This window comes from Leucopleurus acutus (genome assembly GCF_964270905.1).
Source record: "Leucopleurus acutus genome assembly, chromosome: 6".
Classification (NCBI taxonomy): Eukaryota; Metazoa; Chordata; class Mammalia; order Artiodactyla; family Delphinidae; genus Leucopleurus; species Leucopleurus acutus.
The window spans coordinates 110058079-110186696 of NC_139149.1; the positions used below are offsets into that span (position 1 = coordinate 110058079).

The 128618-nt window shown below is 41.2% G+C and overlaps 1 protein-coding gene across 2 annotated transcripts; it reads left to right on the forward strand.

Moving 5' to 3' along the window:
* Positions 1 to 20804: 20804 nt before the first annotated feature.
* On the forward strand, positions 20805 to 107564 carry CAB39 (calcium binding protein 39). Of its 2 annotated transcripts, none has more exons than XM_082841532.1 (9): positions 20805 to 21101; positions 56569 to 56724; positions 82980 to 83144; positions 85482 to 85600; positions 90754 to 90922; positions 97950 to 98009; positions 101605 to 101670; positions 104237 to 104380; positions 105008 to 107564. In XM_082841532.1, exons 2-9 carry the CDS (start codon positions 56611 to 56613, stop codon positions 105194 to 105196), a joined length of 1026 nt encoding a protein of 341 aa, XP_082697658.1. In that variant the 5' UTR covers positions 20805 to 21101; positions 56569 to 56610; the 3' UTR covers positions 105197 to 107564. The 2 variants fall into 2 exon arrangements, with proteins under 2 accessions (XP_082697658.1, XP_082697657.1); XM_082841531.1 differs by lacking the exon at positions 20805 to 21101 and adding an exon at positions 28169 to 29679.
* Positions 107565 to 128618: the final 21054 nt, after the last annotated feature.

The window sequence follows — 128618 nt, forward strand, 5'->3', positions numbered from 1 at the left end:
ATGGCTCTGCCTGAGGATGCCAGACGGGCAAAGGTTCCTGGCAGAGAGGTGATGCCTAAGGTGAGCACTGAGGATGAGTAAGAATGAGAAGAGACACCTGAGGCAACATGGCGTGTACTGGAGTCTGCAATGACTAGACAGTGAGTGAGACTGAAGAAAGAGCAGGAGCTGAGACCTGCGGGTACATACCCTGAGGAACTGGGACGTGGTGGTCAGCCATGTTCATGGAGGAGCAAGAAATGCAATCCATATGTGATAGAATACTTTTTTTTAACCCTTACAGGCAGTATCAGGGCTAAAGATATCAATATCTATCAGAGCATTGGTAACATAGAAGTGAAAGAAATTCTTAGATGGATGAGAAATGACACAGAAGAGGAGGGAAAAGAGCACCACGCCGAGCATAGAACTCCAAGGAGCAAGACTCGGGTCTTAAGATCCAGAGCCTCCATCAAAGAGTCTTGGAAGAGGGCTTCCCTGGTGGCGCGGTGGTTGGGCGTCCGCCTGCAGATGCAGGGGACGCGGGTTCGCGCCCCGGTCCGGGAAGATCCCACGTGCCGCGGAGCGGCTGGGCCCGTGAGCCATGGCCGCTGAGCCTGCGCGTCCGGAGCCTGTGCTCCGCAACGGGAGGGGCCACAACAGTGAGAGGCCCGCGTACCGCAAAAAAAAAAAAAAAAAGAGTCTTGGAAGAATTGGTTGATTGACTAGGAGGAGCCAGGCGAGAGGCTGTCTTGGAAACCAAGGAAGTGAGAAGTCTGAAAAATGAGAGTGTGGTCACCATGTCACATCAACAAGGTGACCCAGGAAGATAAGGACTGAAATGTATACAGGGCCTTTGCACAGGCTGTGAGTTCGGCTGGAATGCTCCCCCCAACACACACACACTGTTCTCCAAGTTAATTCCCACTCTTTCTTTGGACCCTGACCTAAATGTCACTTTCCTAAGGATGCCTTTCCCGGCCCTTTGCCTGGTCAGTTGTCTCCCTGTTTTCCCTCACAGGAACATGTGATTCTGTGAAGGCAATTACCACTAGCTACGGGGTCAAACCAAGGTCTCAGTGGACAAGCACAATAGAGGCTTATTTCCCCTAAATGTAATGTTCAGTGTGGGTTGGGTAGACCCCTTAACCCTGTAGCTCCACCATCTACATGGTGCCCACGGTCATCAAAACAGAACAAAGAGAGTTGAAAGAGATGCACCCCAGCTCTTCAAGTCTTTCCCTGGAGGTGATACACATCATGTCCACTCATGGTCCTTGGCCAGAATTAATCACTTGGGCCCAACTGAAACTGCAAGAGCGGGGCTGTTGGGAAATGCAGGGGAGCACACAGGATACCGGGGGAGTGCTAGCTCAGCTGCAGCTCTTCCTGAGAAACTTTTATCACACTTGTCATTCTACAGTAATTTACAAGCTTCTTTGATGACAATCGTCTCCCGCATTAGGCTGTGAACCCCAAGAGGGCAGGAACCGTGCGCGTGCTGGCTTATCACTCATTTTCAGAGTACTATGTAGTGGGTGCTCACTAAATATTTATTACATCATCCAATGAATAAACAACTAAGTGGGAAGTGGCCTCAGCAGGTGGGAGTTCATCTCGGGAGACACAGGACATCAGTTCAGAGGGAAACAAAACTTTGAAGTCTAAGGGGTGATGTTGAGTTTGGGATCAGAGGGGCAGCACATTTTGATGGAGGAGGGCGAGAAGACCTGATAAGGAGAGGGGTGGGTAGATTTCCCCAGCAGCTTCTAGCCCCCTAAATCAGCTTTTATTAATCCACTTGGCAAGGGCCATGGCCCCTCCGCTGCTGCCTCAGGGTAAGAGATAAAGAAGCCAGTAGCTGGGGGAGAAGGGGAAGCCTGCATGGCCATCACTCCTTCCCCTCCCACCCTCCCCCTGCCAAAAATAACCTAGCGACAGCAGAATGGGCAGTCTCTATAATTAGGCACCGTGAGGAGGGGACGCAGTCTCAAAAGGACACTTGCTTTAGCTCTGTCAGTTGTCTGAAAGCAGAGGCTCTTTTATCCAGGACAGATGGCTTAGGGACTGGTTCCTGAGACACAGGCAGGCAAGGAAAAGGAAACCAGTCAGGAGAAAAGGCCTTCAAACGTCTGGAGAGGCAATGGACTCTAGCACAATCTAAAGCCAGCTCTGCCTCTGATTAGCTCTGTGGTTCTGGCCACAATACCCAGCCTCTCTGAGCTTCAGTTTTCTCTGTACAACTCCTCACCATCAAGTCTAAGATGCACTTTTATTTTCCTTCACATTTTAACATCTCTGAAATTAGGATGCAATTTGCAATCAGTGTCAGGTTACAACACAGCTGACAAGGTGTTGTTGGGGTTTTTTTGTCCTTAATGTTACACAGAGTAGCACTTGATTTGATGAAGTGCAGCATTTCCCTTTTGCTTTAGGATCAGCAATCACGTAGGTAAAGCCTCTGGCACAGGACCTGTGCAGAGTAGTTTCCAAAAACTTTGCGATTTTAATACTATCCCTTCAAGATTTTAAAAAACAGTCTTAAAGTCTTTGTGAATTGTTTGATTCCTACCCTCAGACTCTGCACAACCGTCATTACGGGCCTTAGGAGGTGCCCTTGCGAGGCTTGTTGGGGGAAGTGCTCTGACGTGTAGGCAGGACTGGAATACAGACTAGAAGACGGGTGCGGGGCTGTGTGGGGGGCAGGGGTAGAAAACAGAGAGGGATTAACAGGAGGAGAAATGAAAAGTGAAGTAATAATCGATCGTCTCCTTGGAACTTTACAATGGCAACTGAAATGTGAGTGATGCCGGTTCCAAGCCTGGGAAAGGCAAATGAGCTCAGATGAAGTGATCGAGCCTCACGAATGACTCAGCAAGGAGCAAAGAAGAACATGCAGAACAAATCTTCCTGAGCCTTAGAGAACCAGAGGTTAAGCTCCGCCAGACCTGGAAGAGTTGAGAAGCCATAAGCTTTGGTTACTGTAAAGTTGGAAGTTGAAAATCTAAGACTTTTTCTTTCCTTTCTTCTTTTTAACCGGAAGAGAGAGACCGTTGTTTGGTGCAAAGCTCCCTATCAATCTTTAAAGAAATGAAGGAACACTGTTAGGTACACGGGAGTAGATCTGGAAGGAACGCCTGCATTTACCCCCGGTAGAACCCAGCTCCCTCTGCCCTCATTCACCCCACACCCAGATGATTGGTTCAATATGAATTGTATCAGTTTTGTTAAAATTTTGTTAGTGTGTGAGTATCTGGGTATTTGTATTTGACTTTAAGATTTGAATGTTTAGTGTGCTTTTCGAAATGCCTTTTAGGAAAGGATTTCATTGCTTAATGGAGCAGGGTAATATTTAAAGTAAAATCAGGGTTTGATCTGCACTGATCTGGAAAAGTTCTGCAGGATGTCAAATGTTTATGGTTTTACAGGTCCCAATTATAAGAATCAGGGAAAGACATTAAAACATCAAGATAGGGGCTTCCCTGGTGGCGCAGTGGTTGGGAGTCCGCCTGCCGACGCCGGGGACACGGGTTCGTGCCCCGGTCCGGGAGGATCCCACATGCCGCGGAGCGGCTGGGCCCGTGAGCCATGGCCGCTGAGCCTGCGCGTCCGGAGCCTGTGCTCCGCAACGGGAGAGGCCACAACAGTGAGAGGCCCGCGTACCGCAAAAGAAAGAAAAAAAAATCAAGATAAATAAGCTTACAGAGAAACTTGTGTAAGTAGTGACTCAGGACATTCATTATCTTAGGAGAAGGGAATTATTAATGAATTACTTTAATGGTAGAATTGCCAACTGTTATGTTACCTTTATGGCTGAATAGAGCAAATGTGAAAATGCTCAGTTTTGTTTATAATTCAGCATACAATTGTGTAAGTGTGCCCAATTCTACTCAAGGAAAGTATAAAGTTGTATAACAGGTTTATATTTAGAAAATATAGATTATGCAAAAATGCAGAACTGAGTTTTTTATCATAAGATAGCTTGGCAAATAGCAACATGCTTAGAAATACTTTCTATGATGCAATTTGTCCTTTAATTTAATCAAGATGACTTTTCTTTAGAGATCATTTTTGTTAAAACAGTCAGTGATGGAACTTACATTTGAAATAGTGAGATAGAAATTGGGCTGTTTTAATGTAATTTTAATTTAAAACATTCCATAGTGTTAGAGCTTATTTGCTTGGTAATTTGAATGAGAGCATGTAATGATTATTGGTGAACTTGATGGGATTTTATGTTTTTAGCGGTACCTCCTCTACCCATAATCTGGCCTGTGCTCTGACGTGGTTTGCGATGTAATCACTGTAAAAGAGGCCTGGGCTACTGAACACTTGGATCAACTTAGATCTACAAAGAGATTACAAACACTTTTTGTTGTTGTTGTTGTTGTTGTTTTTTGCGGTACGCGGGCCTCTCACTGCTGTGGCCTCTCCCGTTGCAGAGCACAGGCTCCGGATGCGCAGGCTCAGCGGCCATGGCCCATGGGCCCAGCCGCTCCACAGCACGTGGGATCCTCCCGGACCAGGGCACGAACCCGCGTCCCCTGCACCGGCAGGCGGACTCCCAACCACTGCGCCACCAGGGAAGCCCTACAAACACTTTTAATGAAGATGTTACAGTGTTGATACTTTATATATTTTGAAAATAATTTTTATCTCTTTTCATATGAAACTTGTCTATGGCATAGTCTGTCCCTATCCCTGCGCTGGTTCCACAAATGACTGGAAATTTATTTGCATGATCCTGGGAGTGGCTAGTAGAGTGTGCTGTGAATATGGAATTGGTATGGCTGGATGCACTGGGGTTTGCAGAAGCCACACGGAGACTATACACACAGATCCTCAGCCTGGAAGAAATCAAGTTTCAGTTTGATGAATTTGCTCTGGGCCATCTCCAGGACACTTTACGTACCTTATGTACCGTTCCTCAGACGCTGTGGCAATACAAATAACATCTGTATCGATCCTAAAATAGCTGGAGATATTGCAGTTCCTTCTTGGAGGCCCTGAGGGCAAGTGGAGGCCGGGTGCCAAGTCCATCAGCTGCATCTAGCTGCACCAGTCTGGGCATGTGCCATGGCGCGTTGTCACTCAGACCATGCCTGGACTGGAGAGAGTCTTCTTCATTCTAGGTCTGAACAATCCTTTCTGGAATCAGTGGGACTAAACCACAGTAGCCGGCAACTTCCCTGAGCTCTCTTCCACCGTCACAGAATCTTGGGAAGGCCAGATTCCAGCCCAGGCTGATGCTTGAGTGAGGGCTTGGTGTCTCCATTCTAGTCCCTGGAAGGCTTTGACCCCTGGATCCTTCTTCTGGCAGAGGTCATTGGTCACCCTTCAGTATGAGGTCGGGTATGCCTGTATTGAGGCTTGTCCTACCTGCCAAACTCAACCCATTTTGGAGAGGTAGGGAAAGAAATGGGTAAAAGACAACAGGTTAATACAACTGAACATCTTCTTGCCTTTCTGACCAGCCCAGCATGCACTGCCTGGGGTGGGTCAGTCAGCTTCCTGTGTAAGTGTTACAGGCCACCTCCTGCTATACCTCCCTCACATTTATATACATTCATGTTCACTCTCACATACACTCACTCACCTGTATGCACCATACACACACACACACACACACACACACACACACACACACACACTCCCACCAGCCAAATGGACAAACCACCCAAGGGAATCATGCACTTTCCTCAGCTTAATAGATGCTCTTTCCCAACTATCCCCTCCCAGCCCCCAAGAAAGATGTCATTTACAGAAATCAAGATCTAACTCTTCACCCTAAAATCAAGGACAGGAAGGATCTGGCTACCTTTCATAGGTAACTATGATCTTTTTCATGACAAATTACAGGGTGTCAAAGGGCCTTCTAAACTCTGGTTCACACCACTATGGACAGATAGCACAGATGAGTCCCTGTACTGGGCTTCCCCTCTGCCACCGAGAGCACACCTACAAGCTCCTCAGCTGCTGTCTGTAACCCGTATTGGACGCCCCACTGCTCCTGGCGCCACCCAACTGGAAACCGTTGGTCTCAGTCTCACTTGGATACTTGAACATAGAGCCTCATCCAGTTCCTGCAACCAGCACTCTCCTAGGTAGGTGTCCTTCAACCAGATTATACAAGGTGCAGAGTTTGAAGAGTATATTCATCTTTTGAAGCTCAGGTCTTCCGTCCAGGACAACCTAGAAGAAACTTACAATGGGGAGTTAGCAAATCCTTGACCACACCCAGCAAGGACTGATGTCATTGTAAAGAAGAAAAACTGGGAGCTCCAGCTAAAACAGGACAGCCCTGAATGGGGCTGGGTCCACCAAGACAGGAGACATCAGTCTGGAAGGGAAACTAGGATATAACTAGGTTGCATATTCATACAAATCCCATGTAAGTACTTTTAGTCCTCAAACCCCTGCCTCTATTTTTTCTCACCAGGCCCAGACCCTGTATGGTGGCCCTATCAAGGTGGTCACAGTAAGAGACTCACTTCCAATCATTTTCAATTCATGAAGTCAATTTGGAGGAACCAGTCCATCCATTAAGCTGGACATTCTGAGGACAAACAGTTCAGATGTGGGCCTGTGGGCCAGCAGAGAAGGCCTTCTGGACGTGCAGGGATCAGTCCAGGTCTTCGGTGATACTCTGAGGCCTGAACCACACCAGGTGGGTTCTGAGGACTCACAGGTGTAGTCCTCCAAGGCCTCCTGGTCAGGGGCAAAGCCCTACTTGACTGATGTTCTGACCCACAGTTATTTCCTGGACCCTGTCTTTACACTACGTGTGGGCCAGTGTCCCCTCCCCCAAAATGTATATGCAAAATACTTAAGGTTGACTTGACCAGGTTTCTGCACTCAAGGGGCAAAACTCTTATACATCAGGAATAATACTTCTCTGGTTGCCATAGGTATTCAAAAACTCACTTTTGGGCTTCCCTGGTGGCACAGTGGTTGAGAGTCCACCTGCCCATGCAGGGGACACGGGTTCGTGCCCCGGTCCGGGAAGATCCCACATGCCGCAGAGCGTCTGGGCCTGTGAGCCATGGCCGCTGAGCCTGCGTGTCCGGAGCCTGTGCTCCGCAACGGGAGAGGCCACAATAGTGAAAGGCCCGCGTACCGCAAAAAAAAAAAAAAAAAAAAACTCACATTTTCATTACCATCCTGTCAACAGACTTCCTCAGAATAAAAGGAATATTCTTTGGACCCCCAAATTAGCAAAAACTCCTCCCCAAATCACGATCTTATCTGCCCTCATCCAAGCCTATTCTAACTCAGCCCGCCCATGTCCGCCTGGCTTGGAAGCCTCCCAAACATATATACGGGGCCACCATGTTGCTAGAAAACTTTTGCTCTGTTGCCAATTTTTCAAAGAATCTAGTTCTGTGAGAAACCAACTCCCAGGACACAGATAACATTAAAAGAGGTTTTAAGGCTTGGAGAGATGAACTTAACAGAATCTGACATACTGGGCCTCAAAGGCTAACGACAGCGTCTGGAAACAGCTCTCAGAGACAGGAAAACGCAGCCCTGGTCACTTAGAGTGGGCACTTAACTTTCAAAGATGGGGTTTTCAAACAGCTAGCCTAGGCAACCTCTCAGCTAAACCTTTATCATATGAGCCCAAATAACAGGAGCTGGCAGAGGCCAGCCTAACTCAAGGAAGGTGCTCCATTCTAAATAAATTATAGCTTAGCACTCCTAGAACCTCCAGCATGACCAGATACCAGCAACAGGCCAGTGTTGCATTCAGCAGCCCCTGGACAAGGTCCTGTACCATTGGGTAGGGACTTCCAGAGGACAGAGGACAGGGGAGGCTTGCTCTGCCATTATGACCCCTTCAGCATGTTCTCTGGGGAAGAGCCAGCACACAGGCCTGTACTTCTGCCAGGACAGAAACCCAGACACATCCAGATGTGAGGATTCTGGCAGAATATACTCAGGTCCAGGCCAAGAAGGGCCAAGAAGACTCTAAAGGCTCCCTATTCCCCTTGGATGCCAGAGGCCCCTGAAAAACTGGACTCTGTAATGGTTGTGGCCTCTCGAACTGCTGGTGTTACGGATGATGTCACCAAGACAATGCACATGATCTCCCGGACCAGAGCCCATTTCCAGCCATCACAGCCCTATTGGTCAAGGTTAGATTCTAATCCACCGACTACCTAGTGGCCTGAGTTTGCACCCCAGTTCTGGAAGCACAGTTCAAAGCCCAATGAGTGTCAATCCACCTCTCTGTCCCCTGGTTTTATTCAAATAATAAGTGAGTCAGAGCCCAGAGAGGTCCTACCATTGCTATCCACAGAGATGATTTTTAGCCAGAATCCATTCTGCTTAGTATATACTTGTAGAAAGAGTGTAGTTCTGGTGAATAAACATGTTTAATATGACTCCTGGCTGCATGTCATATAGTCAGCATGACCCATGCCCTCATCCTGCCTCTAATGAGCTTTCTAACTTTGTCAATTTTTTTATGACCCAGGACACAATTTTGTACAGTAAGTACAGATTCTTAAGCTGCTTAAAATGGCTCCTCAGTCCCAGGCACTGTGCTAGGCCTGGGGACAGCACAGAGAATACCCAAGGGCCCTGAGGATTCTCACGAGATTCCTGGCTATCATTGTCCCCTAGGACCTCGCCCCAGACATGCTTGCTTCACCAAGGGGAATCATATCTGATACATTAAAAAAAAAAAACAAAAAAAACCCCACGGATGTCTAGATCTCTCAGGCTACAAGAGAGACAATTCCAGAAAGGAGACATCATCTGGTCTCCTCGCCCTTCTCAGCATCATGCCCTTGCTGAAATCTGGAAGGCCTCTTTCTGATTCAACTTCCTGTGAAGTTGCAGAGGTGGTGAATCCTGTCACATGCTGCCATCAGAGACCCCTGAGGGTACATATTCTGCCCAGTGAAGCCTTCCCTGCCTGCCCTCGCTCCCCTCCAGGAAGAGGAATCAGACGGGGTCAGGGCTGGCTAAAGGCCTGTACATCTTTTACTTCCTGGCCAGTCTTTCCCCTGGACTTTCCCTCTTTGGGATCTCCCCTCCTCCCAGCTTTTAGGGCTGCCTCTGGCATTTCTGACTTTCAGATTCACCCTTCGCTTCATAATGGTCAGTCCGACAGCTCCCCCGTGAGCAGCACCTGCTGCGGTCCAGCTCTGCCTCAGCCTGCGCCCTGCCCGGCACCTGTCCAGCTGATGTTAAAGACATCCCTGGGTGTGTTTACCCCCAGCTCATCTCAGAAGTATCTCACACTGATTCCTTGATGTCCCATTCAACATAGGACGTGAGAGCTTCCTTCCGTAACTCCAACACTACCTGAGGCAACTAGGGCCATGCTGTCCTTCTCTGTTTACTCATGTCCTGAGCTGTCGAAAGGGTGGTTGTCCTCAGGAGGGCTGAACAGAGTATCAGGGCACAGTTGGTTGTTATTCCAGCCGGGCAGTCGGGGGCAACGTGCCGGCTGCCATCAAAGGGAGGTCCTCACTGGAGCTGTGACAGAAAAAATTCACCTGATAATTAAGAAGATGATTTATTCGGGTGATTGCAATAAGGAGAACATCCACTGATGAGGAACGTCTCAAAGAAAAGGAAGGGGACCAGGGGTTTTAGAGAGGCAGGTAAACAAGGGAGCCATCTTGGAATCTTACAGGAGTCATGAGAAAGGATGGAGTTGAGACTTCCCTTGGAAACTCTGAGGGCAGTGTGGTCCTTTGTGGTGAGCTGGTTTGTCATTTCCAAGGCACAGAGGGGTAGGGGGGATTTCTTAAGCATCACTGCTGAAGTTGCACAGAGCTCAGATAACGCTCAGTAATGTCAGTCCCGCCTCCCCATTCCAGATGACTATCTTTTGTCACTGAACAACTCAGAGGCAAGCATAAGTCTCCCAAGGGGCAGGAAGCAGGGCCTAAGAAACAGTCTCTCCAGCATTCTCGCTGGTGTTGTTCTTCTAAAACTGGTGGCGCATCTGTTGGGAGGTGGGGCAGAGGTCAGTTGTTTTATGGTCCTGGAGATCAGATATCTTAAAAGAGGGATGCCTAAAATAGAGACATAATCGTATAAGAATTGTATTAAGGTAAAGAGCCAGGAGTTGAACCTTGAGAATTCACCAGTCCAGGGGATTCCAGAGGAAGAAAATCTTGCAGCACCACTCCTTGAGTTTCTCAAAGCTAAGATGGCCATACTCTTGGTGATGTTGTGCGTCGTCTTGGCTACCTTTCATTCACGGGCACGTGTGATCCAAGTATTTTGTTGGCCTTCCTTAGTGGTCCAGCAGCAGCTTGTCCAGGGAGAATTCCAACCTGTGCATGGTCTGCTGTGGAGCTGGGTCCTTAAAGGTTGCTGCCGAGTCACTAGGCTACAGCTTGCAGAGCTTCTTCAGATTCTGGGGGGAAAGGCCAGCTGCAAGGCAACCTGAAGTGCTGATAGGGATCCACGTAGCCAGGTTTTAGTTCTTGGTAATGCTGAGTCAGGCAGGAGGGAGAAAAATTTGAAAAGTTAGTTTGGAAGATTGTAGTCAGATATTGAAGAAAACTGAAAGACTTGAAAATGTGGTAAGGATCGACAATTTGACAAGGCAACAGATCCAGTCCAACTGAAAGGAAGGTACCAAAACTGGTTTTTCCATGAGGGGTGGGGGAAGGAGGTCAGTGAAATCTCATCAGACAAGACAGAGTTTGCACAGTCATCAGCTACCTGCAATGTACAAAGAATTGCAAAAAAGAAAAAAAAACTCAAAGGTAACAAACAGGGTGAGAGTCTGATAACCTGGAAGGGTGTGCTATAATTGAAACACAAATTTTCTCTTTTTTGATACCCCTCTTTTGACAAAGATAACCTCAAAGAAAGGTTTTTCTTGATCACGAAATAAGGCTGGTTTCAGTAGATTTGGCCTATTTACATAGGTACCTCCAGAATGGCGATCTTCCACATAGGCCTGCTTAAGTTCGTTTGCTGCAAGTTCTAATAAGGTATCTCAGATTGGACTGTTGAAAGCCTCTTCAGGCTAGGAAGCCAAGACAAGGATTTGCCATCAAATTCACCTGCAGTACTCATAAATTTGAGCAAATTCCTCTCTTCTCAAGGTTGCGCAATTATCCTAAGGCTCATGGGCCTGCCAGGAAGTGACCTTCCTTACTCACCTGTAAGCCTGAGAACTCGGCGAACAAGTACCAGGTCAGTTTTCCCAAGAAGGCTTTGTAACCATTGGCTCCATAAAATCAACCTTAGTTCCTTAAAAGTGTCAGGTCATTTCTGATCAAATGAACATCATTCTCAAATATGATATTCCAGGCAAAGCCTTGGGTTCATAACCAGTGCTTCCAATTTTGTCCTGTTAAAAAGGAAGACAGATTCTTATTGAAACTATGCAAATAATTATATTGCCGTGAAATTAAGAATACTCACAAGACTTTCTGAATTTTTGAACCATCAAGGAGGGAGCATAAGATATTTACACACGGTTTGTTTCTGGTTAGCAAAGCATAGTCTACTGAATTATTATGAGTTATAGATAGCTTTAGAGAAAAGAGAATGGAGTTCCTTATATACCTAGAAAACAGAACATTAAAACAACACCAACAATATTCCAAACAAAACCCACCATCACCCCTCATTCATTCATTCGGTCCTAGGTAACTAATTCTTGTTCCCCTGGATTTTGGTTTTGTATTCTCATGAATTCATCTGTGTCTCAGCTAGAATTCTAGAAATCCTGACTCAGCCCACTGGTATGGTCTCACAGTTGTCTAAATAAGGCCACCAGAAGCCTGTACCCCAAAGTGCCTAGCACAGTCCTTTTCTACAGGACTCTGAGACAGCGCTTCTTTGTCAAAGACAAGCACTCTAGTCTATAGCTGATTGTAAGTGCTTTCAGGGAAGCATCAGAGAAGCCCAAAAGACTACCTTTAGATGACAAAATAAGATGGCTGTGGTTAACCTGTTACTGACATTTTCAAAAGTGAAAGATAGGCTGGGAGTTCATAACAAGAATAATACAACTGACAAGGAAATTTGGTTGTTTCTACAGCACAGAAACCAAAATAATAAAGTCAATCCAGAAAATGTTTTAGGCAAAATATCTGTTAACATAACGAGTAACTCTATTTTCAAAGAAGAGTAGACATTATATCTAATTTATAAAAATGGAGGAACATAATCTTCAGAGGAAAAATATCTTCAGATATAACATATAGTAATCCTGACATAATATACACTACGAATATATAAAGAATATCAAGTAAAGAGACCCTGTAAATCTGGAATTGGTCCTAAACCTCTGCATATTAATATAAGCCCATAGTAAAGGATATTAGTTTCCAGTTGAAAACTGCCACTGTAGTAGTTAAATTCAAATTAAAGAAGCTATGGTTGAGTTACCATTTTAAGAAATAGCTAAATTATGCCTGACAACACCTCCTGTGGTTGTCTACAGTTGGTCCTGTGTCCATGGGCTCTACATCTGTGGATTCCAGCAACCGAGAACGGAAAATATTCTGGAAAAAAAAAAATTCCAAAAAAGCAAAACTTGAACTTGCAGCACACTGGCAACTATTCAAATAGCATTTACATTGTATTTGCATAACATTTACATTGTGTTAGGTATTATAAGTAATCTAAGGAATACAGGAGGATGTGAGTAGGTTATATGCAAATACTTTGCAGTTTTCTATAAGACTTGAGTATCCACAGATTTTGGTATCTGTGGGAGATCCTAGAACCAAATCCTTGTGGATACTGAGGGATGACTGTACTATCAGGTACAGCAGCACCAAGAAACAACAGGGCCAATGAGAGCATTGACAACGCTCTAGGAATTTTCCCCAGAGCATATAGTTCCTGAAATCCGAATTTAATTACAATTTACCAAACTGATTTATTACCCTGGGACATGCTAAGCAGCATCTCTTCTGATTTAACAACTCTTCCTATGCAACTCATCAGTAGTAACCATCAAATAAACCCAATTATTTCCTGCCTTTTCTCTTTTTACAATGAGAGAACAAATCCTTTGTGTTTTTTCCTTTGGGAAATCTTAAAGACAGTCTTGGGTGCAAAAGGTATTATTTAGGATCAATTTGGGGTAAGACAAAATATCAAAAGTTGTCAGGATATTCGAACACCTGAATAAGATAGGATCATGAGTTCCTGAGAAATAATACTTGGTACTTACTTAAAGTGACAAGAAAGGATTTTAAAAATAAGCATAGGAGGTAACGTGATTGTAAAGAATCTTAGCTCTTTCCTAAGTAAGAAAACTTTGTTCTCTTAAAGAATCGGGGACATAATAAAGTCAGCATAAACCATAAAAAGTTATTCTGGCAAAACACAGAATCTTTGTTACCTTGGCAAACCACACAGAAGGTACAGAATAACCTTTTACAGCTTCATATTCATTTCTGATTGCTGCTCTAACAAATTTGGGAGCTTAAAACAACACACATTTATTACCTTATAGTTCTAGAGATCGGAAGTCCAAAATCAGTCTCACTGGGTTAAAGTTAAGATGTCAGCAAAGCTGGTTCCTTCTGGAAGCTTCAGGAGAGCATCCATTTCCCTGCTTTGTCCAGCATCTACAGGCCCTTTTCATTCCTGGCTCATGGCCCCTTCCCCAATCTTCAAAGCCAGCAGTGAACTAGCTTTCAATCTCTTTCAGTGTCTGTTGTCATATCACCTTTTTCTTATTCTGACGCTCCTGCCTCCCTCCTATAAGGACCCTTGTGATTACACTGGGCCCACCAGATGTCCAGAATAATCTCCCCATCTCAAGGTCCTTAACTTAATCACCTCTGCAAAGTTCCTTTCACCATGTAAGGTGACATATTCACAGGTTCCAGAGATTGGGCCATAGCCACCTTTAGGGGGCCATTAGTCAATCTACCAAACCTCTCACGAAGGGCAGACCAATAATTTTCTCATTTTAATGGAGAGAAAAACAAATTCTAGTTTTGTGTCCGTATATTTGATACTAAAACTCTTTTTAAAAAATCTTATAAATAAATCCATAAAAAAAATCCACCAAAACTTAGCCAGCTTTGACAAATAAAATCCCCTTTTCTAGACCTTCTGTACCTTTCTATATCCATTCAGGTTGTAACCTACACGTTCCTCTTTCTCATTATGGAACAACCAGTCCGTTTACTTTAGGACAAAATTACTCTTTTTTTTTTTTTCTTAACAAAACACATCCTGCATACCTCAACTCCCGGAAACATTCCCCTGATTTTACTGAGCCACCATCTTCCCGGACCTCCACCCTATTCTGTCTTTGCTATTACAAAGTGGGAGCCCTCGTCCTTCTCCTATGCTCCCATGAAATCTCCTCCCTCCTTAGGGACCTCCAGGCATCTGTGATTCCCTTCTCTTTCTTGTATCTTCAACTTCTTTAACTGTTCCTTCCCACAAGCACTTAAACGTGCTCAAGTCTCTGCTGTCTCCCAGACCCTCTCTTGACCAGGGCTTCCTCTCCACTTCCCTGTCTTGAAAGTGCAACCTCTACTCATATTTTCCCTCTCCATAGCTCCTGTTCACACCTTAAACCCACTGCCATACGAGTGCCTCTTCACCCATCACTCCACTGGTACGGCTCTCTCCAAGGTCACCAAAATCCTCCTGTTGCCACATCCAACCGATAACTTCCAACTTTGTATCACTTGATCCTACTGTAGCACTAGACTGCTGACTATTCTTTCTCTGGAAATGTGTCTGTGGGACATTATGCTCTCCTGGTTTTCCTCCTATCTTTTGACTTCTCCTAGATGGTATCCATCTAATGAATTAGCCCTATTATCCAACCAGTTGCCTATGTCAAAAGCCAGGTTTTCATCCTATATTCTATATTCTCCCCTACCATCTATAGCCTTCAAATCACCAACTACTGCCTTCTAGATATTTTTTTTTCCTAACTGATTCGCTTTTTTTCCATGCCCCCTAGTTCAGGCCCCATTTCTCTTGCCAGAATGAAAATAGCCTCCCACTGGCCTTACTACCTCTAGTCTGGCCTTCTTCCCACCCACAGTGCATGCAGGATCAGAGTGACGTTTATAAGTCTGAAGCACAGATCTGAGCTGGTCACTCCATGGCTTAAAGTTTCAGTGTTCATTCCACCCAACCTACCCCCATCGCCTTCATGTTGAAATCCAGTCTCCTTAACACGGATGATAAGGATCTTCAAATATTAGAACTTTGTTTATCCTTCAGCCTTATCTAGTGCCAAGTTCCCTCCGCGTTCCTGCCATTTGCGACAACATGGATAGACCTGGAGGGTATTCAGGTATTCTACTAAGTGAAATAAGTCAGACGGAGAAAGACAAATACTGCATGTTCTCATTTATATATGCAGAATCTAAAAAAGATGAACTCACAGAAATAGAGAATAGAATGATGGCTGCCAGGGGCTGCAGGTGGGGGAAATGGAGAGATGTTCATACTATATCTAATGTAAATATAATATATATAATGTACATATATCACATATGTAATGCTCATAGAGATGTACATATCTAATGTACAGCGTGGTGACTATAATTAGCAGAGAGTAGATCTTAAATGTTATCACCACACACATACACACAAAATCATAATTATGTGAGGGGGTGAAGATTTGAACTAACCTTATTATGGTAGTCCTTTTGCAATACATACATGTATCTAATCACCATAGTGTACACCTTAAACTTACATATGTTGTATGTCAATAATACTTCAGAAGTCGGGGAAAAAAAAGAAATAACAAATTAAAAAAATAAAATTCGCCTCCGCAAGCTCTAAGCTGTATATACTGTATGTTCACTGTGCTTTCCTGCGTTGGGTGCTGTTCACATGATTTTCTTTGAGCATTTACCCCCATTTTCAACTGGCTAAATCTTATTTATACCTCAAGTCTCACTCTTCTGTAATTGCTGTTTTTTTGTGTGCCTTTCCTGGACCACAGGCTCACTGAATGCAGGGGCCATGTATTGGCCCAATGTCTCATTCCCACGGCTTGTGCCCAGTAATTATGTGCTCTCAATATGTATTTGTTGAATAAACAAAGTTTTAATGAGATTCAGAGCAGGTTTTGTGGGTATGAGGGTGTGGGAAGGGTGAATGGGTGGAAAGAGCAGTTAAACAGGAGAGTTACAGAGTTCAGGCTTCAAAGGTAGAATCTTGGTGACTGCAGAGACCAGGATGGCGCTAACCAGGTGGTTGGTGAGTAGAGTGGAAGTGAAGGTCACTGGGGCAGAGAGTATGAGGGAACCATGACCTAACATATCAGATGAGTGGCACTTATGTTGCCCTGGAGAAGTCAGGCACAGGGTGGGGTGGGGAGGGAAGCTGTGAGTCAGGCTTCAAAGTCCTTTCGCGAGTGGTGTGATTAAGGCAGGGAGGTGCCTTTTTCGATGGCCCAGCTTCAGCAGAAGACAGGAAGGGAAATGAACGTGATGGAAGCATTAACACACGACCAATACGGACTCCAGGAGAATGATGACCCTCCTGTGTGACTCTGAGGTCTGTGGACACAGCATGGGAGACTGAGCGGCCCCTGTAGAGAGGGCTTCAAGGTGAAGAGGTCAAGGAATTTCCAAGAAACAGGTCATGCCTCATAGACTATAAATTATAGAGTATATTATATAATACATATATATTATATTAATAGAAAGGGCTTGGAGTCCAGTAGAAGGATTGAAAAGGTATCTCCCCAAGGGCAAATTCAAGTGCTCAGATGGTCAAGTGCTCAGATGACGCTGCTTCTTCCACTTCGGCTTCAGAATTTGTTACAAACTCCTTTTTCCAGAAACTTCTGCCATCTTGCTGCTATAATTCTCAGCTGCAGTGGACTTATCCCAGTTAAAAGATTAATCTGGAATCCTGCTCTGACCCTTAAATCAAAGGAATCCAAACCTTGCATGTGGGATTATCCACCCCCGTGCATTCTTTTATTCTGTGGGAAATTGGGTCCCTACTTGTTTTTGTGGAATGTCAGCACAATAAAGCCCACCTTTTGGGGGACTGCCGTTAAAAAGAAAACTCTTAAAAAAAAATGCAGTGGGAGTAAACTCCTCATTGAACAAAGTTTCAAAATTAGATAAAACTTGCAGTCTGCTCACTGAAGAGGGCGAGGTGCCTCCCTTCCCTGGTAACTAGAGAGAAGCAGAGACAGCCTCAGGAACCAGCTTGCTCAGGGCTTGTCATCAGTTGATTTCTCTCTGAGCCTAGACAGCTATAGTTTTTCTAATAGCTTCTAATATGTTTGAGATCACTTGTCCTTGGTTGGAATGAACTTTACTTGTAATGTGTTATTATTCTACTTATATTTCATACTTTTTATTTAGGTTTTTCATATATATATTCACTGGCAAGATTATATATATTCACTGGCAAGAGTCACTGGTTTTCTTTGTGTGTGTGTTGCATTTATTGAGGTTTTGGTATCAAGGCTATAACCAGAATAAGAATAATCCTCCCCCATCCCACCGCCAACTTGTTAGAAATGGCGAATCACAGGCCCCACCCTCGACCAAGGGAATCAATATCTGCATTTCATCAAGATCCCCTGGTAATGCACGTGCACATTAGTTTGAGAAGCTGTCCCAGGCCTTGACATTTACCGGAAACTGCTTCTTCCATAGTCTCATGGTAAGCAACCTGGCTCTCCTCCTTTCTAGCACCTCCTCCTTTCCAGCTCACTTGGCCTACGGTGCTGATTACACCATCCTTTCACCCATCATTCCTTAGATCCTGCTGCCACTTCCACAGAGTCTCTGCCCTCCCATGGCTCCCACCTCCTCCCCCATTTCCTCATTCCTTCCTATCCAGCTCGGAGGCAACAGTCAGCAATTACTATTATTACTTCCTTGTATATACTCTCGCCTCCCTTTCCCCTTTTTCTCTCCATGGAATTATCTAACAAAAATAACCCCGGCTGAATCCAAGTCTCCACCATCCTGCGCTGGCACCATCCCAGCAAATTGTGGCCTCTGAAAGACAGACGAATCCCGCTGACTGGCCCGTCTGTACACCTTCCCCTCTCCCCTCCAGCTTCCAACACCTCCACCTTGTCCACGCTCTAAGCTGATGACCTTGCTTGCTTCCTATTTCCCTGAGAAAAGAGCAGCCCTCAAAGGAAATGTCCACACGTTCCGCCACCTCATCCCCGGGGCTGCCTGCCCTCCGTCACTGTGAGGGAGCGCCTGCCTGGCTGGTCTCCAAGGCCAGAGCCGCCACTGTGCGCTGCAACCTCCTCTACTTACTCACTCGAGGATAACTCTCCACAAAATGCTGCCCCACCCCAGTCGCCATCAAATTTTCCCTCACTACTGAATCATTCCTGTCAACACGGAAGCTGGCTCTAACAGCTCCCATCCTCAAAACAAAACAAAATGAAATAAAACAAGAAATCTGTTTTGACTTCACTCTCCCTTCTGGCTGCTGCCCCATTTTTCTGCTCTCCTTTAGAACAAAGCTTCATGAAAAAATTGTCTGCACCCATGGTCTCTCATTCTAGAGCCCAATTCTCTCTACAGAGGTCTTTCTAGGGCTTATTCTTTCTAGAGACCACTCCTGTCAGGCTTTCCCACCCACTTCTGCTGAAACAGCTCTTCCCAAGGCCACTAGTTACCTCTGTGGCACTGACACCAATGACCAATCCCCACTACTAATCTTACTTGAACTATTAGCCACATTCAGAGCCATGGATCCATCCTCCATCCCTGATCTTCCAGCATGTGACCCTCTCCTGGGTCTCCTCCGGCCACGCTGGCTCCTCTCAGCATCCTTTGCTGGTTCCTTGTCATCTCCCTGACCTCTCAGTGTTGGGGCCCAGGCTCACCCTTGGCCTTGTCTTTTATTAACCCTCTCTCCCTAAAGGATCTCCCTGAGTACTGTATTGAGATTTTACTTACTCTGAGGACTCCCCCAATTCTATCTCCAGTGCAGACCTCTTCCCCAAACCCCAGACTTCTACATCAAGCTCCCTCCTTGGGTGTCTCACAGGCAGCTCAACTTGATATGCCCCCAAATGTATTTCCAAGTTCCTCCCTTCATATCTGTTTCTGTTTAAGTCTTCCCCATTTCCCCAAATTGTATCTTCCAGTTGCTTGAGAAAACAAAAGACAAAGAAACACACACACGAAAACTAAGAAATCAGCAAAATCAGGCTTCCCTGGTGGCGCAGTGGTTAGGAATCTGCCTGCCAATGCAGGGGACACGGGTTCAAACCCTGGTCTGGGAAGATCCCACATGCTGTGGAGCAACTAAGCCCGTGCAGCACTACTACTGAGCCCACGTGCCACAACTACTGAAGCCCACGTGCCTAGAGCCTGTGCTCTGCTGCAAAAGCCACCACAATAAGAAGCCCATGCACCACAACAAAGAGTAGCCCCTGCTCGCCGCAACTAGAGAAAGCCTGTGCGCAGCAATGAAGACCCAGTGCAGCCAAAAATAAATAAACAAAAAAATTTTTTAAATGAATAAAATCTATCTTAAAAAAAAAAAGAATTCAGCAAAGTCATGTCAGCTCCCCCTTTTAAATGTGTCTAGAACACGACTACTTCTTTAGTCTTCCACTGGGCTGAGTCTGTCTTCTTGTCACTGGACTATTTCCAAAGCCTTCCAACTGGTCTGGATGAAACTCTCAGGCCCTTCAGGCTGGGCTTCACACCACAACCAGAGTAATTCTTTTGAAATGTCAGACCACATCCTTTCTCTGCTCAAAACCCTCCAAATATCTCCCGCTCTCATTCAGAGTAAAAACCGAAGTCCTCACTTTGGTCTATATGGCCTCCCTCTCTTCTTATCTCTCCTCTCTCACCTCAGGGCTCTTGCCTTGCTGGGCTCCAAGGCATCCCCACCTCAGGGCCTTGGTCCTTGCTGTTCCTTCTGCTTTTCCATACTCATAGCTCACAGCAGGCTCTTTCTTCAAGTAGCTTGCCCCCTGCGGGAGCGCTAGAAATAACAATACCCTGCACTCGCTCGCCTCCTTAGCCTGTGTGCTTTTTCTCCATAGTACTAAAAACCATTTGATATCATACATATGTTGGTTTATTTGTTGTTTGTCTCAGGAGCAGGTAATGTTTCGTTCAGTGCCCCACCACCTAGAACAGTGCTTGGCACACAACAGATACTCAAAAATAGCTGTTCAGTTACAATAAAAGCAAAGCAACAGAAAGAAATGAAAATATACATGTATGGCATTTTTATGTACCAGAGTCTGTTGTCAGAGCTTTGCGATGCATTATCTCGTTCAACCTCATAAGCCTATGGTACTATGCTATTATACTTCTGTGTGAGTGTATGTGAAGGAACGTAGGAACAGGGATAGGAAATAGCCCATAGAGACTAAATGGTGGAGTTGAGATTTAAATCCAGGCTTTTGAATCCTACTAATATGGGTCATTCGATCACTTTCTACACTCTCTCTCAGAGGATGCTAAAATGAGAGTTACCTGTCCCTCGAAAGTAGGAAGGAATGAGTCTGCACAAGTCAGCCCCCGGCCTTTAGCAGAAATAGAGCTTTGTTAAGAGTTCAGGAAGTGGTCGCAGACAGTGGACGTAGGATTCCTTCGGTTAGAGTTCTTAGAATGACGAGACCGGGCTGAGCACCAACATCTCAGCTGCAGGTGAAAGGAGAGGAACTCCCGTTCTCTGCTTCCGCTTTTCTCTGCTCCCCCTCCCGCTGCGGCTCGGCGCGGACTCCTACGCCCCGAGTCCGCCCGGCCGCCAGAGGGCGCCCGAGGCCGAAGGGGCCGTTGCGGCACCGCCCGACGTCGCGCCCTCGGCGGCTGCGCAGACGCACGTCAAAGCCGGGCTCGGGCCGGGAGCGGGGAGCGGCGCGGCCTGGGAGAGACTGAGACTCCGGGAGCCGGGCGAAGGCTGTGCGGGGCCCCGCAGCAGAGCCGCAGCCGGAGCAAGCGAGCGAGAGCAGCAGTGCGGCGGCCGCCGCGGGAGTCCCTGGGCCGCCGTCCGCTCGCGCAGCCGCCGCTGCTGCCGCGGGATCCTGTCACCGGGAGCAGGAGCGGGCGGAAGACAACGGAGGGGCCGAGCGCCCAAGCCGCGCCGCGGGGACCGAGCGAGCAGCCCGAGGCGGCGGCGGCCGAGGACGGAGACGGCGACGACGCGGAGGCGGAGAGGGAGCCGCCCGGCCCAGCCCCGTGAGTGACCCCCAGCCCGACCCTTTTCGAGGCGCGGACGCCAGCCCGGCTTCCGCCTCCCTGCCCCGGCCCGTCACCGGCTCCGGGGCTGCCTCCATTTTCTCGGGTGGCGGCGGCGGCCCCAGCCCGGGAGTCGGCGGGAGCGGCCCGGCCTGCCCTCTCCGCCCGGCCCGGGCTCCTCGCGGAGCCTTACCCTCTCGTCCTCGCCGGCGCGGCGCCCACGGGCCTGCGGCCGGGTCTCCGGAGGCCCCGTGCTCTCCTGCCAGCTTTCCGCGGTTCTGTGGCGGGGCTGGCGGCGTGGGGGCGTCTGCGGCCGGAGCCGGGAGGACAGGGGAGTGCGGGCCCGGGTAACTGTCACTCCCACTGCACAAGGGCTCCGGCCACCTCGCTTCTGGTCCCTGGTAAACTTCCTGTTATCAGGAGGCGGATAGCATCTCTGCGTTCTTCAGTTCGGGAAAATGCCTAACCGATTTCTGGTTAGGAATTGTGCGGTCGGAGCGTTCCCGAGTTCGGTTGAACCAGCCTGCGCGCTGAGTGCGTGCAGGCGCCCTGGTCGGTCCGCGCCAGAGGGATTCAAAGGGGAACCCGGGCCCGCGGTCCCCTCCCCCGAGGAGCTTACGCTGTGGTGCAGGAGATAAGGCTAGTACACAAATAACCACGATACCGGGAAGGAGATGATAAGTCCTGTGAAAGAACTACAGAATGCTAGAAAGCTACCCAGGGAAGACCGGACTGATCGATCACTTCCGCCTAGCAGAAATCTGGAAGGCTTCTTGGGCGAGGCGGTACAAAGCGGGTCTTGAAGGCCCGACGGCATTTGGGAGAGGGGAGGGTTGCAGAAGAGAACGGTATGTGGAGCAGCCGCAAAGCTAGAGGACAAAGGTAAAAAGGTATAGTCTAGAAATAGTAGATAGTGCAGTTTATTGCGTAGGGCCACAGTGGGGACTGGGGGTAGGCCAAAGAGTTGCTGGGGGGGGCAGATCGTTGAATGCTGTAGAGGAGCCGTTTGAGTGGCATTTTAAGGAAACTTAGAGCTGATTTCTCAGTGACTCATGGGCCCGGAAATGTAAGCTAGGGGATATTAAGGGCGCTCTTGTGAAAGAAAGGAGAGAAGGAGGCCCAGTAAAGAGGTGACATTCTGTGCCTTGAATATAATGCAGTTTGAGATCGATTTTGACAGCTTCCCGGATATTCAAATAAATCCACGTCCAGGCTAAGCAAAGGACCTTTTTGCAAAAACCTTCTTTAGATATAAGGCTCTTAAGAAGTAATGGAAAGGTGTGTGTAAAATGAGGTGTTTCTGTTGGTGCAGTTCACTAAAATGCATCAAAACTTCTCGCACTGTGTATTAGGTGTCTACATTTTGGAACTACTGAACTGAACATAACTTAGTTCTTTGAGATGGTTTTTGTGTAAAGCAGTCTAAACTGATGCTTTAAAAAATCAGATTGTCACTAATAGAAAGTTGGACATAGAACCTTTTCTTAGAAAGGTAAAAATTTCTTTATTAGTTTTTAGTTATGAAAATATTTATAGGAGAGCCAGAAATGAAAGTCTTTGGCTTTATTTTGTTCCTTTTTTCCAGATTACTAGCAAATAATTAGCCCCTTTATTCGAAGTCTAGAAGTATGGTCTATGGAAGCAGCTTAGAACCTGTGTTGGTTTTGTAAGGACTTATTTGTTGTTTGTTTATATGACAAGTGAATGCCAACTTTTTTTCAGTTAAAAAAAAAGACTTTTGCAGGAAGTACTGTAGAATTTTTAAAAGTTATCTTATGTAATCTCACCACTTATGTTACTATTAACATTTTTGCGTATTTCCTTTTCAGTCTTTTTATGTTTTTTTTTTTACACAATGAAATAAGCTATGCATATATAGCTTTTCTTAGGCTTTTCATTTTTGTCATTGAATATCTTCATATAAAAATAGTTTTACTGAAGTGTAAGGGAAGTCTTTCTTCTTAAGTGTATTATTTTTTCTGACAAGATAGCCTTATTTACCTCAGATAAAATGCAGTAGTCATGCTTAATAACTGTTGCTGTGGACGGAAATTTTTCTAAAGCCTTCTTGTTTGAAGACTATTTTTTAACTTCTCTGTAAGATTTGGATCCTATTGCTTGTTGAATGAAGAAAGGTTTTATTACTTGGGATGTGTGTTGTCATCAGGTATGGAAGAGATCACACATTTCCGCTATATGAGTGGATGTACTTTTTTTTAAAAGGCACTATAAAAAGGTTACTTTCATAGCTGGTATAATATCTCCCATACACTGTGATGCACCTCCCCTTCCCACTCCACCCCATCTCCCCCCGCCCCTAAAAAATAGTCTTTATACTAAGGCCATCCATATAGGTTAACTACTTTTTGATCATAACATCACAAAGATTCAGGCTAGGTGTATTTCATTTTTCTGTCGGTATTTCTTTAGTAAAATATAGAATTTGTTGTGAAATAATTTGCTGCTGTAACAAAAGGGACTTTTTTTTTTCAAGGCAGATCACTTTAGTTCATTAGCAGGTTCTTGTTTAAACCAGTTTTTTCCCTTGTGCTTTACAGTCTAAACTGCATTAATGAGGTCTCTGTTTCTCTTTCTAATGGCATTTAAAGTGTGATGCTGAGTTAGACTATAAATTTTCATAAAGTTACTGTAAAGGAAGAGCTGAGAAAGCCCAGTTTAAGTATGGGGCTTGGTTTTATAATCTGGTCTTATTTTTATTTATTTATTTTAATCTTTTTGGCTGCGCCCCGAGAATGCAGGATCTCAGTTCCCCGACCAGGGATCGAATGAACCCATGCCCCCTACAGTGGAAGCACAGAGTCTTAACCACTGGACCGCCAGGGAAGTCCTAATATGGTTTAATTTGAATCTTTATTTGTATTTTGCAAATGTGTATACCACAAGGCATCCTTTATTACTTTTGAATATTTACTGATGTATTTTTCTTTTGATCAACTTTTGTAGGTTATAGATTTCTGTAATTACTGCCATATTTTACCAAGCGTCTTTTTTCCAAGAGGAGTTGTTCATTGATCATTCACAGTTGTGCCACCTGTCATAAAATACAGACACAAACCCAAATCCCACCCCCCTACCTCCACCCACCTCACCTTAGCAGGCAAATACAAAATCCAATATATACAGCAGGATTTCATCATTTCAGGTAGTGTCTTCTGGTTACCTTTCTGGTGGTGTCTCTATTTTAAACATCAATTTCCGTCTTCCGTGGCTTCTTTTATTTAGAAATTTGATTTTACGGGTGTTTTCTGGTGTTAATAGAAGCAGGAGTCTGATAGGTGGATTAGTGTATATAATGGCAAAATGTTGGTAAAACTTTGTTGTGTGATGAAATTGTGGAAAAGAAGATCAAATCTTAGAAACTTTGTGTTAGGTTGCTTATGACTTGTTTTGTTATTTAATTATTGAGATATAAAGATCTTGTGTTTGTGTGAATGCAGATCAAGCCAAGTAGCCTAAACATTGCGTAACAGTTTGGTCATCAGTCTGTAATCTGTTTTCTATTGGAGAGAAGGCTAGTTTGGAGCCATCCTTAATTAAAGAAGGAATTGATCTATGGGACTTCTTACTTATGTGTCTCACCACTCAAATGACTATCCAACTGGACCCTAATCACTACCCTGTCAGTCCAGAGTATGAGGGCAGAGCACAGTGAGGCAAATATTTGTACCACCACCATTTATAGAGTAGACTTGTCTGGGAGTAAACGCTAAATGTTTGTTCTGCTTCTGTTTCTTAGGCCTTCCAAGGATTCTGAAAAGAGTTATTGCAAGACTAGGTGGCAGATGATAGACTGTGGTGATGAAATTAAGGTTAACAGCTTATTGCAGTCAGCATTTTGCGGGGGTGTGTGCACATGCATGTGTGTGCATGTGTATGTTGTCCTCCAATGTGATTTGTTTTCTACCCCACTGAGCTTCCCTGGCGCCACTGTGCTTTTAACTTTTCTCTTGAGATAGAAGGGGTGAGGGGATGGCAGAATTGTGGGTTTTTAGCAACTGTGATGTTAAGTTGGCAGAGGAAGGAAGAGTGGCATGCAGAGAATTGCAAGAAGTCAGTCAGGTGTGAAGTAGCTCCAAAGGAGGGAGGTCAAGCCTGCCCTGGCCGTTTATGTTGGCAGTGTCTGGCACATACCTATTTGCATAACCCTTAGTACATTGTGTCTAATTTGAGATTTCCATACTCAGAATACAGTGTTTAAGTTGTAGGTTTGTGTGTGCTACTTGATATGTATATATATATTTTTTCCTGTGCATGGTTACAGAGGCAGAAAATGTAGTTAACCAATATTTAGTGGCATTCTGGTTTTATATGATAATTATTCCTTAGGAGCATTATCCAGCAGATAAATTTTTATAACCAAGGAAGTATGATAATGTTAAAATATCACAACACTTTGATTATTTTAATAACATGTTTGAGAAACAAAATACACATTTTGTAGCTTGATCTTAAGTTGCTACTTTATAACTTTGTCAAATGAACTGTAGTTTTTTCTTTTACAGGGTACCCTTAACATGTTAGTCACTGTTCTCTCCCTCCACAGTAGATTATGTATCAGCTGTATTTGGACACAAGGAAGAAATAGCATTAACAGTTTTCTGTTTACATGTCTATAGTTTAAGGCCCGCTCTGGGATTTATAGGATTCTGAGAGCCAGTATTACCTGTGGTTAAAAGCACAGATGCAACCAGACTCCTGGATTGTTGAACCCCTCAGCCCTCTTATGGGCTCTGTAACTTCAGGCAAATTCCTTCACTTCTCTCTAGCTTAGATTCCTTGGATAGGAATGATACAGACCATCTGAGAAGATTGTAGGGGGATTAAACGAGTTACTATGTCTAGAGTGCTTAGAACAGGGCCGATTCATACTGAGTTTTGTGATGGTGCTGATGCTACACTGTTTCAAGTAGAAGAGAGCTTTAGGAACCCTGTAGTCCGAATGGTTCTTCCTGCACCATAACTGGAATGGGGTGTGGCTGACTTTGAGCTGTAACTGGTGGAGTTTTCTGCGAGGTGGAGTCACTTGCGTAGGGTTGTGCTGCTTATTAGTTGTAGGACTGATGTAGAGTCTGGTTCTTTGTTCTTTATCCAGTTTGCTTGAAAGAAAGTTAATTTTATACTTTATGCAGTAATGTCTTCTTTGAATTTTTTCACAAAAAATTTACAAAGATTGTATTCATATGTTAAATGTTTTATGGCACTTAATCCTTTTTTTAAAGGTGTTTAATGTACTAATGTTTATAATCATGATGTAGATGACAAGTTTTTTTTGGAAGGGGGGTAGTTGTATGAATATAAAGTTGAAATAGGTGAAGAATCAAGTGGTATTATCCCCCAGCATCATTACAGATGGAAGCCAAGGTGAGGGCATGTCCAAGGTCACACAGACATTGAACAGTTGAGCTAGGATTTGAACCCAGATCTGCCTCACTTCAAAATGTGTGCTCCCGGAGACAGTATGACTCTCTCATATGACATAGTTTTATCTCAGTCCATAGGGTTTCGGTTTCTTGCTGACTTCTTTTGATTTAGTACTTTAGAATGAAGGTTTGTAAGTATACCTAAGAGGGTATTAATAGGTTTCTAGGCAGCAACCACATGTTGTAACACAAAATGAGATGTTTTCTTCTAAATGCTCTAGTTGTATAGAGTCATAATTTGATTAGTGATTATTAGGCCAGTAAGTAGTGTTTATTTTTCATGTTGGTCTTGTAGAGAAGATGGGAGGCTTTGTGTTATAGTGGGCAATGCAGAAGCCTGGGAATTGGAAGATCTGGGCTGGGTCCTGACTCGTTCACTAATCACGTCACTCTGGGCAAGTCTTTCCACCTCTCTAGGCTTCAGTCGTCCCATTATTATACTAAAGGGACCAGACCGAAAAGCCCTTTCAGTCTCTTTTGCTCTTATTTTCAGTGATCCTATGTGTAAGCTTTCTGTAGGCTTTTCCCCCCTCTACTGGACACCTCTCCTTTTGCCTGTGGTCTTGAAGTCAGTTTCTTTACGTGAGCTCTGTGGCACGTAACCATGCTTTTACATTTTTTCTTCTGGTTGGTCAGGGTGCCTCGTGTTATTTCACAATGCAGTAGTTTTCTGCTTCAGGTAATGTTACATCAAAATGTATTTATTTTTCAAATTTTCTTCTTTTGTACTTATGAATAAATGGTTACAATCTAGTGTTATGTGGTTGTGAAGTACAAGCTTAGTAAGTTAATGATTAACAAATCCTCAAGCCTCACATCTAGTTTCACTGTCAACTTTTAAGTATCAATACTATATGTTGTGAAGTGTTATGAGCTGTTTGTTTTGCAGAAAGGAAAAATATTAACTAAAGGCAATGTGAATGGAAAAGAAAAGACCAAAAATGTAGAAACAGATTTGAAGATGTGAAGAACATGCTCAAGATAGTATTCTTTGGTTATAATTGGTACTAATCCTCTACCTGTGAAAGGGTGGTAGGCTGGCTTAGATCATAGGATGGTTTCTAGCCCAGGGTTCTGTAACTGATAAGAGATGAGAGTGATATTCACCACCCCTGAGCATTTATGACTCCTCAGACATCTATTCTGAATTAATTTGTTCCACAGGCAGTCTTTACTGCCCATTATAATGGGTCCTGTTCTATATGTCAGTCTCAGAGGTTTCCTAGTCCAGGTAAACAACTCTTCCCCTCTTTGATGGCATGTTATCAGCCAGTTTACTTTTTCTGGATTCTCCAGCAGGGAGACAGAAACTCAGGTCATTAAAATGATCCTTGCAGATCTTTCGGTTTTCTGTTTACAATATGGTTTTATGAGAGATTAGTAGTTGGTAGGAGAGGTTCCAGAGAAATTTTAAGTTTAGAAAGCATTGGATTAAAAACAGTTAATCAGTTTTTATTTTTTGATGATGGTCGTGTTATTGTTTTTCTGCAGAGCTTTTCAGAGTTTTTAATGATGTGCATTTTGACTGTCCAGGAGGGAAATGTAATGTACAGTATTTCCCAATTTTCGAGTTTATTTGGTAACAAGAACACCTCCTTTCCCCAGGAAGTACCCACAAACACCTTGAAGGAGGGTTCTGTTGGAACATAATTTGGGAGAACCTCTTATTTCCATACTTATTAGTATGGAATTCAAAGCATTTACTTTTTAATTGGAATGATTACTTACAGCAAGTTGGAATTCAATTAAGGTTGGAATAATTTATTTTCAGTTTTGTTAAGTAAAAGAATGAACGCTTTAGGTGAGTGGCTTTTCAAGCTCCGCCCCCCCTTTTTTTGAACTTCAGCCCACAGTGAGAAATTCCATTTTTAATCAGTGACCCAGCACATATATAAACACACTGTCAAAACTGAAAAAGAAGTTTCATGAAACAATACTTAGGCCTGCCTATGTACAGTGCATGTGTTCTGATACTTCTTATTTTGTTCTATTTTTAAATGTATGTTATTAGTTACTGAAATAATTCACCATTCAATTCGAGAAACACTGTGAGGTTACATGAATTTATAAACTCTTAAGATTTAGAGTGAGAAGATACTGTCAAGATTGTTTTGTGAGTGAGAAAACTAAAGTTCAGCCTAGAAGAGGAAGGGCTCTCGCTTTAGAATTCCTGGATTTAGATTCTGGTTGTGTTTTCTTGGGCAGGGTGTTCTGTGTCCATTCTGCTTCAGCTTTCTCATCTGTAAAATAGCAAGAGTAGAACCTACGGATGAAGTAGTCTTGAGGATTGGAGGATTCAGTAAGAAGTGCTTTGCATAATGTGTCTGATATGCTTTAAGTGCCCAATACCTTTTAGCTTTTATGATAACTGAAGTTATAAAACTCCTTCTGCACTGTACACACTTTCAAAAATATTTTAGGACTTTTAAAGTGTTAAAGTGGCCTTCAGGTGAACCTGAACTCTTTTTGATCTGTAGCTGGATATATCATTTGCTCTGATATCAGCCCTTTGGAATAGTAAGCTTTAAAATAGCCGTAAGGACCCACTTAAAGTTGATTTGCCTCCTAATTGTAAATGGACTCATAATTGCTTCATGCCATATTATTGTATTTTTTAAACTATTTTTTAACAGTATCTTAAGTTTAGAATAATCTTTCTTTATAGCATGTAATTAAATACAAATAAGTACATACCTATATCAGTGGTTAATTTAGTATTCTTATAGTTGTAGTTCACTAAAAGAAGAACAAGGTAAAAGTTGTTCTTTCCTGTTTTATCTCCATTTCTGCATTTTTAAAATTCCCCCATCCTCAGTATTTTATAATGCTATTGAGGGTTTAATTTTTGTGTCCTGACCTAAGAAAAGGAACATTTAGAGCGTATTAACAATGGTGGGGGCCAAATCCAGTTTGTAGACTGTTCTCCATTGTCCTGAACTTAGCTGGCTGCTTCAGTCATTTTTGTCACCTGTTGAGGCATTTACATTGTCCATCCCTAATTAAATTTTCTCCTGTTGTTTCTTTTATTGCCCATTTGTCCTCAGTATGACCTGAAGTTTCTGAAATGAGAGGTTCTAATCAGCATCACTGAGGCAGACCAAGTCAGTATTAAAGAAGCATAAAGATTCTGTACTTGTGTAAGTAAGAGGAATGAGGTAAAAAGAATAAATAATTACTAACATGGCACATATATGTTACCTGCTGGTATAAAGTTTAAGACCGCTATATATATTTACCTCATTTACTCCTTTAATAATCCTATTTTCATTACCATATTTTCAGTTGAGTAAACAGAGAAAAAGAAACTAAGTAATTGGTCTGAAATCATACACCTAGAAAGGGGCCCTAAATTTGAAACCCTGGTCCCGGAGGGTGCACTTGTATCCCACCATACTCTGTTGCCTTCACCACAAGGTATTGAAATGTAGAATCATCCTGGAACATAGGAAATTTCTGTTACAGAAACAGATGAGATCAAGTTTTTTTGGTCAGGATGTGTGATATCCTAGGAGACTGAGACAACTTGCACATTACTGAGTAGCTGTCAGGGGTCTTTGAGGAGCTGTGAAGAGAGAGAGCTGTGCAGGAAGAGGAGAGAAGCTAATGTACTGTTCTTCCAAAAGAGGAAAAGGTGGAATCCACAAATCATAGACAGTGAACTTGATGATTGCTGGACAGATTCCAGAAAGGGGTGAGTCCTTAGCAGAGTGTTAACTTCTAGAAGCTACTGTCCATTTATTAACTATTTCTTTTCCTAATAGGATTCTATTAAGTGTGTTGGATTAGGATGTAGCCAAGATATGGATCTGTAAGGATTCATAGTTTCATTCATATTTGAGATTGTCTGAAAAATGTTAAATCGTATAATTTAAGTTGGAATATTTTTTAGGACTTAGAAGTCATTTTGATGTCTTTACAAGATCACTTTACTTATGTTTATTGTATTAGAATATAGCTTTATAATAATACACTTTTCCTAGGCTGCATCTGGCAAATCAGTTGCAGATACAGTGGCCCGCATCCCTGTGCCTTGCCTTCTCAAGTAGGCAAGGAGGAACTAGAACTGGTACCATCTTCCTGTATGTGCACACAGCAAAGTAAATACTTCCTAGTTTTATATTGTTAGAATCATTCACCCCTGTTCTTTAAGATTGGTCATAACCCATTTGTTTACCCAAGAGCTAGTCTTGCTCTTGTTCCTGAAGACTACCTAGTGAGTGACTGGAAGTAAGTTGATGGAAGAGGACTGGACAGTAGGGGAGTGCACTCCATCCTCACAAAAGCTAAAACCTTATGGGGGGGGGTTAGCTTTTTTCTCTTTTATCTTATGAAAGCTCCCCCACTTTTAAAATTAAATGTAGTGAGGGATGAGTGCCCTTAGCCTAGGCTATCATAGGTGTTTGGAAAGGGCACAGCTATCTTTTGCAGATGCTTTTGTTGTTGTTAAGAAGAGGAAGGAATAGGGAAGAGGAACAAGGCATAGCAGTGCATCCGGAAGGAAGTGACCAGAGAGAAAGACAGTGGCTCTAAATTTGTATGTCATGTGCAACTTTGAAAGAGCTAACGATAAAGGTGGAACTGGTTGCTTTTAGGAATTGTCTTAAGAGCTGCTGCACTTCAATAGATTGTTAATCATGGAATATATTACATGTATATTAAAGGCCGTGGTCTCCCAACCAAAAAAAGGAGGGAATCTTCAGACCTCTATAATATAGACAGGATAAGTTCTTTTAAAAATCTTGAAAAACTTATCAATAAACGATCTCATTTATTCTAGATTCTACAAAAATACCAGGAGGTATAAAATTCATGTTTAAAAACCAGCATGAACTCTTAAAAACACAATAAAATATAAGAGAGACAACCTGCTGAGACATTACAAAAGAAGAAAACTATGTTTCGATTTCACTTGTGGAAATAGCCATGAAATTTCTCAGTAAAACACCAGCAAATTTAATTAAATAGGAAATTCTCTTAATTAAAGAAGACAAATAACGCTTGGTATTTACTGTGTGCCAGGCATTGCTCTAATATATTATCTCAGTTAACAGTCCTCAAAACAGCCCTAAGAAAGAGGTTGTTATTATTACCCTCATTTTATGCGTGAAGAAATTTAGGCCAAGAAGTTAAATTATATGTCCAAGGATAAATTGCCAGTAAGTCACAGAGCCTAGTTTTTGAACCCTTGAGGTCTGGTATCAGCATACATTGAACATGCGGTATCATACCAGTATGTGCCAAGATAACAATGCTAATTCAACAGTTCTTCCTGATTATGAACTCTTTAAAAGAATATCTGTTTTAAACCAACAGCAAACAACCTACTAAATGGGAAAACATTGGTGGAATTCCCCTTGAAATCAGAAAATGAAACAAGCGTGCCATACACCTTTGATGTTTGATATTATCCTGGCCAATGCAAGAATGCATCAAATAAAAGGTATAACTGCTTGAAAAAAATGGTGGAAAATAGCAATATTTGCAGATGTTGCAATCTTAAACCTAGGAAAACCAACAGAATCAACTGAAAAACTAAGAGAGTTTAATAAGATAGGTGTATACCACATAAAGATATTTAAATGTTGGTAGCATTTTTCTTGTTAGCAATACCCAGTTATAAAAATACTGGGAGAAAAATCTCATCATAGCAACAAAAAATAAAATTCCTAAGTTGGGGGGATTGATATGAAATGTTTAGGATCTCTGAAGAAAACTAGTATAAACTTAACTGAGTGAAAAAAAGACTTAAGAATGGAGAGTTACCATGTTCTTGAATGTGAGTACTGAATGTTATGAAGCAAGAAAATTTCCCAAGTTAAATTAGTGTATTCTTGGCCAGAGAATACAGTCAGATTTTTAAAAAGTCAACTTAGGGAGTTCAGTGAGAGGTATATATGCACCTAATACATAAGTGAAATCATACATCAGTGGGGAAGGAGGAAGGAGTGTTTAGCAAAAGATTTTTAGATAATTGGTTATTTGTTCTTTGGGAAAATCGAGTTTGATAATTAAGCTACCCCTTTATGAAAATAAATCTGATGGGAGAATGAGAAAACAAATAAAAACATAAATTAGAACATTTATCTGAATATTTATCAGACCTTTGGATGAGAAGCAGGCTTATTTCCATTGCTGTCAAGTGATTGAAAGGGAAAAGACACTAAGGTAAATATGCGAAAAAACTTTGCATAATGATAGACAAAAGGTTAATATTTACTTCAGTAATAGTAAAAGCTCATACAGACTGATAACTGCCATTTATTAGTAAGCTCTCCCCGTGTTTTCAGTACTACCCTGGGCATTTTATTCATGTTAAAAATTTAATAGTCATCCTATCATTTTTGTAAATAATCGAGACTCAGAAAGTAAATGTTTTGCCCAAGAGCTTTTGTGCACACTTGTACTAAATGGCGGGTCTTGGATTCCAACTTGGGTGTGATAAGATCTTATGTTCTCAGCTCTTAAAAGATGTTGTTTTTCAAACAGGTTGTAAGACTAAAAGCACTGGATAAATGAGTAGTCAATTCAGATAGTGGCTAAATAAAAGAAATTCAAATAAACAATGGGGCAGAGGCTATTAAATAGAGATTTTAAAAACTGATAATGCTTATGCTACTAGGGGTGGGTTGAGACGTGAGATAAGGCAATTTTATGTACAGCCTGGCCCTCTGTATCCACAGGCGGGGGTTGAGCGGAGTTGGTTCCAAGGACCCCCATGGATACCAGAATATGCCCTTATGTATAAAATGGCATAGTATTTGTCTATAACCTTTGTACATCCGCCAGTATATTTTAAATCATCTCTAGATTACTTATAATACCTAATACAATGTAAATGCTATGTAAATGTTGTAAATACAGAGTACAATTAACCTTTGGGGCAAATTAGATCAATTGGATCAGCTTGTTCTGATCCCTTCAACAATGAGAGCAGGATAGGATGAGTCAGGATAATATTTAAGACATAGGGGAACTGGCAAATTGTTGACTACCTGGCCTGGAGCAGAGTAGTTGGTGGGAGATTCAAGAGTTAAGTTATTCCATGACATGGGCATATTCTTCCTGGTGAATTGTAGATGTTTGCTGATTTGAAATACCAGATATTGCTAAGAAAGACTTATTTTCATCATCACTGACAAGTATTTATATGCAGGTGACCCTGCTAGGCCTTGCTGTAGGTGGAGGGTGCTTTGCCTTTGCTAAATCAGAGTAAATGAAATAGAAAAGTTGGCTGGTCATAGGGGAGGCAAGATGGCCATAGTTTAGTAGGGGTAACCAAATGTCTTGGCTTGCCAGGAAAAGTCCAGGTTTATGCCTGTTGTCCTCACATAATTATTCATTGTGTCACCCTTTATTCCCTGAATTGTCCTGGTTTGGATGATAAATTATGTCATCTAACATTTAGCAATTGCAAAACTAGCTGTTCTTGGACCCCTTCCCTGCCTTATTTACTTATTTATTATTTTTGATGCTTAAGGAGCAGGGTTGTCTCTCAGATCCTCAGGTGTCTCCTCCTAAAGTAGCTTGATTTTTGAGACATTTATTCTGGAGCCATGGCAGCTATCTGATTCTTCTTTTGAACCAAAAGACTTTTCTCTCTGAATGAGAACTCCGATGTTCTAACTCTAAAATGTTCTGCTTTACCTCAAGTCAGACATTTGAATGGAGAGATTCTAAGTGTAAACACCTTGTTTTTGCCCCAATTCCCTCTTTCACTCTTCCTCCACTCATATGTGTAGCTTCTCAGGAACTACTGAAGAAAGAGAAGTTGTGGAGTTCTAGTTTTTAAATGGTTGTTGTTGGATGCCATATAACTCTGAAAAAGACTTTTTTTAGAAGAAAATTTGTTTTTGAGGTATAGTTGATTTACAATGTTGTGTTAGTTTCTGGTGTACAGCAAAGTGATTCAGTTATACATATATCCATCTTTTTTCAGGTTCTTTTCCCATGCAGGTTATTACAGAATGTTGAGTAGAGTTCCCTGTGCTATACAGCAGGTCCTTGTTGATTATCTGTTTTATATGTAGTAGTGTGTGTCTGTTAATCCCAAACTCCTAATGTACCCCCACACACACCTTTCCCCTTTGGTAACCGTAAGTTTGTTTTCTATGTCTGTGAGTCTGTTTCTGTTTTGTAAATAAGTTAATTTGTGTCATATTTTAGATTCCACATGTAAGTGATCTCATGGTATTTGTCTTTCTCTTTCTGACTTACTTCACTAGTATCTCTGGGTCCATCCAAGTTGCTGCAAATGACATTATTTCATTCTTTTTTATGGCTGAGTAGTATTCCATTGTGTGTATACACCACATCTTCTTTATCCATTCATCTGTCAGTGGACATTTAGGTTGCTTCCATGTCTTGGCTATTGTAAATAGTGCTGCTGTGAACATTTGTGTGCATGTATCTTTTCAAATTAGCGTTTCCTCTGGATATATGCCAAGGAGTGGGATTGCTGGATCATATGGCAACTCTATTTTTAGTTTTTTTAAGGAACCTCCATACTGTTTTCCATAATGGCTGAGCCAATTTACATTCCCACCGACAGTGTAGGAGGGTTCCCTTTTCTCTACACCCTTTCCAGCATTTGTTATTTGTAGACTTTTTTGATGATGGCCATTCTGACCCGTGTAAGGTGGTACCTCATTTTAATTTTAATTTGCATTTCTCTAATACTTAGTGATTTTGAGCATCTTTTCATGTGCCTATTGGCTATCTGTATGTCTTCTTTGGAGAAGTGTCTATCTAGATCTTCTGCCCTTTTTTTTTTTTTTTTGTGGTACGCGGGCCTCTCACTGTTGTGGCCTCTCCTGTTGCGGAGCACAGGCTCTGGACGCACAGGCTCAGCGGCCATGGCTCACGGGCCCAGCCGCTCTGCGGCATGTGGGATCTTCCCGGACCGGGGCACAAACCCGTGTCCCCTGCATTGGCAGGCGGACTCTCAACCACTGTGCCACCAGGGAAGCCCCCACTTTTTAATTGGGTTTTTTTGTTGTTGTTGCTGAGTTGTATGAGCTGTTTGTGTATTTTGAAAATTAAGCCCTTGTCGGTTGCATTGTTAGCAAATATTTTCTCCCAGTCTGTAGGTTGTCTTTTCGTTTTGTTTATGGTTTCTTAAAAGGACTGTTTAAAGAGATGATATACCTGTATTTACTACACTTATATATTTATGTAATCTTTAATTCTTAAACGTTTCCATATTTCTTCCACATTTCAGAGCAACTGTTTTCAAGGGAAAGATAAAGGGTTTCACAAAATCATCTTGAGAGTTCACTTTAGGATGTCCATGGGAAAAAATTGCATTTAATTTGCATTTGCTTATATAATATTGAGCTTTATTCTCAGTTTGTGACAATAAATGGGCATATCTATTTACACATTTTCATTTTTTTATGTTACTTCCTGTGTCATTTAATGACACATTTCAGATCTCCAGCCCCAAAAGTAGGTATGTGGAGTACACGGTAGAGTAAAAGATGGTGCCACTCTTAGTCTTCACTGCTCCAGTTTTGGCCTCTAAAAGGTTGAGAGAGCAATGTCTAAGCCCTACCCTTATTAGAGTTGCCTTTCTGAGGCACAGGGCTGGAGCAGTGATGCCTAGGAAGTAGCCCCTGTGTTACTTGGAACTCCCTTTCTTCCAACAAGGCAGAGATTTAGTGAAAGTTTATCTCAGGGAGGAGTCAAACACTCAAGGCAGAAATGCACTGGGGTCTCACCAAGAGTTCTCACCAGGGACACAAACTCTATTGTGAGTGTCCATCTGCCACTGCGTTTCTCTGTTTACTCACTGTCGTGGCCCCCCTCCCCCCAGCATCCTCTCTCTGCAGACCAGCTTTCTCCACCTGATAGAAAGCCTGGTCACCTACATTTCTTTCATGGAGCTTCAGCCCCTCAATAGACACTTTAGTCCGGGGTCTACCTTCCCCTCTAGGTTACTTTGCTGGGGACAGCAGGGGTATGGTTCTTACAGGACTATAGCACCTCCTATTGGAGCTGTGTTAATGGTGTGGGGTGGGAGGGGCAGTTGCCAGAAGGAGATGGTGCTGAGGACCTTATGACCCTATAGAGTGACCTTATGATGTTCCCAGCTGTGAGGATTGTTGGCATTCTTAGCCTCCTATCTGATTTGTTTAGGTGTCCAAGATGCAAGTTCTAAAGGACTTCTTGGTTATTTGTCTGCCCTGAGGCCACATATTTCTTGCTATTCTTTTGTCCTTTATCTTTCTTTTTAGCCTTAAAAACAGGCTCCATCTTAGCTCCTCTGGCCATAGATATCCTCAAGGCCCAGAGGAGTCTGTAAAGAATTGGACCATAGTATCCTAAAGGAAATCCACCTCTGACTAAAAAGCTACTGCATTTGTATCAACAATCCTGGAAATACAGAAGGAGGGGCTGGGTGTTCTGCTTTTAGTCTAAACCAGCAGTGTTTGTTGATTGAGTAGCATTTTGATTTATCACATCATTCTCAGTTTGTTTCAGCTACAGTGAAGTGCCCTTTGCCTCTGCACCGCCCCCCCGCCCCCCCCCCCGCCCCAAATGCCCTGACCCCTAGTTGTATTCTTGTTGTTTTTCCTAATTTCCTAGAAGACATTGGAATAGAATAGAGGTTTGGAAGTATAATTCAGCCATTATTTTAATTTATGAATGGTATTTTTTACACTAGTTGAATAGAATACATTTTGTATAACTGGCTAAAAATATTTTCTGTAAACACAGCCATTCAGACCTTGTATCTGTAAAGCCTCATAGGTAATAGGGGCTTGAAAAATATGTTGAATAAACTTGGAAGTATTTTTTATTTATCCTTACTTACCAAATGACAGGGACTGAATAGGAGTTGCATGCTGGAGTCAGAGCTCTTTGAGTGATGGAGGAGCTGTGACAGCCATCTCTCTATGTTAGAAAAGCGGCCGGGGCCATTGTTATTCATAGAAATTATTTGACTCTGAAGAACAGTGATGGAAGTACTTTATTTTGCTGCACACCATACACGTTGATTGCCTCAATACACTTTCCGTGTTTGACTTAATTTAGTAATCTCTTCCCAGACGGGATGTCCCCTTAGCAGTGTTACCTGTTTCCACCTGAGCGAGAAAATTGACGCACTAGATCTTGCAGTATTTAACAAGTTTATCATGGTGGTAAGGTTAAAACCACACCCTTATGTTAAGATTAGCTAGTTATTTTTTTTTTTCATGTTTCTTGCCTTCCATTTTAGGGAAATGCAAAAAAATAGGGGTATGTTTCCTTCTCTTTTCCCCTTTCTGTCTCATCCTCTCCCTCACCCCAGAGAATTAGATAAGGAGCAAAGGAAAAATAAGGAAAGACAAAATGATTCCTGGGGCAGGGTTAGTACACAAATAAATGCATGTCTTTTACACTAGCTAGTTGGGGACCACCCATTTGGCTTTGAGTTTTAGAAGCCAAAACAAAGAAGAAATCGATCAATTGCAAGGCTGTGTTCATGAGGTAAAAAGTAAACCAGCCACTTAGGAGAAGCATAATTTTTCCAGGAATTGAGACCCTGTGGATCCTTTATTAATGAAGGCTCTGGGTCCTTGGTACACTTCTCTCTGTTCTCTGAAGTGTCTGTAAAGGTACCCAGTTCAAGTATAAGGCATCTTAGTACAAGACATAGGAATAATGTTAGACTGGAGCACAGTTTAATTAAATCACTACTTTTCTGATGCTCTATAGCTATGGAAATGGCCCCCTATAATCGTTCATGCCATTGAACTTTTTATGAAAATTGAGTACCAAAGAGGTCCAAGGTTATAGTTTTCTAGTAACTACGCTACTTTAACAATTAACTGAGGGGGCCAGCAGCACTAATCATCTGCCTTTGAAAAATTGAAGAGTTTAACCAGGACTTGATTTCAAATCTAGATGTATAAATTGACTTGGAGGCCAGGTCATTGAATTCCTCAGAAAACAGTTCTATGTCCAACATGCAGACATGTTTTTTGGTTTTGTTTTTTGTTTTTTAAATTTTATTTTATTTGGCTGTACCGCGCGGTATGCAAGATCTTAGTTCCCTGACTAGGGATCGAACCCATGTGTCCCCTGCATTGGGAGCATGGAGTCTTAACGAGTGGACCACCAGGGAAGTCCCCCAAACATGTTTAATGGATAGTGTTTTACGTCATAAGGTAGTAATTTTTTTTTAATTTGTTAAATTTCTGACACAGAAGCCCAACATAAAAAACTGATAGAAGTGAGGTGTTTGGGCTAGAGATGAGGTGGACCCTCACCTGCTCCTTAGGGAGACCTTAGGGCAAGGTTTAAAAGCCACTGTGAGATTCAAGGCTAACACCATTTTAGTTTGGAAAAACTTCAAGAAAGCCTGGATCACCAGACTCCCACTTTTATGGAACAAGCTCACCCTGTGTGCCCCCTACCCACAGAATACCTGTAGAAAGCCTAATTTTAACATTTAACTCATTAACTTCCTGTTTAAACCACTGTGATTCTGATAGGTTGGTGACATGGTTAGCAATAACCCAAATATTTGGTAGATCAAGTTAAAAACTAAGAAGGTGGATTTTTGAGGCCTAGTAATCATATTCACTTGAGTTGGTAGCATTCTTCTGCTGAAACAGTAAAGGAAAAACAGAATCCCATGTTCAGAATTTTTGTAGAAGGAAATAAGTTTTTAATGGAAGAAAATGTATCCTTTGTAGCTTTTCCTGAATGTTTTGTGGCCTCTACCTAAAACTTAACTGTCTATACTCCCTTGGATATAAGATGTCTCTGTTGTGCATTTTCAATACAGCTTTCAGATAAAAGGCAAGTTTTCCATCGTGACTGTATTGTGATGTCAACACTCACCTAAAAAGCACCACTCCATAAAGTGGGGAATGTTCTTTGAGTAATAAAAGAAGCCATGTGTTTATTCTGTAAACAGCACTTAAGTTTACAGTGAGTTCTGTAAACTCACTGCCTTCTGCCTTCCTTTTCATTCAACACTTTATTACCCACCAGAGCTTGATGAAATTACAAAATAATTTTTGTTTCCTTATCAGAGTTCAGATTGTTGCATAAAGCTCTCTAATCAATTGTAATACATTTTCTGACTTTTATCCCAATTTATTCTGTCTACAAAATGCAGCTCAAGAATCATCTCCCCTGTCGAATGAAGTGTGAGACCTTCAACACACAGTGCCCTGTCTGTCCTCTGAGCTTGCCACTTGGCTCTCTTATTTGGGTTTTGTCATGCAGGGTCTGGTGGCATGTATTAGTCTTCCATAGATTTCACTCTTGCTGTGTGTGCCTTGTCTCCCTAGCTGTATTCTGAGTCCTGGAAGAATTCCTGTGTGTACCACATGAGGCATGACCACATCTTTTGGTCCACAAGCTGAGTTTTGGCTGTAGGATTGAGAACTTTAACCCTCCAAAAACACAAGCAAGAGTTTTTATATACGAACATGCCAATCAGGTGACAAATGAATTCAGTTACTTCCTCTGATATAAAATGTTTTTAGCCTCATTATTTCATCTAGAGTTTTTCTCTCAACTCAGGATCAAGCCTCCATATGCCAGTTAGTGTGTTGATTTGGAGGGGTGGAAAGGAATGTTGACTGGTTAGAAGAATTCTCAGAGAAATCATCTTTGGGTAAAATGTTCTACATGATCCTCTAAAGGGCCATGCAACTGTGTATTCTGTGACTCTAAATATTTCTGCTGGAAAAAGTCTGTTTACACTGAATACCACCATACGGTGGCCTTTGAGCAGTTTTAAAAGAAAACAAACCTTCAAATCTCCAACTATGGTGCTTCAGCTCAGGCTGGTTTTGTGGCATGTTTATGCTTTTGTGGGCATTTAGCCAGAACAGAAATAGCAATGCTGAACCTTGAAGGAGAGTGATTTTTCAGGTTTACATCTGATCCTCTAGAAATAAGTTTTACGGTTATAAATTTTAAAAAGGAATTATTTTTCAAAATACAGTTCTTAATTGGAATGACTGAAAGGAAAAAAATAAAAATCATTTCAACACTCTCAGGTGTAACTTTTTAGAACCACAGTATTTTCTTACTTTTTCAATCTATCTTAATTCTTTGACAAAAAAATAATTTTCGAAAAGGCTTTTATTTTTCTTGTTTGAACTTTGTTTCAAATTTTCTCACTTGTTTACTGTTCAAGTTTTGAATTACACAATTTTTTTAAGGAATTACCATCTTTTTAAAAGAGCAGGATTGGCTATTTGCTTTTTCTTCTTTACCAAACATGGGTGAGGCTGTGATGTTTACTCATGGTCATATGGACTATGCTTCCACAACCTTGTGGCAAAGTGAGTAGTAAATTGAACCAGAAGAAAAATGGATTTATAATTTTTTCCTTGAAGATTAATGATTTCACGTTTAAAAATGTGGACACTGATTAACCTTCATATTATTAAATTCAGTGCTAATTTGTCAAGGAATAGTTGAAGTTCATGTTTCTGAAACTAATTCTACAACTATGGTAATGTAACTTAATTCCTTAGAATATCTGTGAATGAATCGGTGTAGATAAAATTAAAGATGGCAGATCCATACTGATAAAAGGCCTTTAACATATTCATGGAAATCAGTTAATTAGTCATGTATTACAAGTATTTCTAAATAATGCTTTGTAATATGTAACTATGATTTCAAGTCTTAAACCAAGTGATGAAATCTTTTTGCCTTGTGATAATTTGAGAAATTAAGCATTGTGAATAAGATAGCTATCGTTAGTAAATGAACTACTCAGGTTGATTATAAATCTATTTTACAAACTGCCCGTCCCATCCTATCAGTTGGTTATGAGATCAATTTAGTGGGCTATGACTAGCATTTTAAAAGGGAGGGAAGGGAACAGGGGACTAGGATAGAATAAAATAGAATGGAGAATGTCAGTGTAATTTTGCATAGTGAGGATAAGTGCTGTTTGGTGGTACTTTGTGTGTGTCTGTGTGTATGTGATACATATTTTTTATGTATGAATATATGTGTCTTGAAATCAGAGAAATCTGGAAGCTATCACTGCTAGTGGTAATGAGTTAGGTGACCTGGTGGCCTTGTGGTTGTTTAAATGGCTGTACACACAAAATAGTGGGAAGCAGCCGCATAGCACAGGGAGATCAGCTCGGTGCTTTGTGACCACCTAGAGGGGTGGGATAGGGAGGGTGGGAGGGAGATGCAAGAGGGAAGAGATATGGGGACATATGTATATGTATAGCTGATTCACTTTGTTATAAAGCAGAAACTAACACACCATTGTAAAGAAATTATACTCCATTAAAGATGTTAAAAAATAAAACCGCTAAGACTGATGTCAGAAAAATTAAAAAATCAATGACTGTACACACAGTACAAACTGATGGCCGGCTTTAATTGGAAGGTTCCAGTATTTGTACTGTGCTTTTAACAGGGAATAAAGGAAGACCTGTGTGACTTGCTGAACAGATTTGTATTTGACAGGAATCTGGTAAGGAAAGCTAATAATACTCTGGTTAACAAACTAGAGATGCAAGAAAAATTTTTAAATGTCAAATGTATATTGAATCTAAATCAGAAGCAATTTAATAGGAATAATTGTTCAGTCCAGCAGGTTATGTCCCAAAAGGCAGTAGTAAACAATGGGTGCGGATGTGGTTCACTACAGAACATACAGGTCAATTATGTTGCTCAATAGAGAGCTGCCATGTAATGTATCAAAACTATTAATGGAGTTTAAGACTACATTTATGAAATCTATGGATAGGTAGTCTTGGATCATATGTGGAGTACAGGGTCTGGTTTGGAACACCACACTTTTAAGAGGGGTGGTGACAAGCTGGAATCCTGGAGAATAACTGAGGGCAGTCCTCTGACTGAGTCAACTCTTCAAGTTTTATCTTCCTTATCTGTAACAAAAGCACAACTGGATACATTTTATAGGAATTTGGCTGCCGACAGTGCTAAATGTAACGCAGACTGAATGGGAATATTATGGCTCTTGTTCCCAGACAACTCACAGGCTAGCATGTTGATGGTAATTTATATATTAATATGTCTGATTAGGCTGTTCAAAGTGCTTTGAGTTCTTCTTTCTACATGACATTAAAAATATTCTCAAATCACAGATTTGTATTTTTGAAAAATATATCATTTAAATGTTTATTTGGCATCATCCTTATTTAACATGTATTTTAGTATAGTCACCATTTATAAAGAATGCATTCTGTACCACCCCACCCCCAATAACTTAATTAGGTGGCTATTGGAGAAAGGTCACTGATTCATGTTACTATAGTGGATTTCTTGATTGATTTTTCCCACAACTAAGCAGTGCTAGTGTGAAAGGTGCCTCACTGTCAAACTGGATATCATAGTGAGGTTTGTTAAATTAGATTCTACTAGAACTAATTTCAGAAAAGGATACCATTGTTTAACTGTAAATAATGTCTGATACCTATAATATGAAATCTTGCATCATAGTCAGTATGCAGTTACAAGCTTGATAGGAAACCCAGAATTCATAAAGAAAAAGATTATAGATAAAGCTATAAGAAAATGAGAACTTTGTACATGACAAAAAGTTGGAATGCAAATGGAAAAACTAACATATTTGCAAAAAAAAGACAAAGGGATAATGTTCATAATTATAAGTATCCTATCAATCAATGAGAAAAAGACTCCAGACCTAGTAGAATAATGGACATTAGAGATGTACAAACAATTTTGCTAAGGAAATACAAATGGATAATAGGCATGAAAATGTGTTCACTGTCATCAGTGATCAGCAATTCAAAGAATCAAGTTGATTTGTGGGGAAGAGAAGGTCAAGAGAATAGCATTTTTAATCTGACAGGTTGGCAAAAATCAAAAGGGTTAGTAGGGCTGGTGTTGGTTGGCTGGTGAGGAAATAGCTGCCGTCATCCACTGTTGATGACAGTGTAAATTGGCATAAGCTTTTGGTGCAAGTTAAAAAACATTTAGAAGAGTAGTCCCATTCATGGCACTTATTTTAGTCCTGAGCAAACTACCTTTCTTTTAAACAACAAAAGATATTTGAAAACTATTATGGGGCCAATACTCAGGTGGAGAAAAAAGCAGATGTATAAGAGCAAACTTTTCTGCAGAAGCCAGGTTCAAGTTAGTGTGTGTGTGTGTGTGTGTGTGTGTGTGTGTGTGTATTTTTAAGGTTAAAATTTAAACTTACAAGAAAGAAGTCAGAGAGCTCTGAAACATGATACAGTCTTAACTCCTAAGAATTACTTAGGTAATTCCAGTTTGGTTAAAATACTTCCAGCCATATCTCTAAGTGAATTCTAGAACTGTTTAAGTGGTTGTTTATATGTGCCCTGCCCTGTTCCAGAAAGGATCTAAGGTAGCTTGAAGTATTCTGTTGTACTTAATTATCATAATTTTAGTCTTGGAAATCCTTAATGACTGCATGATACACTGAAATTACCACAGTAAAACTTTACACTAGTAGTATGGTTCTCTTAAAAAGTGTTTGAGGCTTAACATGAGATTCGTGTTTGTAAAATTAATACACAGATTTTTTTTTTTAACAAGAGCTGGTGCTTTAAAAAAATCCTTGTAAAACTACTTTTGTCTAAAAATTACTTTGTCTGAAGCAAAGCTCTCTCCTATAAACAGGTGTCTCTTGCTTTGTTGTTCAAATAAAGAATGAACTTTATCATTAGAGCATATTTCATAAACATTCATAATTTGACATTCGCATGTTTAGTGTGAGTAAAAGAAACTTTCAAGGGTTAATAGAAAGCCTATTAGAAGAACACAAAAGTGAAATTATTTCTAAACATTGTATTTACTAAGCCCATTTCATTAAGTTCTCGATCTGTAATTCATACATAACAAAAGCTATTAATTTAAAATAGGAATTTTTTCTAGAAATTTAAATTTATGGGAATACTATTAAAGATTGATTCACCTAGTGATTATTTACTACTTTTGATGACCAAAAACAATAAAAACAACAACAAAAAACAGAATTAATGGTCCGTATGATGTGATGTATGTAATTGGTGCATTTAGCTTTAGGGTCATGGAGAAAGTTCCACCAAGAATAGTCTACCCTAACCTACACTTCTAAATTCTGAAAATGTTAGAGATTTGAGGTCTCCAACAATCTCTCTTTTTAAAAAGTGATCTGGGAAAAAGTATTAGGCATATGCCTAAAGGAGATTTGTTTTAGTTAATGTGACATTTTCCCAAAAGATGAGTGGCTGGAGAAGTTCGTGGTCACTCAGACCTATACATGTGTTTGGGAGATTTTAGTTGGAACTGGAAGGTAGTTCCTAGCTCTCTATGCAATGCACTTGTTATTTAATAGAAAAAAGGAACGTGGGTTGTCAACGATGAGCAATAAAAGTCCTCTCCAAAGCATATGGAACAGAGATGTGGGCAAATTTTTGTTTTTTGATACTGTGGGGGTTTTTTTTTGGGGGGGAGGGGACAGTCAAGGGTATCCTTTTCATATTTATTTAACTCATAATAATCTTAGAAATTGCCTTTTGTCTATTTGATCAGAATTTAAAGATCAATATTTTTAAAAAGACACTTAGTGAACATTTATTTCTGATTACTTTTTGATAATTAAGTCATACTTCCATGTTGTACATTTTGTGATACTTGATCTGTTTGTAAGATGATAGGACAAATAAATACAAAGAGAATTTGAAGTCAAAAGACTTGCCTTGAATTCTGATGCAGACGTTCAACATGGGATCTCAGGACGGACCTTTTATGTGAATCTAAAGACGTACAGCAAGTATTTACCATAGAAATTGGGGAAAGTGGGAAGGGGTAGTTTCATGGATAGAAAGTGTTGGATTTAGAGAATACACATCACAATATAATGCCCAAGTGATCAGTCAATTAAGTTCATTCTAATATAACATTAATAAAAAGTCAATGCAAAAAAGTTGTGAAGATCCAAAACAGGATGGTTCTACAAATTGTGCCACAATCTTGGGAACCCAGATCCACCCTTTCAGTATTTCATCTTGGTTAATTACATGAATCTATTACACTTTAGTCAGAATTTTTCCATGTTTATATTCATGGCACAAACAACATACAGGTGGCAACTTATAGATTGGAACAGTTAAGTGAGCAGGTGTGGGTCCAACTTTGTACATAGCAATAGCTAGATTATAGGTGCTTACCTAGATTTCCTGCTCACTTATCCTCCAAGACCATCTAGGTGGTGGCCCCTAACCCTGTTCTGGCTGGGTTTCAGATTAAAACTTTCTGGTTAACTCCTGGTTGTTTATGTATCAATCGTTTCTGTGGCCTTCTTTGTTTTGAGAACTGTTTTTCAGTTCCACTCAATACATGTGTCTGGAGTCTTAATGCAAAGCAATATGCCAAATGTTACGAGAATGTAACATGTTGGCTGGTATTCAGTTTTGCCACATTCAGTTTTGGGGCTTCCTGACTCATTGAGGGTGATACATATGTAAATAATAAAAGCACACTATAATCGAGGTTTTGAAAGCTCAGGAGTGAGGAGGAAGATTACTGTGGGGGTCTTCATGGAGGAGCTGTTATTTAAAAGTGGAATTAGACATGGGCAGGATTTTGAACAAGTAGAGAAAAGGGGGGCATTCCCAAGGCGGGGATACTCATGCTGGCATTGCTGTAGTTTTCCAAGAATTTCAGGGAGGGGCACTATAAGTCAGCTATTGAAGGCATTGCCTGTGTGTACCTATTTCCTCTGTAGATATTCTTTTCCTGTGCCATCAGCAGATAAGTTAGTTTATTGAATTACAGTGGACAGAATGACAACACATATACATTGGAACAGTTAAGTAAGAGCTGTGAGACTATAGAGGAGAAAGGGTTGTTTTTATGTGAGAAACATGGTTTAAGGTGATCACTTTGCAGTTATACATAAATTTAACTTTGACCGTTTAGGCAAATAAAGGGGAAAAAAGCAAAAGCAAAGCACAATGGACATACCAATTACAAGAAGCATAACAATTCTTTAGAGTAAAAAATGTTCTCTATTACTGATTTTTAAAAATTATGAAAATGTTCAAGTATATTCAAATACTCTAGTATAATGAAGTTCTAGCTCCAACAGTTACTAATATTTTGCTCACCTTGTTTCATCTATCCCCCCCACCTTACTGTTAGGGAGGGGTGGTACTGTAGTATTTTGAAGCAAATCCCAAATCACCTGTATTTCAGTATGTATGCCTAATTGATAAGGATATTTTTTACATATCTACTATATTATAATACCTAACAAAATTAACAGTAATTTCTTAATTATCCTACCCAGTATAATTTTCCTGACTTGCCCAAGTATCTTTTGTATAGTTTGTTTATTTGAATCAGGCTCCAGAGAAGAGCCATATATTTGACTATGTCTAGTGAGTTTCTTTTATTACTTAACATTCTCCACTGCCTTTCCTCCCCCGCTCTGCTAATGCTATTTGATTTGCTGCAGAAACCCAATATTCGTCTTGTCGAGGGGCCCTTGTTCTGGGTTTGACTTGGTGATTCCCTGTGATGTTTAACTTGTTCCTTCATCTCCCGTGTTTCCTATAGACTGATAGGTTTAGGAACTTGATTAGCTTCAGTTTTTTTTTTTAAGTGGAGGAAAGGAGATCAAATATTTTTATAGATGGACCTTTCTACTTCCTATTGCATCCTATCATGAGACACATTGATGTCTGATTTTCCTATTTTTAATGATAGATCAGTGTTCCAAGTTATCAGCTCCAGTTATCTACTATGAAGTTCTCCATCAACCTTTCACCTATGATTTTAATGGCTGTTGATAATTGTTGCCTAGATCCCTTATTTCATCAAGGATTACAAAATGATAATTTTCTACTTTTCTTTCTACATTTATTAACTATATGAATCTTCTATAAAAAAACTTTCCCTTTCAACTATTTGGTTACCCTCAAATACAGGCTACGCAGTAAAGACAGGATAAATGTGCCATTCCCTTTCTTTTATTTACCAGTTTGGGGGGTATTGAGTTCTCACAAACTCTAAGGTGACGAATGAATTTTCTTTTTTAGTATTATAATTTTCATGGGTTTTAATGTTTTATATTAACTGTATTATTGTTACTTGTACTACTATTAAATACATAACATATTATATATGCAAATTTTAATTTGCATGTCAATTCATTGCAATAATTTTTCTTTTTTATGCCAAAATTGTACCATCTTAGGCCTGTGGGAGCCTTTCAGATTGGCTCCTGTGTCTTTTTTGGCAGGACCTCATCCATCTTTGCTTTCTGAGGTAACATGCCCTAGGCTCGGCTCATCTTATATATTTTCCTGCTCCTTCATGGAGCCCTGGTTCCTTTTATTGGGAATGATCTTGTACTAATTTTTTTTAATAGCACTTTTATAATCAGGAAAAAACTGTACATGTACATTGTAAATATTTAACATTAAGAAAAATTTAATATGGAACACACATTCTCACTACCCATTATTAACCTCTGATTTTTTTTCTCTTAGTCAACATATGTGTTTGCATATATAGAACACATGACTATTTTATATACATATATACACTCATATGTATATGTGGTGCATATAAATATATATATGCACCTTTGTATCTAAAGTGTTTTCAGTTAAAAGGAATTGTGGGCATTTTTTCACGTCAGTAGAAATCTTCAGAAGAATTGATTTTTAAATGAGTTCACAATGTTCAATTATATTTCCTGGGGCTTTTTCCCTTTTTTTCAACTGTCTTAAGTAATGATTCAGCTGCCATCTTGGTACATAAATCTAAGAGAAGCAGGTTTAAGAGAGAAGCATTTTTAAGTCTCCTGATACATAGTGAACATATTCATTGTCATATGAAAGACACTGGTTAATCTGATAGATGGTGCATTAAGAGTTGGAGTCAAAACCTTGGAAGTCCTTTCTCTTCCACTTTACTAACTAGCTTCATGGTGTTTGAACAAATTATTCAATATCTTTGTGCCTTAGTTTACTCATCTATAGAATAGAAAAAAAAATAAAACTTAGTAATGAATCAAAGGAGTTCTACTCTTTCCTTGAGAATCAAAAGATAGTTTGCTTGTTCTACAGATATTCTACAAGTATGTTCTAGACACTGTTCCAGGGTCTGGGTATACAACAATGAATGAGTGAAACAAACAGAGTCCTTTTCCTGGGACATATATGTCAGGTAATGGTGACAAGTACTGGAAGAGCAATTAAGCGGGATAAGGAGATGAGATTAGGGGAAAGGTGCTCTTTTGGAAACATTGGTCAGGGAAGGCCCTGTGAGTAAAATGAGGGAGAGAGCCATAGTGATCTGAGCGAAGAACTCTCCATGAACAGTATGGGGAATGTACTTAGGCCAGGCCCAGGAATGTCAAGCCAGGCAGTGTGGCTAAAGCCTCGAGTGTAAGAGATGAGGACAGAGAGCAGTAGATCACAAGGAGCCTTGCAGGCCTTGGTCAGGAGTGTGGATTTTATTCTGAATGAAGTGAGAGGTCATTGGGGGAGGGATTAAACAGAGAAGTGACGGGGCTTTGTAAACTGTGAAGTGTAGTACTGTAGGAGAGATCTTACATTATTTAAAATATTGCTACTATTAACACCATGGCAACCATCTGATTTACCATCTAGGCTATAAAAAAATGTCAGTCTAACTCCTGCATAGTATCCAGTGTTGCACATCATTGGCCCCTGAAAGTCTGATCAAGATACATTAATTGCAAAGGACACTTTACAGGTCGTCTTGTATGCTCTTGAACACTTAATTTTGGTTTTGACATAGTTGATGATGAGCTTTGTATATGGTAGCTTTGGTAATTAACCAAAGGTCCAGTTGCTTCTTAAAGCTATCCATGGTTTATTTTAATGGAGCTGAGTCATTGCATCTTATTTGCAGCTTAGAAGGGCATGTAGCCTATCCTTCCAAAAACTGAATCAAAACTTTTAGATGCAGGTTTTAAAAGGATAAGATCACTCATCTTATATTGCTATACAGTCTGTGTGGATACCTTTTTTTTTTTTTTTTTTTTTTTTTTTGCAGTACGCGGGCCTCTCACTGTTGTGGCCTCTCGCGTTGCGGAGCATAGACTCCGGAGGCGCAGGCTCAGCAGCCATGGCTCACGGGCTCAGCCACTTCACGGCATGTGGGATCCTCCCAGACCGGGGCACGAACCCGTGTCCCCTGCATCGGCAGGCGGACTCTCAACCACTGCACCACCAGGGAAGCCCTGGATACCTTTTTTAAAACCCATTTTGGCCTTGGAAACAGTAGTCATGAATCAGATTTTAGAAGGAAAAAAAAAACCATGTAATTATGCTTAACTGCTGTTTATTCAAATTTTACCATATGCAGATGCTGTTCTAAACACTTGAAACACATGCAATTCTTATACCAAGTTGTTAGGTTGCTATTGTTTCTCCCATTTTAGAGATGAGGAAAGGGGGCTTAGAAAAGTCTAAGTCAGCTAAGGCATGGTGAAGCCAGGATTTGAACCCGGGTTATCTTTAAAGCCCGTGTAATTAACTACTGTGCCTTATATAATTGCCCTACCTTACTATATGGGTAGTCTAGCACCTAACACAAGATCTAGCATGTTGTAGATATTTAATATTTATCTGAATCAAGTAACATTAACCCTAGAAGCAGGGGATTTAGGTCTCAGAGCCAGCTATCTAAAAAATGGATTCAAATGTTTACGACATTTCACGCTTTCCATGACTGCTTAATTAAGTACCTTGATAGTCCTCTGCAACAGTCTTATTATTGTATGTGGGGTTTTTTGTTTGCAGTTTTGGCATTTGACCACCAAGTTTATGAGTCAGATCTAACATATATGTTAGCACAGAGTCCTGTGAACTCAACTGTTTAGGAATGTGTTGTCATTCAGGAGCTTTTCTGTATTGTCTTAAAACATATACACCCATATCCATATATGCCAGAATGTTGTCTTCTTGAGAGCAGCCACTCTTGGTGCCTTAAGTTTGTATGGTACATAGTGAGTGCACGGTTGGTACTTGAATGAATGAATGTCCTAATTAGTGGCTTATGGACCATTTGACTACTTTTCAATATTTATCAGTACATAGGTGACTAGAGTTAGCTGCATTTAGGGGTATGTTGCATGAGCCCAAAGCAGTCAGATTGCCTAAGAAGGTCAGTGCCTAACAGTCCTAGGTAATGGTGTTACCCTTCTAGTTTCCCAGTGGGTGTTCTGTATGTTCTCCAGCGGTTTCTTGGTATGGAGCTTTGTACTCTGAGGAGTATTAACCTAACAGACCAGTGACTTGAAGTTTTTGTGCTTTGTAAGATGGAGGTGACCATTTCTGCTATCATCTGGTCTCCATCTGTTTTAGAGAAGAGTCGAGTCGCCATGTGAAAGACCACAAATACAGAGCAAGTAACAAAAAGAAAAATATATATCAAACTGTTAATACTAGCTGTCCCTATAGGCTTTGCAGGTGATTTTCACTTTCTACCTTGAGTAGTCCTTTAATGTTTGAATTTTGCATGATGAATAGTATAACCATTTTTTAAAAGCTAGAAGTTTAACACTCAGTGATGGACATAGATGCAGGAGTAGATAGAAAAACTTCATTTATTCTGACTCCCAGCCTAGCCCTCTCCTCCCTACCCCAAGGATATAGAAGCTAGCTAAGGACTGTGCTTATGTGAACAGTGGCACAAAAAGCAACCCCACCCACCTTTTTAAAGTGATTTCAGTGGGTCAGTAAATGTCCCAGTCATCGTGGCGGCCAAATTTTCAAGAACATCTCCTAGGGGTGATATTGGCCCCATTGATAACCACTGCCCTTTGTGGAGAATAGCGAGGGTCTACACTTGATGTCTGTAGGGACAGAGAGATTTAGAAAACAGAATTTACTGAAATTGTGAACTGATTATATGGAAGAGTTAATGAGTGGAAAGAGTCTGCTATGGTGACCAGGTTTTGTGATTGGGTGAACAATGGATCCATTCACTGTGAAGGGGAATTTAGAAAAATAAGCAGGACTTGGGGATGAGGTTTGAGTTGCCTTGAGGACATCTTTCGGGAGCAGTAGTTAGAAATGTAGGCTGATTGGTCGGGGCTGGAGGTAGATTTCAGGTTGTTGAAAACGTGGGTAGATGAGATCACTCAGAGAATATAGGGTAAGAAGACAGCCAAGATAGAACCTTAAAGTACATCACCATTGGAAAAAAGATGAGTCATTAAGTTAAAGGCAGAAAGAAAGAGCATTTGGAAAGACAGAAAAACAAATGCGTGAAACCTAAGGGGTGTAACAGTGCTAAATGTTCCTGCAAATTCCTTTCATGCAGATTTAGCATGTTATTTCATAAATATTAATTTTAGTTTAAAAGCATGCTAAATTATTCCCCACCCTGGCCTCCCTCCTCCCAATTTTCAAGTTATATTTCCCCTCTAACTCTTCTTTACCTTTGGGATTCAGGCATACACCACTAATAAACCATCAGGAGCACGCTTACCGCCAGTGTGCGAGATGGTAGGCACGGGTTTCCACAGCCCTCTAAATGCGGACAGTGGCTGGCGTTCTGCCAGTGGCATTGGTAGTTTTGACTCAGCCCAAGGACTCCTACTGAGGTTTATTATGAACCAATTTTTTTTTTGAAGGGATGGGGAAGTGAGTATTTGAAAACTAAATGAATTTTTTCAATTATAGTACGTATTTCTGTCCATTTCCTTCATGAACTCTAGTTATGTCTGAAACATAGTTTAGGCAAAACATAGTTTAAGAAGAAATTTGAATGTACAGAATAGTTGAGTGGCAGTGAAAACCCATATATCCATTTAGATTTAAAAATTAAGATTTTTACCATACTTGCAAGTTTGTGGTACTCTGGCTTAGAGGTAGTTGGCATATTTAGGGAACAGAAAGGACCTCAGCGTGGCTGGACCTCTGTGCGAGCCTCTGTGGGCTGTGCGAGTTGGAGATGGGTAAAGCTATGGTAGGGAATTTGGATTTTACCATAAGGGCAATGAAAAGTTATTGAAGGGCCTTACTCAGTGAACTCTTGCTGTTATTGTTCCCTAGAATTCTCTCAAACACGTATGACAAAGGAAGAAAGTGGGAAATGAGAGTCAGGCAGGTGAAAAGTGTCTTGTAACCATCTTATCCTTTGTTTAACCATTGCTACTTCCAGCTTTGGCATCTTCATACTCTTGGGATTGTCAGTTCCAAAACTCAGACATGTACCTGGGTGTTTCACATCCTTCAAGGAGACAGAACCCTGTGAATAGTTCTGCTTGATGGTGGACCAGGCCCCTTTCAAGGCACCGTCTCCACTCCCGGGAGAAGGCAGTGTGGGCTGGAGAGTTCACTCTCAGTGGTGCCTTTGCTATCATTTGAGCACTGTTGGAAGGTCATGAGTTATTCTGTGAAGGGATTCACTTCTATTACTTGTAAGGACTGAAGTAAGGAGACTGAAGCTTCATGTTCAACCCTTAAACTAAGTTTGTATGTGGTTCCAAATCTTCGTGTGGATTTCAGGTTGTTCTTTATTGTCTCTAAACTTAGTGATTCATGAGATCTAGGTTAGTCATCCATATTTTTTTTTAGCTGTGTGTGTGTGTGTGCACATGCACGTGTGTGTAACATTAAATAGCTTTCTTACTTATAGATCATGATCAAAGTTTGCTGGTTTTATTGGCTCTGACTTTGGAGATGAGTAAGATTAGTAAATTGGCAGCCTTACTTTTCTGTGTCATTCAGCCTTCCATGGAAATGTTTTATGAATAGTACTTTTTATGTATTAAGGATAGATTGTTTTATATTATTCATTGATTTCTTTACACTTAGTTTTTGTTTTTTTTTTTTTTGCGGTACGCAAGCATGTGGGGTCTTCCTGGACCGGGGCACGAACCCGTGTCCCCTGCATCGGCAGGCAGACTCCCAATCACTGTGCCGCCAGGGAAGCCCTACACTTAGTTTTATGTTTATCAAATTATACATGTGAAATTGAAGGACGCAAATAGTTACAAAAAGAGCTTGTAAGAAAAAATACCAGTTGCCCACTCTCTTCCTGCTCCCCAGAGGTACTCCCTCTTTTGATCAATTGTTTTGGGATCTTTCTCCCCATCTTTAATGAACATGCTTATATGACACATCCATGATTTCACCATATTATAACATTTGCCTCAATAGCTGCTTTTGTTTTCTTTATTAAAGTCAGGAACACGATAAATACTTAGTAGCTCTGTGCATATTAATCTAACATGTTTATTAAAACTTTTATTTCTTAACGCATTTCTCAGCCTTTTAGCAATCAATGTTCTAGGCACATGTATTGGCTACCTACTTGGTCATCACTTAGCAGCCATTCATGAATTTTAAACTTTTCTATGTTTTCAATTAATTATTTAAAAAGTTGGAACGCTGAGTGGCATACATTAGCATAAGCTTAATGCAAAGCAAACTTAGACATAAGAAATTCTAATGCAGAAGTTTTAAGGGGTATTATTTCCTTGTTTTTGACCCCCCAAATCTGTCTTAGTTGTGTTGATCAAGAATTGGTGGATTTGAGGACGTAAATGAAAGAAATAAAAGGATTTGTTTAATTATTGCACTCAGGCTTTAAAGTAGAACTATATGATATAGTTTTTATTTATACTTTTTTTTTTTTTTTGCGGTACGCGGGCCTCTCTCTGTTGTGGCCTCTCCCGTTGCGGAGCACAGGCTCCGGACGCGCAGGCTCAGCGGCCGTGGCTCACGGGCCCAGCGACTCCGCGGCATGTGGGATCCTCCTGGACCGGGGCACGAACCTGTGTCCCCTGCATCGGCAGGCGGACTCTCAACCACTGTGCCACCAGGGAAACCCAAAGTATAGTTTTACTAGTTTATATGTTCTGTAGAATCTTGACTGCCCAGTGTATTAATTAAGAGGAATGATTGTGTCATGCTTCCCCTTTCCCTCAACAAAAGCATTTTATATATGTATTCTCTTATGCAGCTGTACTCTTTTTGCTGTGGACCAATATTTGGTGTGTGGTAGGACTTTTTTTTTTTTGGTAGGACTTTTTAAAACCCCCTTTGCCCTGGGAAGTCACTTCTTCCGCTGTTGAGTCAGAGCTGAAAATATCTCTGTTGCATGGCACCCTAACATTTCCTGCAAAATTCCATTAAACATTCCCACCTTTTACCCAGCATTGACGTATAGATCACTGCTATTATTTGTGGAGTACAAACAGGGAAGATTATGGTTTCATAGGACTTATCGTGAGTGTGAATCCACTCTGTTTATAGAGAAGCAGGCTGCATTGCCCCCTACCCTTCTTCAAAAAAAATAAAATAATTTTAAATAAATAAATAAATAAAAAGAAAAAAGTAATGGAAAAGAATGATCCAGAATTTGGGTCCCATCTTGCCAGGTAATCAGAGAGAAAAATGTAACAGCCACCTGTAGTTGATCCAAACTTCTTGTCATAGAAAAAATATTTGGAAGTAAATTTAGAACCTGTGTTTGAGGACATTTCCCTTTGGTTAATGAAGATGTGGTTTTAATGTGATCAAAAGAGGATTTATAAGCTGACAGAAGGTGAACTATATAGGTGATATTTGGGTATAGAGATTGGTCAAAACATCATATCAAAGCATGTCAAGAAATAACATACTTGTTCATGATTTAGTTGTAAGCTTCTTGTTAGCATTCATTTGCACGTTCTTTTCCCCTAAATATTTATTTGTAAACAGATATGCAGTTCACTGTATCTCATACTTTAGAGAAAAAGCATTCCAATACTTTCTTCCAGTGAAGTCTTAGGCATAGGTCAAAGGAAGTGTTATGATGCTGTTCAACAGAGATATTTTATGTTGATGGGGGAAAAAAACCAAAGTAGGGTTGAGGTATCTGAGACCCACCTCTCCCCACTTTGGCAGAGGTGGGCAGTGGGTGCCAGGGATGGTGAAATATAGGAGTTTGGAACTCACAGTTTGAAAATCACTCATCTAAGTGATCTATAAGGTTCTTCGGAAAAGTGTTGTCTTTTGGTATCTTATATGAGATTGTTTAATGCCTGTGAGTGTAAATTATTTTAGTTTATTTAGTGAAAGAAATTGTAACTTCTGACATGTTCCAAAGTTACTTTCATTGCTTATCTTGTTAACTTTGTTTTTTCATGGTGACCTTTTGGAATAGTTGATGTCCTCCTTTTGCATGATGTAATATTGTGGTTTATGTGGTTGAAATGTTGTTTTCTGCTACCTGCAAAATTTTAAGAACTTCCAGAAGTTCATTGTCCCCAGAATTTGTGCAGTGAGTTCCTTCATGGGATATAGTCATATCCAGGCAGAAAAAGTACACGTTGAAACCATCACTTAAAGAATTTGAGGATCTGATGGGAGATATGTCCAAGGCTCTGTCCAAGGTTCTCTCCAGCCCTGAGACCATAGGATTGACTGAAGAGGAGGAAGGGTGTACCCACAGGATGCTGAGGAAGCAGCATCAGCATGAACACTGGAAAAGGCGCATCTGGAGAGACCTAGAGAGTGGGTCTGTTGCTAGTGCTTTTTGGCTAAGCTCCTTGCCTAACTTTTTACCTCAGTTTCCTCAACTGTGAAACAGAGATATCTATTAATTGGAGGTATAGTGTGGTGATTAAGGACGCTTTGGATCAAGACAGACCTGAGCTGGTTTTACCCCTTAGTACCTTGAGGCAGTTTCTTAATGTTATTCAACTCTTTCAATGTTACCTGTAAATGGGAGTAGAATTAATGTCCTCGGGGAATTGTTTGAAAAGATCCCATAGATGATGGATTCAATTGCTTAATAGGGAGCCTGGCGGTGCTAGTTACCCTCCATCATCAGCACCATCATGTTCCTCCTCAAATGGGTGGTTAGGAGAGCAGGGGATTAAAAAGGTATTTTGAAAAGTACAAAGTGTTCTGTAATTTTATTATAATTTCTTATATATTTGTGGGTTTCCTAGTACTGATTTTGAAAGCGATATAAAGTAACTTTCTCAAACACTGTTTTTCTTCTCAGATTAGGGTTTAGAAAGTATGTCTTCTATCCACCTCACTTTTTCTCACTTGTACCATGTGCTGTGTCCCCAGGTGAAGCAGGCAGAGCGCAGTGAGGCGCCGGTCGCTGCCGCCATGCCGTTCCCATTTGGAAAATCTCACAAATCTCCTGCAGACATCGTGAAGAACCTGAAGGAGAGCATGGCCGTGCTGGAAAAGCAAGACATCTCTGACAAAAAAGCGGAAAAGGTGTGTATTTGGCTTTATTTTATATTTTTAATCTTTTGATTAGGAGCAAATGTAAGACAAGTTATGAGGTGATTTCTAAAAATCAGTAAATCTCAATTTGGGTTTATTTGGGGTTTTTAAAATTTAGTCCTAAAGTGGCATTTGCTGGTGCTTAAACACCACGTGTTTTCTCCTGTACTGCCATCTAACAAATACATTTTTGACTTTTTTCTCAGTTTTTCATTTGAGGTTTTCAATTCTATTTAAATTTCGGGGTTTTTTTTTCATTGTTGATATAGTTTATCTCATTTCTGAAATCAGTGTTTCCACTGGTAGTCCTCTTAGGGAGATAACCTCTCCTGATTTTCTTTTTGTGTTCTCTGCATCCATGACAAGTATCTTCTTCTACCCAGTCACCACAGGCCAAAACCTGACTTTCATACCAATCTGTCCCCCCCCAAAAATAATCATCTTTCAATAAATAGTATGAACCCCTACTTCCTAAGGGGTTTATGAATTGATCCCAACTTCCATTCCTACTTCACGAAAATCCTCATGACCTTTTTTATGGACCTTAGCAGTAGCCTCTTTAGGGCTCTTTCTGAAATATCTCCCCTGCTTTAAACCTTCAGTTCAGCCTTCTCACATAGCACACGAGACCCTTTGTGACCTGGCCTGTGCTTCTCTAGGTGAATTTCAACCCCTTTCTCCCTTTTTCTGTATGCTCTAACAATCTCAGCTCTCTGTTCATTGAAAGCAATTAATAGCAAACAATTAGCCATACTGTCTTTGTCTTGTTTTCACCCCTGCACCATTTTCCCCTCAGCCCCCATTCATTTTTCAGAACCACCCAATTCATTTCTTTTTCCCGTATGGCTTCCCAGAATATTCCCTCTTCCGACCTTACCCTTACACTCTAAAATGAATCTACCATTTGGCCACCTCCTTTGGAAATGGCAGGAGTGCTGCCATCTTCAACATGAATTTATTTGTGTCATATTTTTTCTTCCTTACTAGACCTTGAGCTCTTTGACCCATGTGTCATTTCTGGCCCACCTGTGCCCTCCACAGTACCTGTCTCCCATGGGCTGGATGCCTGATGATTCACTGGATGAGTGTTTTGATTGGAACAGGATTTTCCATCCTATCTTTTATTTTAGCAGGTTGTTTTTTGTTTTGAGTTGACACTTAAACTGCTTAATTTCTACCATCTTTTTAAGTCTAAGACTGTGGTTTACCTGTATTCTTATAAAGAAAGGAATTTCGTGCTCGTGGGATTAAGATTTGTAATTATAGGCTATTTAGTTGTATCTTTCTGTCACTGGAAGCAATCTACAATTAGTGAAATTTTCTATAATTCAATTTTACTTTAGATCTTCCATGGAAATTCTAGACAGTTTCTTGCGTACCTTAGTAAGAGATGTAGATAAATGTTAATAATATGATGAAACTAACTTCTTTTAAAGATGGCTGTTATGTTATTTTGGTTGAAGTATATGAAGAAAATCTGGCCTCATACAGATGCATAATTGGAAAAGAGAGGAGTATTTTAATAGCCTTTCAGATAATTTTGAATATTTTTTGATACCACAGCAAAATTCAACAGTTGATAGTTTCTTGGTTATAATAGACTCAAACTGTATAAATGAACTTTTCGTACTCAGTACTTTGAAAAGGTCCTTTATCCATGCATGACTTTGTAACATGCACTGGTCATTTAGAAAATATTGGATCACTGAGTTACATACATCTTCCAAACGTTGACACATTATTCAGTATCAAAAATTCACATTTTAAAATATCACCACTGTGATCTCATCAGAAAAGTATAAGTTTTGGAAAGTGGTCAAACTTACTTATGTTGTATTCAAATTTCAAAATTCAAATCTGGCAACAAATACTGTTCGTTGGTTGTTTTCCTTAAGGATACAGGTTCACTTTGTTTATTTTTGAGAAAATGTCTGCCAAATATACAAGCCGGAATAATTTGTCAGTTTTTCTTTCAAGGAAAAGTGATGTTCCATAAAGAAAATAGTTTGTTCAGCTCATAGCTCAAACATTCTCATACAAGTACTTTTCTTCAAGACAAGCAGTCTTCAGTAAGGGGCAGAAGGTGCTTTATGTGTACTTCCTATTTATCACACCAAGTGTTAAAAAGTTGTATGTATACTCAGGTCAAAATTTAATAAAATGAATTTTTTTCCTGCTTTCTCATGACACTCTTAAGTGAAACAGTTTTTTGAAGCTGAGTGCGTGATGATGAAAACTACAACGATAACTACTACAGTTTGTTGTCACTGCCTTGACTTAGGCTAGAGGTCAACACCATCAGTGCAAATGGCAACGGTGGAAAAAGGCAAATTATGTGTTTACATTGATATGAAAGCAGTTTTGACCTCATGGACCCCTTGAAAGGGTCTCAGGGAACCTTTTTTGGTAACACAGAGGTTGAGAATTCTTGCTCTAAACATAAGCAAGAATAGACCTCCTGCTAAATAAAGCAAAGAAAATTAGTTAAATTAATGAAAAATAAATTTTATTTCAAAGGAAGGGGACAACTCTGAAGATTGAGGAGCAATCAATGCAAATTACTTTCCTGAAATAGATTAGAAATAGGGAGGAAAACCCTGAACTTTCTGATTTCACTGTCTTATCAAGATTCAGAAGGAAATAGCACTAATGCAAATGGTGAAGAGGGAATGAGACCTGAAAACAATGGAGAGATGAAAATACAACCTCTAAATTAAAAACCACGAAAAGCAACTTCGGCATCATACTTAAGACTGAAAACTTGAATGTAGTCCCATTAAAACCAGGGTGCTTGCTATGACTTTTTATCTAGAGTTGTTCTGGAAATTCTAGGCAACGCATAAAGAAACAGTTTAGAAATAAAAAACACAGCTATTTAAAATAAAGAGGGGAAATTACAATGTTGAGATATTCATATATCTTTACAAAACACAAGAGAATCAGTGTGAAAATGAGAGTTCACTAGGGCAGCTAAATACAAAATGCATAGCTTCCCTGAATACCATCAAAACGATCTAGAAATTGTAATTTTTTTAAAAAAAGTATTTTATTTACAGTAGCAACAACAAAAAAATAAGGTGTCTGGGAATACTTTCATCAGGAAGTATGCAGAACCTATATGAAGAGAACTATAAAACCTTATTCAGAGGTACAAAAGAATACTTGGTCCATGTTATTGGATGGAATATAGTTAAGATGCCATTTCTTATCAAATTAATTTTTAAGCTTAAAGCAGTTCCATTCACATCACAGCAGGATCTTTTTGTACCCTGACAAAAAATGATTCTGAAGTTGTGGAAGAGTTAATAAAGTAGCTACAAAGTTGTGCTGGAATTTAAGGAATATGAATTCTACTTTGTTTTGAAGCAAAACACACATTTCACACATCCACTCACAGTCTTTCCAATCATGGTTAATGATACGCCATCCTTCTAGTTGTTCAGGCCAAAAGTCTTGAGTCATCCATGACTCCTTTCACACTTCCCAGATCCAATTCATGAGCAAATACATCCACTTTATTGCGGGGGGGAAGGGGGGTGTTAAAAAGCCAGACTCTAATGACCACTTCACCCCGTTTTCTTAGTCACTACCTGGGTCTGAGCTACCATTATCTTTGTTCCGGATTACTGTAGTATTCTTCTAACTGGTCTCCCTTGCCTTTCCACAACCATAGTGATTCTTTCAAAACATGAGTCAAATAATATTTCCCTTAGAGTAAAAGTCAGAATCCTTACAAGGGCTGAACTAAGTTCTACAGGTCAAATCCTGCCTAGGCCTGTTTTTGTAAGGCTCATGAGCTAAGAATGGTTTTTACATTTCTAAAGGGTTGGTTTAAAAAGCAAAGAAGATTATGCAACAGAGACTTTATGTGGCCTATAAAGCTTAAAATATTTCCTGTCTGGTGCTTTTACCAAAAAATAAATGCCCACTCTTGCCCTGGTCAGTCAGGCCTGTGACCTCAATGGTCCCTTCTCCTAGTATTCCCCCCACATTGGCTTGCTTTTCCTTGTGTACTTCAGTCACACTCCTGCCTTATGGCTTTTGCATTGGGCTGTCCCCTTTACCTAGAATGTTCTTTCTCCAACTCTCTGCTTGGCTAACTCCCTTATTGCCTTCAAGTCTTTGCTTAAATGTCACTTTTCACCCAACCCCCTATTTAAAATGCAGCCTAGTCCCCGGCATTCCTGTTCCCCTGGTCTTGCTCTGGTTTTCTGTGTATCACTTAACACCTTTAATATACTTAATGATTTTTTTTTGTTGTTTTTACTAGTTCTTCCCTCTGTTAGAACATAAGCCTTCCAAAGACAGCTCAATAATTATTTTTTATTTATTGAAAATGGAATACAGAGTTAACATAGTTCTGTCAAGGTAACTCTTCTAAACTCTTAATTCTACTGAATAGGATAAAACATGTATTACTGAGAATGTTGTAATAATTTGTATGTTGAGTTTATGACCAATAAGAGGGTATCCCAGCCAGATATCTTCTGAACTTTATGATGGTGACCAAGTATCACATTCCCTTGTAGTGCTAACACCCACAGAAATAGTGAGATAAATGACCCTTCTCAAGAGATCTACCCTGTTGGTCCTAGTATCTTCCATATAGTTTTGTGTTTATTAATTATCTTCCCCTGTAATTCAGGATGCTTAGTGGACACTTTTCCTGATTGGATGAATAATTATACCCAGTGGATCTGATTAGTGGATAACTCTGAGCACCTAGGCAGGGTTTTGGTGATCTGTTGCAGGATACTGTCCCCAACTTTAAACTTTTAATAACATTTATTGTCACTCATTTATCTGAGGAGAATTAAAAGGTTTAATTAGCGGAGCTTGTGAATGATAAAAATTGGAGAAGGATAGGAAACTCTATAGGTGACTAAATCAGGCACCAAAGAAGGGTCAATGAGCTGGGGGTAGTGGGACAGGAGTTGGAGGAAGGACATGATTGTAACTGATAAAATGCAGTACAGATGAAAGTATAGCTCTGTACTAGGGTCTAAACAGATGAGATACCAAAGGAGAAAATACAACATAATTACTAAAAATATTTGATTAAACCAAAAGAAGGCAGAAAAAGAGGGAAAAATGGCTTTAAGGAACAGATGGAACAAATGGAAAACAAATAGCAAGATGATAAACTCAAATGTACCATATCAATAATCACATTAAGTATAGATGGTCTGAACACCCCAATTAAAAGGCAGAGATTGTCAGGTTGGACAAAAAAGTCCTATCTGGATGGACCTAGAGATTATCATATTAAGTGAAGTAAGTCAGAGAAAGACAAATATCATATGATATCACTTACGTGAAATCTAAAAAAAAAATGATATAAATGAATTTATTTACAAACCAGAAATAGACTCACAAACATAGAAAATAAATTTATGGTTACCAAAGGGGGGGTATAGCAGGGATAAATTAGGAGTTTGGGATTAACATACACACATCACTATATATAAAACAGATAAACAACAGGAACCTACTGTATAGCACAGGGAACTGTATTCAATATCTTATAATAACCTATAATGGAAAAGAATCTGAAAAAGAATATTATATATATGTATAACTGAATCACTTTGCTGTACACCTGAAACTAACACAACTTTGTAAATGAACTATATTTTGATTTTAAAAAATGGTTAAAAAAAGAGAAAAAATCCTAACTATATGTGCCTACAAGAAATGTACTTAAAGTGACAATGACACAATTAGGTTACAAGTAAAAGGATGGAGAAAGATATACCATGTTAACACTTGTCAAAAGAAAACTGGAGGGGCTCTATTAATATCAGACAAAAATAGATTTCAGAGCAAAGAATATTATCCAGGATAGTTATTTCATGATAAAATAGGGGTCAGTTAATCCAAGGGACATAACAATCTTAAATGTTTATGCACCTAATAACAGCTTTAAAATAAAGCAAAATAAAGCAAAAACTGATAAAACAAGAAGATGAAACCATCAAATCCACAATTATAATTGGAGATTTCAGTACCCCAATCTCAATGACTGATAGAAGTAGGCAGAAATCAGCTAGTAAAAGGCTAAATGTATGTGACATGTACCTGTGATCACAGTGGAATTAAATTAGACATCAATAACAGAAAGAGCCTTGGAAATATTCCAAAATATTTGGAAACTAAATATCATACTTACAAATAATTCATGGATCAAAGTTATTTGAGTGGAATAAAAACATAGCAGAGCTAGTGAGATGTTGCTAAAGCATTACTCAGAAATTTTATAGCACTAAATGCATATGATAGAAAAGAAGAAAGGTCTCAGCTTCTACCTTAAGAAAGTAGAAAAAGGAGAGCAAATTATAAAGTAAGGAGAAAGCATATAAATAAAGATCAAAGCAGAAATTAGTTAAATAAAAGCCAGAGCAAAAAATAAAACCAAAACTGGTTCTATCAGAAGTTGAATAAAATTGATAAAATCTAGCTAAGACTCATCAGGAGATAAAAACAATTACCAATATCTGGAATAAGAGAGCTGACATCACTACAGATTCTACAGGTATTAAAAGGGTAATAAGGAAATATTATGAACAACTACTTGCCAATAAATTTAACAACTTAGATGAAATAGGCAAATTCCTTGAAAGACACAAATGGCTCAAACTCACTCAAGAAAAAAATAGATAACCTTAATAGCCCTGTATCTATTAAAGTAATTCAAAATTTAGTTAATCTTCCCACAAAGAAAAATCTAGGCACAGATGGCTTCACTAGAGATTTCTACCAAACATTTAAGGGAAATATAACACAATTTCTACACAAACTTTTCCAGAAAATTTATGAGGAATAGTTCTTAACTCATTCTATGAGTCCACAATTATCCTGATAACCAAATCAAAGACATTACAAGAAAACAACAGACTAATATCCCTCATGAACATAGACGCAAAAATTCTAAACCAAATTTTAGCATTCCTGATAAAAACTCTGCAAACTAGGATAGAAGAGAACTTCCTTGACCTAGTAAAGGGCATCTATAAAAACCCTATGGGTAGAGAATGGACTTGAGGACAGCGGGAGTGGGAAGGGTAAGCTGGGATGAAGTGAGAGAGTGGCATGGACATACATACACTACCAAATGTAAAATAGCTAGTGGGAAGTAGGTGCATAGCACAGGGAGTTGAGCTGTGGGCTTTGTGACCACCTAGAGGGATGGGATAGGGAGGGTGGGAGGGAGGCGCAAGATGGAGGTGATATGGGGATATATGTATATGTATAGCTAATTCACTTGTTATAAAGCAGAAACTAACACACCATTGTAAAGCAATTATACTCCAATAAAGATGTTAAAAAAAATCCTACAGGTAGCATTATACGTAATGGTAAAAGGCTCATTTATCTCTAAGATCACTAATAAGACAGGGATGTCCACTTTCACCTCTTCTATTCAACTTTGTACTTGTAGATTGCAGACTATGCAGTCAGGCAAGAAAAGGAAATAAAAGGCATGGAAAGAAAGAAGTAAAAACCTGTATTGATGACATGATCACCTACTCAGAAATGAAGGAATCTACAAAAACCGTAGTTGAGTTACTGTATGAGTTTAGCAAGGTTACAGGTTATAATATTGATATACAAAGAGCAATTGTATTTCTCTGTAGTAGAAATGACAGAACCGAAGTTGAAATTTAAGAGTATCATTTGGAATAGCATCAAAAAATATGAAACAGAGATACTCTGACAAAAGAAATGAAAGACCTGCACACTAAAAACTACAAAATATTGCTAAGAGAATGAAAGACCTTAGTAAGCGAGAGATACACTTTATTCATGGGTTGGAAGACTCAATATTGTTAAAATGTCAGTTCCCTCCCAAATGGTTTATAACTTCATTGTAATCCCAGTGGACTTTTTAATAGAAATTGACAAGTTGGTTCTAAAATATATATGCAAATGCAAAAGACCTAGAATAAAACAGCTTGGAACAAAAAGTTGGAGGGTTCACACCATCTGATTTCAAGAATTATAAAGCTGGAGTAATCAAAGCAGTGTGATATCAACATAAAGACATATTAGATAGACAAATAGATCAGAAGAACAGAATAGAGAATCCAGAAAGAAACCTACACATGTATGGACAATTTTTGACAAAGGTGAGAATGCAATTCAGTGGAGAAAGGACAGTAGTTTCAACAATTGGTGCTGAAACAATTTGATAGCCACGTGCAAAAAATATGTTGGACCCATGCCTCATACCATATACACAAATTGATTCAAAATGGATCACACAACTAAATGTAAAACCTAAAATTATAAAGCTTATAGAGAACAGGAGAAAAATCTTCATGACCTTGGGATAGGCAAAGAATTCTTAGATATGACACCAAAAGCATACTCAATAAAAGAAAAAAATAATAAGTTGGAATTCACCAACACTAAAACCTTCAACTCTTCAGAAGACACTGTTGAAAGCATGAAAAGACAAGTCACAGACTGAGGAAAATTTTTGCAAAGCATATATTTGATAAAAGGTTACATTGAGAATATGTGAAAAAAGAAAACAAACAATCCAGTAAAAAAAAAAAAAATGGATTAAGTATACAGTTCACCAAAGCTGATACACAGATTTCAGATAAGCACTTGAAAAGATATTAATCTTAGGAAATTGCAAAGTAAAGCTATGATGAGATACCACTTCACACCTATCAGAATGGCTAAAATTGAAAATACTGGCTATATCAAATGCTGGTGGTTATGCAGAGCAACTGGAACTGCTGGTGGGAAAGTAAGATAATACAACCACTTTGGAACAAAGTTTGGCCATTTCTTGAAAAGCTAAACTTACATCTAGCCATTTCACTCCTAGGTATTTACCCAAGAGAACAAGAAATATATGTCCATACAAAGACTTCTACATAAATGTTCATAGCAACTTTATTTGGAATATCCAAAACAGGAAATTGCCCAGGTCTGTGAATAAACCTGTTGTGACACATCCATAGAATAGAATACTACTCAGCAATAAAAAGGAATGAACTATTGCTGTACACAACAATATGAATGAATCTCAAAATAATTGTGTTGAGTGAAAGAAGCCAGACTATAAATAGTACATAATGTATGATTCTGTTTATACAAAACTCTGTGAATAGCCGTAATGACAGAAAACAGATCAGCGATTGCTTTGGGGTTGGCAGGGATGTATATGGAGGGTTAGAGTGGGGTTGGTGGTATGAGGGGATTACAATGGAATCATGGTGGTGATGGGCATGTTCACTGTCTCGAGGGCTTCAGAGGTGTGTACAAAAGACCAAAGTTATAAAATTGTACTCTTTTAAATATGTGTGCTTTGTTGTATGTTAATTATAACTCAATGAAGAGAGTAAAAGACTATCCGTGTACCAACTGAGATATAGGTGGCTTAGAAACCACAGATGTTTGCCCTGAGAATAAATAGATCATGTAATAAAGCACCTAAAAAAGACTATTGAAAACCTAGGTTGCAATAATAGAAAAACACTAAATTCAAAATGATCATCTTCTGCTCTGTGTAGATAATAAGTCCATATTTGAGGATGTAGAGAAACCAGAGTGTATTGAGAGGGGAGTGACCAGGTTAGTACAGAAATTCAAAGTTCTGCCATGAGAAACAGTTGAATGAACTGGAGGTGTGATGTAGAGAAAGAATAAAATTTGAGCCCTAGAGCTCTTAGTAAAATGTTTTTAGGGGATCATCTAATATCAGATAAGGGAAGCTTCCAGACAGTGACAGGAGATAGAATTAAGGCCCCGTGAGTGGAGGAAAAACAGGGAGTCCAATTTCATCCTGATATTAGGGAAAATAATAAGTAGAAGTTGGCTTCCATGGGAGATCGCAAGGTTCCTGTTTCTGGATGTGTATTGGTGTGGGCTAGGTGGTCACTTAGGTCTTTTAGAAGGAATTCAAGCTTTGTACGATTGACACATTGTTATATCCAACACCATATTTTGCAAGGTGCCTTTGTAGAGAATAGGCCTCCGTCTTATTTTGAGGTAGAATTATTTGTTGTTATTATTCTCACGATCCACATGAAGAAAGCTCTTGTTTCCTAGAACACCTGTTATATTAGAATCAGAGGTGGTATTCACTCCTAGCTCTGCCAAACCCATGGTAAAATTTTGTCTGTTTTTGCTTTATTCATTATATCCATGGGCATTTTCTCACTCATTTCTTGTGATCTTGTAGACAAAATGATAAATATAACGTTTGAGTGTTTCTTTCTTTGTAGTGTGTTGATGTTTTTACTTGTTCTGTATGGTACACAGTTGCCATATTAAGACTCGTCTATAATACAAATAGATTACTCCCTTAGGAACTGTGCCATACCTTTTAAAGAGAATTTGAAAACTACTTTCCTTATACTTTTAGAAAACACGGTTTATCTTACCATCCCTATTTTTAGGTAATTGGGGCATGGGCGTGGGGTGGAGTGGAATTTGTTCTTTCATTGCTGACAGCCCCATAGATCTGCATACATAATGACTGGTTACACACTCTGCCCACTGCATGCTATGTAAAGGAGGTATAGCTGCCTTGCTCAGCTTATCCTTGGTTCCCTTCATCACTGTGAATGCATGTGTTCACAGTGTTGAATAGCTATATTCACTCATTTCATGAGAGGAGTAAGTTTGCTGGCATATTTAAGAGGGGGGAAGGGAATAGCCTTTTCATAGCATAGCCATCTAACAGTGACTCATGGTTACTAAACTTGTTTAGAGTAATCTTTGACACCAGAAGGTTATTAATAGGTTTTTTTTTTAGTCTATGATCTTTCAGCTTAGTATACTCAGACATTTTCTTTAGTGGAGAGACACATATGTGTGTAGGATTTTTTTTTAATTTAGAAATTAATATGATAATAGAATTGGTCTCATTATTAAGTATTTGGCACCAGCAATATTTCTCAGTTTACTTTTAGATTCCATCTCACATCCTTTATCTTAATTTACTTTAAGAACTTCCTTTTTTTAATGAGATCATCTAATCCCTTTTTGAGAATGAATTAATATTTAAGGCAGTAAAATAGATTGATATATATTTAGAGGACTTTGTTTAAAATGATTCTTTTGCTAAAGAGTGGGTATAGTGGGATAGGGAGGGTGGGAGGAGGGAGATGAAAGAGGAGAGAGATATGGGAACATATGTATATGTATAACTGATTCACTTTGTTATAAAGCAGAAATTAACACACCATTGTAAAGCAATTATACTCCAATAAAGATGTAAAAAAAAGTGGGTATAAAGAAACTCAAAAAAAGAGAAGAATATAAGACAAAATAATAAATGATTTAAGCCTCCTCCTCCTCAAAAAATCTGGGTTCTTTGAGGCATTTCTCAATAATAATAACTAGTTACGTGTAAATTATACATGTAAATTATAAGTTACGTGTAAATTATACACTTGATTGTGTAAACTAATAGGGAACAGAAGCAAGGAAAATTCTGCTTAATCATTTCAAAATTGCTTCTAAAAAAGATGACTATAAAGAATGATTTGCATTTGAATTATGTTTCCTTATGCTGAGCTCCATCCTTACAGTAGTTAGCAGGACAGTTTTTTTTGCAAAAGATAACAATAAGAGTAATTACTGTCATCACTTCCATTGTCATCTTTTGCAGAAGATTCCCAACTTGATTGAATTCATAGACATTTTAGTGCCCTTATATATATATATGGGCAGATAGATGGACACGTGGATCAAGTTTTGTCCCTGTTCTTAAGGAGTTTATAAGCTAGTAGAGGAAATAGGTATGTAAAACAATATAGTGTAGAGATACTTGGAGGTATGAGTGAAATTCTATGGGAACCAAGAGGATAAAGCAGTTACTACCTCTGTCAGAGACGGGTACATTAGATAGCATTAGGTGACATTTGAAGTGGTTTAAAGGTGTTTGGCAGGCAGAGAGTGAGAGGGAACAGAATGTGAAACAGACTAAAGCATGGCATATCCAGAAAACAGTGACAAGTTTAGGGTGACTATAGGAGTTACTAGAGGAGAATGGTAGGAAGTGAAGCTAGAGATGTAGATTGTGGTAGATTGAAAAGTGCCTTATTTACAACCTAAAGATAGACTGAGGGAGCTGAAGAAATCTGCAGTTGTTGTTGTCCTGCTTTGTTTTAAATCTTTATCGTTAGATAATTTTTAATTCACAGGAAGGTGCAAAAAAGTATACAGGGTGATCCCATGTACCTTATACCCAGTTTCCCGCAATGTTAACATCTTACATAACTATATACAATATCAAGACCAGGAAGTTGACGTTGGTGTAGTCCACAGGCCTTATTCACATTTCACCAGCTTTACAGTTTTGTGAGTGTATGTGTGTAGCTCTGTGCAGTTTTATCACACATGTAACCACTACCACAATCAAGATGCAGAGCTCTTCCATAACCGCAAGGCCCCCTCCTGCTATCCCATTATAGCCACACCCATCTCCTCTCCCCCATCTCTAACCCTTGCTGGCAACCACTAATCTGTTCTCCCAACCTATAATTTTGTTATTTCAAGAATGTTTTGTAAATAGAATCCTATAGTATGTAACATTTTGAGATTGGCTTTTTTGCCCATTCACCTTAATTCCCCATATATCTGTGCAAGTAGTTGTGAATATCAGTAATTACTTTTGATTGCTGAGTAGTATTCCATTCCATGAATGTACCATAGTGTGTACATAGGGTAAATGTTTAACCATTCACCCTTTGAAGGACATCTAGAGTGTTTCCAGTTTGGGCTATTACAAATAAAGCTACTATGAACATTTTCATACAGGTTTTGTGTGAGCATAAGTTTTGCTTTCTGTAGGATAAATGCCCAAGAGTACAATTCTTGGGTAAGATCATGTTTAGTTTTCTTTGTTTGTTTGTTTGTTTTTTTGCGGTACGCGGGCCTCTCACTGCTGTGTCCTCTCCCGCTGCAGAGCACAGGTTCTGGACGCACAGGCTCAGCGGCCATGGCTCACGGGCCCATCCTCCCGGACCAGGACGTGAACCCGTGTCCCCTGCATCGGCAGGCGGACTCTCAACCACTGCACTACCAGGGAAACCCCATGTTTAGTTTTATAAGAAACCCACCAACCTCTTTCCCATTACATTCCTACTAGTAATGTTTCAAAGTCAGAGATGGAGTGAGATTGGAAGTGTTGTAAAGATAGACATAATGGCAAAAGATTAACTTGATAAGAGGACTCTGATGACAAGGAAAGCTTAAGGGTAAGGAGGAGAAGCAAGATGTGAGACTAGATTTCTGAGGGAGGATTGAAAGGATTTGATGGGTGTCCACATTTAACTTCAGGTTCACATATCCTTTGGCCTTTACTTCTACCCACCAGATATTTTTCAGAGCATGAGTGAATAAACTGTGGCCCAGGTCAGCCCATTACTTGGTTTTGAAAATAAAGTTCTATTGGAACACAGCCATACCCATTCATTGACACATGGTCTGTGGCTGTTTTCCTGCTGCAGTGGCAGAGTTGAGTAGTTGTGACAAAAACCATATGACCCATGAAAAGAGAGCTACGTACATATCTAAAGAAACTTGATAAGATACTTCTTTTAAAATTTTATTTATTTATTTTTGACTGCGTTGCGTCTTGGTTGCAGCGTGCGGGCTTCTCATTGCAGTGGCTTCTCTTGTTGGGGAGCACAGGCTCTAGGCTCACGGGCTTCAGTAGTTGTGGCATGTGGGCTCTAGAGCGCAGGCTCAGTAGTTGTGGTGCACGGGCTTAGTTGCTCTGCGGCATGTGGGATCTTCCCGGACCAGGGCTCGAACCCATATCCCCTGCACTGGCAAGTGGATTCTTAACCACTGCACCACCAGAGAAGTCCTGATAAGATACTCTTGATGAGATAGATTATAACAGGATTCTTATTGCGTGAGAAATCGGGGGTGTGGTGTGCAAGGCAAGTGTTGTTCTGTGTTTGTTTTGCCTTGTTTTTTAAGGGTGTTTTTTTTTACCCATTTTTAAAAATTGAAGTATAGTTAATTTACAATGTTGTGTTAGTTTCAGGTGTACAACAAAGTGATTCAGAAATATATATGTGTGTGTATATTCTTTTTCAGATTCTTTTCCATTATAGGTTATTACAAGGTATTGAACATAGTTCCCTGTAGTGTACAGTAGATCCTTGTTGTTTATCTGTTTTATATATAGTAGTGTGTACGTGTTAATCCCAAACTCCCAATTTATTGCTCTTCCCTTCCCCACACTGTCCCCTTTGGTGACCATTAAATTTGTTTTCTGTGTCCGTGAGTCTGTTTCTGTTTTGTAAATAAGTTCATTTATATCATTTTTTTTAGATTCCACATAGAAGTGACATCATATGATACTTGTCTTTCTCTGTCTTACTTCACTTAGTATGATAATCTCTAGGTCCATCCATGTTGCTGCAAATGGCATTATTTCATTCTTTTTTATGGCTGAGTAATATTCTTGTTTTGCTTTTAAACTTAATGTTCCACAGACGTGCAAAGGGTGCTCTGGAGAAGCAGGCAGGCCATGGTTTCAGGTGTTCTTTCTCCCTTCATCCACTTTTTCAATTTTACCTTATCCTTATTGGTATGTTAGGGTTCTACACAAGATCTTTACTTTGAAAAATGATGGCAGCAGGATTAGGAAGTGTGATTATCAGTGGCCCCCAAAAGCACTTAAAAACCACTGATTTCGATGACTTCTGACATCTCTTCAACACTTAAGATATTGTGATTCCATACTGAGGCATCCCTTCAGACTTAACATATTCAACTCAAAAATTCATTTTCTCTGCCCCAGAATTGGTCTCTCTCTTCCTGAGTGACTGGTTTAAGAAATATTGCCTTTCTGGCTCAAAACCTTAGAGTCATCAGATTCTTTCTCTTTACTTAAGTATCTTTTTGACAAAGTCCTGTTCGTTTGAAACCATTACGTGAGGGGAGAGGAGGCCGAAATTTGCAGCTTCTCCCTCTTTCCCTTTTTGTAAGCACTCTGTAGGTAATGTGGGAGCGTGGGTGTGTGGGTACATATGTGTGTGCAAGAGATCTATGCTTCCTTCATTAAGCCTGATAGTTTTAATTGATTTCTATATTTCTGTCTATATGAAGTGTTATGTTTTAGTAATATGTTCATTCCAAAAATTCAGAAAATTCAACAGAGTATAAAAGGCAAAATAAAGCTCATCCTAATTCCACTCCCACATGAAATGACTACTGTTAAGATAGTGGGATATCCTCGCAGATTCTCATGCATATTCTAGCTCTCTCCCTCTCTTTCTGGGGCCGGTAAGTTACTAAACACGAGGTCATGCTATTCTAGGTCCTTGTTTGTTTTTTAATTTTTTAAAAAATATTTATTTATTTATTTTTGGCTGCGTTGTGTCTTCGTTGCTGCGTGTGGCTTTCTCTAGTTGTGGCGAGCGGGGGCTACTCTGCGTTGCGGTGTGCGGGCTTCTCATTGCGGTGGCTTCTCTTATTGCAGAGCACTGGCTCTAGGCACGCGGGCTCAGTAGTTGTGGTGCACAGGCTTAGTTGCTGTGCAGCATGTGGGACCTTCCTGGACCAGGGATCGCACCCGTGTCCCCTACATTGGCAGGTGGATTCTTAACCACTGTGCCACCAGCAAAGTCCCTGTTTTTTAATTTTAGTGTTAACATCTTTGCATGTCAGTATAGATCTACTTAATTGTTTTTAAAGCTTGCCATAATCTTCCATTTTATGGGTACACCATGATTTAACCAGTTCAGTGGGATAACTTGTAGTTCTGATCCTTTGCTATTGTAAATGACACTGCTTGTACGTAACATCTTTGTGTAATTATGTTTCCCCAGGGTGAATTCCCTAGAAGTATAATGGGTGATTCAGAGGGATTGCACCTTTTAAGGCTTTTTGATACATTTTGCTAAATTGCCCTCCAATAAAGTTGTACCAATATATTTTTCCACTACCAGTATATCTTCTAGAAGTCTTTGCCTCTAATAGGAGGGGGGAAATGTTTCATCATTTTAAGTTAATATCACGATAAAGTAGAATATTTTCTTTTAAGGTTATTAGCCTTTTAATTTCTCAATTAGCCATATCTATACTTTAAGCGTTTTACTCTTGCTGTGTTTAAGTGTGCTTTATATATTGGTAAGTTGGGCTTAACAAGTAACTTTATCTATTAAAAATTGGGAGCCAAGGGGAGGGCAGACCCAGTGTTGTACTCCATCAGATAAACCCTGTACCTCCATCTGTGATGAGACACCTCCCACCGTAAGGCCAGTTTGGGATCTACTGAGTAGTTGGGCCTTGTTGGGTCCAGAAGAGGTGTGGGTGATAAGGGCTACGAGCACTTCAGTGATGTGGTCTGGAAGCATTTGCGGGTGAGTGAGTAGCTCCTCTGGTCTTCTAAAAATGTGTTTTTGTATCACTACTTGGTATCTGAGTGGTTGCCACTGATGACGGTAAAATGGTACAGGGATGGGTACTGTGGAAACATTGGGTTTAAGGCAAGAGATTTAGTATGAAATCTGAATTCTTGGAAGTCTTGAAATAGGCCACTTGTACAAATGTTTGGCTTGCTAGTTGCTTTTTTTCCACCTCACTGTATTTTTTTAAAGAGAAAACAGGCAGTGGGAAGTCTCACAGCCTTACTTCTAATTGGGGATATCATTATGGGCATGACGCTTAAAATTTTGAAGTAGTTACTTGTCTCCTCACCCTGGGAGGGGAAGAAGTATAGTTGTGATATTGTTACTAGTGAGGTGAGAGTAGTAGGTGTGAACTTTGGAATATTGGTTACTGCTTAAGTAGATCCTGTACCTTAAATTGTTTAATTTTTAAGTATTTTTAAAAGATACTAAGTAGAAATAAAGTCGTTATCAACTGGTTGTGGAAGTCACTGAGGCTTCATGGTACAGGATTAATATGCCTGCCCCGCACCCTACCCCGGCCTTGACTCTGAGCAGCTCTGCCAAGCCTCAGACTCCTTCCTCCATGACTCTGCTCAGCTGGGTGTCCCCAGACTCCCACTATATATGTGGCTGCTTAGTAGAATCATACAGGGTAAACCACTTCTCAGAAGCCGCAAGAAAACAATCAGGAGCTTAAAATTCTGTGTCTCTCACCTAGACGAGTCAGCAGTGTGTGAGTTAGTGAGGCACAGTTCACATCATTTTCCAGTCAAGTGAATGGGCTTATCATGAGGGGGGTGCTTCTCACATGTTTCTCTTCATCACCATGTATTTATTAAAACAGTTGGCTACTGTTAGTAGACTGTACCCATGAAACATAATATAAGGCTCACTGGCCACATAAGTGTAGCATCTGTGTCTCAGAACACCATGTTCTACTGACAAAATGTCCTAGACAATTCAGTTATTTAACAAAATGAAGTCAGACCGTGTGTAAATCACTGTCTCAGTCACATTGGAGGGAGGAGGGTGTAAAGAAGTGTAAGCAAGCCCTTTCTAAAGCCCTTGAATGTAAGGGAAATGAGAGGTGCAGATGAGGAGATAGAGCACTGCAAGGCCAGGGGCTGAGACAAGGTAGCAGCTGCTGTGGCATCAGGAGGAGAATGGCAGGAGGGGGGAATGGGCTGTGAGAGGGGAGAGGAGTAGTGTGAGCATTTGGGGTCACTTGAGAAGAGACAAAGCCTCCAGGGCGAGAGAGTGAGAGTAGATGACGGGGCAGAAGAGAATTGGGAGAACCTTTATTTGGAATTTGAGATCTTAAGAAATGGAATAGATCCCACCAGGCGTCGGGCCCAGCAACCTTGCATGAGGCCACACAACTGGCAAAATTGCAAGGGGGGACTTGAGGCAAGGCCAGCCTCCTTTTCATGTAGGAGCCCTTTCCCCAGCACACATATATAGAGCCACCAGCCTGGGGATTACGGAGGGCTGCCTCTTACCTGTGAAGTAGAAGCAAAATAAGAGGATTGATTAGCTTTTAAGGCTGATAAAATGATTACAGAAGAGTACCCTTCACCCTGCTTCCCCAGATGTTAACATTTTATGTAGCCACCGTGCAATGATCAAATCAGGAAGCTAACATTGATACAATACTGTTGACTAATCCACAGACCTTTTTCAAATTTCCGCAGTGTCTGCTAATGTCCTTTTTCTGCACCAAGATGCAGTTCAGGATCACACATTGCTTTTAGCTGTAACATCTACTTACTCTCCTTTAATCAGGAACAGTTTCTTTGTGTTTGACATCATGACCTTGACACTTTGGAAAAATACTGGCCACTTATTTTGTAGAATGTTCCTTAATTTGGGTTTGGCTGATGTTTCCTCATGATTCAATGCAGGTGATGCCTTTTTGGCAAGAAAGACCACAGAAGTGATGCCATGCCCTTTGCAGCGGGTCCTTTCAGGAGGCACACGAGGCCAGTAGTCTCAGTACCATTCATGATGATCACATGGTTAAGTGGCGTCTCTGTGTAAAAGTACTATTTTTCCTTTGTCATTTAGTAAGTCTCTTAGGGGAGTGAGCATCTTTGTTTAAAATTTCCCCAGGTGATTCTGGTGTATCTCCAGGGTCGAGACAGAGGATGGCAGAAATACATCAAGATGGATCAAAGAAGTCGAAGATGTTTTCACTAGATTTCCAAATGGGGGAGGTGAAGCTAGATGTTCGGATACGGAACAGAGAAAGAGAACTAAGTTCTGTTGTGGAAAGTGAAGCAGTTTTGAAGTATTTGCTGCTGGGAGTAACTGGTTGAAAAATCAATCCAGTTTGAAGGAATGTTTCTGGCTGGAGTGAAAGCAGTTGAGCAGCATGAATTTTAGGGAACCAGGTGTGCACAGGTTCCATCACCTTCTCTACCCTGGGGGCTGAAGTAGAGAAAGTCTTCAGTAAAGGACACCCCACATTGTTTAGGGGAGCAGGAGACCTGGAGCTGTGAGCACGGGCAGCCCTGAAACTTTGTCTTAACAGGACAGGTCACACGGTCATTAGGGAGCCCGGTGGATTAGGTGTCATGATGATCTCAGCAGCTTGACCATGGTACAGTGTGTGAGGAGCTGTGTGAACAGCTTACTTAGTAGGTGTGAGGAGACAAGCAGGGGGGTGGCAGATAAGGAGGATGTGGTCAGAGAGGCAGAGAACGTGCTGACATAATGCAGGCTGGCCAGAGAGGGGGGCCTGGGCAGGGTCACTAATGTGAATGCTGATGAAGGGAACCAAGTGAAGTCTAAACAAGAACAGCCAAGTTGATTTACTCTGTATGTGTGTCTTCATTCAGTAAATTCTTGCTGCATCACCTTTTCTGGTGAATCACTTAATTTCATAAGCTTTTCTGATCATCTTTTAGTAATATTTGGTCATGTTTATTTCTTTTTCAAGCTTTTTTAAAATCAACTTGTAATTGTGTTCAACTTGTAATGGGGAACAGAACTCACACAAATGGTTGAAATATACATAAAATTAGAAGTCGTCAATTGGAATATGAACTTGATTGCTCTCATGTATCAGGACTGTTAGTAAACAATAAAGTTGATGAATTTTAGTTTTTCTTTTATATCATGCTGCTGATTATCCTGTGTCGATGGTAACTAACCATGGAAATACCCAGGTTTGGAAGTCACTTGTCCCCAGTGCCATTCTCTACTTCTCAGTAGTTTGAGTAGCCTTTTACCTGTTAAGCCCAATTCTAGCCTTTAGCTTTCTATCTGGCAGTGTTTGTGGCACTGGTTTTCAAGGCGTGGTTGGTAGGCCTATTTACGTGTGTAGACCTATACACAATACTTAGTTATTTGTTAGAAATCTTAAAAATTTAGGGGTGATGTGTGGGGAGGAGTGAAAGGAGGGAAACAGAAGCAGAAATTAGATAAGCCAGTTGTTACCAACTTAGTAAACACTTTGATCTATTTCTCTCATTCCCTTTGTCATTTTGCTCTTAAAAAATTAAAATATGAACTGTAAAACATTCAAACAAATCTGAAATACAGAAAGTGCAGAGTGAAAGTACTCTTCTTGCCCCTCCCCATAGGCGTATTGTACTCAGTTTGGTGTGTATCCTTCCAGACAGTTTTCTCTGAGGAAACAGGGAGTTAGGTTCCTTGCTCACCACTGAAAACTGTCAGGTAGATTCCCTCAACTTTTCTTGGTGAGGTGTTGCAGAGTGTCCTTCCTTCAGGTCCCTGGATCTGCACTACTTTTTTAGAGGAATTCCTTGACTTTATGGTGTTAGAACATCACATTTCCCTACATCCAGTGTTCATCTGGATTTTGTATCCCAGTGATCACGTATACTCATGTTCAGCCGCTCATCAAGCATGAATGGAGCACCTGCACGCACTGGGCTGCTACTGGAGCAGAAGGAAACAGACATTCATTAGAAATACAAGGAAAAGCAGAGTTTTGTACAGCTGTGAGAAACACTGTGAAGCAGTACCAGGTAGTAGGAGAATGTATGATAGAATTGACTTGGAGAGACTTCTCTGAGGAGGTGATCATTGAGCTGAGCAGTGAAGGAAGAGCGGGAGTTGGCTGGGAGGTGGGGCGGAATATGAGCACGAAGAGCATTGTGGGCATAGGCACCCACATGTGCAGGGGCCCGAAAGGAGCCCAGTGTGACCAGAGCATTGGTGTATAGATAGTGGGGGAGGAATTGCAGTGCAGGGTGAGGTCAGAGAGGTAGGGTCAGACCATGCAGGGTTTTATGGGCCATGTTAAAAGGGAATTTTCTCCATCCTAAGAGCAATAGGTAATTGAAGCATTTTAAACACAAAGATTTAAGCATTTTAAGACAAAGGATTTAAGCACAAATCTTAATCATATTTGTGTTATGAAAAGATCATTCTAATTGTGATGTGGAAAATGGACTGTAGGGAATTCAAGGAAACCAGTCAGTAGGCTCCTTAGTCGTCCAGACAAGAGTTATGGGGACTTGGGTGGTGATGGTGGAGTATAAATGGATGGATTTTGGAGACTTGGTGATGGATTAGATATCGGGGCAGAGTGAGGAAGAGGGAAGAGTCGAGGATGAATCCTAAGTTTCTGACACGTTAAGAGCATCAGTAGTGGCATCTCATTCCCAGAAATAGGGAACAAGGGAAGAACATAGGCTTTGGGGCAAGAGCATGAGTTCTGTTCTAGATGCATTAGGTTTGAGGTACCTTGAGACATCCAAGTAGAGACACTTCTAGCAGGTTGCTTAATATACTAGTAAGAGAACTGGATTAGAGATAGGAATCTGTGAGGCATCTGCATTTAGGTGTTCATTAAAGTTGTGTGTGGATGAGGTTACCTAGGGAGAGATGATAGAATGAGAAGAAGAGGGCCCTGTACTCTGCCTGGAGGAATTCCCAATATTTAAATGGCCCACTTCAGGAGGATGAGCCAAAAAGGAGACAGAGGAGCAACCAGGGAGACAGGAAGAAAAAAAGTAGGTAGGGTGTTGGTAAGTCACAGAGGACAGGGAGGAGCGGTTTTAAAAGCAGAGTGTAGCCAACTTCAAATGCTGCCGAGAGCTCACGCATGATGAAGGCTAGAAATTGTCTTTAATGGCAGGCAGGTCGTTGGTGGCTGTCTGAAAGCTATAAAGTACTGGCTGTAGAAGTCTCACAGGATTGGGCTGAAGAGTGAATAGGAAAGAGATGTGGGCTGTAACAGACACAGGGAGGTGTTCTGAGAGGCTTAATTATGGCGGGCAGTAGCTGGGAGGGGGTTATGGAGTCAAAGGAGAGCTTGTTTAGTTTTGTTAGTGGGAATCTAATAGATCATATTTAAAATTGAGTTTGGAGGAATCAGGTAAGAGGGGAGTTGACTATATGAGGAGGTAAGGTAACAGACAGGATGAGATCCTGAGAAGGCAGGAGATGAGTGGAATCCAGAAGCAAGGAGGGTTAATATAGGTAGGTGAGTATAATGGTTAGAAGCAAGGAGGGTTAATATAGGTAGGTGAGTATAATGGTTAGCAGAGGAGAGAATTCGATGGTGTTTTCCTCCCCGCTCATAATGTAGGTAACAGTGTCATCTGCTGAAAGGGAAGAAGAGGGCTTTATGTTTGAATCCAGGGTGCCTTTCATCTTAGAAGCACCATAAGTAGCTTTCTATTTCCTCGCTTCTCTCCTCCATTTTTTAAAAACAGCTTTTTTGAGATACAGCTTGCATATCATATAGTTCACCCATCTAAAGTGTACAATTCAGTAGTTCGTAGTTTATTCACCGATAATGTGCAACCACAAACAACACAATCAATTTTTAAAATTCCATCTCCTCAAAAAGAAACCCCATACTTTAGCTATCACTCCCCTTCCCCCCAACATAGTGAGCATTTTGATCTTCATCTTTTGTTCATAGTGAGCACTTCTTCATCCTTTACTATCAGAAAGCATAGAGTATGGTCTGATCTCAGATTTTCAAAGCAGAGTATAAACTGAGACACATGAAGGGTTATTAAGAACCTCAAAACTTTGATCTAGTCAGAGAAGCAGACGGGGCTAAGGTCTATGACGTAGTAGGGTCAGTGAGTAAATTCAGCAGATAATATACTCAGAAAACCTACTAAATGTTAGATACTTCCCTGTCAAAGAGAATCATCTTAAGAATAGAGATTAATAAAATGAAATTGTAAAGGCAACACATGTAATTAGATTATAAGAGAACATTTACTGTTGATAAATGATTTTTATCTCCTGGTCCAGAAAAAGTACATTCTGGGGTACTTAAATTTATATATGGGATGACAACAAACTGCTGTCAGAAATCTAAGACATTAACAGAATAGGGTAGTGACAGCAGACTCAGAGAGGTAAAGGGTCTGCTTACATTGACACTGAATAAGGTTTCATAATGGGATTATTAGGAAGATACTTTGTAAGCATTTAGAAAAGAAAGCAGTAGTCAGTAGAAAGCAGCATAGACTTCAGTAAAACGGTCGCACCAAATTAACTTTATTTCATTTCCTTATATTCAGGAAATGTGGAGGAAATAGTATATTCTTATTTTATCAGAATATTTAACAAAAAGCCTTTTGAATATCATTTGGAAATAAGTGTATATGTAAGTGGCTGAGCAGCCATGCCCAAAGATTATTTATAGATCATTACTGAAAAGAGCATGATGATTCAAAGGCATAATGTTAGGCTCCATTCAGTTACTTCCTTTTCGGCATTTTGGTTAATGATTGAGGCCATGCGAGGCATACCTACCTATCAGATTTCAGATGATACAAATATGGGTACAATAGCTGGCATTTTGGATGTCCTTCAGAATTCAGAAATACCTCCACAGTGTTGAATGATGGGCTATTAATGAGATTAAATTAAATAGTGAGAAGAGTTAAAGCCATCATTGCAGTGTTTATTCCGAAGATCTGGCTTTGAATGAATTATATGATATAATTGCAAAAATTCTTAAAGGTAGCCCTGAGCTACATTAAATTTGCAACATTTGCAGGGAAATGGTGGTCCGGTGTCTTGTGCATCATTCCATCTGGATAGAGTTGAAACATTAATCCTGTCTTTCTTAGGAGGATAGTTAAAGTAGCTGAGAGGAAGTTTTTCTGGAGAAGACTATTTAGGGAAGACAGGCAAGCTGTTTTCAATGAGGAGCCAATGAAGATACTACCTTATCTGCAGTGCAGACCCAGGACTAGCCGACACTATAGTGAGGCAATGTTCGTTTCACTATGAAATTTTCTAACAGCTGTCTGATTCTGAAGTCTGCTAATCCTGCATTACTGGACACTGGAAATATTTAAGGTGAAGCAATGTGGTCATTTGGTAAGAAGATTTAGAAGGTTGTAGAAGGGAATACCGTGGACCTAGATGATTCTTTAGGTACCATTAAAGGCTGATGTCCTCTGAATCTGTGCTAAGTAATCTCCCTGAAGTAATTTCTGGTCATAAATATTTCCGTTTATTTAGCTTTTTATAGCCTTTATTTTTCTCACATATCTTTAGTATTCTACTTTTTTGGCTTATTAGCTATAACTCTTTCGGTTTTTTTAGTGGTTCTTTTAGAACTTACAGTGTATGCCTTTTAACTTGTGGTTTGTCTTCAAGAAATATTATACTGCTTCATGTATAAAAACCTTAACACTGCCCCCCCTTGGAGCTATTGCTGCCACATATTCTTGTTCTACATATGGCATAACCCCAAAATACAGTTATTTATGCTTTAAACAGCCAGTTGTCTTTTAGAGACTTTTTTTTAATAATGGAAAAATCATTTCCATTTATCCACATTTCTGTCTCCGGTGCTCTTCATTCTTTTCTGTATACACAGATTTTCATCTTGAATCTCCTCCTGTAGGACTTCCTTAAACGTTTCCTATAGTGCAGGTCTGCTGGTGACAAAATCTTCCAGCTTTTCTGTGTCTTAAAAATTCTTATTTCACCTTCATTTTTGTATAATATTTTTACTAGGTATAGAATTCTACAATGGCAGTTTAGTTTTGTTTTCCCCCCAGAATTTTAATGATGTTCCTCCACTATCTTTTGACTTGCATCATTTCTGTCAAGAAGTCTGTTATTTTTTGATTCTTTGTCTGTAATGTTTTTTCCCCCCTCTGGTTGCTTTTAGGATTTTCTCTTCACTGAATTTAAGCAATTTGATTATTCTATGGCTTGGCGTAGTTTTCTTCCTGTTTCTTGTGCTTGGAATTTTTTTTGAACTTCTTGGCTCCATGGGATTATAGTTTTCATCAAATTTGGAAAATTTTCAGCTATTATGTCTTCACATATTTTGTCTGTCCTTCCCCCTCCTTTGGGGACTGCAGTTACACATGTATCAGACTGCTTACAGTCATCCTGTAGCTCACTGCTGTGCTGTCTTTTTTCTCCCTCTCTTTGTGTTTCATTTTGAATAGCTTTCATTGCTCTGTCATCATATTTACTAACCATTTCTTCTGCACTGTCTGCTCTGCTATTGATCCCATCCAGTGTAATTTTTATTTCAGAAATTTTAGTTTTTATTTTTAAGTGTTTGATTTTGGTGGGGTTTTTTTTACATCTTCCATACCTTTACTTAACGTGCTCGTTTTTTCCCTGAATGTACTGACTATAGTTATAGTAACTTTTAATGTCCTTGTTTGATTTCTACCATCTGTGTCACTTTGCAGGGCTGTTACTGTTGACTGTTTTTCCTCCTCATTATTGGTTGTGTTTTCCAGTTTTGATTCTTTCCAGGCTTGCTTTTAAGCTTTTTGGAGAGCAGAGTTTAGTCCAGGGCTAATTTTTTATAACAGCAGAGACAAAACCCTTTGAGAGCTCTGCTTTATGCCTGTGAATATGAGGTTTTCCATCAGGTTGATGGGAGCCTTGCGTGAGCTCCATGGCTCTGTTCCCTGGCCTTGGGTACTTACTCACATGCATGTGCTTACCAGTACTCAGATAGAGTAGCAAGTGAGTCTTTGCAGGTCTCTAACACTCTCTTCAGCGTAGCTGTCTCCTCTCTGGTACTTGGCCCTGCAGAAGTTCCAAGTCTCCTTGGCCTCCATAGATTACCAGCTCTGTCTCCTCACGTGGAGTTTGCCTGTTCTGCCTGGCTTCCCTCTCCCTGTGACGTGGCCTGGAAATTTTCTCCGGGCAGGCAGTAAGCTGGGGCAATTGTGACGTTCATTTCGTCTGTTTCCCTTCTCTCAGGAATCACTCTCCTGTGCTGCCTGAAGTTCAATGTTTAAAATTCATTGTTTCAAATATTTTCCTCCAATTTTTGGTCTTTTTCATGGGGGAAGGTAAATCTGACCCTTGTTTTTCATCCTGCCAGAAGTGGAAGTTTTTAGTGACTTTTTATTTATTGCCAGTATTTTAGCTTTGCACTCAAAGCCTCTTTCAGCTTCATTTCTTCTGTCACTCACTTATTCCCTCCACACCTTTTCTCTGACAGGCCCTGTGCTGCTTCCTCTCCCTCATCCCCAGTTCATGCCATTCGTTCCCCTCAGTCTCCTTCTCCCCAGCCAGTTCTTGCTTGGCAGTGTCTCTCCATTCTCATGGTCAGCTCAGGTGCCTCTTCCATGTTGTTTCCCTCCCATTTGAGCAGAACTGCACTTTTTCTCCCTGTTCTGTTTCTACTACAACAACATTGTTTTCAGCGTTCAAGTATACAGGTTGTGAATCTGCTGGCCTTCCCTGTCGAGCACATACGTCAGTCCCCACCTGTGCACACACATGCAGTTTTTGACTCCTGAGGGCCAGGATGGGGCTTGCCCACCTTTGTGTCTTGTACAGGGGTCTGGGGGTATGTAATATATAGAGAAGGTATTTAGCAAGTGTAGGTATGTTATATATGTTTGTGAAAATGAATTTTCTCCTCTCCCCCAAAATCAGGCTACAGAAGAAGTTTCCAAAAATCTGGTTGCCATGAAAGAAATTCTGTATGGCACAAATGAAAAGGAGCCACAGACAGAAGCGGTGGCACAGCTCGCTCAAGAACTGTATAATAGTGGGCTCCTTAGCACCCTAGTAGCTGATTTACAGCTCATTGACTTTGAGGTAAGAAATCAGTTTTTTATTTTTCAAAAACACTAACTATTCGTAGTCATTTTCCGTATGTTCTCTCTGAAACATTTTAAGGTTCCTGTTGGGCTCTTGGCTCAGGGGTACTGACCTGTAAGCATACCCGGGCTGCCTGTCTAATTAGCGGGGCCAACTCAGGAACTCAAGGGTATCTCGGACTTAGGCCAGGTTTTTTCCCCCTCTTTCCCTACATCGTATATGAAGTTTTTTAGGTATTTGTTATGCCCTTTCATTTAGGCTGTATTTAATAAACAGCTGCTGGTTTACATAATTCACTGGTTCTTGGCTCTCAAGGAAAAAACAATCTAAAGAAGACCATAGAGTGTTAGAATTTTTGAGGTAGATGAGATCTTAGAGAACATCTAGGTTTTTTTGTTTGTTTGTTTTTAACCTGCTGAGAACTCACTACAGTCGAGATTATATGTGTTTTGTTTGCTTGGCACTGCTTTTAAACATTTAAATGAGGATAACATTAAAACAGCAGGAGATTTTATACACAATTTTGAATTTCTGGCTTCCCTTGGAAAATTTGGCAACATTGGGCCTTGTAGTCTTGTGTGGCCCCTCAGCCCGTGACGTTGGCATCCACACTTGGGTGCGCCACAGACGGCACAGCGTGCTTTTTCTACCTCGGCCTGCTGCGCTCATTTGCATTTCCTGCTCGTCCCTGGTAGGCGTTTGAGATTGGTGCCCAGGCTTATACAGCCAGATCATCCCATGTTGGATATTTAGTGCATTTATTAGTGAGAAGAATGGTCCTTGATACCAGTCTGAATAAACTAGTCTGAGAAGTGTGTAATGAAGGGCTCCGGCATAGTCGTGAGCAGTCTCCTCTTTGACTCTTTGTTATGGCTGTGCTTTATTTAAGCCCCAGTGTTTATCGTCCTGAGGGATTGTATGTCTATTCAGGTACTTGGAAAACCAGGGGAGAAAATGACAGACACCTGTAGCTAGATTCAGTTTTAGAGAAGGGTGGGGAAGATGTGGTTCATAGGTTACTTGAATGTATTATCAATAGATAATAAAAGAGAATAAAAATTTACTTCTGTCTTTTAGAACAGACAGAACTATGATATTTCCATTTATATAGCTGGTTTCATATATCTTTAATAGAGTGTCAAATTCCAACAACAAGGATTTTTATCTCCACTACAAAAGTGGGAGTGCACTGGACCATCCAGTTCCTTCTCCTTCGTCTTCCCACCCCACTCCCCAACCTGGACCTTGAACTTAATATTCATTTGGGACTTTAGAGACATAAATTTAATTTAAAAGAAATGTGTGCCCTTGAGACTGGTTCTTCGAGATTGCCATTACTACTCCTGACCTAGCACAGGCCCCAGGGTGATCTCTAGTGCTGGAAAGCTAGCGTTTCACTCACTCTCCTGCAGACTTGTCAGCCTTATAAAGTGGCAGTTCTGAAACATCTCTTGGGGTCTAATTCTGCATTTGTTACTTTCTTGTGCAGCTTTCTGATTATAAGTTTCGCTGTATTGTGTTAACATCTACCTATTTTGTTTAGTGAAGTACAGTGGTGTAAGTCTGATCTCTGAACTATTGCATCATGTGATACTTAGTACCTTAATTATCTATATATAAAGTTTTTCCCAATTACACCTAGTTTAGTAGGAGGATATGTCTACTTGCCATTAAAGCTCAACTTCTTACAGAATTCTTTCATTTTTATTACACTAACAATACAGTTTCTCCTCCTTCCACCACTATAAAAGGAAGCTATATGTATTGTTTACAATACAAGCATCCTATTTGAAGCTGCTTGGGTGGGAATCAGATCCCTGAACAATGTAAGCATATAGCAAGGTTTTGTTTTTCATATCTGAGTCAGCATGATTCTGAGAGTTAGAAATCATTGAAATTATATATAGTAAGATTTCACTTCGTCAACACATTATTCATGTCAAAAATACTTTACTATTAAAACTTAGGGACTTCCTTGGTGGGACTTCCCTTCTAGTGCAGGGGGTGTGGGTTCGATCCCTGGTCGGGGAGCTAAGATCCCACATGCCTCAAGGCCAAAGAAACAAAACATAAAACAGAAGCAATATTGTGACATTCAATAAAGACTTTAAAAAAATGGTCCACATCAAAAAAATCTTTAAAAAATAATTCGCTCTTAAAACTTAGAATTTGAAATTACGAAGGAAGAAATAAAATAAGAAAATTTAATGTCTATGAACATTTTAAAGTCAGATATTCAGTCATAATTATAAATATACAGTACCTAGATTTGAGTTTATTTAGGGCATTTTGGCATTTAGTCAGGCATTTTGATATTTTTGTCTTCCTTAATAGGGCAAGAAAGACGTGGCTCAGATTTTCAACAATATTCTCAGAAGACAGATTGGTACAAGAACTCCTACTGTTGAATACATCTGCACCCAACAGAATATTTTGTTCATGTTATTGAAAGGGTATGTATAAAGTATAATGTAATAAGATTTATATTTTTGACTTGAAAAATAAAAAGGAAAGATAGTCTTGGGCAAAAACAGGATGGTGAATGTCAGAAAGCATTTCCTCTGTAGTTTCATCAGCTCATTTTCCCGTAGTTCTGGAACACATTTCCCTCCTTAAAATTTAACCTGTGAGCTAAACTGAATTTGAAAATGCCCATGGGATTTTAAAGTTAGGTGAATTGTGAGCCTTTAAATTCTCAAACCATACATGACTGAAGAAAAAAATAAGTCCTCTGTGTTCTTGTTTCTGTTCTCTAAGATGTAAAAACCTTAATTGTTGAAATATCAGCTAAATCATGATTTAAAGACATCTTCTTTGGATGTACATGCACACGGTACTGCAGTAAAGGCTTCCCAGTAAATGGAGCTTGGATGCTATATAGCTTAACCTTGTTCAGTCAACAGTCAACAAAGTACATGTTTATGACGTACTTCCCTTTGCTTTTCACCTGTGTGTGTCCACTCACCCACTTAATCTGGTAATTCACAGTGCATCTTCCTGGAATTACTGTTGGACTAAGCAGGCATTTATCTTTGGGTAGCCTGTCAGTTTCAAAAAAAAAAAAAAAAACAAACAAAAACCAAAAAAGCCTTAAAACTAAAAGTTAAAAAAAAAGTCCTCTTCTCTCTCATCGCTGATTGGCAAGGTAACCTCCTGTTGTTTCACACCAGAGTTGTTTGCCAGCTCTGGGTACGTGTGCACTGGTGGTGTTCTGTTAAATTGGCGGGCAGCTGTTTTATTGGCATGACTGGTGGCGTGAATCAGCTTGCTCTCCTACCCCAGCTTTATAGCTTGCCTCACTCTGATTCATATCTCTGTGGTTTAACACTTGCCCCAAGTTCAAACTCGTTTAGACAAAGCATGAGTCAGTGCATGTGTTGGATGCCAGCATTCTATTTCCTTCTTTCTAGTTCTAACTATCTATGTTGCTTCTTCAGATGTTGCCATACGGAATTTTTGGCATCTGATTTTTTGTTGTATCAATCCAGAGCTGCGTGTATGAACATGTAGTGAGTAGTCTGAAATTTTAGTGTTCTTAGAGCAGCTGCCAGATGCCTTTGTGTATTTTTAAAGCCAGTCTTCCTTTTTCCATAGAAAGCAGCGGTTGTTAAAATCTATGAATTAGTTAACTCTGCCTGTGTTTTCACTTTAGAGTGGCCAGGGGTATGATGTGAACATTGTTTAATGTCATGTAAAGTAAGACTTTTGAGGTAATATTTAAAGAAAGGTTTCAAGCTCTCAACTGAGCTGACCAGAGCAGAAACCTCAGTTTAGGGAGGTGAGGAGAAGCCATTGGTGTTGGGATCCCACAGAAGCCGTCCCCCCACCCCTTACAACCCCTTTCCTACCTGTCACCAGGCTTCAACAATTACTAACATTTATTAACATTCTTGTTTCATCTATTCCTTGCCTCTTGTTTTTCCTCCTCAAACATAACATCACTTCAGTATGCATCCCTAGTACATAATAAAGGATTCTTTAACATAACCATAATATCATTTAAAAACCTAATATTATCTAATGCCCAGTCACTGTTCAGATTTCCTTGATTTTCAGCAAAAATGTCATTTTTCATTTTGTTTAAATCAGTTTTCAAGCAAGGTCCACAAACTGAATTTGGTTGATATGACTCTTAACTCTGTTAATCTATAATAGTTCCTGCCCCCTTCTTTTAACACCATTTATTTGTTGAAGCAACTGGGTCATTTGTTTTGCAGGGAAACCACATATTTGGGATTTGCATCCTGTGGTTTCACCTGTAACCATGTTCCTCTCTCCTCTATTCTTTCAAGTTAGTTTGATTAGATTCAGCTTCAGTTTGGGGGGGGCAGAAATTCTTCATGAATGGGATTGTGATGGGATTGCTTCCTATTGGGCAACGCAGGTTGTCCTACTTCTGGTGATATTTAGATTGATCAGTGGATGTAGGTGTTGTCAGTCTGTCCATTATAAAGTTCTCCATCAACCCTTCACCTAATGGTTTTAGTATCCACTGAGGATCATTGTCTAGGTTCAAAATGGTGATTTCCTAATTCTGTTATTCCTTCTCTGTATATTAAATGTGTTTTGTTCCTCAGCAGTGACTTCTATAGGAAAGACAGAATAGATGCTTGATTTTTTCCACTGTATCATTTTTTAGTATAATCGATTGGTGCCCTAGCCACTTCCTTAGATGAACAATGAGTATGTTATTGTCTTAAGCACCATTATGACCTCAAGTTGTAGGGGGTTTTAAAGTATATTTGATGTGTCTGAGTCCGTTGCAGTCATTATGACCAAATTTTTATGTCCAAATTGCCCCGTCTTGGGCTATTGGGAGCTCCTTCAAATTGGCTCCTATGTCCTTTTGGCAAGACCCCATTCGTCTTTGATGGCTTCCTTGCTGTCTGGCACAAGATGTCCCTTGCTCATTTTGTACAGATCCTGCCTGAGACCCGGAAACAGCCATTTCTTCCAGGGGCCCTGTTGAAACTACCTGTTTAAGATGTTTCTGCTTTTTTGGGAATTCCCTGACAATCCAGTAGTTAGGACTCGGCGCTTTCACTGCTGAGGGCCCAGGTTCAATCCCTGGTTGGGGAACTAAGATACTGCAAGCCATGCAGCGTGGCCAAAAAAATAAAAAGATTTTTCTGCTTTTGTTGATTAATTAGTTTGGACTACTTTAACGCAATGTGATTAGCCACTCAGGCTATAAGTATTGACACTTTGATGTTAGACATTTGGGGGAGTTACGCTAACAATATTAGTGTGCATTTGAAAATAATCCTGTTGCTAGTGTCAGTCTAAATCTGGAGCAATCATTTTTCCACTGGCGATTTAAATGTTAATGTGCTAACAGGTTGTACAGCGTAACTGTTTACCTTGTACTCACGGGTTTACATTTAATCGTTTAAGACAAACTTGACAAACTGCCATCAAAACCTGCCCAACTTGTTGCACCGAAGTGTCTTACCCTTGTCTTTCTAGTCTCCTGCCTGTTACAGATCAGCAGAAATGAATTGTGTGATCGGCCATGTTGTGAGCAGACATTTTAATAACACCTAAGAGCCAGTAAGCCTTCTAGCTGCCATGCCACAAGTGATACAAAGGAACGTGGTTTTGATTTTGTTGGGAATCTATGATGAACATATGTACAACAGAAGGATAATTCTACTAGATAACACTACTAGTGGATTTCAGGGGATAAAATGTGGGTTTAATCAATAAGGCAAGAGTTGGTAACAGAAGATGGACTTAGGATTGAGGTTCCAGATAGTTTCAAATTTGCATAGGCAGAAAAAAAGAGTGAGTACAAGGGCAGGAATGAACACAGTGATTGACAACAGGAAGGAGATAGTCAGAGTGTTTTATGGCATAGTGGGAGAGGAGTTGTACCAGAAGAGTAGCTATGATGTGGGGAAGCCTGGGCATCAAAGTTTGTCTATTTGATTAGCAAGAAGAAATCGTTATAAGCTCCTAAGCTGGAAAGGCTATTGATAACACTAGTCGTCGGATAGATTTGTTAAGACAGAGCTTGAACAAAGGTGCTGGTTAGGGGTCACTTGAGTGACTAGGTGTGACTTCATGCAGCACTGGGAATGGATAAAAGAAAATGAAACTGAGATATTGCAAAGAAGTATTTAAAAGGGGTGGTGACATTGAGGATGGGAAGGTTGGGAGTAGGTAAAGAGGGGAAGGTTTAGAACTGTGCTGTTCAATACTGTACCTACTAACAACATGTAATTATTTAATTTTAAATTAATTTAAATTAAATGACATTTAAAATTCAGTCCCTCAGTCATACTAGCCAGATTTCAAGTGCTCAGTAGACTGCATAGTTACAGAACATTTCCATTATGAAAGAAAGTTCTGTTAAACCTGTTTTAGACCCAGGTATCTGAAGCAAAATAGTGATGCCATATTAGACTTGTAGAGTTTATGGTAGGCCTTTAACTGAAGTTGTCCAGAAGCAACAGAAAATGCCTCACTACAGCCCAGGGTAGATCTGAGCTGGGGCAATTTAGGAGCCATGGAGGGAACCATGCAGTCGTAGGAGCATTCACTAGCAGGCCAGAGGCAACAGAGGAAGGACCTCAGCCAGGCAAGACATAGAAACAGAGGAGGTAGAAAGGAGAGCTGGGAGAACTTTTCTTTTTTTAAAGAGAGAGATGCAACGATCTGCATTGTCAGGAAATTAAATAGCAGAATTTATGAGAAAAGACCATTTGTTTTAGCGAAGCGGAGGCATTTACTCGTAAAACGTTAGGAAATGGATTCGATGGCAGGAAAGTAGAGGACACTGAGTGGGGAAGGAGATTAAGCCTGTGTGTGCAGCTTGGAAGGAGGTGGAGGAACAGAGTGATGTGTTTGAGCAGAATGGCAGAGTCCAGTCCAAGGGGTTTGATGTACATCAGAATGGAAGAGTCTGCTGGGCTGAGAGGAAAACAAGGTTCTCTTTCTGATCACGGGGAAGGAAGAGGCAAGAGACATTGAGGTGGGTGTAGAGGAAGGCTGTGCGGAAAGCTGATGAGGGATGCCGTGGAGTCCCCTGTGTCCACTGCGAGAGCCCTCGGGCCATCCCTGACTAGGCACTTGGTGACATCCTTTGTAGCATTTATGTGTTGCTGCCAACGGTCTTGAAAGTACTATTTTGAGTACTGAATTGAAACAAGTATAAATGCTGTATATTTGATAGACCCGTTTAGATACTATGAATTTTAAGAAACTATTTTGCTTATTTCATATTGTTTTTTGATTCAGCTTTTGGTTTTTCTGAAGTGGTGAGAGCACCACATGTAAAACTAAACCGTATTTGGAGGTGTGACCCTGTAGACGTCTCTTCAGATCTTTTAGCTTAAGTAATAAGCTTTTATTTTCATGATCGCTCTCACGGCTGTTATTTTTCTTCGGGTTGAAGCAGTCACGACCAACTAATGTGTGTGTGCCCTCTAGACTAAATCCCTCTGAGCACATATTCTACTCTGAGAGAGATGCATTTCGTAACCTGCTCTGTCACTTAATTAGGACATGTCTGAAACTTCCTGTTCTAAAAATTGGAACTGTTAGAGTTTTTAAAAGAACAGTGATGGGGAAAAAAAGCAGTCATCTTTGTCTTTTCTTTTTGCAGATATGAGTCTCCAGAAATAGCTCTGAATTGTGGAATAATGTTGAGAGAATGCATCAGACATGAGCCACTTGCAAAAATCATTTTGTGGTCAGAACAGTTTTATGATTTCTTCAGATATGTCGAAATGTCAACATTTGATATAGCTTCAGATGCATTTGCCACATTCAAGGTAACATAAAAACTGTAGAATTCTAAATATACATACAAATGAGATTAACAGGTGTGGTGTTTTTCCTAAACCTTCTCTACCCTCCAAGTCTATACATGGCTGCCCTCTAGCGGGAAGAGAGAAGATATATTTAAATATGTATTGTGACTCAGGTATACGCAGTAGAGTCACAGCTTAAAAAGGGTAGAAAAGTTAGATTCTAAAGTCTGTCTAAAAGGCAAAAGTCCTGTACGGTCAAAAGTACACTTTTCTGTTAAATTACCCATCAAGTACAGTATATAGATATGCAGTACATGTGAAAATCAGATTTTTCTCCTGTGTTGGAACATACTGCAGCAGTTTCTTTGATAAAGCATCAGACAAAGTAGTTGGCTTCTGTTCAGGGCCATTGTTAATTTGCAGTATACTAGAACCACACTCAGGACAGAGATTTCCCTGTTGTGGACAGGCCCAAGGGCACAGTGGACTTCTCTCTCCCATCTCCTGCTCAGGCCAGAGCTTGTTTATTAAACACAAGGGGTGGGGGTGCAGAATCACCAGCACTACTACTCCCCCCTCCCCTGCCTACCTTGTCTCCCTGTTGTGTGTTTGTGTAAATTAAATACACAGATGATACGATACCACTGTACAACATGCACATTTTTGTTTTGAATTGCAAAGTTCTGTGCTGTTTAAGGTATGTAGATAAAGCAGTAATGTTTTTTAGTGTTTTTCACAATGAGAGCAAGCCTTTATACGTTATATTCCCTTATGTAAAATGTCTGACCTCATAAGTGAATATTTAGAACTGTAATTTTAATATAATCAGAATTTAATATACTAACCTGCAGACTCAGAAACGATGAACACTGTTACAGTGAGAAGTGGCCACTGTTTTTGTGAAGGTTCACTTTTATGTATAAAGAGCCATTGAGATAATGAGCACATCTTGGTCTCTGAATAAAATTTGTCCCTCAGAGCGAATGAACACCCTCAAAATGGGATGAAAGCCTGGGAACTTGGCTGCCTAGGGATTATTAGAGAGGATGTCAGAAGACCTCAGATATTTATATGTTAATGTACAAAGCAAAATGAAATGAATATGAGATTATAACGTAGAGTGGAAAATATGACATCTTAGGTATCACTGCACTTGGTGGGATGGGATATATTGATGGAAGGGGACGCCCCATTCAAAAGAAGCAGACCTGTAATGAAGGGAGATGTAGCAGCACCATGTGTCAAGAAGGGATACTCCTGGGTGGGAAGAAAGCCAGAAGCCTGAGCGTGGGACACTCTGGGAGGAGGAGGGTGAGGGCAGAGGAGAGGAGCAGCAGTGGGGTCGGAGAATGCAGCCAGAGCGCCTGACCAAGAAGAGCACAGGTCACACGCTCCTGGCGCAGTTGGCTCAGAGGTGAGAGAGATGTGCTGACTAACTCTGTGCCACAGATGTGAGTCCCTGATTGGCCTTGCTGATAATTCCATCTCAGATAGGATTGCTTTTTTGAATGAAATTCTCACCAAGAAGAAAACGGTGGTGATGAATCACTGTGGGTAAAGCAGCCCTGTCAGGTCGTGGTAGCCAGAGAGGGAAGGATTGGGCAGAGTCAGGCAGGTATTCCCTACCTGAAGAAGAGAAACTTTAAAACCATGTAGGATTCTAAGGATGAGCTCTAGAAGAGAGAGCAGTGAGGAGCGAGCTTGGCTTCTGTATCTCAGCTGCTCCCGATGACTCAGAAGGGGCAGAGCTAATTAAAGAGCCTCCTGAATGGAGAGCTCTCCAAGAAGCAAAGTTAAGTAGAGCCCAAAACTAAGACAATATAAGAGAGGCACAGACCTACCAAACACGCCGAAGGTACCACCCACCCCTCCTTAAAATGTCTGGTCGGCTCTGGTCTCACTTTCACACCAGAGGTGCTGACAAGCAGGGAGGGAGGACCTCTCTTCTTCTGGTTTGCTAATGTCTTCTTTGCAAAGAACATTTTTATATCAGAAAAGAGTAGATGGTTCGTGCTCTCCTTCGAGAATATGACCAGAGCTACCTTCCCAGAAAGTGCACTCTACACACAAAAACTTTGAAACAAATGCAGCTTATCCATAACCCTGGATTTAAAGTCCAAGGAACAGGTGCTGAGTCTTAAAAGGGAATTAAAACTACCTGCGTGAAATATGTCTAAGATTCATAGCTTGAACGAATGGGTTCTGAGATAGTAAATCAGTGGCCAAATATTTGTTCGTGATTTTTTTTTTTTTTTTGAGGAATTAAGGAGATGGGGAGGGACATCAGAAGGCCAACAAATATATTTCCAATTTTCCAGAGTAAAAGAAGGTAGATTCCCCAGAGAGGCTGGTGGAGCTCGATATTATACCTGTGTAAGGTACTAGAAAGTATTGCTAAAGAGATGATTTCTGAGCATTTTGGAAAGGAAACCGTGTACCCACAGCCAGCATGGATTCACTAAGAGTAAGTTCAGTCATACTAATCTCATAGACGCCAGTAGATCAGGGGGCTAAGGGTGTGGCTGCCTGGATTCAGTTCCCAGCTCTGCTGCTGATTTAACCTCAGTCTTTTCATCTGTCAAAATGTAGGTAATACTAGTATGTCAGGGTTATTGTGTCTTCACATAGTATGGGTGCAGTGAACAGTAGCTATTAGAATTATTCCTTTATGACAATGTGGATATATTAGATGTTGAATAATTATACAGGTCTGTTTTCATGGAAACAATGAAAAGGTAGGAGCTAGATGGAGTTTCAGGGTAGCAGTTCATAATTAATTGAACGCCATATCCATAAGGAGCCAGGAAATGGATTGCCACCCTCCTGGAGCAGAATTTTTAGTGGATTTGTCTTTACTCAGCACAGCTGAACATTTTTATTAAAGACTTAGATAAAGGGTGATAACAAATGTATACCATGAGGGGATAGAAGGCAGATAACAGAGATCCTGAAATAAGGCCTCATAAAGATCCAGAGAGGCCAGAAGATAACAGGTTGAAATTAAATACGGATGAACTGAGGTCGTCCTCCTGAGGACTCAGCTCTGTCAATATGAGATGTGGGAGTAAGGCATAATAATAATAGGTAATGCTAGGTGTAATTGTTACAGAGTGTAATAATGACTAAAAGGCAGGTAACGTCATATCATACTCAACCCTATGAAGGAGATACTGTTATTATCTCCTTTACAGATAAGGAAACTGAAGCCTAGAAATGTTGGGGGAAGTCAGACCATAAATGGGGAAACCAGAATTTGAACCCAGGCAGTCTGACTAGAGAGCCCACCCTGAGTAAACAAAATTCTGAGTACGTCCAGTAAAATTAAACAGTATGATGCTGTTTTCCTGCCCCTAAGCTACCTGTGACCACATAATGTGTGACCTAAGGAGCTGTCGATGGTCTCAACCCCACTATAAGCTTATAAGGTAACAACACATAAATGTGTTCCATTCCAGGCGCTACACTTTAAGAGGCACATAGACAAATAGATGACTTTCAGAAGACAGTAGATGGTGAGGGGGACTGAGAACCTGTCATTCGAGGAGTGGTTAAAGGAACTGGACGTATTTAGCCTGAAGAAGAGGAGACTCGGTAGGGACTTGCGTGAGAGCACCACTTGTATTTAAAGTGGGTCCTAGAGAAAATGTACTAAACCTAGTTCTGTTGACTCTGACAGTTTTCTGGAAATAACCTGGGGATAGGTTTTGACTCTCTAGCACAGGAGGAACTTTCTGACTTTCAGAGCTCCAAAGGTGAACCACAGAGTTGGAAGAACTGAGTCTCTTGTCCTTGGACATAGACAGTCATCAAGTACGAAACTGGGCCACATGACTTGCCAAGCCTCTGTGAAAATAGCCCCCGGGTGAGCAGCATTTCTTCAGGGATTCCAGGGCTGTCTTTGTGACATGATGTTCGGGACCCAGACTCACATAACTTTTAGGAATCTTTTTAATTCAGCCCACCCTAAAAGTCGGCTGCTCAACCTGCTGGACTTGGGAGATGACCCCTGACCTTTCTCCAGGTAATACCAGGCTCTCGGCTATACTGGAATTTAACAGGTTCTTTCTGTCCCCCTGCTGTCTGGCCCAGCAGCTCTGCTGATCTGGGACCGCGTGCACCCTGTCCACTCTGCAGGTCGCTTACCAGATGCTGGCTGCATGACCACTTGCCTTCGTTTTCTGATCTGTCGGTTTCTGCCCCCACCCGCAACCCCCACCCCAGCCTGGTTTGAGCTCTCCAGAGCTCTCGGCTCTAGTTCCAAGGGTAAGGTCTTTTCCCACCTCTCAGGAGACAGAGGCTCTGCGCAAGTCCTCACTTCCTCTTTTCCCAGCTTAGTATCAGCCTTTTTACCGGCTCCCAGCAGTGGTTCCTTCCCTGCCAATGTTTTACTCTCCTTAAAGGAGGGCTGCTTTAGCAGCCTCAGCACCCCTTTCCAGTGTCCCTACCCCAAGGCCATGGAGAAGTGATTCCTAGATTGGCAGTGGTTTCCTGAGCTTCCTGGTCTCTTTAAACCAGATGATAACAAGTAGAATCTCTGATGGGGAGATGTTTGAGGTTCCCCCTTGTCGTGTGTGGCCCAACTGTGAGCCTCTTGCTGCTGCTGGAGATACAGCTTTCAAGGTAAATAGTCGCCTTACTCAGACCTAAAGAAAAAACTCTGGCGCAGCATATTTAGGATCTTTGCTTTTCAGAGTAATACTTTCTACCTACCTGTTCCTAAGAAACCAACCCCAGTGGAGAGCCGTTGTCCCTGAGACCCCCTCCTTTGGCATTCTCTTTCGTCATATCATGACAGAGTGGTGAGCACCTGGCTCCTGGCTCTGTACTTCCTCACAGTGGCCTTCAGAAAGACCCAGCCACAAAAAGTAGACGTGACACTCAGTCTTGCATGGATCTAGCCACAGCAGTCCTTAAATTCACTTTTTCATTGTTCATTCAGTTCATTCCACAAGTCTCTGAGTGCCTGCTCGTGTCTTTAGGTCCTGAGGTTCAGCAGTGATCTCTTTTTTTTTTTTTTTTTTTTTTGGCCACACTGCACGGCTTGTGGGATCTTAGTTCCCTGACCAGGGCCCCCTGCAGTGGAAGTGCAGAGTCCTAACCACTGGACTGCCAGGGAATTCCCAGTTCAGCAGTGATCTGTCCAGACAAACGCCTGCCCTTGAGGCTCCTAACTCAGGGGAGACCGTCATAGACCACACAGTAGCGTATTAGAGGCGGGACACACTCTTTAACAAGCATGCTTGATACATTCCCATAAGGTTCTCATGTTCCTGTCTCCCTCACATCTGACCCCATGGACCAATAGATAATATAAATTCTTCTAGCCCTGCCATCTCCTCCTTCCCATGTGGGGAAGCCTCATAGCATTTCTTTCCAGATGCTTGAAGGTACTCAAACTCCAGGTTTTCTAATTTTGCCTGTTTAATCCCCAAGGGGGATTTAGGAAAAATTGGGTAGACCTTCCATGGGCATAGGACACATACCCCATCCAGCAGTTTGAACACCTGTAAATCTTTGGGGTAGAGTTAGAAGCCTTCTTAAAAGCATACTTTGAAGATTGCTTAATGTGCTGTTTTCCCAAACATGTTCCCTGATTCTGTTGGTTCATTCATTTATTTATTAAATATTAAGCTCTTACTATGTGCTGGATACTGCATAGGTGCTGGGGATTCAGAGGTTAGTAAAAATAGACATGACCCTTGTATGTATAGACTTTATAGACATGACCCTTGTATGTATAGACTTTACAGCCTATCATGAGAGAGACATTAATAAAATAATCCCACAGATGTCAAGTCATAACTGTGACCATGCTTTGGTGCCAGTGACCAGTCAGGAAGGGTCCCCCATGGAGGCGATGTTTGAGTTGAGGTCCAAAGGTTGGAAGTAACTAGGCCAGGGGAAAGCCTATGCAAAGGAGGCCTTTCAGGGAAGGGTGCTAACAAGCAGGCAGCAAAAGAGCTCCCTGCAAAATCTCTTGAAACCTGATGGATCCCCACGAGGGTACCAGAGCTGTAGCTCTTTCCTCATTCGTTGACCATGGAGCATTCCTTAGAGCCCTTCTCAGGACATACTTCAGGAAACACTAGTTCATTGTAACCTGGGTAAGTCAAACATACACAGCAAAGAAAACAAGTTAAAGGAAAGTTGGTTTGCAGAAAGGGGATTATTGGCAGTGACCTCTCCAGTGGGCAGCTGTAAAGGAATTTAATTCATTAATTCACCGAAGATGAATTGGCTGTTCCTGCTGTCACGTGTTTCCATTCTTGTTCCCACCTGGTGAGACCAAGCCTAATTCATTGCTAACTTCTGTGTCCTTGAAGGCAAGGACCATATCTTTTTGTCTTTGTAGCCCCAGCACCTAGAACTTTATCTGGCACATAGTAGGTGTTTTCTGAATGAATGATCCTTGAGTTGTTTCCAGGGAAATTCATGGGGTGAGACATAAGCTCGATTTCATAGGGGTGCACAATTGGACTCTAGGTCATACTAACTTCTGGTGCTACATGTTTGCAGCATTAGTCTGCTTACTTAGGAGCTAATGTTTATAATATGATGGGGCTTTTAAAAAACATTCTACCTCTGAAAAAAGATTGCATTCAGTATGAAACTGAATGTAACTGAATTTAGGAGGAAGAAGATGGAACCTCCAGTACTTTTTCTAATAAAAGAAATGTCCTCTTTCGCCACCAGGAGCAGTATACTATTTGACGTTTTATCACAACCGTTTACTTTTATTTCATTTCAATTCTTGATTCCCTTTCTTTGAGTTTTTATCTCCATTGCCTTATAAATTTTTTTTAAATTTTTCCTTCTAAGAGCTGTAGACCTGTGACAATCATTACAATCACAATTTGATTATTAATGATTTTATTTGCTCTTACATAGAATCAACATTTTCAGTACAATTCATGCTCAAGTGTTTTTAAGTATAGTAATTTTTAACAACAGTTTTTATCAGGTAAAATGGCGTGGAATGTTTAGGATTCTCTTTTCTAAAAGAGCTTGAATGCCAAACAACTGTAAAAAGTGTATTTTCTTTTCCTAGGATTTACTTACAAGACATAAATTGCTCAGCGCAGAATTTTTGGAACAACATTATGATAGAGTAAGTACATGAAACACTATTTTAAAATAGCACATTGTAAGTTTTGTTACCAGAAATGAAAGATTTTAATTAGATTTTGTACCAGAGTATTTATTTTGGAAATACAATGTTTTTAATTGATGCTGTAGTCATTTCTCTACTAAAACAAGGTATAGAGCGTTACGTGGTCAGAACAGAATTTTATCTTTTTGACGACACACTGCACTTTGCATCTTTTCTCGCTTTAGAAGAGGGAAATAAAGCACTTTGCTGCTGAATGATAATATACAGTTAAGATAAAAAGAAAATTACCGTCTGACTTCTTATCTTCCCCTTACTTTCCGTTAGTTGCTCACATTCCTGCTGCTTACAAATAGAGAGAAAGGGGCACAGCAGCAGGTAGATGGGCAGAACTCTAGCCTAGAGGACGCAGCAGCCAGTTCTGCCCTTGCTCTGCTGCTGACTCCTTGTGACCAAGACCAAGGCCCGCTGGGGGACTCAGAAGTCTGTCCGTATTTGTAAAATGAAGACATTGGATTAGCCCGGCCTTAAGGCCCCCTCCAGATTGAGCTAGTAGTAGAACCCCCAGAGGTTTGTGAATAGTGCTGGGTGCTCTGATAACCTGGTTGCCCTTGATCATCACAGCAGTAGCGTCATGTGTTCTCTCCCACCATGTGTCAGCTCTGCTCTCCACAATTCCCATGAGCACTTCCTTATGCCGTACTAGTTTAATGTAGGCATTGTCCAAGATCTCATAGGTGCTCCTGGAGAAGTTATGATAGTAACAATCCACTTAAAATTTCTCTCTCTCCCCCAACATTTGGCTTAGGTTTGCATTCTTCCACTAGTTGTTTGAATTTTTAAAATCCTAGGTATTGTTAATACTTCATTGTTCACTGTGCCATTGAACTAAATTAGAAGATTCTTGGAGGCAAAACCTATGCTTTCTAATTCTCTTGTGTTCCTTTTCCCGTCTTTCCCTCCCACTCCCAGTAACATCATAACACAGTGCTGAGTACATAGTAATTCCCTCATAAATAGCCTCATCAATGGCTTAAACATAGCTGGTCTTTTTTTTTTTTTCTGCCCGTGTACATTGGGATGTGGGTGTGTTTTTTTTTCCTGTGCATTTGTTGGTTTAAATCGGAAGCACAGTCGTTTTGTTGGTGCCTTTTACAGTAGTTAGAAGCGTGGGCTTTGGCACCAGACTGCGTGGAGTTTGGCTTCGAGTCCCAGCTCCACCGTGTGCTTCTAGCTCTTGGGCAGCAGCCTTCATTCACCCTCTGTGCCTTTAGGATCTTCAGCTCTAAAAGAAGGCTCATAATAGCACCTTCTTACTACTGGGTTGCTGTGAGGATTAGATAAGAATGTGTGTGTCAAATGCAAGACACAGTGCCTGGAGCACAGTAGGCATTTAATAAACATTAGCATTATTATTTCTATTACCACATGGTCTCAAGGGTTTTTTTTTTTTAATTAAACATATGAGTATCTTAATTTAAAACCTACCAAAGATAAAAACTAATTTCCCAGAAATTTGCTACCGGCAATGATGTCGCTTTAATTTTGTGATAAAATATTTTCCTGTATGTTATTAATGGGTGACATTGGTTAACAGGATTTTAGCCAATTTATGTGCAGCAGCTGACAAAAATGTGCATGCAGTGCAGTCAGATCCAAGGAGGAGAAGGAAAGTGGGGAGGTACATGCAATTTAAACTAAGCCGAGGTGGAGTTACTGGGCAAAGACACATGCTCTAGAATCTGTACACTTGACTCTGAGCTTTCTAATAATTAAAGCATAGAGGGAAACAAAACCAAGGAAAAGCTCACAGTATCTGTAAAGCTTGTTCAAAAGAAACAGCCTTTTCTAGCACTGGGACCTGGAACAAATTTCTTCCATCGACATTCTTAGACGGGAATTGAATTACAGTGTCATGTAGTGGACGCAGTCACCGAGCGTGCCTCTGCAGTAAATAGAATGGCACTCACGGGGAGCAAATCTTTGAGGGGCCCAAACAGTGCCTGACCTCTGTCTCTCCTAGTCCTTTATTGCTGGCCCAGGGATAAAATCTAACCAGGCAGTTCTCCTTGAGAATAATTTCTTGCAACCAAGCTTACCCTAAAAATTATGCAGCAGAAAATCTTAACTTGCATTTTCTGTCGAGAACTTGAGGTGTTCCTGTTTCTGCATTATTGATTAAAGGCAGACCCAATTGTTTGATCATTGGCTTGACGATCATTTGAGAGAAGGTAGGGTTAACAGCCATCTCTGAAGAGAAGAGTTTTAGTTGCTTGCATACTAAATAGATGGCCATCCCACCTCTGCCTAGAGATAAGCAACAGAATGAATGCATAGGCAGTTCTGGTTAGCTTTAAACCAAGGGCTGGAAAACGTTTTCTCTAAAGGGCCACCCAGATAGTAAATATTTGAGGTTTCATAGCCATGCAGTCTCTGTCAGCTCTCCTGTCTGTTCTACTGCAAAAGCAGCCATAAAGAGTTCATAAACTGAATTTGTTTACCATACACAAGTGAGCATGGCTGCGTTCCAATAAAACTTGTATAAAAACAGACGGTGGGTTGGATTTGGCCCATGAGCTGTAGTTTGCCAACCCCTGCTCTAAACCACAGACGAATGGCTGATGAGAACCCATCATAAAGCAAAGGTAGAAACGGTTTTAGCATGGACAAATTACAAAGCAGGCATCCTCTTACCACCCACCACAACCAAGGAAAGGTCTCAGTAAAGCACTGATACCCAGCAGAGTCATACTAGTACTGCAAAACTTTGGAACTTTTAAAACCTGTCTGTAGTTAAAACAAACAGCTAAGTGGCCTTCTCTTCTAACTTTTGGGAAGTGTGGCCCTAGCCCTTGTGTGCCCTTCACTTCTGTTTCCCACCTCCCTGCTTTCCTCTGCTTCTGCTCCTTACCATTCCAGGGACACTGTTCTTGTTAGGGAGCACCATTTTGTAAATCTAGTGGACATTCGTCAGCTCTTAAAATCTGTATCATTTTGCATTTTCCAGGTCTTCGCTCATGCTGTGTTCTTCCCTTTCTATTCCCCAAGAGTATCTCTTCTCCTCCCCATTTCTGAACAAAATCTCTCCCATTAGTCAAGTTTGAGCTCAAGTCCTACCTTCTGTGGGACACCTGCCTATTTAAAAGTGCTGAATTTCTTCTCTCTCCTATTTTTAATTATTTTCTCTTCTTGCTTTGAAAGAACAGGCAACTTTTCTCTTTGTGCTTGTGCTTTGGACTAGTTGAGTTGTAAAAAATAGGAATTTTCTAATCTAACACCAGGAAATGAGAGCTGACTCAACAGTGAGAAAACAGTGGGGGGAACGGGAGTTATGTTGTGTGCATATGGACTTTGGACAGAAGAGGACCAGATTTAAGCTATATGCGCACCTGGCTAGAGCTGGGAGGGGGCCAGGAGCCTTCTTCGTGGAGGTAACCAGTGGGTATCACCTTGAGGATGGGTGTGAAGCAGACAGGAGGGGCTGAGCTTGGGCAGCGATTGGCCTTTGTGCTGTTAGAAGTTTGTACTCAAGCTTTTTAATGTTATTACTGGTCTTTAAAAAAATAACTCTGATACGTGTTTTCTTGTCTTTTAGTTCTTCAGTGAATATGAGAAGTTACTTCATTCAGAAAATTATGTGACAAAAAGACAGTCACTCAAGGTATGACAAATTATTGAAGTAATTCATTTCTCTCCACCCCTTATTTGAAATGTGTGTTTGGGGAAAGGGAGATATGGTGCTATGGGTTCTAGACCTTTACAGGGAAAATAGACTTGCCCATGGTCAAGATTTTTGTGGAAAGGAACAGGCTGGGTTCAGCAGTGGTTCCTGCGGGGCAGCTGCCCCTGCTCACCTCCTCATGTGTTAGAGATACCAAAATGGAACATACAGAATTTTGAAGAGGATTTAATCATTTAGTAATGAGGTATTTTAGATTTGGGAGCCTATTGTTAAAACTTAGAATCGTATCACCAAATTGAAGGCGCTGCAGGTGTTTTGTTCCCCAGAATGCTGCCCAGATGGCACAAGCTTGCTGTGTGAGGGGAGAGGGGTGGCCGTGAGCAGTGACACTGTGAACCGTAGACGAGTTTGGCTGCTTTGTATCAAAATAGGATGTGGACAATTCCATTTGAAACTTAAATACTTAAAACTCTAGAACAGGGTTTGGCAAACTACCAAATCCAGCCCACTGTGTATTTTTGTAAATAAAGTTTTATTGGAACACAGATGCATTCTTTTATTTACATATTGTCTGTGGCTGTTTCGGCTGCAACAGCAGATTTGAATCGTTGCCCCAGAGACACTGTATGGCTAGCGAAGGAATGGATATGAAGCAAGTCTTTCATTCCTACAGTTTCTCATGAACACATGGAGAAATTTTGAGGACCAGTGGTACTCTAAAAATGTATTTTAATTTGTACTCCTTTTTGCTGCCACATTGGCATTTATTTATCCCTATATTTATTTTACCAGCAAATTTGTATTCCCTGTACCAAGCTTCAATTTATTTATTTGTTTGTTTGTTTTTGTTTGTTTATTTTTGGCCCCGCTGCATGGCTTATGGGATCTTAGTTCTAAGACCAGGGAATGAACCCTGGCCCTCGGCAGTGAGAGCGTGGAGTCCTAACCACTGGACTGCCAAGTAATTCCCCCAATTTTTTATTTTTATGTCCAAAGAAATTCTTTAAATTACTGGTCATCCTTCTCTAAATAATCACATTGAAATGAGTCATTTTCAGTATTTATTTGGTTTCTGTGACAGAAAATTAACACCCAATAAGTCTATACATACTTAATACTACCTTTTGAGCCTCCGTAAGAGTAAATACTGGGCTTCTTACTTTGAAAGTTGTATATTTTGTGATTCAGATTTGATGTGAAACCTATGTGAGCTTTTGAATTCTTCCTCTAAATTCTTTATAAATCCTAAGTAGAATAGATTTGTTTTCCTGCACATCAGGTTATTTTTGATTTACTATGATGACATGTTATTTATCTAGAGATCAGTTATCTGGAAACTTCAGGTATCTAGAGCGTAGCCAGGAACCCAGAAAGGAATTAATAACAGCAAGTAAACCATGGCAAAGTAGCTCTATCCATGCATTTTCCTTCCCTTAGACCTCACTCCATGTCTCTTATTAGACTCGGGTCCAGCGTGCTTTTCATGTATTCATGCTTTTATTTCTCACTATACTCTCATAAGATATAGGTCCATTATCCACTCCCACTGTACAGATGATAAAACTGAGGCACAGAGAAGTTAAATAACATTCTCAAGGTTAGAGAACTCACAGGGAGCAGGGAGTCAGGACTGGAACCCAGGCAGGCTGGTGCCAGGGGCCAGGCTCTCCACTGCTCTGCTTCTGCCTGTGTCCACAAGGACCACAGCTTGGTCCCTGTCCCCAGGCAGGTTATACCACCTGCACACTAGTCCTTGACTAGAAGTTGGCACACTGACAGCATGAAGAGGTGACTGCTGGCTTCAGAAAAAGAGAAATCTAGAACAAGCAGGGACAATTTTTAAATTAAGGGCTGATACGGTATAGTCAACTCCGTAGAACTCAGGAAGCACAGACTTAGCTGAAGGCATGAACTTTTTTTTAGCTTAATTAATGTCATTTTTAGTAATGTTGAGGAGTCACTAAGAAAAGCTTAGAGTATCTTCAGGATACCTTGCTTAAGAAGGAACAGAAAAGTATTTGTTTTTATAAACCTTTCTGAATCAGATAAGATAAAATGATAAGTTTGGTGTGGTTAGGGGTAAGTATGTGGAAAACTTTGTACATGAAACCCTTTGTCCTGTAAAGTTCAGATAAATAAAATAAGAAATAGTAAAATTATTTTTAAATTAAGCTAAGGTATATAGTTATTCAGTAACTTATCGTCTGACCAGTTTCTTTATACTGAGATAACACAAATGCATATTTAAAGAGTAGGTTCTGACAGTCTCAGATTCTGGGCCAAATGTGACTTGAATGTCCTCTTCAGAGAGCAGTGTCAGACTCACCATAGGTTTAAACCCCAGAAGAAGAGGTAGGTGTTCAAGTAACAAATAGGAGGCGCTCGTTAGCTTTTAGGTCATAATTCAGTTCAGTTCATCGGTCTTTTGAGTGCCTACTAATATTCTGTGCTTAATAATGATGATAATTTAATGAATTGTTTTTAAAACTTTGGTTTTACTTCAAATCTTAAATGATAATGGAAGAGTAATTGTTTGTCTTCTCAGCTTCTCGGTGAGCTACTATTAGACAGACACAACTTCACAATTATGACAAAATACATCAGTAAACCTGAGAACCTCAAGTTAATGATGAACCTTCTACGAGACAAAAGCCGTAACATCCAGTTTGAGGCCTTCCACGTTTTTAAGGTAGAGTACTAAAAGCATAAACACTAGTTGTTCATCCCATTTCATTTACAAATTACTGAAGTTTTATTAGGTTCATTTTGGTAATCTCAGTGACACAGCTCAGTTCAGTCAATTTTCATAGTTGTGTGGTACAACATTTAAACAAAAACAGACCCAGAAACAGGGTATATACCATTCGCATTTGGGAACAAGAAGAGTTTATTTGTAGAGGGGTGTCGTTTATCTTTGGCGTAGAAGATTATTAATCATCACGTAAAGGGTAATCCATTTCTTAATGCTTTCCACGGAGCTTTTTGTTCTTAAAATCCATTCTGACCTCCTCTGCCCAGAAATAACTCCTGCTCATTTTATTCTACAGTCGAAGTCTATATTTAATACCAACTGCTGAGTTTCAGAGCATGAGTGAATATGTCAGTCCTTTTTGTGCTAAAACATGTAATTCTCCCCCTTTTTTAAATTGTAAAATAAGGTCTTCCAAAGCGAACACCTCTGAATTAATAATCCTGGCTTCACCACAGGCCCCAGGGAAGCATTGGATGTGTATAGCATGTGCTCTGCTAACTGCGGCATACATGTCCCCGTGTCTTGTTCTTTCCCTTTGGCTGATGTTGATTTTTCTCTGTGCAGGTGTTTGTAGCCAATCCTAACAAGACGCAGCCCATCCTAGACATCCTTCTCAAGAACCAGACCAAACTTATAGAGTTCCTCAGCAAGTTCCAGAATGACAGGACCGAGGATGAACAGTTTAACGATGAGAAGACCTATTTAGTTAAACAGATCAGGGATTTGAAGAGACCAGCTCAGCAAGAAGCCTAATTTCCTGTAAACATCTAAAATATTAAATCCAAATTCAGCATTTGCTGTTAGCTATTCAGCATCAGGCACTGTTATCAATTCATGAGGAACATTACTGCTAATCTGCTGTTAAGTGAACGGTTTTCATTTTACCTTGTTTGTTTTTTTTAGTCCAAGTTGGAGAACGTAGCTGCTGCTTTCTTGCACACTAGAGCACACGTGGACTTTTTCTTGATCTTTGTGTCATTTCAGAATTCAAAGACTCCGTTTGCTGTAGAAGTTCTGAACATGGCTAGGTTCATGAAGGCAAATGCATAGATGATAGTGTGTGTTAGGGGAAGAGGGCACTGATATTATCAGAGCAGACCTGCTTGTTTGCATTTATCTTTGTTAAAGATCTGGGTGTGGATTCTTGGTAAGATTATATGCCTTCACTAATGGAAGACTGTGCAGAGCTTTATTTGAAATCATAGGGGAACTATATCCAAGATGTGAGCTTCTTGGGTGGATAAAGTTGACACACGAATAAATTGATACTGAAACTTAGCAGCTTCTCAAAATTGTGAAGCTTCGTAAGGTCATAAGGAAAATGTATATATGCTTTTCACAGCTTTCTAGAATTTTTTGACATTTGATTTTCTTGAGACTTGTAAACCTGGATATGTTGAAGGGTATTTGTTAATTTTACTTTTTGAAGGTATTTTAAAACAGTAGAGCTAGCAACGACACCTCGCATTTCATTTCAACAATGCTTACAGTTTCCTTTTGTATATAATTCTTAGAATGCTCATTTCTTTTAAATGATTTAATTTGTACAGCAGAGGAATGTTATTGTATTAGTATGTAACTATTACCTAATATTGAGTTTTTGCAAAAAATGAATGCTCATAATATGTAATTGAAATACTTCAGATCACCTGAAAATGCTGATTTAAGTATCACAGCATTAAAAGAAAAAGTAAACCAGTCCTTTGTATTCAGTTATCCAATGGGGTGCCATCAGTAGGCTACAATACAGATCTGGAACTCAGTCAGCTACACTTTCCTGCATAATATTGGCCTTACTCATTTAAAATGAGTCATGAGTTCTCCAGATCCATGAATGATACCGATTATGCTAAATTAACGCCGATTCTTTGTGTGTGGGGGAGACCTCTGTAGAGCACCTTTTCTTTCTTAAAGTAATCCAGTACAATAGTTGTGAAACTGAATAATTAAAACTTTGGCTTCTCTTAGGAAAAGAAGAGTTCCTAGTCATAGGTGTCCTATGGGGAAATTTATTTTTTTTAATGTCCTGTTCCTTAATGCTGCAAATTATCAGTATTTATAAAGTAACTGATTTTGCACCACTTTTTTGTTACTGTGACCACGGCAGAACAACGTCTCCTAGAATATATCTATGTAAAGTTATTAGAATGGTATCTGTTCATCTTAGTGATATGAAGATCACAACTAACAACTTACAAATCAGAGTTTGTCAGTTCGAATTCAGCATGGCTGTAGCTGATTAAGAAATTTATATAATTATTCTTTGCTAGCCTCTCTTACTAATTGAATTATTTATCAGCCAGTAAAGTGAGACTCCCAATTGATGTTTCAGCGGCTTTAAGATCTCCTTCTAGGAGCACCAGTTAGGAAAACAGCTCCAGAAAACATAGATATATTTTATTCTGTTTAATTGAAATGGCAGTCTACACTTATAATTGGTTTTCCTGAGGCTGTCTTTACCAAAATCTGTGTAAAATAATTCATGTTTTTCTATCGGAACTAGAGAAAGCAATCCAAGCTCCTTGAAATGAAAATATCCAAGATGCTTAGGAAGGCAGACTTGGCTGGGATGCATCATTCTGGTTCTTGTGGTCCAGTGCTGGGTATCCGGATTCCGTGTGCAAACATTAATTACACCAAGTGGAAGAAAGGTTTCCTTGCCAAGCTGGTTCTTAGAACTTGAAACAACAGCTTCCACTTTGGCAATGCTCTCATAGCACTAGAGCCTTTGTGTGGAAGACAGGGGTGCAGTGTGTCAAAGAAAACACTGATGTATTACTATTGCATTGGAATCTGGGGATAGTTAAGACTTTGGGGTTTTTGTTGTTAAAATGTGAAAACATTCAAAGTTGAAAAGTTGCATTTGAAGTTATGATCATTTAATATATTCATATTACCAAAACTATTATACTGGAAGTGGTTTCTTTTTGTGTTATAAAGGTTTCATTTTACATAAGTCAGTTACTCAATGTGTGATTTTTTTAACCCTTAAAAAAGGTGGAGATGTATACAATTGTTAACAATGCCATGGAAGCATTTCCTTTCTCTTGAGGAAAAGTAAATTTCTTATCAGATTATCTGGCTGGCCCTGTAATTTAAATTAAAATAAAATTTTGGAGAAACAGCATTGTCGGTTTTTTGGTTTTATGATGTCATAGATAAATTCATTTGTGTCACTGTGAACACCACCATCAGGAGACTCAGTAGCACAAAGTTTGTCACAAACTGTACCCGGGAACAGTTAATACACAAGCCTCTAAGTCTTTTTTTTCCCCTTCGAGGTTTTATTTTTGTTGTCAAAAATGTGGTTTTCATTTAGGTCATAGCTCCCTGGCCTTTCCTTTCACAGTTAAGTATTATTAAGCCTTATACAAGCGTTGCTTCTTAGACCGTAGCATTTGGGGAGTAGATCCTGTTGCTGGTTCTGTGATTATTAATACGCTAAGATAAAAGTGAGTACTTGGCAGGACTCTTTATAAATTACTTGAGTGAAATTATATTTTCTTCTTTTTGGGGGGGGGGGTGTGCTGTGTTGGATCTTAGTTGCAGCCTTGAGGTGCGGGAGCTCAGTAGTGGCCCTGCGTGGGCTTAGCTGCCTAGCAGCACGTGGGAGCACGTGGGACCTTAGTTCCCCCACCAGGGATTGAACCCGAGTCCCCTGCATTGGAAGGTGGATTCTCTACCCTGGGACCACTGGCGAAGTCCCTTGAGTGAAACGATAATGAAGGTTGAAAGAACTATGGAAGGAAGCACAGTGTTAAACGGCACCTGCAAGGAGGTCCGTCCTCCAGGCCACGTGCTAAGACGTGGCACACAACCCTGCCCTCGAGGTTTAGTGTAACCCTTGTCAGCGGATGGGGTCTTCATCCTCCCCGACGTGTTCTTGCCAAAAGCACTCATCTGAAATCTGAATAACAGCGTTTTGCTTGTTATAATCTCTTATAGGTAGTGCAACCCACGTGTCTGTCGCGCTTCTCCAAAGACGACGGGACCAGGCGACGCTGCCGCTCCTGAGGGTGAGCGGGGAGCCGCGCTTCGCGCGGAAGGAGAGTCCACACCGAGGCCTGGATTCGGGCTCTCACGCGAGTTCCGCTTCCTCCTTCAGCCCCCGCCCCGCCCCCCGTCCCCACGCCCGCAGCTGAAGTTACCCGGCTTCTCCCTTCATCTGTGACGGTCAAACAGACCGTGGTGGCGAAGGCGCGAGGAGGGCGGCCGCGCTCACGCGCTTGTTCTGGAAGCGGGAGCCGCCGGAGGCCGTGAGTCCCCGCGCCCAGCGCGTCCCGCAGAGGCCCCGAGGCGGGGCACCGGCCACTCCTGTGTCCTCCCCACACCTCACGACCCTCCCGCCAGAGAGGTGAAGGCACGAAGGACGAGGTGAGACTCCCCCACCACAGTCTCAAGGTGCTCCCTCCCGCCGAGCGGCGACCCCGCTTCCGGCGCCAGCGCGCTCTTCCGGTCCCTCGCAGCCGCCGGGCACTTAGCCCCAGACGGTTAACGCGACCAGAGACTTACACCTTCTCGCGGGCACTGCCGCCTCCCGGAGTTCACGCCTTCCGGGGCGCCGGCTGTTGCTTCGCGGGCCGCGCGGTCTCGCGCTTGCACGAGGCCCCACAGTGACCCTCGGGGGATGGCGCAGCCCGGGTCCCCGCGTGGCCGTCGGGCGGGGCCGCACACCGGACCTCGGCTCCGGTCCGCGCTGCGGCGGTAGGGTGCAGTGCGTGCACGGAAGGCCGGTGTCCGCGCGCTGCCCGGGGACCCTCCCTCGGTCCCCAAGCGTCAAAACTGCTAGCAAAACGGAAATTCCCAATCCCCTCATGCTCTGCCCGCTTCCAAAAGAGTTTTTTTCTTTTTTTAGTAAAGTATAGTATAACCCTACAAAATGATTGCACAGTTGGGAATCGGGGCCAGAGTTAGGAAATGTCCGGGTCTAAATTAGAATTGAGATGGGGATCAGTGTGGAAGGGACTAGGGTGGAATCAACTCTGGGCCTCCTTCCCGTTTTCCTGCACTCAACGCTTTACCTTTAAAGATCCACTAGGTGGCAGTAGAGCTCTTTGTTTTCAGCAGCTGCCAAGCCTGGGGCATGGGGCGTCCGGAAAGCAAAGCCAGCCTAACCAATGTGAAGGGACCCAGGGATCCTGTGGCAGGTGGGTGCCGCGGGTCCCGGGCTTCCTGAGTGCCGTTCTGAGCAAAAAGGAAGAAGCAGTCAAGCGAGGCTGTTAAAAAAAAAAAAAAGGATAGGGCAGATGTGTGATAAAGATGTGAAGTATGATAAGGATAGTAAAGTGTGAAGGGTAGGATTTACATGATGGGTATATGGTTGTTGTGTTTTTTAAGAAACGTTACTTTTTAGAAGCGTTTTAGTTTTACAGAAAAAAATTGCAAAGATAGTATAGAGAGTTCCCTTATACCCCGCACCTGGTTTCTCTGTTATTATTAACATCTTAAATTAGTATGGGACATTTGTCACAATTAATGAACAAATACTTACGAGTTATTATCAACTAAAGTCCATACTTTATGCAGGTATCCTTCGTTTTCCCCTAATGTCTTTTTTTCTCTGCCGGGACCCCATCCAGGATCGCACATGACATTTAGTCATCATGTCCCCGGGGGCTCCTCTTGACTGTGCAGTCTCAGACTTTCCCTGCTTTTGATGACAGTTTTGAGGAGCACTGGTCAGGCATTTTGTAGAATCTCCCGTAGGTGGGATTTGTCTGATGTTTTCCTCATGATTCGAATGAGATTATGGGTTTAGGGGAGGAAGACATCCTCATCGCAGCATATCAAGGATGCACAGTGTCACCAGGACCTATTCCTGTCGATGCTGACCTTGATCTCCTGGCTGAGCTAGTGTTGTCAGGTTTCTCCAATGCAAAGCTGCTCTTTCATCTTCCCTCTTTCGATTCTGTCCTCTTAGGAAGCAGTCGATATAAGCAGCCCACACTCAAGGGGTGGGGGTTAGGCTCCATCTCCTTAGAAGCAAGTACCTACATATATTTCTTGGAATTTTTCTGCATGGGAGCTTTGACTCTCCTCCCCCGTTATATCGTTTTCCCCTGTAAAATCCTTTCAGTTTTCTGCCTGAAACGTTTTGTGCTTGAAACGTTTCATAATAAAACGAAACAAAATCACTGATCCAAAAAATGGCTGAGGGTAGGGTGTGGTGTTCACCCAGCATGTGTGGCTGAATGCAAGGTGAAAGGCCACTCCGGTGTTCAGGATGTGAGGGGACAGAGCAGCACATGCAGCATCTTCACCACTGCACGTGTGTGTCCAGCACACGTACAAGGTCCAAACCAGAACTCATGCAGGCCTCCCACCCTCCAGGCTCAGGGCTCTGGTTGCTTAAATCAACAATCATCCTTGATTCCTTGCCTTGTCTCCCACCATCTCCTCCCATCTAGTCAACAGCAAATCCTGTTGGTTCTGCCTCCAAATGCTTTGGTCTCAAGGTTTCAGGTCAGATGTCCTTGCAACAATTATAACAAGACTTCTAAAATTATAAGAAAGCTTTTTTCCCTTCTTAGGAAACAGACTTAGAAATTTAATTGTATGATGATGCGATACAGAATAAGTATCAACTTTATTTTTGTGGTAACTAGTAGGTAAATATTGGGCTGGCCAAAAAGTAAGATGTTACGGAAAACCCAAACGAACATTTTGGCAGCCCAATATTTGCTAACCATCTCCATCTAAATCTTCCTAAAGCACCCATGTCAACATTCTTTCAAGGTTCTTCATTAACTGCCAACAATCCTCATTAATACTGACTGAGTGATTACCAAGCATTTTACAAGGGCTAACTCACTTAATCCTCATAACACTCAGATGGTTAGGCCCTCTATTATCCTGACTTTACAGAAGAGGAAACAGAGGGACAGAGAGGTTAAGCCACTCAGCCAAGGCCACAGAGCAGCAGGCGGCAGAGCCGGAAGTGGACTCAGCAGGCAGCATCTCTTTTCTTCTTTCTCAGTCTTACACTCTACATCCTCTTCCAAGTGCCTGCCTTCCTCCAGAATTAACAAGAGCAGATAATTGAGCCCCAATGAGCAGTGGCAAAGTAGGTCTCAGAATCTCACCCACTCTGACCAACTGTTTACATTAAACGCCCAGGAGGAGAGGCCGTTTGTCTGGCACCCTTCTCACAGGTTCCTGGAACCATGAGGCAAGGCTAAGAGCAGCTTCTCAACCTGAAATGAACATGCCACTGGGGGGGGGGGGGGGGGCGGGGCGGGGGGCAGGGGTGTGGCCTTGATTAAAAGCTGATTCTGTCTGGGATGAGATCCTACTTTTCTCACAAGCTCCCAGGGTGCTACGGCCCCAGGACCACACCTGGAAGAGCAAGAGAGGGCAAGAAACAAGTGTGGATTACCCAGCTCCTGGGGTTGGCCGCAGAAACAGCTGCTGGCGAGGCCTGGCAGGGCAAGTGAGTAAGGAGGAGCAGCTCCGGCAAGTGTCCGGGTTTGAGATGGACGGGCCTCTCCAGGATGAGGACACGCAGGGGACCGGGCGTGGCGGAGATGCCGGGTCTCGGAGAGCTCACTGAGCCGTGGCCACCAGAGAGGTCTGGGGGGCTGGGCTGTGGTGTGGACCAGCCTCGGGGGCCAGAGGACTGAGTCAGGCCTGAACCCAGCTCCCGTAGGGAGCTGTGCACGGCCACCCAGAGAAGGCGCGGGGCTGGGCTGGGCGGAAGAGTGATGCAGGGCGCCCGCAGCGTGTTGTGCATCCCTCACCATGGTATCGCGGTTTATTTTTATGCGTCTGCCCTCAGACCAGGAGCTTCTCAGGACCAGGAATGGGGAGCGGCCGGGGGGGGGGGGTATCACTCACCTTTATGTCCTCCGCCCTCACTCCAGGCTCAGCCGAGAGGTACAGCCCACTAAGGCGGCCGCGGCTGCACACTTTCAAGGGGCGCCGTTCACATTCGGATGGTCCCCAGGTTGTCTACGTAATTCGACGCTTCTCCAGCAGGCGGCAGTGAAGCGCCTTTATTTTAGCGCCCGTGAAACACCGTCGGGGCCGCCTCTCGCTGACCCAATGAATGAACAAAACCCCAGTCGTCCGGTAGCTGCGGTCCCCAACCCCTGGGGCCAGGTGCTCAGACTTGCTGAAGAGGGAGACGGCTGCCCACCCACCCTGGGAACTTGAGATCTCCTGGGTCTTGAGGCCGAGCCTGGAGCCGCAACCGGCACACTGTGCTGGAGCAACTGTGAACTAAGCCTTAACGAAGGTCCAGCCTCTGGCGGTGGGGACAGGTGGGCGTCCACCCTGCCATCAGGCCTTCCGGGAGGGCCACGTGCCTCCAGCACGTGGAGGACATTCCCGAGCTGCCACTGGCCGGGGTTTTGAGTCTGGCTGGTAGCAGCTTTACCGGCTGACACTGGGGCAGCAAATCTCTGTCCTGCTCGAGGTGCAGGAAGACGAGACTTGAGAGGGAGCAAGGTTCCTCCGGGCTCTGCGGTCCTTCCTCATTCCGCACCAGCCGGTGTGGGTGCAGCGCAGAGCGGACGCCCAGGGCTGGGCCCAGGGAAGCACGCGAGGCGCTCGCTTCCCCCGAGGGAGTCCCGGGAGGGCTGGGACCTCTGGCAGCTCCAGCTGTTCCTCCCCAGCTCAGTGTGCAGCTCGCAGCGACTCAGCTGGAAGCAGATTGCGGGGGCGGGGTTTCCTTCGCTGAGGCTCGCCCTGTTGCATCCACCCCACGCATGTAACCCCCTCCGCCCAGGAGTGCATCAGCCGGCTAAGGATGGTGAGCAGGAGGTAAATGTCTCGGAGCTGTGGTGCCTTTCTGACTCGGCCGGGCCTGGACATCCCACTCCGACTGTGTGTAAGTGACAAGAACACACCCTTGTTTGGTCCAGCCACGCCGCTGTGGGCTTCCCGTCACATCCATCCAAATACCACCCTAAGGGAAGGGTCCCCGAGGCCCCTGTAGGAGGCGTTCAACACTCCACTGCAGGTGTGGGCAGTGGGAGGGATGGATAGCTGTTCCCAGGGACACCCACCAAGTGGCTGCTCCCTGACATCGAGGGAATGTCACAGAGGCCAGTGTGACGGGAAATCCTTTATTCCTCTTGCAGGATGTTGGACTTTGACCCAGATGTCTTAATCCTTTCAGTCTGCTATAACAAAATGCTGTAGACTGGTGGCTTACAAACAACATTTATTTCTCACAGTTCTGGAGGCTGGAAGCCGAGATCAGGGCGCCAGTATGGTCAGTTCTGGTGAGGGTCCTCTTATGGGTTACAGATGGCCACCCTCTCCCTGTGTCCTCACATGGCAGAAACAGGGTGAGGGAGCTCTCTGGGGCCTCTTGTATAAGGGCATTAATCCCATTGGTGAACACTCCACCCTCATGACCTAATCACCTCCCAAAGGCCCACACACACACCTAATACCATCACATTGGGGGTTAGACTTTGACATCTGAATTTTGGGGGACACAAGCATACAATCTATAACACCAGACCTGCACTTGTGAAGGTCAGAGGTTTAATAACTGTCTCAGTGAAAGAATGTGTCAGTTTAAATATTACTGTATTTTGAAAATGTATAAGACAAAAAGTCAAGTTCATACAGGACTTTGAGTAAAATTTCCGTATATGCATTTCCTCTCTCCTTTGTCTCCTCATCTCTGTGTACTGGGGAGAGTAAAACCCTCCTCTTAGACTTTCTATGAGGATGAAACAAGCCCGTGTTTATGAGGACTTGGGAGCGTGCCCAGCACATAGTAGGCCCTCAATAAGTACTTGCCTGGAAAAACCATCAGGTGTCACATTTTTAGCAGTGTCCTTCAGAATAATACTGCCTTACCCTGATTCATCATACTGGCTGATGGTTAAAAGCAAGTCTCAGGAACATCCCAGCATCTGCCCTGCCCAAGGCCACCGTGCTGAGTAATCATCACTATAGCTATTGGTTGTTGAGCGCTGCCTGCCTGCCAGTCATGGGGCTGAGGGTGTACGTGCATCAGCTCATTTAATCCTCACCAGAGCCTTATGAGGGCAGGACTCAAATAACAGTAAAACAGAGCGGTTGAGAGCATTCATTCTACAGTTCAGTACACCCAGTAGAAACTCCAGATTTGACCTCTGCTTCCAGCCAAGGTTTCGAGGTCTCAAAAGACTTTATTCCTGTGATAAGAAGAAGGAAAACAAACAAACAAAATTGAAATTATATGTTTCTATGAAGCTAGCAAAAAGTGAACACAAGGAAGCCTTGATGAACTAAATTCCCAAGAGGACTGAGACTTTCATAGGTGAACAGGAAACTGAGGCAGCTTCCATAACCTGGTCTGGGTAAGAGCAATGCTGCCATAGATGGAGGGACTTTGCAAAGATAAGGGGAAATCAGCCAGATCTTGGAAAACAGAGTGGGTTTGTGGTACAGATTGGAGTCTGGAAGAGCACCAAACACAAGGACATTTGGCCCAGAAATTTCCTCCTCTGAGTTTTGCCAAGAAAACAGCAATAAGGTAGAGGATGGTAAGTAGAAGGAAACAGCATCATCCCAAACATTCTTATGGTGATTGGATTCTGGGGCTCTGCCAGAGCTGAATCCGAAGATGCACCAAAAATATCTGAAATTGAAGCCAAATGCCTCCCAGTTCAAACGATAAAATAAAAAAGTCGGTGGCCCAGGAGACTGGGGACTGGGCCAACCACAGAGAACATGGTGGAATTAAAACTGCAGCCCAGGGCTTCCCTGGTGGCGCAGTGGTTGGGAGTCCGCCTGCCGATGCAGGGGACGCAGGTTCGTGCCCTGGTCCGGGAGGATCCCACGTGCCGCGGAGCGGCTGGGCCCGTGAGCCATGGCCGCTGAGCCTGCGCGTCCGGAGCCTGTGCTCCGCAACGGGAGAGGCCACAGCAGTGAGAGGCAAAGCTCATCCTGTTCTAGGAGGAATCTGAAGGATCACCCCTGCACCAGATGGAAGAAAGTACTTATAGTCAACATGAGTGTGTATACAATAATATTATTCTACACATTCAAGAAACTCCATGAATACCAAGTAAGATAAATTCAAAGAGATCCATATAGTAGGACCTCAATTATGTTGAAACCACAAAGAGAAAATCTTAATAACAGCAAGAGAAAAACAACTCGTCGGTAAAGGCAAACAACAATACAATAATAGCTGATTTCTCTCATCTAAAAGGATGGAAGCCTGGGGCAGTGGAATGACATATTCAGAATGCCAAAGAAAAAATTGTCAATCAGGAATTGTGTATCCAGTGAAACGATTCCTCAAAAATGAAGTAAAATAGAGACATTTTTAGATAAATGAAGACTGAGAGACTTTATTGCTAGCAGACCTGCCTTACAAGAAATATAAAGTCCTCTGAGGGAAAGGAAATGAATCCAGATCTTAACTTAAATCCATGGGAAGAAGTAAAGAGAAATAGAAATGGTAAATATGTAGGTTTATGTAACAGATAAACATGTTTTTCTCTTGTTTCTTCCCTTAACTTCCAAAAGACATGTTTGCATAAAGCAATAAGTATGACACTGTAGTGTTGTGTTTATAACATATATACATATGGATAGATGATAGGTAAATAGATAGAATGACTTGTTGTCTATGACAATAATAGCACAGAGGAGAGGGGGATGGAATTGAACTAGACTGGAGCAAATGTTCTGTGTTTTACCAGAATTGAGTTAGTGTCAATCTGTGGTTAAATGCATATTGTAATGCCTAAAGCAATCACTGTGGGGGGAAGAAACTTCAAATGTCATTTAAAAATCAACAAAAGAATTAAAAGGGTATACTAAAAATATGTATTTAACACAAAAGAAGGCAGTAATGAGGAACAGAGGGGGAAAAGGCATACAAAAAACAAGTAGCCAAATGGCAAATATAAATCCAAACGTATTAATAATTACATTAAATGTGAATGGTCTGAACATCCCAATCAAAAGGCAGATGTTGTCTGACTGGGTGAAAAAGCAATATCCAGCTAGATTCTACCTACAGAAGACACACCTTAGATTCAAACACACGAATAGGTTGGAAGTAAAAGGATGGAGAAAGATAAACCATGCAGTTAACATAAACTTACCATGTCACCCAGCAATTCCACTCCAAAGAATCTTCCCAGGAACAGTGAAAGCATATGCCCACACAAAACCATGGACCTGAATGTTCACAGAAGACATTATCCATAATAATGAAAATCTTGAAACAATCCAAATGTCCAAAGACTAATGAACGTATAAACAAAACGTGATGGACTCATACAATGAAATACTATTCGGCAGTTAAGAAGTACAGACATAAGCTACAACATGGATGAACCTGAAAAAAATTATGCGAATGGAAAGAATCCAGACAAAAGATTACATATTATCTGATTTCATTTATATGAAATGTCCGAAATTTATGAGAGAGAGAAAGCAGATCAGCAGTTGTTTAGGGGTGAGGATGGGAGAAAGGATGAGTTGCAAATGGGCATGAAGGAACATTTTAAGGTGGTTGAAATGTTCTAACACTGGATTGTGAAGATGGTTGCTCAGCTACAGATTTACTAAAAATTATTGAATTGAAAAAAGTATACATTTAACAACCAAAAAAAAAAAAGATATATGACAGAATATTTTGCTTCTATCCATCTGCCTTAATGTTTGGAAACACTTTAAAATACAAATAAAAATTGTTTGTAGGGCTTCCCTGGTGGCGCAGTGGTTGAGAGTACGCCTGCCGATTCAGGGACACGGGTTCGTGCCCCGGTCCGGGAAGATCCCACGTGCCGCGGAGCGGCTGGGCCCGTGAGCCACGGCCGCTGAGCCTGCGCGTCCGGAGCCTGTGCTCCACAACGGGAGAGGCCACAGCAGTGAGAGGCCCGCGTACCGCAAAAAAAAAAAAAAAAAAATTGTATTTTTTTTCTATTGCCTAAATATAATCCATTGGGAAATAAAGTAGTAATTGATAATGCTTTTCTAGTACAAAGTCATGGTAAAATATCAGTGTAATATGGACATAAAGAAGAATAATTTCTATTTTACCAAAAAGAATTTTAATGAAGGTGAAATAAGACATTTCCAGAAAAATTACAGCTGAGAGAATTCATAGCCTGCAGACTCACTGTACAAGAGACGCTAAAGGGAGCTCATTAGGCTGAAGAGAAATGATACCAGATGGAAATGCAGATCTAATAGAAAGGAATAAAGAGTGCCAGAAATGCAAATACATGGGTAAACATAGAAGACTATTTTCTCTCTTTCCTAATTTCTTTAAAAGGCAGTTGACTTTTTAAAGCAAAAATAATGCCATATTGTGGAGTTTATAACATACATAGAAGCACGGTATAGCCCAGGGGAAAGACAAGAGAGGAGTAATTATATCGTTGCAAGTTTCTTGTGTTATGCAGAAGTTTCTTAATACTAATTAAACATACACTGTAAGAATACATGCTTTATTTAATCTCTGAAGCAACCATTAAAAAAATTCAAATAAATGAAAATTAAGAAAGTACAGCTGCAAAATCAATGATAGACTACTACAACATACCTGATTCATTCAAAAGAAGACGGAGAAAGAGAAACCAGGAACAAAGATCAGATAGGATAAATAGAAAACAAACAGCAAGATAATGGACTGAAACTCAACCACATAAATACTTACATTAAATGTATTAATAGTCAGACTGCATAAAATTAAAAATTGTCGGACTGCATAGAAAAGCAAGACCTAACTGCATGCTGTTTATAATAGGTGCACTATAAATATAAAGGTACAGATAAAAGTAAAAGGATGAAAAAATTACAATGCAAACACTAATTACAAGAAAGCTGATGTAACCGTATTAATATCAATAAAGTAGGCTTTGAGGCAAGAAGTATTACCAGAGATAAAGAGGGATATTTCTTAATAATTAATAGGTCCATTCATCAAGATGACATAACAATCCTAAATATGTCTGTGCCTATTAACAGAGTTTCAAAATACGTGAAATGAAAACTGACAGAACTAAGTGGGAAATAGTTAAATTCACAGTCATCGTTGGATAGGCAACTCCCCTGTGGTAAGATTGCCTCCAAAGACAGCCAGTACCAATTCCTCCATCCTCCAACCATGTGCCATGCCTTCCAACATGAGATGGAGCTGTTTTCCCGCTCCTTCAACCCAGACTGTCCTTGTGACTTGCTTTGACCAACTGAATTTAGCAGAAGTGACACTATATCAATTCCAGCCCAAGTCCTTAAGAGGCATGGAAGATTCTCTTTCACTCTCTTGGACTAGACTATTGAATATGAGAGACAGGGAAGCCCCTTGGAGGACAGCTGTTGCGACCTAGGCAACAAGTACCAAGGCCTCAGACATGTGAGTGAGTCTTCCAGATGGTTGCAACTGTACAGGTGACACCAGCTAACACCTCAACAAGAAGAAATGCCCAGTGGACCCACAGAATCATGGGGAACGATGAGTTGTTTTAAGCCATGAAGTTGTAGGGTGGTTTGTTATGCAGCAATCCATCATTGAAACACACCTTTCGTAGTACTTGCTGGAACCAGCAGACAAAAGCCAGTGAAGACAGCAGCTGTACCGCACGGGGACGGCATCCTCTGTATGCCCACACCCCCACCCACACACTTTGCTGCAGCTGCCCAGCCCAAAGGAGGGGTCGTGGGAAGTCCCCAAGGAGGGCCAGTGACTCTGAGAGGTGGAAACAAGAGAAGGTGAGGAGCGAGCTGTCCAGTTGGCTGAGATTCTGGAGCTCTTACTGCAGCTGTTCTTCCAGGGCAACAATGAAAGGCGTGTAACCTTTGGACAAGGTGTAGGGGGGATGATGGCACAGCAGCAGACGCAGCTTTGACGCAGATGCTGACTTGCAGCAGACACGGATGCTGACTTACTCCTTCGTGAAAACGCTATGATGGTCAAAAACTAGCTCTATCAGAAAAAAATGGTCCCAATCCTGCCAAGGAGGAAGTGTCCACACTCGCTGGAGCCCCGCTAGGCTAGGGATTTTTTTCATGTGTTTTCTATTGTTTAGTGGGTGGTGAGGGGATGAGAGCCACAGAAACAAAAGAAGAAATGGGTCCAAACTCATCATATTGTATACATTAAATATCTATAGCTTGTTGTATAGCAAATATACTTCAATAAAGCTCTGAAGGAGGAAGAGGAGGAGGAGAAATAAGAAAAGGAGAAGAAGGAATGGGTGACTACACCTGCTCTGCTCCTACTCTATATCCTGGTTTCGGAAATCTGCCATCTTCCTGGGGATGATGACTTCAGGAAGAGAAAAGAAAAGGCCGTTAAAAGAGTAGTTGAGGGCTTCTCTGGTGTCACAGTGGTTGAGAATCTGCCTGCCAATGCAGGGGACACGGGTTCGAGCCCTGGTCTGGGAAGATCCCACATGCCGCAGGGCAACTGGGCCCGTGAGCCACAGCTACTGAGCCTGCACTCTAGAGCCTGTGCTCCACAACAAGAGAGGCCGCGAGAGTGAGAGGCCCACGCACCGCGATGAAGAGCGGCCCCCACTTGCCACAACTAGAGAAAGCCCTCGCACAGAAACGAAGACCCAACACAGCCATAAATTAATTAATTAATTGAAAAAAAGAAACTCAAGGCTAGAATTAGGGAGTTGTTAACGACCAAAAAAAAAAAAGAGTAGTTGACATCTCGGAGGCGGATGAGAGACACATGGCTCTTCAAGAACGTACGGGCCAGCCTGAGCAAGGAAGGCCTGATTTTTAGCTTTTCCTGCAGGAGTGAGATGTTTGATGAGGAAGAAGCCCTGAGGGGCTATTACTAGGTGCTGGGTAGAGCTCGGTGGCAGGAGCTCTGGGCCACCTGAGCTCCCTTCAGCAATTAGAGGCGGGTCCCTGGGCCATGGCAGCCTTGAATAGCTGAGCACCCAGCTAAGCCCTGCCCACCTCAGCAGACACCCAGGCAACCCTGAGACACACGAGCAAACCCAGCCAAGATCAGCAGGGCCGCCCAGCCCATCTCAGCATCAGTCAACCTCCAGCTTCATGAGAGAACCAGGCTGAGGCCTGCAGAGAGCAGCCAACCTCCAGCTGACCCCAACATGCAGGAGTGAGCCCAACTGAGGTCAGCAGAACTGTCAACCAAGTTCAGCCCAAGTTAGTCAGTCCCGGCCAACCTGCAGATTCATTATCAACAACATCAAGCTACTCGTCAAGCTGGACAAGGCCTGGGTGCCCCTGGCAATGCACTGGAGCAGAGATGTTTTTTTCAACAAATGGTGCTGAAACAACTAGACAGTTACATGCAAAAGAAAGGAAGGAAGGGAGGGAGGGTTGGAGAGACGGAGGGAGGGACTGAGAGGGAAAGAAAGAAAGATCTAAACACAGACCTTTCACCCTTCACAAAAATTAACTCAAAATGGATCATAGACTTAAATGTGAAATGTAAAATTATAAAGCTCCTACAAGATAATATAGAGAAAAACCTAGATGACTTTGGGTATAGTGATGACCTTTTAGATACAACATCAAAAGCAAAACCCATGAAAGAAATTATCGATAAGCTAGACTTTATTAAAATTAAAAACTTCTGCTCTGTAAAAGACAGTATCAAGAGAATGAGAGAGGGACTTCCCTGGTGGTCCAGTGGTTAAGAATCCACCTTCCAATGCAGGGGATGCAGGTTCGATCCCTGGTCGGGGAACTAAGATCCCACATGCCGCGGGGCAACTAAGCCAACACGTCGCAACTACTGAGCCCGTGCACCACAACTAGAAGGCCCGTGTGCCTCAAACTACAGAGCCCACACGCTCTGGAGCCCCCGCGCCACATGGAGAGAAGCACTTGCACCACAATGAGAGATCCCGCATGCTGCTACAAAGACCCAATGCAGCCAAAAATAAATAAATAAAATAAAAACAGAGAGAACAAAAAGATAAGCCACAGACTGGGAGAAAATAATTGCAAACGATATATCTGACAAAGTACTATTATCTAAAATATACAAAGAAATCTTAAAACTCAACAATAAGAAAGCAAACACCATGATTAAAAAAATGGGTCAAAGACCTTAACAGACACTTCATCAAAGAAAATAGTCAAATACAAAATAAACATGAAAAGATGCTCCACATCATATGTCATCAGAGAAATGCAAATTAAAACAACGTGATACCACTACACACCTATTAGAACGGCCAGGATTTTTAGGGCAGTGAAAATACTCTATATGATACTATAATGATGGATACAGATTATTATACATTTGTCCAGACCCACAGAATGTACAACACCAAGAGTGGACCCTAATCTATACTATGGAATTGGGGTGATAACAATGTGTCAATGTAGGTTTATCAACTGTAACAAATGTACCATCTGATGGGGGCATGTTGATAAGGGAAAAGGCTATGCATGTGTGGGGTCAGGGGGTCATACTGGAAATCTGGATACCTTTCACTCAATTTTGCCGTGAATCTAGTCTCCTCTAGAAAATTAATTCTTAAAAAAAGAAACTGGAGGACATTATTGAAGAGCTGGAAACTGACAACTCTTTACTTGGGCTTAAAATAGGGGCTTTTAGAAAAGGATGTATCAAAGAGAAATCTAAACATACAGAACAAGTTGAGGTGATGGCTGGCATTACACGAAACATTCAGTCTTTAGAAGATTCATCAAAACACATCCAATATCAAGTACCTGCAACTGCAACAGGCTTCAAAATGCATCAGAAGAGAAAAAGAAGAGCTTTAGACAATGCTAAAAGATGCTTTGGATGAAAATGATGATCTGTAGGGATGCATGAAGCTGCTTTCACAAGAAGCCAAAGAAGGAAAAGGGAGAGTGAGTGAGCATATTAAACACAATGAAATGTTAGAGAATTCTGAAGAAAATCTGATCAAGCCTCAAGTGGCCACTTGCTACAGAGAAGCAATTGGCTGGCGTTCTTAGAAGACAAGGTGGATGGTGGGAGCTTGGAGTCAGCTATAACGAATGCACCAGAAAACAGGAGACTTCTTAGAAGATGAATCAAAAGGACTTTTGAAGAAACTGATTGATGCCACTCAACGAAAGGGTTATTTTAAAACACTTTAAAAGAAATAGAATGTACACTAAATTCGTCGAAGAAGATGAAATAGCCAGTGCTCTCATATTTAAAGTCTTCAAACTAAGAAAGCTTCACTGAAGTTAGAAAAACGCAAAAAGGGAGAGGCGATAATACCAGCAGAAATTTCAAGTCCTTCCTGAATTACAGCAAGAAAAATAAACGAATGTTCGCCAAGTAATCCAATCTAGAGAGAATTTGCTGTTGAACGTCATAGGAGAATCTTTCCAAAGCAGATGGCAAGGTCAGCTGGGCTGGATACCTACAGCGTACAAGCCAAAATTCCATCAGAAGAATTCAAAAGACTCATGGGCTATTACTGAAGCCAGCTTATTTCCCATGAGAGAAAAAGCTCATGATAATGTGGCTAAGAGCTCTCTTGGCTGAAAGAAACCTTGATAATGTAAGAAAAGCATTTCATACATCAGACAAAAAATACTGAGGAAGAACTTTAATCTTTTGAAGACCACCTTATGTCCCTGATGTTCCAAATGGACATACGGCAGAGTCCCAGAGGACCACTAGAGGGGGCTACCAGGTGAAGTACAGGACGCCTGGTTAAACTGACAAATATCACCCCAGCCAGGTCAATATCGTCAGCCATAAATGATGCTGTGACGTGTATCTTTGATGTGATGTGATGAAAATGGCACTTTACCTCTGTGATCTTCCTCCCCCAAACCCATGACCCCTATCTAACCATGTGAAAACCATCAGACAAATCCCCTCTTAGAGGGACGTTCTACAAAATACCTCAGAACTGTCCAACAGTCACGAAAAACAAGGAAAATCTGAGAAACTGCCACAGCCAAGAGGAGCCTAAGGACATGTGATAACTAAATGTCCTGTTGGATCCTGAGTGAGATCCTGGAAGAGAAAAAGCACATTAAGTAAAAACTAAGGAAATTTGAATAAAATATGACCTTTAGTTAATAATAATGTATCAATATTGAGTCATTAATTGTAATAAAAGTACCATACAAATGTAAAAGGTCCCTACAGAGGGGAAATGGGGTGTGAGGCATATGGAACTCTCCATACTATATTTACAATGTTTCTGTAAACCTAAAACTGTTCTAAAAAAAGTTAATTTTTTAAAAAGTCTGTGAGAATACAGGAGATTTGAACAGTATTATCAAACAACCTGTCGTAATGGACATTAATAGAACTTTAAACCCCAAACTGCAAATTACACATTTTTTTCAAGTGCACATGGAATGTTTGTCAATGTCTACTATACGCTGGACCATAAAGTGATTCTCAACAAGCTTGAAAGGAAAAGGATTGAAATTATACAGCGTTATGTTAGAGGATGTTCTTTGAACACAGTAGAAAGAAATTAGCAGTCAATTACATAAGATCTCTCTCAAATCTCCACATATTTAGAAATTAAAGAGCAATCTTCACAGTATTCCATGTGTCAAAGAAGAAATCACAAGGAAAATAAGAAAATATTTTGATATAAGTGGAAATTAAAACCTAACACAACAAAATTTATCCTGGCCTTTGGCTTCTCCATCTGTGATTGATGATGTGATTGGGACCTCATCCAGTCCCACGACTTTAAATTCCATATCTAAGCTGCTGAATCCCAAATTTATATCTCCAGCCCAGCCTCCGCCCAGAACTCACATATCAAATTGTTTGATGTCTCCTAGATGCTTGAAGGGCATCTCAAACCCAATATGGCTAGGAGAACTCTTAATTGTCCTCCCTACAGCTTCTCATTTCACCACCATCCATCCGGTCCCTTGGCCCCAAACCTACGAGTCATCTCTCTCCTTCCCACCTCCCCACACTTCCTATCTCTCTCCAAGTTCTTCTTATTCTACCTCCGAACAGATCTCGAATCTACCCACTTCTCTCCATATCCCTCACTGTATGTCTCAGGGCCTGGGACAAAGTAGATGTTCAATAAACAAAACTTGGGGTGGAGGATGAACCCCTCTTTCCCAGGTCAGGGGACTTGGAAAGCTAAATTAGAAACCAGAAGGTTGCTTAGGCTGGTTTGATGGTCTTTTTCAGCAGAGTGTGGGAAAACCTGACGGCTTCACCCTGTTGTCTAGTTTGCTCCTGACTTCATGCGTCCCTCCCTTGAACTTGATTCACTTCCATCCTCTAGCAAGTAGGTGACACTTACTTGAGTTGGCTGAATGGATGAGTTCCTGAAAGCCGTCTGGTCCCTGCCCGTTGAGCTCCGTGTTCTGCCTCTTTCCTGTTAACAGTCTTTCCTCACCCCACCCGGGTGCAGCATGGTTAGTTAACGCTCAGCTTTCTTGGGTTTCAACACATTATAATCTCATGGCCCAACCCTAGTAGGACGCTGCTCAACCTTCTAAGCCCAAATTTACAAGTATTTCTTACAGTAAGTCACTTATTTCAACCATTATACTTTGATTCTTTTAAATTTCATTCTAAAGGTAACATTCATCTAAGTGTATGAGTTTGCTAAGGCTGTCATAACAAGTAACAGAGACCGGCTGGCCTAAACCACCTAAATTTATTTTCTCGTAATCCTGGAGGTAGAAGTCCAAGCTCAAGTCAGCAGGGCTGGTTTCTTCTGAGGCCTCTCTCCTTGGCTTGTAGATGGCCGTCTTCACGTGGTCTTCCTTCTGTACATGTCTGTGTCCTAATCGCCTCTCTTTTAAAGATATCAGTTATATGGGATTAGGGCCCACCCTAATGGCCTCATTTTAACTTAATCACCACTTCAAAGGCCCTCTCTCCACCTACAGTCATATTCTGAGGAACTGGGGGTTAGAATGTCAGCATAGGAATTGGGGAGGTGACAATTTAGCTCATAACACTATGAGTCGTTAATTCCTAGACTTTCTTTTTAGTATTGACAGCAATAATTACAGAAAAAAAGGAAATCCTTAAGCACAGCCTGAAAGACAGCTCAAGGTCTAAAGCAAGATGCGTCCCACACCCAGGTCAAAGCTGACAACATCCACATTCCCTGAACAAGTACAAATGGCGGGGTCTGCAGGCAAACAGGAACTTCACTCTTACCTTGTGGGTGAAACATAGCTGCATCGTAAAATATGAATATGAAAGAATGGACAAGGCAACGAAGACTCATATAATTCCACCATCTCCTGATTGAATTTCCACTTCTGAAAAAAATACAGGCTCCGTATTTGATAAGAGGGTTAATCTCTAGTCCAGCTGTCCTCCTGCAATGACTCGTCACCATCCAGCTCTCCACTTCAGTGACACCTCCTCCTGGAAGCCCACCCTGACCCCTTCTCCATTCTTAAACATCACTGTTTTATTTTCTTCAAAGCATGTAACACTCGGGAATAATCACATTTATTTACTTGATTATTTCTGGTCTCTATTCATTAGAATAGAAGATGCAAGGGAAAGGTAGGGTCCTTGCCTGTCTTGATTCACTCCTAAATCCTTACAGCCCGGCCCATAAGACACCCTCCATCAGCGGGTGTTGAGTGCATGAAAAAATAGCTGCTACATTTATGAGTCGATTTGGCTTTAGAGTGACTTTTACAAGTTCATCTACCAAATTGTACTTCTCTGAATCAAAAACGTTGAAAATGTTTGCCTTCTTTGATGAGAGGTGTCTCGAAATTCTAGCAGGGAAGTAAAATCGAGGGGGGTGATGCGAAGGTGAAATTGAAAATTAGCAGAAGCGCCGCCCTGGAGGTGGCCACCAGGAGGCGCCACCTAATCGCCCTGAGCAGGCTGGGGAGGTGCCAATCTCAGCCCGGGCCGGCGGACCCTGGGCGTGGCCACCGCCACTTCCAAGTTCTTCGTTCCCAAACGTGCCCCTCCTTCCCTCCAGGTACCCCGACGGAAGGAAGAGGGGCCCGGCCTGCGATGGGGTTCCCAGGAAGAAGGCTGGCTGCAAATATATTTCCCCCACAAAAGCAACTACAAAACAGAATTCCTAGGAATCAGCTTTATGACCTGTGTAAAGTGAGGCACAAAACTTTCCTGGGGACCATAAAGCTTAAATGGCGAGACAAACCATATTCCTGGATAGGAATGTAGACTCTCCCCCAAATTAAAGCAAATCCAATAAAAATCCCAATAGGTTTTTGCAGACAAGTCGAAAATTCATTCTAAAATGTGTCTTGAAAAGCCAATACGTTACAATCGTCAAGAGAGTCTTTCTAAGTGTGCAGGCAAGGAAGAAATCATAATGGAAAATCTGAGGGATTTCTATATCAAAATAGTCCATGAATGCAATCAAAAGGCAGGTGTCGAAGTGGAAAAACACCAGTGATTTCTGATGGACAGAGCTAATATTCCTAATATACAAAGAGATCTCTGTTTTTTATGAAGAGAAACACACGAGTAGAAAAACTGGGAAAGGACACAGGCAGAACCCTAAAGAGTAGGGTCAGGAGCCGCCTGGCCAGGGTTGTGGGGTTTATCCTGAATGAACTGAGAAGTCAGAGGCAGGCTTGGGGAGAAGCAGGGCTTGGTTGATTTACTTTTAAAAGTGCGTCCTCTGGCGGCTGAAGCGAGAACAGATTTTTGCGGGGGCCGGGAAAGGTGGGGAGGACCCTGCAAAGGATCGGGAGAAAGACCAGGTGAGGTGATGGCGTGGACCAAGGTGGGAGAAGCGGTCGGATATGGATAGACTTTGGACCAGGGAAGTTGCTGGTAGATTCAGTGCGGGGTGGGAGACAAATAAGAGGCACCAGGATGATCAAGATCTGGCGTTAGCTGCTAGAACAGAGTCGTCCTCGCTCAAGTGTGGAAGACTGGGGAGGAGCAGGTATGAAAGAGGAAGTGCTTTGATGAAGGGAGTATAAACAGTCACAGCTTTTCTAAAGGGCAGGTTGTCAATATGTATCAAAATATTTCGCAAGAGGTAGGCCATTTAAACCAGCAGATCCACTTGTAGCAATGTATCTTCGGAAAATAGCAAGCTAGGAAGCAAGGAAGCACACAGCATACAAGTATCTTCATGGCTGCTTTGCTTGGAAGAGCAAAATTTTGGAATATTCTTCAATCAGTAACATATGGCACATCAAAGGATGCAATTCTATACACTCATTAAACTACAATCTGTATTTGATGACATGGAAAGCTGTTCAGAACATTTTGTTAACTGAAAAAAGCCGATTAGAGAACTGCGTAATTCCATTTTTTACAGGATAAACTTTGTGAGTATATATATGCATGTAGAGAAGACCTAGAAGAATATACACCAATTGTGTATCGATACTGATAACAGAAGTTATCCTAGCAAAGCGTAATTTTGGACAAGGCTGCTGCTATGGGTTGAATTGTGCCCCCCAAATTCATATGTTGAAGTCCTTAACCCTCAGTACCTCAGAATATGACCTTATTTGGAAATAGAGTTGTTGCAGATGTAATTAGTTAAGATGAGCTGATGAAGATGGGCCTTAATCCAATATGATAGGTGCCCTTATTAAAGGGGAAATTTGGACACGGACGTATACATGGAAAACTCCATGTGAAGATGAAGGAAGAGACTGGGTGATGCTCTTACACACCAAGGAACGCCAAAGATTGCCAGTTAATCAGCAGAACCCGGGGAGAGGTGTGGAGAAGATTCTCCCTCCAGACCTCAGAAGAAACCAACCACGGCACTATGAGACTATGAACTATGAAACAAAAAATTTCCATTGTTTGAGCCACTCAATTTGTGATACTTTGCTATGGCTGCCCTCGCTAACTAATACAGCTGGCTTCCTATATTGTCTGAGATTTCTCCGATACACAAATATTTACTGCATCCTCAGAAAAACAAAATATTTCCATTTTAAATTTTAAAAAATTTTACTAGAAATTAAGTCTCATATAACGTGATGGGGTAAAAAAAAACATGATTCAAAATATATTTCAAATTCGTATACCTGTTGATGATATGTTTATTTTTTCTGAGCAGTGTTCTGAAAAATTCAGATAAAATAGTACTACTCTTTTTCAAATGATTTAAATGGAACCTACCTCCCCCCCGCCCCCCCCCCGCCACCAACTGGGGAGGCTACAGAGAGGAAGCAGCAGTAGTGGCAGAGCTGGTGGGGTTTGAACTGTATGCCCTTTGTGAAGAGTAGTGAGGATGTTCACTGCAGCATTGTTTATAACAGTGAAACACTGAAAGTAATCCCAACAATAACCGGCAGCAGAAAGTTATTTAAG

Bases quoted from the DNA above. Each gene is read 5' to 3' on its own strand.
- CAB39 (XM_082841532.1), top strand. From the start codon at position 56,611: ATGCCGTTCCCATTTGGAAAATCTCACAAATCTCCTGCAGACATCGTG. The intron at 90,923-97,949 runs GTAACATAAAAA...TTCTTTTCCTAG, and splicing joins ATGCATTTGCCACATTCAAG to GATTTACTTACAAGACATAA. The intron at 101,671-104,236 runs GTATGACAAATT...TTGTCTTCTCAG, and splicing joins CAAAAAGACAGTCACTCAAG to CTTCTCGGTGAGCTACTATT.